Consider the following 119278-nt stretch of genomic DNA (forward strand, 5'->3'; position numbering starts at 1 on the left):
TGTACAGGCAATTGGGGTAAACTCTAGTCACTTTCAGCTTTGTACAACCAGCTTCAGATGTTGCTTATTGATATGGTGCATTATCCGGCTGGAAGTATCCATTCAACAATGTTCAACTTAAACATTTCCCAAACCACCACACCACTACCAGCAGCCTACACCACTGGCCATGGCAGGATGGATTCATGCAATTTATGCCATGTTCTTACCCTACCATTTGAATATTGTAGCAGGGATATAGATTTCTCAGACCAGGCAACATTTTTCTAATTATTAATCATCCAGTTTGGTGATAGCATGCCCACTGTAGCCTCATCTTCCTGTTCTTAGTTGATAGGAGTGGAACCTGGCAGTCTTCTGCTGCTGTAGCCCATCAAACTTCAAGGTTCCATGTCTGGTACCAGCAATCATATCACCATTACTTAGATCATGCTTCTAGCCCATCGAAAATGTTTCGCCAAGCAGCAACTAAACCTCTTCAACATGTCTGCATGATTTATATACTGAGTTGATTCACTATTTGGAGGAGTGGGTTATTTGCTTTAAAAAACACAATCAGACAATGCACACCATAAATCGATTTTTGTTTAGAATCCAGTTTTAATATTTTGAATGAACCATAAAAAGCACCAACATTTTCTCATTTTAGTTACAAAAATGGGTCATCTAAAAGGGCTTATCATTGAATTCACAAAAGATCTGAACAAAAGATGTCTAACAAAGAAAGTATTTTTCTCTTTAAAAATTCCCCATCCCAAATATATAAACTTAATTGTTTAACCAAGGTATATACAGGGCATAACATCCTCACAGCCGAACGATGACCTAAAACGTTTGAGGTATACGACCAAAAACAAAAACCAAACAAACAAACGAAAATAAAAAAACCAAAACAAATAAAATTCAATAAAATAAAAGAAGAATGAATGCCATGGTTGCTTAAAACGAGCACAAGAAACAACGTAAGTGAAACATGTTGCGTTTAGTGTGCTGGTGAAAATCTTCCAGTTGTTACCCAATGTTTTGAAGGGAAATGCAAATAACCCAGAGCTTTTATTTTGGTGGTCAATATATACAAAGGGGATACATTATAATTAGAAATAGGGACTTGTTTGAATGCTCATTTTATTTGCTTCATAACAGGTACACAGTATTCATTGACAACATATTAGAATCTTTTTCAATTTATATATTTTTTTTGTGTAACCAACATTTAAAATTAAGAGCCAGATGCAATTCTGATACACATGCAAGTTTTGAAAGTGGATTCATAAAGAACAGTATTGTACAAAATAATAATTACAGTTTTATCAAAATACACCTTCTTAGCACCTCATTTTATTCTGTTTTGAGCAAGCACCATCGTAGTCATTTTTTCATACAGCACCAGGAGAATCCTGAAAAGGGGAGGATGTGGGGATGGGTGGGGGCTTTTCTCTGTTCTGCGGACCTCCACATGTTGTTGCCTGGGCACCGCTTTCTGCCATGGTACCAGATGTCCTTCACGATTTTCCGTAACTGGTTTAAGTTATGTGATTCTGGCCCTACAAGGGCAACAAGTATTTCCTAGATAATACATACATGGCAAGACATGTTTGCTACACCATTCTTATTCAAAACTTGCATGTGGCATGAGGAGGACTGGTGGTACGAAGTCTCGACCTGTTCGCTGGTCTGTCCTTCCTGCCAGGGTTAACCAAGGAAGCAGACGGGGCCGACTTCAAACCCAAACTTCTGGTTTGGATCCCCAAAGTCATTGAACATCACATCGATGATGGGCACCTGATCGATTTTCGGAGTGTCAATCTCCATCACAGTCTTTCCGTAGCCCTTCCTCAACTGCAAAGAGAAAAGATGGTAAAAAAACTTTAGCCACTGCATCCTTCAAACTAGGTTCTAAGCATCTCAGCATCTTCAACCATCCCACTGATGATTAAATGGGATAATTCCCGAAATAGCTTTAAATCTGGTACAGAGCCAAGCCCTTAGAATAACAGCAGAAATTAGATTTTCAGTTTATAATGAGGGTCGGTGTATTAGGAATCTCATTCTGCCCGTAGCAGCAGTCAGATGAATGTACGTACCGCACAGCCGTCTGAGAGGGCTTTGATGTAGGGGTTGTTGTCGTAAGACATTTCCTCGTCATTGGAGCCCAGGAACCTCAGCGCTTTGTTGTAGCTGTCGGTTGTGGCATCGTGCCAGGCCACTGAGTGGTGGCAGTTGTAGGTAAAGTTCTGCCTGGCTGAGGCACTCAGTAGTTTCAGGAATGTCATCTGAACCATGTTTATCATGTTGCCTTCGACATCTACATATGATAGCTGAGGGGAAACAATAGAAGCAAGGTAAACACCTGATACCTGTAACTTCAAGTAGCAGTTTAGCAGTGGTAATGGATTGGAAGGACATTTGCTTATTTTAAATTCTGAGATAATATGTGAGAAATAAAGCATATATTGTGTAGATGTCTACACATTTAAACCAATCATCTTAGACACATAAACCCTATTACTCTATAATGCTACAGCTTTACTCAAATAGTGTGATATTATTACCAGGCAGATTGTTCTGAAACAATTCTGAAACTAATTTACATTTGTACTAGTTATCATCTTTTAGACAAAAAATACTGCATTTGTCCAACAGACATTGGACCATGCAGCACTATTTCAGTCTACACACGCTGCACCTCCTCAGGGGCGAGAGTAAGCTTTTAATTTTGTATAGACTCAATTGCAAAAGTTCATTCAGGACAGATTTAGAAAAGGGTGGAAGAAGATGACTTACTATTTTGCCACGCTTGAATTCACTGTACCATGATCCTGGAACCTCTTTGGGCCACGAAGATATTCTCACCTGTTGCATTTAGAAAATAAATAATGAAAAAAGTGGAAAAAGATGACAGGCTGCTGACAGCGTTTCGTTTGATCAAATCATCAGTTTAAAAACATGCTGGGTGCAGGTGCTTCATTATGAATGCATTTATGCCTCTTGAGATCAAATATACATATCAAGCAAAGATCAGTTCAGACATTGTATTATAGAGGTTCTGGCTAAAGGCACTGGCAGAATAGAAAGCATGCAACATAATACAGAACTTAATGGCAAAAGGGAATTCCAGGCTATCAGTAACAATGTGTGCCAAGAGCTTTTATTGTACTGCGGAAACAATCTGCTGTTGGAAAGTTACTTCAATATTCTCTTGTCAGGGCTTTATTCATCTCACATTTTTAAATTCTGAATAGCCATGGAATTATGATTGAACTTTCAAACGAGTGGCTTCAACCATTTTAGTGTGAAATGTGGGGTTTTTTCCTCTCTTACTTTATTTATTTTACAAATACAGCATCTATTACCACTGCAATTTCAAAGCCGAGGAAAAGCAAGACAAAATGGCTTCCTTAAAGTTAGAATATGAAGGAGGTTAAGGCTGTTACATTAAAGGTAAACTAACGTTCACAACTCATCTAACTTGTATGAGAAGGAAGAACCCAAACAATTATCATTTTAAAATGATACTCAAATGTAAATTTCACTTACCCCATTTGATTTCTTATCGGGGTAGATGCAAGTCTCGCCGCCTGATGTGAAGTTACAGTATACTTTGAAAGAGTCACCTGAGCACCCCTGGTTTGGATCGATCCAATATTCACCTGCAGAATCCCATGAATATAAATAGAAGTTGAAAATATGAACAGTTATGGAGGCATTACCATTTATCCTGCTGTAATATTACAACGCTGGTATATGCCATATCACAGTCGCAATAAAGAGCTTCATATAAATGTCCTTCAAAACTGTAAATGAAAAAATAAGGGTATGGTTAGACTGATACCCTGAAGAGTTATGTGGGGACATGAAAGGCGCATCCCAATATACAAAAAGGTGAAGGACTGTAAATGACACACAGAAAATATATCCTGAATATACAGTAGTAAGCACACAACCCAACAGATGTGCGCTTTATAGAAGATCAATAAAACTGAGGAGGGCGAAACAATTCAATGGAAGAATGCTGGTTTCAACAGTTAATGAGCCAGAACAAAGCTGGAACAAAGGCCTACTCACCAGCAATTCAATGAATGTTAAATATACCGCTAAACAGCCAATGTCGGTGTTATTTAAATGCGGTGCTGAAATGCACCATAATCACACAGAACTGAGCAAAAGGCATTAGGAATCATATGCTTTCGTATCTCTGCCAAAGAGGTATTAAATTACTGTAGTAGTCAAGAATAGCCTACTCACCGTCAGGGAAGTCAGGGTGGCAGAGCTGCAGGTCTTTGCAGGTTCTGGCAGGGTTGCTCTGCGTGCCCATAGGGTACTTCATGCGCTCGATGTCCTGCTTGAGGGCGTTGAGGGACCCGAAGATATCCTCCATGCCATCTGAGTAGTCCATCATGTTCCCGGCTTCATCGGCCTGGAAGTCGGACGACCGTTTGGTCTTCTTGGGTGACTGGATGGGCAGGGGCTGGATGACCTCACCAGGTGGACCCTTCACAAGAACAACAAAAAAGTATCTTCAAATCTATCTTGGGGTCATACAAGATTCACTCCATGTTGCACATAATTTTTCATTGACACGGCAGGCAAAAACATCGGTTTTTCATGCACTGGTCAATTTTGAGATTTTGGGCTATTTGGCTTCCATAACATGTATTCCTTTAGACTAGTGGAAAGAAAATGTCCAAAATACACATTTAGATTCACAGCACTCCATGTTGCGCACACTTTTTCATTGAACACTTCTTAATTAACATGTGCTTGAATTGACACAGATTACTGCCCTGTTATTTCCAGGAACAAAACATAATGGCTGCCATAATAATAATGATCCTAATTATGACATTATAGTACTGTATGCTTATTAGGTTTGCTCTAATGGTATTCATTCAGTCACAATGAAGTGGGGAATATATATCTTGGCTTTAAAAAAACGGAATGGTTGATTCAACAAATTACTTACAGGAGGTCCAGGTGGCCCAATAAGACCTGTGTCTCCCTTCTGACCAACAGGACCCTGGAAAGACATGGAAGGACGCCATTAGCTCAGATCATGGGACAGACTGGTTAAATCAGTGTCACAGTTTTTTATGGAATGTTCTGGAAAAAGGGAACTGAACTCACGCCTGAACCCTTGGAACCCTTTGGACCTTGCGGACCCTGAAATACAAAAGGGTGTCCTCATCGTTAAAAAAAAAAGAACCAAGTAGCAAATATACTCGCATTTCAATTGAAAGGAAACCAAGAACGGACAAGACGGCCTACTTACAGGTAAGCCAGGAGGACCGGGGGGACCAAGAGGGCCTGCTGCTCCAGAAATACCCTGTGGACAAAGAGCGAGTCAGACGGACTATACAGCGCAGGAGGAGGAGTCTCATTCATGGCCTCACTCATTTCAGAGCGTAGCTTCACTCTCCTCTCGCTCACTCTGAAAGAGCCAGAGATGTGACCGACTCAGGGAGAGAGAGTAGATTAAAGGGCTTCTTCCCGTATTAAAATCGAAGGATTTGTTGGATGTCATCAAGTTTGAAAAGGGTCATTTATCTTTGCGTGACCTTACCTTCAGCCTCCCCAGTGATTAAGTCCTTTAGAATGTCTAACTTAACATTATGTGGAAAATAGCCATTCTGCCGCTCTGAGTTTTATCGAGTCAGAACTGGAGTTGGAGAGTGGGAATTAGCATGTGCTTTTCATTTTTTCCCCCCTCACTTCAACAGAAGTGCATTACAATTTCAATATGCATAATTGGAAAATGTTCCAATCTATTGCACTGCTTGAAATCGTCAGGAGGCTACAATAACCTCTGATTGCATATTTGTTCAATATGCTATGTTTATTTTAAAATGGACAAGGCCATTAATATCACACTTGAAGCTTTTCTGTGACCTTCCACCAGTGTATTTCTACATTTCTATCCGAGAGACATAAAATATTGCTTTCATTTCTAAAGGCAAATGCAACACTGGGAAAAATGTCACATCAGACACGAGAGTCGGATATTACAATTTCCCGTTGCCCGATCTACCATGGTTGTTTCCTCTCGGATCTTTCTGGAACCTAAGATATAGGGCAAGGTGGACCGGGACGACGGATGGATGTTTGATGAATTACTTACGCCATCGCCCTTACTGCCGGGAGAGCCTTGTGGGCCGGGCAAACCTCTGTCTCCTTTTTCGCCCTGCTCACCAGGTGGACCGATTAAACCAATGAGACCTGGGTGACCCTGTGGGGAGAGAACAGGCGGACAATGTCAAGCCAAGAAAATCAAGCTATGTGGTGATTCGGAGCCTGGCTTATAACCTAATGGTAACGGTTTTACGAAACCTGTGACAGGGCATCTGTATGGGCACCTGTATTTCTGTATGTGGAAATGAATACTGGAGTAGCACCTATGCCAGCGATGTAATTAATCCACACAATTCATGCAATTCATGCAAAGCAAATGCAGGCAGGAATACCACGGTACAGGAGAATACAATACAAACTGGATACAATACACAGAGGATTGACAAAGCATGGCTTGCACGGTGCTTGTAATACATTTTCTCCATTATGCTGTTCATGCTTGAACCTAGAATTGTAATGAAAAATCATATTTTGCTTTTATTTATTTATTTTTGCCATTGGGCAGTTACACTCAATGTGAATGTATGCAGCTGCGACAGTGAAGAGCAGTCATGTATCAATGTATCTAAAGACAAAAATACGGTTCCATGAAAAAGGCAGCCTCTTCAACATTAGAATATTCCGGGCCGTCATGCTCAAGGGTTTTCTCCCTTCCCATGCTTCGTTTGTACAGGCCATATTAAAACCAATCAGAAGAGGCTTCACACCTAATTCACTGCCTACAGCGGAAACCTGTTTTGCCACCTGCTACCCGCTACTCTGTTGTCCCACAGCCTGGCGGCAAACGGCTAGCCTGCAATGAATACACTTTTCAAGCCTGTTTCAGCCCTACATAAATTTGCCCCAAGCGGTAGCCTGTCTCATGCCAAATTACTGAAGAAATTGCAATATGGACATCTTAACCATACATTGTTTTGCAGGAGAAACCAGAAACAATTTGGGAAATCACAAAACAAACAAAAAGAAATAAAAACACAAAGAACATTCAGCCTTGTAGGCTATATTGGCTATTCCCTGCATCTCTTAGATAGCATGTGTGTATAGCATTATCCATGTCTCTTTTTGTAGAAGACTTCCTTGAAATGATGGGATGCTCCTTGGTTTGCCGTGCAAATTGCACAGGCCCATCACTTCATCCTGTATGAACCCACCTAATGGTGACTGGCTAAAATTCATTATGTGGTACTATTTTAAAAACTTCCATTTGGAGTTCAATTTTCCAACTTCAGGATCTCACGAATGGAATCCAGTAAGAAGCAATGGTCTTACCTTTTCACCCTTAGAGCCGGGGTCACCCTTCAAGCCAGGCAGACCAGGGGGGCCCTACAACAAATAAATGAGAATGAGATTGGATCTGCCAGCACAACTGTGTGGTCATTATCCGAAAGGTCAGTCTCCAGTGACTCTGGTCTTACCATAGGCCCAGGAGGACCATCTTGTCCGGGAGAGCCAGGGAATCCTTGTTCACCCTGTAAAGATGCATTTTATTAGCATTGCATACATCTCCCCGTGGCATCATGGATATCATTCTATATTCAGCATAACAATGTCACTTCTCACAGGAGCGCAGAAACCTATGTTAAAATAATAATGCGTAAGTGCATGTGCGCGTCACGTACACCGATTGATTATTCTGTGGTTATTTCTGTCATGCCCTTGAGAGCTGAGAACAGTGAAGAGTTATTTAAGCAGTACTGTCTAAGAACAGTGACAGTTGTATCAGCATTATCATCCAGACTGACTGAGACTAGGAGAAGTGAGTCGATCTGCATTACTTGTGGGAGCAACAATGAATCTTCAGAGCAAATCTTGGATGTACTTCAGGCTTGTTACGACACAATTTATGGTTTTATATGGATATTAGATCTACGAATCTATCATTTTGTTTCATGGTTCCTGGTTGGCATAAGTTACCTCACATTTCATGATTTATTGATGTTTCACTGACATTCGCTGGTCAAGAAATATGGTTAGCGAGATCTAGCGCTGTTGCTCACATAACTCAAATTAATGTACTTCTGTTCCCTGTTATTGAAAGTCACTTTGGATAAGCATCTGTTAAATTAACATAACATGTTATGAAATGTAATGTAAAAATGAAGGATTGCGAAATAAATACTTTCTCAATCATTTTCCTTCATCTCGGTGATATGAATATGCAGGTTGGGAGCATGCACTGACAGTCTCAGACAGTTAACTCACAACAGGGCCGGGGATTCCTCTGAGACCCTCTGGACCAGGCTTTCCTGAGGGCCCCTGGGGGCCAACGGGCCCGGTCTTTCCCGGTGGACCCTCCGCTCCAGCCTCACCCTGTGGAGTGATTTTCACAAATTCACACCTTTATGATGGCTACTGTGCTGACACAGGAAAATACTTCATAATACATTCAATTGGACTTATAACAAGTTAACAATGTTTAGAAGTTGAGAACAAACAACATTGGGATTCTCAGTGTAATTACACATTTCTGCACTACATCTAATGGGTTAATGTGTTGGGTAGTCTGTCTATGTCTAATTAAAAGCTCTTTAACCCACAATTTGCCTGGTATGTAGTTGTTGAACCTAAAGCAACTGGCATATTTTTATAGGATTTGTATCAACAGGTTAAATTGATACAAAGTGCACCCAAAAATATCTTTTGAGGCCCCAAGGGCAGCAATACTGTACATCCCTATGATATAATTACACAATATTGCAGTTTGAGATTAGAAAATACAATAAAATATCCCTGCCAGTTTAGAGTGAATTTCAGTACAACTTGTACTAAACAAGTTGACACAAAAAGTATTTTATGTGTTTAATATTTGAGGAAATTTAAGTTAAAGGGAATAGAATTAGCTAAACGCAAGTCAAATCTAACCGTTTTACCATGATGGGATTAATGATTTTAATAAACAAGGAATCCCAGTTTGCAGATCTCTCAGTATTCTGCATGACAGAACCTATGGAGGATTACATTGACTTGACATCCAATTAGCAGCCCACCCTCCAAATGGGAATCTGCATTCACTTATCCATTTATTTGTGTCTGTGAAAGTGCTTCACAGACAAAACTAACAGAGTGACACCCCCCTGAAGACCAAGTGAAAGACTGGAGGGAGATGATTGTCATTGCACTGCTCTGACTCCAGGCATAAACAGTAGAAGATGGGCAGGAGCAACTGGGGCCAGTGATTTATAATATAAACAAAATATCAACTATCTTATGCTTGATGGAAAACTGTTCAGCTCTGTTTTTGCATTTTTAGAACAGTACAGGAAATTATTGTATTGTTGCTTGAAATCTGCTACATGAATAGCTTCCATGATGAATGAGCTGCCACCGTATAGAAGTGTTTTGCCCTTGTCGTATCAGGACACTATACCCTTTCATTTGGTATGATCTTGAGATGACTGTCTCACATTGGAATATATTTATGATGAGGGCAAACTTATTACATTAATGTTCGTCCTTCAAATCAGATTTGTAGAAATGGCGATAAGTTATGGTATCTCAATATGAGCTTCTCACTGTGGATGGCAAAGCCATCTGTCACCCCTGGCAATCAATGGTCTCCGTCAATGGTTCCCAAACTCGGGCCTGGGTCTATGTTGGTTTTCATTCCAACCCACAACTGCAATCGCAGAATATTAACAAGCTCTTAATTTTTAATAGGTGCTTTTCATGTTTGCAGGAATTATGTCAGAAATAGCTATACATGCCACGGAGAATACAATAATCCTGTTCATATTGTGCTATATTACAGACAACTGCATGAAAAGAGGTCAATTATATTTAACTGGATGAATGAAAGAATTAAAGCGGTGCACCGATACACTCTTAATTGGAAATGTAGACACCTGGCCACTAAAACTGTCCATCTGGAAGATAATGAAGAATTCAAAGATGAAGCAAAATGATAATGAGCCAAATCTGCACTATGTTAAGAAGTTCTAGGAAAAAAATGTGTTCAACTACATAATTAGGAGCCTATTGATTAACCTCATTCATTTGTCAGTCATTCATCTGATCCAAAAAGTTTTGATTTCCCTTTAAACATATGTTCACAATACACAGTAGCAGAATAAGCCAATATCAATGCAGATTTTTTTGTTCATGGCATGCATAGCTATTTCTGACATAATGTGCCTTAAGAGGGTAAATACCGTAATCTTCCAAATATGAGAAGCATCTAATTGAGAAAAATAAACAGATTCTTTACATTTTTGGATTGCAATTGTGGTTGGAACATACACCACCACATCAAGGGGGCTCAGGGCTGAGTTTTGAAACCACTGGTCTGCATGATCGCAGGTAGAAAATGTGCATTTTTCCAGTGTACATTGACTTAAAAATGCATGCAATAGATTTCCCCCCACACAATCAGAATTTGAAGAGTTCTGCTCTCACCCATTATCTTGTCAGACTGTGAGAAATAAACAATTGCATGTTTTTTGCACATCAAATTTACAAGCAAACGTTGATTGAATTCAGGTCAAAATATATGTTTTCATGCCACTCGAAAGGCAACTAACCATTTTGATAAAGATATTTGCTGAATAATTGAAGATCCAACCCTGTGGGTGAGTGTATGTGTGTTTGTGTGTGTTAATGTACACTTTGACCCTGTGTGGTAATTTATCCTCTGCACTTGATCCATCCAGTGCCCAAAGACAGCTCCCATCCAAAGGCCAGTGCCTTGGTAAAGGGAATAGGTAGGAGCATCCAGTTCCTAACCTGACATGGAGGGCACCTAACTTGACATGGATGTCTTGATGTGGGAGAGGTACCCTGAGGAAACATGTGTGTACACAGGGAGAACATGCACGCAAACTCTGCGGAGAGGGGGCTCTGGCTGGTTGACACTCGAACCCGGAACCTACTTTTGCAAGGCAACAGCCTGCCACTATGCTGCCCCATGCTCCCACGATGTGTGGATCTGTCTGTGCATGCCTCCTTTCCAAGAGAGGCTCTTTGAGCAACAGTGGGCTTGATTTTGTGAATTACCTTTGCTCCCTTCTCTCCTTGCCTGCCCTCAGCTCCTGCAGATCCTTGAGGACCCTGGAGAGAATGAGATAAGACATTTCTTACATACAGCATCTGCACAGCTCAAATACAACACCTACATCCAGCATCTGCAGTTTCAGAATCTGCATGGTTCAAATACAACACTTACAGCCAATATCGGCACATATTCAGCCTAAACACAGCATCTGCATAGCTCAAATGCGGCACTTACATCCAACAACTGCACATATTCAGCATAAACACAATATCTGTACAACAATTACTGTACTGTACAGCCAACACAGCACATGTGTGGATATAAAAAGAAATCCAAGCTACTATTATCCTTGGCAATTACTTAATGAATGAATGTATGAATTAAATTAAAATGATTAATCCATTGTTAAAGCAAATCAATCCAATCACATACAGTACAAACATTATATGTTGAGCATAGCTCTATTATGGAGCTGATAATGATACAAAAAAAAGAAAGAAAATGCTTTACAGTCGATTGCAAGTACCACTTAAGACAGCAGCCTGTGGCCTAGTGGTTAAGGTACATGACTGGGTTGTGTAGCCCCAGTGTAGCCATGCTAAGATCCGCACAGCTGTTGGGCCCTTAAGCAAGGCCCTTAACCACACATTGCTCCACTGGGATTGTCCCCTGCGTATACTCAATTGTCAGTTGCTTTGGATAAAAGATTAAATATTGATTTATTTATTTATTGATTTATTTATTTAAGACTGGTAGGGTATTCCTGTATGCAGAGAAGTTGAATTGCGTAAAATCTAAACCATCTGAAAACATGCAGGTAAATATGCAGGTATTTTTTAATGTTTCTCTCTATAATGCTTCTGATAAATAATTATTTGGTTATTTAAATAACATATATAATTTAAGACATCTGTGAAAACGTCAGTTTGGATGTTAAAAAGCTTTCACACAATTGTGAAACTACAACACTAGAGATACTATTCACAATCAAACAGGACCTTTCAATTCATTGCGACAGGCCTTGTTCCGGTCAGATAATAATCTATATAATCCAAATGGGAATCTGCATTCACTTATCCATTTATTTGTGTCTGTGAAAGTGCTTCACAGACAAAACTAACAGAGTGACACCCCCCTGAAGACCAAGTGAAAGACTGGAGGGAGATGATTGTCATTGCACTGCTCTGACTCCAGGCATAAACAGTAGAAGATGGGCAGGAGCAACTGGGGCCAGTGATTTATAATATAAACAAAATATCAACTATCTTATGCTTGATGGAAAACTGTTCAGCTCTGTTTTTGCATTGTTAGAACAGTACAGGAAATTATTGTATTGTTGCTTGAAATTCACAATCAAACAGGACCTTTCAATTCATTGCGACAGGCCTTGTTCCGGTCAGATAATAATCCATATAATTTGCCGTCATCATTTTCCTTCTATTAGATGGGAAGAACGTGGTCTGGTTTCATTCCCCAAAGCCCCAAAAGGGCAATGCATTACAGCTGTCTGCTGAGGCAGGCGTAGCTAATGTCCATCCAACTGTTTTAAGGCTTTCCAGGTCAGCTGTGCTATCAAGTCACATTCTCTCCGGCCAATGCCCATCTCTTTCTGCTGATCAAGGAGACTTCACGGCTAGATGCCACAGCATCTGTGAAGAAAAGGGCTTCTGATCCTCACACCTCAGATGCCAGCTTCACTGGAGATGGCTGAACAGACTTTTAAAGACAAGGCCGCGTAAAAACCTTTGTCTGTTTGCTGTCTTCTGGATGTGATGAAACAGTTGGGAAACAGTCAAAGAAAGTGGTCTCCATCACTCATCTCTGTGTACACAGAGGCAATTTTGAGTGTGAAACGTGGACACAAGAATGTCCAAGTCGTTTTCTAAAGACATGCACAAAGATCTGCAAATAGCATTGGTCAGCATATCGCCGATACAGACGATTCCAGGTATGTGACTCTGTCACACTGTTACACATGCACAGAACTTAAAATTAAATTATTAAAAATATATAAAGAAAAAATTGGGGAATAGGAGTGATACCAAGTAAATAAGACATTCACAAGATGCATTAAATATTCTCAATGCTGCCTTTGCAAATTCTCAGGAGACTTTAAAGCTTAATTTCGAATAGATGTAGGCAAAATGCTGAGGTTGCAAAAGTATTTGACCTTAAATGGAAAACAACTTCGAAGACTTTATGATAAATTTCAAGGAACAAATCGCCTGGGACCTGCAGAATTAATTTTGTTGAACATTTCTGAAGCTTTAAATGCCTTTGACGATTAAATACAACTTTCCATAATGTACTAGTATGAGTATATATTCCCTCTGCCATTAGTAAGTCTAACTGCTGATATGAAACATTTATCATTTATATTGTAAATGTCATCAAATATATCACGAATGCCAGAAAATGTTCATGTCCCATTTTCACATACAGTATTACATTGATAAACCATATTGCATGTGAAGGCAAACTTCAGATTAGCAACATTTACCCTAACCAAGCAAAGTGGCTTTGTGTCAATCAAAAATAACAGTGAATTGTGAATGTCCATTTAAAAATAAAATACTTCAAAGGCAGGGTCATTTATGGTTTGATTTATGGTTATGCTGAACTGAGGCAAATTTTTGAACTGCAGATTTAATTTTAATTTACTTTAAACATCCTTTAATAATCAACAATATACAAGATAGAATGCTCTGCGTAGCAATTATTCTCGGAAATGCAGATGAGTAAACACATCTATAGCAATGTGTTTTGTGAAATTAATGAAGTGGCTCATGAAATTAATGAATCTCACTGTACAGACCGTCCTATTTATTGCATTGCCTGTTTGAACTCCCACTTGGGGAAACTTAAACAACCTCTGAGCTGGTACCAGAGGTATTGTACAATAGCAAAAAAGAAGAGGAGAAACAAACATCTGAAAGTTGACCTATGTATGTTACTTCAACCTCTCTTTAGCTTTAATGCTTAATTAAATTGACTGCTTATCTGATGTCAGAATAAATTGATATTGTCTTAAATGAGGAGTTGTAAAGTGCTTTACTCTGGATGCACTGAAAATCATTTCCTGTGGATAAGCTTTCAAGGAGGCCAGCTTGTCCTGGAAATGACAGTCTAATTTCCATTTTTCCAGCTTTTGTAATTGCATTATGTTATTGTTTTTTCACTGCTGCCATTCAAACGGCTTTGATCAATATTCTGTTAGGAAGCTATCTGTATATGTCACCATGAGTGGTGTTCAATTTGAGTGAAGTAAATGAGTTTGGGAGAGACTTCGTCTTTTCTGCACAATTTCAATTGCACACGTAGATTTAATATCAGTACCTCATTTCTTTGTGGACACTGAGATATTTTTATTTCTATTTACCAGCGGTTCAGGACAATGATCCCACTAAATCTTCAATGCCATTCTCACTTCTTTAAAATGAGAAGGTTTCGGGTCTTGTTGCCTTAGAATGGATTGAAATTTGTATGTCCGTCTTTATAGCCCATTCAGACATTTTATCTTCTGAGATTCTAAAACTGAAGGCTCAGATTTTGCCTGTAGAGATATTTAGGTTGGGGAATGTTGTGTTGTCTCTTAAAATAAGAAAAGTATGTTTTCTGGATCCTTTGGAAACTGGCAATGGCCATTTCACCAAAATTATATTATTGCTTTCAGACTCCAATGACCTTATACATTTTTTGTAATGCAATATGTCACAAACACATAATCCAGGCTTAAATAATGAATAGGAAAAATAACAGATAATGGTCGTCACTTTTTTCGATTTTTATCTATTCTTCTTTAAAAAATATATATTTTCTGGTGTCCTAGATAATGAATTCATTATTCAAATCATACAATTATCCTTAATCAGAGTTCATGTTCCGAATTTTCAAAAATAAACTCAAACAATTATCTCATTCTTATGTATTTCATAAACATTGCAACTTTCAGAATTAAAATGCCAGTATTCCATAGCTCTTAACTTGACGCATATAAATGAGAGAGAACTAATAAGTATGTACAGTACACCTGCGCTACTCAACTCCAGACTCCCAGCATGCTCTCCACCACCTGATTTCACAAATTATTTTACCACCTTGGTTCAGGAAGCAGTGATAGTGGAAAACTTCCCCTCAAGGTTATATTCCACCGAAAACGCATCTTTGGTCAGTTATCATGAGGTATGGACTAGAAAAGATAAATTCTGACTCAACATTTTGGTATAATGTGAACCAAGTAAGATATCATTATAATTCTTTCAGATTCTAAATAAGACATGTTTGAAGATTGTTCTGAGCCATTATTTTTATCACCAGTACCCAATATTCTTTTTTTTATTCTTTTTTTATTCAGGATCTGACAATGAGATTTGTGATGCTGTACCCACCCCAAAGCTTCTTAGAACAAGAAAATAATTGGCTATGCACTGAGGACAATGGTCCTGTAATATCGTCCAAAATCAGGTTTTGAGAAAAAAAAAAATCAAAATGGTAAATAATTACACATGGTGTAATAATTAAAAAGGTAGTATTACCCTAAAGACTTTTCCTGTTGAACAGAACCTTAAACTGATTATTGGTCTCCAACAATTCCTCCCATAATAATTTCCCATGATCAACAATACAATGATTAACTCACAACATACTCAATCCCACCAGATATAGCCAGTTCTCCTCAATTACACTACTAGGCAAGTAATACAATTCTTGTGATTTGTATCATACACTTGTATGACATATGTAAAATTGTGGATACATGTACTCTTTGTTGTCTGCACCCACACTAGAGAGAATATTCATGACAAAGTTCAGCAATGCACACATTTTATCATTTAAATGAAGCCCAGGTTTTCAAGCCTTTATTGAAGGTTGTGTTGAAACCAAACGTGGTACTGTAGTTCACAGAGTTATGTGCACTTACAGTAGTGATTAAAACCAATTTTCCTAAATTTACTTCATGATTTAATCTCCCGAATATCATGTGGATAAGGAAGCTGTGTGGATACACGCAAATGGATTATTTGAATCTTTGGCACACTTGCTAATCGTTCATAATGAATGAAAACAGGTTGAGACCAATGATTAGTTTAAAGGGAAGGTTTCCACCCCATCTATTTTTCCAATCAGCAACTGCTACTGTCAGGAAGTAAGCTTATTAGTGAAATCAGGTGGTGTGGTGTATGGTTGGAGCAAATACTACAGACGGTTTTTTTCTTCAAATTGCATCTCTTAACAAGCTAGTGGGTGGCAAATCAACCACAAAATACAGTACACTTCAAAATATAGAAAAATGTACACTTAGCACTGCGGGCAAAGAACAATGAGGATAAACATGTACTGTAGAAAGGAGATGTCTTTCCACATGCAAAATGCACTCATTAATTTAAAATATGGAGCTACTTATTACGCACTGGCTACTTACTAGGCCTAGACTGCGACTCAGAGAACAACACCCCACATCTCCCTGTAAACACTCGCCGAATGCCAGTAGGAACAGTTATAAAACAAATGTCATCATTCAGACTCAGAGCTAGTCGTACCCTACTGAGTTTTTTTCTTTTCTCTTGGCATTTGATGTCATTCCACTTGTCTTCTTATTCTCTATCCCTGACAAGAAGTGATGACAGTTCTATTTCCCTGTCTGGGAGAGAGGCACACAATGTTGATGACATATGTACTTACTCTTTTTCCGGGCGGACCTGGGGGACCAGCTTCTCCAGATGGACCAGGAGGACCCTGAAAGACAAGAAGAAAAGTGAGGCCGGTGTCATCTACTGCAGCTTCCGGTGAGGCTTAAAACTACAGCACCATGGTGGATAGCACTATCAGGCTTTACAAGGTCATTGTTCATGTTCATGTGCTTCTTTTAGCTGCATGGGATTATCGGTCACTGAATAATATCAGTCCATAACCTCATCAAACCTACTGTTTGACTGAAGATTTCCCACATGTAGCAGGACTATGATGCTCTTGGTTTAAGAATTTATCCTAAACCTCCTGAGACCCAATAGACAAAAAAGTATTTTAAATTAGAATTTGAATGTCCCTTATACTAAGAGAAATACAGTACTAAGGGTAGCCAAAATGTAATTTCCTCATTTGAGGACATTGTGATCCAAATAAGTGGATACAAAACACGTGTGTGCGGAAAAGGTTGCACTGTTGCGCACACTGTATTATACTCACAGTAGTTCTGCAACATGTACTGCACAGAGCATTTATGAACACTGTAATATGCATGTTCCCGCTGTTGCTTTGATCACAATATTACTTTTCAACTCATGTGCCATTAGCCATGAATATAAAATAGACAATTTGTGAAGTCAAATTTGCCTCTGAATGATATAATGAACATTTATATGAAGGGGCTTGAAATGATCATTTCTCTGTGTTAGTCATAGCTGATTATCTGGAAGTGAATTGGATACAAACCGAACACATTAAACTTTGTGATTCTTTGTACATTTATGATTGGTAAAAGTGTACAAACTCGTTCAGCTATACGGTAGGATGATATTGAAATTCTCACTGGCTAATGGGGAAATGAGAAATAGCTGTTCCGTTTCCTAAATTTAAGTTCACTGAGCCATTAAAAGAGAAATATTGTATTCTGATTATACCCTTCAACCCACACAGAAAACGAGAAAGCAAGGTTAAAAATCTTTGCTGTTGTGATAAAGATTTTAAGGTTTTTGTTCCCCATAAGTTAACACATTTCACCTATTGTCTGTGTTTAAAAATTTAGTTTTTAATATGTGACTAGCATGCTTTATGAATCTTCAAAAACATAATATACATTCACAGACGAGGGGAGTATCCTCCAGATGTCCCCAACACTTTAGTGTGAATTAATTTGGAGCCTTTTAGTTTTCATAAAGAGTTAATTGAAATATACCCTACATATACCCAAAGTGCATGAACTGTACGCAGTGAGGACAGCAATCACAAAATAATCTAAATATTTTTTCATGATCATAGTTATTATTTTCATGATTTTAGTTATACATAAAGTATGGCTATAATTGCATGCATAAACTTCCATTAATTTTGTTTCACTTTGCAGAATTGCTACTAGTGGCAAATTGTCTTTAGAATAATTTAAGTTCTCATAATTAGTGCATTCATATACTGCATAGAATATATACATTTGTGGACACTAACCTGAGGTGAGTGTCGCACTGTATTTGTGAGTCACATTACAGATCTACCCTCGATTTCAGCGCCAGTAAATTCATTAAAATAAACTTACAGGCTGACCGGCTTCGCCATCTTCTCCCTTCTCGCCTGCTGTACCATCTGTTCCCTGAAATAAATCAACACAGATGCCATTGAGTTATTCACTCGAGTGCAACCATTGTGCTACAATAGCAACTAAGAAGCAACCCGTTCAGCACAACACAATATACAGATGTCAAGAGGCTCTGAAGTAGCATTGCACGTCATTACATAGATTTTTACATATTTATTTATTTACTATACAATGTACAGTAAATGACACGGATCATTGATTTTTTTTTTTCAGAATAAAACATCTTTGAATAATTTCAATGTCAGGAAGGAAATCAAATCAATTTTCTGATGATTTCCTCACATTTCCTGTGATTTAACAATGATACTTACAGCAACACCAGGTTCACCAGGGGGTCCAGGGTCTCCAGGAAATCCGACAGGACCCTTGATTAAAGAGGGAATTTCTAGTTTAAAAGTCAGTGGTATAAAATCAACCATAACTGATGACAATGACAATCTGTGAGTGAAAGACCCATTTTGCGACAGATATAGGTGTTATCATTTTATATCAAAAAGGCCTGCACTATGGATGATGTGAAACAACTGCTTTGTTTAACACTAGAAAGGCCATAGCCGATGCCATCAGGCATTTGGACTTCAAAATAAAATTGCTCCAACACTGTAAATACTCTTTCTATGAGTGAAATCAGGCCAACAGGCAGTGGATACTGGTACCCAGATGCTAATGGGTTGCTTTCCAACACACTGTTCAGCAAATGAATGGCCAACACTTTGATACAAATTGCTCAACCAAGCACTATATAAACTCATTTTATGCATACAGTATAATGAAAGGAGACTAATTAATTGCAATAATTGAATGCAGACGATAAAGGCTGTATATGTAGATTGTAGATGTTGTACAGAAAGATATAGAAATGATAGATGTCTGACATTATTTCAGTTTTTCATTGAAACTGAGACTTTGAATATACTCTGAGTAGACTATGTGATGCCAACTGTGTGAAATGCAACTTGTATGCAGTCCCTGCTCACACAAACCAAAAATCTATATTCTCTGTGGAATTGATGAGTAAGAGGGGAGGCAGTGCTTGTAATAGCGGGAGCACGGGAAGGAAGAAGTGTTATAATCAAAGAAATTACTTTCAATATTACACTTTGTGTTTCTTCAGCTACTTTTCCATTGTGTCTTGTCTTGTTTTGCACAATTTCACACATTTCTCGGCATGCCTGTAACAGGCCAAGCCTTGACAAATTTTTTTGCCTTAGTCTGTATAACAAAACATTTAAATTATTTTTACAATTTAAAAATAAAATTGTTGAAATCAATTTTGGTGTGTCCTTTATTATTAAAAAAAACAAAACAGTTATGTGACATTTGATTTCATAATATTTTTGAAACTAGGTTGCTGTGCATGCAGAAATCAATACTAGACGAGCAGTTCTAGGTAGCAGAAAACCCTGGCTTTACAAGTCTTAAGGCAGCAGGTCATTCATTGATAGATATTCATAAAATGGATGTAACACATATTGAGGTGTGGGCTATGTATGCCTCTCATGCGTATGAAGTATGTGCAGGACAGGGCCACGGTCACTTACAGGGTTACCCTTGGGGCCGTCGTCTCCTGGGGGTCCTTTGGCCCCAGCGGGTCCAGCAGCTCCAGGAGGTCCAGACTCTCCCTTTTCACCTCTCTCACCTTTAGGGCCCTTTGAACGACACCAGGAACCATCAGCACCCACAAACAAGTAGCAGGGAGGTATCCTCCATATGCAATAAGCAGTACTGATCTACGGGAACGCAGCAACACGGTACTTGCGAGTGGCCTCTGAATACAGTAGCTCTCCCTCCTAAGCCACTACCGTTGACCCTTTGGGCTCTATTTTCTGGCCAGCGCTTGGAATGTGTCTAACAGTCAAACTAGCAAAGTGGTATTTGCATCATGGATTTTGACACAGATTTTGACTTCAGTAATTTTGTGTTCGCCATTTGCCAAAGTGGGAGAAGAGTTGCTACTTGGGGTGTGACAGTCAAGATAAAGCAGCTCAATGGGATTTGTGTGCAGCTATTTGCCATTTTCCGGGCAGACTAGTCTGCTTCGCCATCCGCCGGCTCAACCCAGGTATAATGCACAAGTTTCAGGCCAGTCAGTTTCTTCTTTTTCTTTAATTTTTCTTCTTTAATTTGAGCAACCATTCATAGCGAGTTGTTTTATTGCTGTAAACAGAGTCATCAGCATCGTATTGATCTTCACTGTTTTTATTCCATTTTATAAAACTTCACGATACTGCTTACTATTAGTATTTACTGTAGCTACAGGTGTAATAATAAATGTGTCGGCAATTGTATTTAATGTATTGATGGAAGAAAATGTGAAGAAATTTGAAGAAATTAAAATGTATTTCTCTTATTTATTCCTATTTCTCGTGGAGCCGTTCTTTCCTCTAGGGTCTTCAACACACTTGTCCCTGGTTCTGATTTGCACTTTACTGAACGTCGCTCTGGATAAGAGCATCTGAAAAATCACCACAATTTTGGAAAAAAGTGACAGCCCAACTCCAGCAAAAGATTGTCTTGGGAGAAACATGAGGTTAGTATACTGTATCCATATCTTCATCTTCCATTGCAGCCATAGACAAGATAAATTGGCCATACATCCAGTGCTATGTGATAGAGTATGACAGTTGTTCGTTTTTATCTTTTTGTTATCCTGCCTTTCAAACATTATTGTAAACTGTGTGAAAAATAACTCAACAAATTGTTCAACAAATGATAACAGCTTGAAAGCGGGTCCCCTTGAACTAAAATAAATGACAAAAAAACATAAAGCATAATCCCAGTTCAAGTTACTCACGGAATCTGGAGAAAGCTACTTCCAACATTCGCAGTTTATGACTAACAATACACATAAAGAACCATAACTTTCATATTCATTTAAAATGTTCTACAGTCTTTGCAATGAAGAAGAAATGTTTCCCTCAGTTGCAATACAACTATTTTCAATTGGCTATCACTTGTTAAGTATGAAGCAGACAACATATCATATTACAGATGTACACATGAATCGTGTCAAATATATATGACAAGCACACAGAATCAATCAAAGAAAGCAACACTGAGAGGATTGATTCCTGGTTATGGAGAGTAATGTGGATGTTTATCTCTCTCTTCTGTATAACTAACACACACACACACACACACACACACACACACTGAGGCCTGTATAAATATTCAGATGGCTTCATTTCAACAGATTCAAGTTCAATGTATCAAAAGTGAAGCATCATGTAGATCACAGTAGATGAGCTCATGATAATGATGAAGCGTGGGAATTGCTTCTATGAGAGCATGGTGCCTTGTCGAGATGGTCCTTCGCCACTGTTGGGCAACGACAATCAACGGCACTTAGCCCGACACTTAGCATCACACATCCGCCCCCGAACCCACAAATACTCGCACAAACAAACCTATGAGTGACACTTACTCCGGTTCCAGGCTCTCCTGGGGGTCCAGGGTTACCAGCTTCACCGTGCTCGCCCTATAAAAGGTGACATGAGCGGTCAGCTTACCATGATAGCATGAAGTCAATCATGTACAGCTGCACTTCACACATCATCCTCATGCATGAATGTAATAGCTGGAGGCATAGCAGCACAGTGCATGCCCAGTACTCCAATCCTGCGTTCAAGTTCTAGTAAAGTGACATTTGAAAGTCCTAATAGGTGCAATAAAGTCACATTTGAAAGCTAATTAAATGTCCATAAACGCTACGACATTGTACCCGCTTTTTGAGAAAATGCATTTCCCATTACTTTCTGATTCTTTCATGCCCTCTATATTTATTAAACATGGTGGTGGTGACATATACAGATATGTCCTACCAATGTTGACAAATCCAATGAATAAACAGAGGTTTCGAAGAGGTTTCAATGTTAGGCTTATATGTTTCATAACGCAGAGAAAATTCAACAGCCAGGGAAGGCATTAAGTATTGATGGTTGCTTGCCAAACGGCAGTAAAGGGAAGAATGGTGCTGGGTCAGTTGTAAAGTAGGGAAAATAATGTCAGGCCACTATATCAGGAAAAGGCTCACATATGAAAATAACCGACTATAAGGAATAACTGAAGAATAGGCAAGTCAGGGGTAAAAATCAGTATGCTCTGATGCACAATGGCAGTATTTCTGCTATATGGCCCTTCTGTACCGGACACTATCGATGCCGCCCCAGGGCAGTGTAAACCAGTTCAGGCCGGCTCTCACCTTCTCTCCCACGGCTCCCATCGCACCCACTCCACCAGGCGGACCTTGAGCACCCTGTCAGGAAACAGAAGGGCAAGGCCTTCAGGAAGTGACATCACAGCTGCACGTCTGTAACACCTCGTAATTAAACATTGTGTAATGTAAATGCGTGGCTGCGATACTTACGTCAGCACCGCTGGGACCCTGGGGTCCTCTTGGGCCAGGAGGACCAGGTGGACCCTGTAAGGGAAGAATGAGAACAAGGTTCACAACTGGCTGGAGTTTGAACATCAATTAGAGGCAACTCATTGTAAACCTGGAGCTTCTTTTTGACTGGTAAGGACTTAGCATGTGAAATGTTCAGTACAGTACTGTACTGTATATCAGCAGCCAGGCTGACAAAGAAAGCAATGGGGCCAGCTGGAACAAAAGCAACTCACCATGGGGCCCACGTCTCCATTCTCGCCCTTCTCACCCGGTGGCCCTGGAAGTCCCTGAAACACAACAAATGTATTTATTCCACAGACAAAGTCAACTACTGATGTAATTTAAGAGAAACACTTTCCAGTTTTTATCTGATGATGAAATCAAGTTGGTGTTACGGAAAAGCTGAAAAGTTTGCTTTCAACCACACAGGCTCCTGAACTCAAGGAATGCATTAAAAACTATTTGAAAACCGTTCTAAAAATGTTAAGACCTGAAAATAAGACTTCAAACTGTCGTCTGAATTTTTATTTGGCTAACTCCATGAAGTAATGAAGTGGCATTGCCTAAGTAGAGTGCACATCAAAGATTATTCAATGGTAGTGCATCATACGTCCCATTTTTCCCCAAATGACTCGGTATTACAAAGTCTTTTCACGTATCTCACTCCTATTTTAGTTGTAGCATATTTTAATGGGTTTTTCTGATTGTACTTACCATTATCACTGCATTGTATACATGGTCCTCAAGGGAATCTGATTACCCTAATTATACTATATTAATTTATTCTTATTCATGTAAATTTGTAGGGCCTACAGAGGACTCATTAGTACGTATACCTTGAGATGCAAGCGCGTGTTTAGACTTTAAATTTTGTCTTAACTAGACTGAAAACACTGCTTTCCTTTCAATAGCACAGTGAATGTGTTTTACTGCTGCTCCAAATGCCTTTCTAATTCCATTTATTTATTTATTATATAACTATATGTACACACAGAACACTCATGCTGTGCTTCTTTCACAATTCCATAATGCACACAGATTGCAGTGTCTTTAGAGTGCTTTTACAGTTAAAACCCCTTTGCAGAAAAGCAAAAGTGCTCACACTGAGGAATTAGTATTCCAAGCAGCATAAACGCAATTAGGACGTTTAAATATGCTCCGATGAGACCAGATTCTGCTGGGAAAACTGATGATTGGCAACTTATTTGTGTTCTTTAATTGCGCATGGCTAAAATCATTTAGATACATCTGTGGTTGATTTTCCTACCTCATCTAATGACCACCCTTGAAGTGCATTGTTTAATTTAATTTGTTAAATAAGCTTCCACGCACTGTCAAAGTCCTTTAATCTACAAAACATATAACTGATTAGTCAAAGACCCACTAGTGCTAAACGCTGTAAAATAAAATTCCTTCACAGCTCTTTCCCTCTTTATATTCTGACTGCGTAGTGTTTCCAAGGTCATTTTCAGAGATGTCAGAGGTGCACGAGTACTCGCTCTTAGAAAATGTATTAGGGAGGAAGAATAAAACCTGAAATATTTAGATTTTGAGTTTTTGAAAGGGAATTAAAATGCATTTGTACTACATGCAATATTAAACACAAACAAAATAAACAAAAGACGTTGGAAATTGGCTGGGAAATATGAATAATCAACTTTGATACAGCCACTAGGGGACAGTGGCAAAAGGCTCCTCTTGAACTGGGAGACTTAGTGAGGACTATCTTTAGAATGCCATTTGAATGAACAAACTGCTAATGACTTTGTTCAGGTAGAACGGGCTCTGGTCAAAGTGTGAAGAAAGAATGCATTGTGTAGATATAGCCTCTGGCCGTAGCCTTGCTAATTAGGTGGAATAGATTAGGTGTATGGTTAACTTATCATGCTCTTCTTACTTTTTAAGGTGATATAAGGTGTCTCATTGATTGAAAAGCAGTCCTCGGTCACCTCAGCCAGAAGGCAATAAAGGCACCGCAGAACTAATTCTCCCTGATATTTACACACCCTTCACCCGAACATGCCTCCTCCAGTACTCACATCTCAGGGGCTACGTCCCTGCGTCAATGCACACTAATGCCAATTCTGAACTATAATTACTCTGGAACTTTCCCCCCCGAGTCAAAAACAATCATTGTAAGATATAAGCATTCAGAGGCACACTAAGGTTCATCAAACCAATTAATTAACAGTATTCATTCACTGGTACTTTAATTGTTAATATGGACAAATGGAGACTTGTTCACTGAAATTCAAACATGATTTCAGAATGCTTCAAATTTTGATAAAGACTTTATAGATTTTCTAATAATTGTGGGAACTAAATTTTTGTCCCAATCCCCTTCACTAATTAAAAGTGATTCATTAAAATTAAAATCCTTACACAATTCCACCATTGCCGTTATTGGCATATATTTGGCACTTTTGTTCTGCTCTCTTGAATACTGAATGTAATTATATACATTAATTTTATTATTTTTATAGGAAAACTGCAGGGCAGAATTCCAATATGACAGTGATGCAATGTGACAGACAACTAATGGCAAATTTGACGATGTGACTACATGAAGAAATGTGATTCAGCCTACATTTCTTCAGACATCTACAGTATAATGTGAAACTTTTTTTATTTCAAATGAAAGCTCCATTGTAGCATGCATTAGAATGATTCATTAAGCCCTTCAATTTGTGAGTTCAGAGCACATCTGACAATATTCTTCACATAGCCATAAATCAGCTAAAATACCCAAAACCCCAATGATGAAATATGAAAGCCTGATGTTTGCATATTACCTTATTACCGTCTTGTTTTCAGAGTGGTTATAAAATTCCTCCACACCCCTCCCTGAACTTATCCTTTTACGGGCTAAAGCCTCATCTGCTCAAATCATGCAAGCTATTCTGTCGGCGTTTTTACATTGATTCATTTGCGGTCTTTTGCATTTTTCATTGGGTGTGATTTTAGCATTCAAAATTCTGTCTTCATTCAAATTGAAATAATTAAAAATCCAATCAGAAAAAAGCACAATTCTTCATGTCCTTTTGTACACTGGGTGTGGGGTGTATGGTCCAGAATCTAGGCCTATACATATCCACATGTGTATACATGTTTGTACTTTGTGTGTGTGCATCCCTGCAGACTAATAAAAGTAGGAAAAGTGACAAAAAAGGTACAAATACCCTATAAGCACATAAAATTATACCCCTAGCCAGAAATATTTAATTGAGTTGTACCTTTTGTGCTTAAAAATGTACTTATTTGTACCCAAAGAGAACATTACTGTATTTTCAGGGTACAATTGGGAAATTTGGGAAGAACAAAAATGTACCTCCACTGTCACTACATTTCTGAGAGTGTGTGTATGTATACACACTAGGGCGGCCTGTAGCGTAGTGGTTAAGGTAAATGACTGGGACAGGCAAGGTTGGGGGTTCGAATCCCGGTGTAGCCACAATAAGATCCGCACAGCCGTTGGGCCCTTGAGCAAGGCCCTTAACCCTGCATTGCCCCAGGGGAGGATTGTCTCCTGCTTAGTCTAATCAACTGTACGTCGCTCTGGATAAGAGCGTCTGCCAAATGCCAATAATGTAATGTAATGTGTACTGTGTATACTGTTGGTTAAGTTCTCACCTGAAGCCCGATGGGTCCTGGGGGGCCAGGGAATCCTCTGGGCCCTTCATCTCCCTTCTGCCCGAACATGCCCTGCTGACCGCGGGGACCTGGTTCTCCATCTGCACCCTGGGCCGGGAAATGACATCACACTTTTCAGGAAACAACTACAGTGCACCACGTTTGCAAAGATACCGCGCCAGACGGTTTTATTCGAACAAGCAATACCTTATTAGAGTGTATGTGAATCTGTATACCCACAAAAATTAATCCATAAATCACAGGTACATTAATAACATAATCAGTAAATAGAGCAGTGCGTTTCACAGCTTTTACCCATTATGGACTAAGGCACCCTATAGAAAATCCATAGAAAGACCTAGGAATCACAATTAGTTTCAACAGTCATGTGTCTAGGAAAAACCATTCATATGATCAAATACAATGCTGGCGACGCTGTCTGTTAAGGGAGATGTAACGAGCAGGACGCATCCACCCATAAGGGGTTAAAGTAGCTGGAAAAAAGTTTACTCAATCTAATTTTTTAGGGATGAGAATTTCTAGTGCAGGAACCACCATATGAGCTGGAAGACTAAATGTATTGGTCACATGGACACACTTCTAATGAATCAAATGGAACATAAAATGGATGCATCTTATTTCAGTCTTAATTCTTTTAAATAAGTTTTTCTGCTTGACTGCCAACATCTTAATGACTGGCCAAAAATGGCATTACTGCCAACTTTTGAAACAAAGATAAAAGAGTTGTTTCACTCATGTCATTTTATAATTTGGCAAGAATCACAAGTGCTGATACTTTTTAAACCTGCCCAGTGTTAATGCAAATTCAATTACTTTAATTATTTGCTTGTCAGTTTGCATTTCTGTTTCTTTGCATAATTTCCTCACTGGCATAAGTTTGGTTCATTTTCTTCATCTTTTTTTAGCAAACAACTGCTTTTTGTGATCATGTTTACCTGAACATTATAAGTGAGGCTACACTGGAGGATACACATGTCTTTTATTTGCTTGTTTATTACATAGAAAGGAAATGTAAAATAAATAATTAAGTGCAATAATAGAATATTAATGAATGTTTTATGGTATGCTTACAAGTGGGGTGTACTGCAGTAAAAATTCCCTGTTTCCATGAATTTGTCTCATGAGAGAAGGGAGCAGCTAATTTAAGGTTATAAGTACTACATATGCAGCTATTATATGACATATTCCAGGTGTCACACCAGGCAGACATGTGAAATATATCATCTAACAGGATACACTACATTGGAAAGTGTCACCAGGTTCAAAAAACGTGTCATCTTCCTAACTCCCGGTTTAAATTCGAGGCTGACTAAATTTCTGGTGCGTTCTACAGTCCTTGAGTGAAGTGCTAACACAGAACGGTTTTCAGCATCGGCCTCACGCACTCGGAAGAGGAGACACGGGGTCCAGGTTGCCCTAGGTGACCGCACGCACGCTGGGGATCGAGAAGGGCGAACGCGCTCTTCCCTGCGGATCTATAACTGGTCGCTGAGAGGCTTTCACTCCACGGCCGCAGGGCAGGGTACCTTTTTTTTTTTACGAACGATATATGCAAGCGGAAACCACTTAATATCGCCCGTCAGCCTTCCCGAGCACCCGCGTCTGGGGGACCGGGGGGGAGGTGGACGAGGTCTAACGCAAAGCCGGCCAAACGGCATAATGGCGGTATCCTCCGTACCTGCAGCCCGGGGTGGCGTAGCCTCAATCCCGCGGCCACTAACGACACCGACGGCGGTGGGAGAGGCTCCGCTCTCCTCCACTCGCTCCGGTAATGTATTTCACGCGCAGGGCCGCCGCGCTACGCGAACGTATCGCCGCGTATTTATCACCCCCGCGGGAGTCCCGGGGCGGAGATGAAATACGCAAAATAGATTAAAAGCGGTGCGGTGTCTGAGGCCGAGTTATGGAGCCGTCCCCTTAGATACAGCGCGTGGGGGGGGGGGAATCTCATTGTCTGCCGAGCCGATTGCTCGCTTGCCGCTCTGCCGTGACGAATGCTCCGGGCGTCAGCCAGGTAGGAGAGAGGAGGAAGAGGAGGAGGAGGTGTGGGGTGCGGGGAGGTGGAGGCGAAGGGGGCTTACGGCAGGTCCTGGAGCTCCGATGGGGCCCTGAAGCCCAGCTGGACCGGGAGGACCCTAAAGGACACATCACAACAGGACACAGTCAGGGGCAGCAGGGGGTGGCAGCACAGTTCGAGCAGCAACTGACAGGGTGATTAATGTCACCGTTTGTCATACGGAACAGGCATGCTGGGAAAGTAGGTGGTTTAACTGCTGAATTCTGAGTCACCAGCCAGAAAATGTACCTAAAGCAATGCAGTGTAAAAGCCATCTATATTCATTACACGCATAACAATGTGTACTGTATGTTCTGAGATTCGGTGCTGTAAATCATCTTGGGGTAGGGATGTGCGTGAAGCAAAAATGTAATGGAGCCAGATAAGAATAAGTGTGAAATTGTCCATTTCAAGAGGTATGTTCTTTAGTCAATGTTTAAAAGTTACCATGTGATTTTAAATAAAGTCATTTATTTAAGTTGACCATTACATGGAAGTAAATGTCAGCTTGCCTAAAGGGACTAATGATCATTAGGTTCTTAATTAAAGGAAATGATGTAACAGAAGAACTCACTTGTTCACCCTTGTCTGCTTTGCTGCCCTTCTGGCCTGGTTCACCGACTTCTCCCTGGGCAAGACAAAGCAAATGTGTTATAGGGATTCAGTCATGGTCATCTCAAACATTGACTCAGATCCTTGTTTTACATTAACTTTTTAATATGTACAGGAAATGAGACCTTACACATTTTCACCCCATGCATATCACCCACGGAATCTTAATTAGATGACACAATGAAGACAAGACCTTGAGACATTTAATTTTTTCGGTAATTAACAGATTGCTCGGCCCACGCTGAGATATTAGCTCTCATACTGATGAGGAAGATGCAAGGGCACGACACGGATTTCTAATTTGCCGGGTCGTACTCAAAACGTCCAATAAAACATTACGTTTTATGTGAAGAAAAAAGGGACTGTGCCAAACAAAACACTGGCTAATGCGGTCGCATATGGCCAAGCCGTCTTTCGCACAGTGACTGATAGGATGTAATGAATATGAGAGATAAAACGGCATATTTAATTTTTTTATTATACTAATTAGATCTCACGCCGTAATTGGTTACGAAGATGGATGTGCAGTATATTATTGAATCATGTAACCCCCGATACAGATGGCCTGTGTGTTCACAGTGTTGATTATGATGGAGATTGAATGCAGAGATTTTCTTTCTACTTGAGGCTATGAAAATCCTTAGTTGAAGTGAGGCAGAGTGAAATGGCAGAGTGAAATGGCAAACCTTGTCTCCGTCCTCTCCTGGTGGACCCTGAGGTCCGGCCGGTCCGGGCAGACCGACCGGGCCTTGGACTCCGTCTCTGCCCGCCGGTCCCTGTGGACCTTTCTCTCCCTGAAACACAAAAACATCACATGCACTACATCTAGAGGTTGCCATGGAGATTCTCCAATAACTGCCAGTAAGAGATGAGGAGAGATTTTGTCCAGAATCTAAGGTAGCATCCCATTTGTCCTAAGGAAACAAAGTCAACCATTACTGGCTCTTCTGTTAGTGTCAACTCAGAACACCCGTAATGGCTTAAACACAGCAATTTGCCACAAGGCATACTAAAACCCCACTAGACACAAATCACCCATGCTACTGAATGAACTATGCATCATTGGTTCATTGTTTCAATTCATGATATCTTGCAAAAAGTAAGAATATAAGACGGAAACTTTAAAGATAAATTGTATAACACATCAGAAGAGAAGCTGGATTTGAAATGCAGTAAGAGACGTCAAACCCTGCAGGGCTTGCATTTTACAGGGCAGGTGACTGATGGAGGATCTAGTGTGGGGTGTCACTTCTTTTTCACCGAGCTTAAGGATGGACATTAGCGCTCACCGGGGCCCCTTTCTCTCCAGCTGGTCCGGGGGGCCCCTGGGGGCCGGTGCGCCCAGAGAGACCAATGGGACCCGCAGGCCCGGCAGCTCCTCGCTCACCAGGAGATCCCTACATTCGAGAGAGAAAGAGAGAAACAGTGAAAAGGACGGAGGAAGTAAAGAATAAGTTGATATGATGCAGGAATGAAGCACTGAATTAAGCATGCCCCCAGCTCTGGTAAACAAACCTCTTCAACACAATAGGCACTCCACACTAATAACACGGTGACAAACAAGCATGTCTAAAAGCATTGAATGTTCGTCATTCTTCCGGAATTAAACCCATGGTGGAAAACAAAGCTCACGGGTCTACGATTACCTCTTTATCACACTTTTAGACAGCTGTCGAGCACAGACCGCATAATATATCATAACATCAGATATCATCTCCTGCATCACGATTACTAATGCAATTATTTGCTCTTAGTTGTCCTTCACACGGTGCTCGGGACAACATATGCATATGATATTAGTTTCAATATGTCGTTTCCTCAAAGGTCCTTAACGGCTTCTAGTTACACTCTCTTGCTAATTCTTCCTGTTGAAAAGAGGCTACAGGAAATGTTCCTTCGAAAAATGATGTGCTCGATATGGTGTACAAATGTGCTGGAGCAATTATCCACCGCTAGCTTTGAATAAGCACAGAGAGCTGTAGAAGAACGAATATAAAGCTGTAGTGTATATTTAGGTCCTGCGGTCTGTTGCACACGTTAGCACATTACTGCGTGTGTGTGCGTGTGCGTCGTTTCTGCGGTACGAAAGCACCCGGCACACTGTTTTAATCGTTTGCTAATGTCTACAGGTCAAAGTGCCACCTGCGCTCCTAGCGCTAGCCCTCATGAGTAGCCGGGTGGCATTGCCCAGAGCCACGATTCAGCCGCAACCCGTCACAATCACCCGTCAAGGGAATGCCATCCTCCAGCAGGATATGAATGGCACGCAACCAAAGCCCCGTCAGATCATCACAGGGTAGAGGAGTTAAATTATTTAAGCTACGCAGAAACCGCCACTGAAAAACTGTGACTTTTTCTATTTTCTTCAAAGACACGTGTTGCTAGGATTTCACTATACTGTAAGAAAAAGGCTTTTATACATCTATTTATTCACACTGTTAAAGTCTTGAGGTCTTAAAAAGCTTCGCAATCTAATCTTTTATGATGCTGTCAGCATAACACTGTGCAATTATAGAGCAACAACACTTATCTTCGTGTTCTGGGAAAAAATAAAAGCTGTGTAGAACTGACTGTCATTATGTCCCGAAACACCTTCCAGACATTGAATATTCAAGGTTGTCAATTTAAATCTTATTTAGCAGGACTGGAAGGTGAAATGTGAAGAGACAGTAATTACAACTCTTATACACTATTTACCTTGGAGGAGTTTGCCACAGAGGGCATTCTAAGGTGAAAAAGAAGCCCTCTAGTGTTTGCTTTCACTATTACAGACTGCAGCAATTCTTCAATAAAAGCGGGGGGTTGGGTAGGTGAGGTGAAGGACTAATTGCTGCATCGCAGTGCTAATCCATTAGGGAAGGCAACATTACAGTATTATTTTAAAGGTAGTATTATAGGTAAACATTGGGCTTAGGGTATGTATGGTATGTTTTTATCCATATGGTCACTCTAGCACTTGGAACTGTACTTCCCTCGAGGGTTTTCAGCGCACTTGTCCCAGGTTTTGGTTTTACACTGTATTGTATGTGACTCTAGATAAGTGCGTTTGCGAAATGACTGTAATGTAATGTAATGTAATGTAATGTAATGTATGGAGGGGCTAAATATGCCACAGTAGTACCCTGGTCATGTAACTGTAATCCAGCTTGCAGAGAGAGATCCTGTGGAGATCTGGTGAGGCTACTGAACAGCAGCTACAAGCGAACCCTCTGCTGTTTCCCCACACCCCACAGCTAACAGCAGAAAGGAGGAACATCGCCGCGGCGACGTGCACGTTTTCATTGCCGGGCCGGTAGCCGTGGCAACGGTGTACTTACGACTGGCCCGGGGGGTCCCTGAGGGCCTTCTCCTCCCTTCAAGCCAGGTGGACCCTGAAAGAAAAGAGAGATGTTGTAAGATGGAGGACGCCGGCAACACAGCTAAAGATCATCCTCCAATGACCCATGAAGCAGGTTTCGGTCCTGCACAGCAAAGTAAATCTTCCCCCCGAAGTCCCAACCCCAGGCCGCCCGGCATATGCTTAATGTGACTTTGAGCGGACATTCAGGATGCCCGGCATGTGAAAACACGGACCCCCGAGACACTCCATAAAAACCATTACGCTGCTTTAATGACCGCCTCGCCACGTGTGAGGAATCACAGAGATCGGCGGGGAGTTCCCGAGACCCCCTCCTCCCTCCCCTTTCTTTATTGGGGGCTTTCCAGTGCAATCACAACCCGTCCCACCGAGTTGCTAATGCGTGGAGAATAGCATAACAGTCCTTTGCTTTAAAATTTCAATTGCTTAAGATAACATAATGAAACCTGTCATTCTGCAGAGTGGTTTGAAACAATATCGCTGCCACGACAACAAAAAAATCCATAATTTCAGCCGTGAGCTACCGTCGTGTAGACGGACTGCGAGATTAAAGATGGTGCTACAACCGCGAAGCGCTCCTGAGGCACATTGATCAGCACTGTGACTATGAATTACTGTACGCGGAGCGCTTGGGTGTGAGCTCATGTTTATGGCCCCCTCTGCATATCCCTGGAGAGGTATCGGAAGTGGGAAGCATGGCGGTATGCTAATGCCGTAGCGTGTTTGTTATTGTGAGCGGACTGATAATGGAGCCTTTCCTTCTGAAGGCCTACTGTACAACACTAGACAGAACGCCTACACACTAGGCCTACTGTACCACACTAGACACAATGCCTACACGCTAGGCCTACTGTACCACGCTAGACAGAATGGGCTAATGATAACACAGCCCTCAGGCCTACTGTACCACACTAGATAGAATGGGCTAATGATAACAAAGCCGTCAGGCCTACTGTACCACGCTAGACAGAATGGGCTAATGATAACACAGCCACGCTGTGACCAGGTTAATGACATGACCATAAGTACAATAGGCTCACCTTGGATAACACACAATAGGGGCACAGGGTTTCTTTTCTAAATGTTGCAAAATCCATTTCAATAGGTTGCCAATGGCCCCTCTGAGATGCAACCTAGAAAAAGTTTACAGAGAATGCTTTCAAATGTACAGATCTTGTTTTGTTACCGTAGTTCCAGGAAGGCCTCTCTCTCCAGGGAATCCTCTCAGGCCAGCAGGGCCGTCTTTTCCAGGGGTTCCCTGAGGGCCCGGGTCTCCCTGTGGAGGTGGATGAAACAGAGTGTGACCTGAGAGCCAAGTAGTAGCTGCTAAAAATCTTCCACACGATAGTCTTCCCAAAATCTGCACCAGTCTGCACCAGATTACAGGGATCGCTTCCAAACTGGACTAGACTTCAGATTAATGGACTAGATTAGTGTTCACATCTTTTTCATTGCTCAGGGGCACATCACTCCTGCAGTCCCTTGAAGTCAATACCAAAACCTAGTGAAGATGCAAGATGCTATATCTTCACAATAATGTCGCTCCTTAAAATAAACATGCTAATTACAGGGAGTTATTGAATAAAATTAGTTCTAGGTATAAATTGAGAATAAAATGAATCTGGAATGATTCAAACAATCCACTACAGACCCCTGAGAATGGTAGGTGATTGTTTTTGGTAGGTCAGAGCTCGTGTGAGAGGCTAACCCTGTGAGGCTAACTCACCTGCAGTTAACACTTTTTTCTGGCTGCGGAAGTATAATGGAGATAGGGGAAAAATGGCTGTAGAGATTTTCCCTGCTTTAGATAGAAGCGCCCTTCAACAGAATGACTTCAGTCTTCCCATAAATTGCACTCTAAAGCCAATTGAGGTGGGAAATCAACCTCTCTTTACATTATAGGATCATAATTTCTATTTTCTAGGTTACAAGCAGTAAAACTGGACTATGGACAGAAGTAACTCTTGAGTGGTGTAAAACACACTTTATTAATACAGTCAAAGCATTTCTGCCATGTCTGCGAAGCGCGTCTCAACTGGCTGACATTTATTCTTTGACATAATTTCACCCTTGGGAAATCATTGCAGGCTGTGTCTATTCGATGACATTTGCCAGGAAAATAACAATGATTACCAGCAATGATTGCAATGATAAAAACATTAAATGGTGACACCAAAATGAAAACAAACACAAAAAAACTAACCTTGAATAATGATCATAGTTATGTTCCAAAAATAAAATTCAATTCCATTTTTAAATGTTACACAGGTGAAATGAAAACGGTCTCTGGAGTGACTGTTATAAAATCAGTTATATTTGTACAGTTGTTACTGTTATGGCATTGCCGTTACATTAACGTAAACTCTCCATATTCTGAACACAGGGAAGTGGCTGCTTCCGCCATAAGTTAACATCTGTTCAATGGTAGTTTTTCTACTGAGGAATGTCGTTTATGATTATGGTTGCTTATTACATATAACCTTTATTTGACTAGGAAGTCACATTGAGATTAAAACCTCTTTTACAAATGAGACCTAGCCAAGACAGGGTCAAATAGCAGCATAACAAAATCACAATCACGAGACCATTACAATATATTACTATCCATAAGTATGTAGGTATATACAATTCCAAGTGTATTACAATACACATAGTATTGACTATCCCAGACACTAAAACACCTTAATTGATGTGAATTGGACCAATAACTATAGAAAAAACTACAAATAACTGCAGAAGGTCCCTGTGTTCAGAAGACTGTGTTAGCTTACGACGGTCCTAACACCGCTGTAAAAGCCTGCCCGGTTCGTAGTCTCTCATTAGCAACTGCTTCCCCACCACAATGTCACAGTGGAGCACTATTACCATGTCACTGTATGCTGAACTTGATTGCGTATGTGACTCGTAACAAGGTTTTGGACAGAAGTCATACCTTTGCTCCCTCTTTCCCAGCAGCTCCAGGAAGACCTTGCTCTCCAGGGGGGCCTGGTGGCCCAGGATGCCCTCTCTCTCCAATTGGGCCAGTTTCTCCAGTAGGACCCTTTCACATTATACAGGGACAGGACAAGTGTTAACTTAAAACAACCAGAGATTTACTGGAGCATGAATATCAACCACACTATATATGATCATTTTATATTGCACACATAGTAAGTGAAACACTATATTTTTCAAGACGGAAATGTACCATGTTTTTTCCAGGAGCAATTTACAGTTTGCTGTGGAAGTGATGTACAGTAATATGCAGTGAGGAGTGATCACTTACCTGTGGACCTACGACGCCACCGGGCCCAGGAGGGCCTGTCTTTCCTTGGAAACCCTGGGAAATAACAATAAACATTTACACAAAATATAAAAACAAAACACACAATAAAACCAATACACATGAAAACCCAGTTTTCCAAATACCAAATGGTATTTTTTTTCTTTAGCAAACACTATGCGTATGAGTATTCAGTGAAGGGTTGGTGAAATGGTAAAAACACAGGCTAAATTCCAGCTACAGTGATTGTCTGAAGACTACTATCTTTAAAAGCATCTTAAAATAACATTTGTTTAATCACATTGTACACAATACTTATTCTGGTTATGCATTGTGTTATGATTATCTTATGAATGTAATTACAGTTTAATTAAATTCATAAGCCTTGAAAAACTGCATAGAAAACAATGATTTATCAAGCAATATCTTTAAAAAAAATAAAGTTGATTTCCTTTTCAGTGGTAGCTAAAGGTGGCTGTGTAAATAAATGTGACAATCTGCTAGCATTTATTTACATATACTTACCACCTCACCACCTAGTAGTAAAGAGAACTATCTGGCATTGAAACCAAACATGATCCATATACAGAGAGCTTTAATCTTGGCTGTAATAACAATGTTAGAGTGGCGCGAAACATCACACAACATTGAGACAGCATTAGCATGCAGGTTACGTTACCATACAGTCCATACACACTGTGTTTGTATGTATGTGCAAATAATGTAGTTATGTTACCAATACTGATATAAAAGTGGATAGAAAAACCCTAATGCTTCCACATCATGATGATACTGAAAAAATGTGTATTTGTCAAATGTTCGTCAGTCCGATGTTTAAAGAGTGCGCCATCTGGTGGTTATATGCAATATGACAGACTGACAGGCGTTGACTAGGGAAAAATAGTGTGGGCTGTAATCTACACTCTTCCATATTGCTTGCATCTGTTGCGTCATTCATTTCTATGACACCAACCGAAGCCAACATGAAAGGAGTCAGCTGAGAGCGAAGTGACATTAAACAGCACATCACCATACTCACGGTTAAACCGAAACAAAGCACACAGACATAAACAGCAACGAGCATGCAAAGGCTTGTACTGATTCAGAGTTATGAACAATCACACAAAGCTGAAGCTATTCTGACCACGTTTCCTTATTCAGTGTCTGTAACGGCAGCCTCACAACAGCGCAACATGAACTACATGCACACAATCTTTTATTTCCACACAACCAAAAAAGCCTGCAGTATGGATTTTGTAGTATGAAATACATTTATATTTTGGCTACAGTTTCAAAACAACCCCTCTTCTTTATACATTTCTACAGTTCTGTGGTTTACTCTTTGAATCGTACAGGAATGATAGTTGAATCATTTGGAACTGAAGGTCTAGTCATGTAAAGCCAATAGTACATTATTTCATGCCTAAGAAATTTTTACTGCTGTAATCTATTGTCATACCAGAGCCTCAGCAAGATGTTTGCTTGGTAATAAATCAGGAACTATCAGCCTCTTAATGAAGATCCTCATTGATGCATCATTAACACGGGAGAACAAAGATGTGCCAGCGCTGATGCAAATATGTCGCTTGGGAAAAGAACGAATGATGAAGAAAACCCTTCCAGTTGGTGATATTTTATCAAGCCTTTAGCAGCTTTACTGCTTCTGGCTAGAATAGCATTGGCAGCTTGAATACAAAATGCTACCAAATAAACCAACTGGGAAGTGCTTGAGAGGGACTTACTACACACATTTGCTACATCTCTTAGGACTAGTTCTCAATGCACGTGACTGATAACTTGTTTTGTAATGAATTATGTTCATCGCCCTTCACGTACCTGTCTGTGAAATTACGCTTTTAAAGCTTGTAAAAACCACAGGTAACAAATCGTTTGAGTGTTTGTGTGTTTTTTGAGAGCTCTTGTCTAAATTAACGGTATTAGACAATCAGTACATACTGAACTCCCGCAGAATTCTGTCATGTTTGTAAGGATGAATACCATTTTACCCAAGTACTAGAATGAATTTGATCTATAATCCATCAGTTTTCCTTCTGACAGACTCGAACTCCAAGGTTGTCAGGCTGTGCAGATATGAACAGCGAGGGACTCTTAGCATTGTGTGCTTGTCAGATGCCGAAATATGATTTAAAGAAATTCCTGCAGAGAATTTGCTCCAGTAAAGTTTATTAAACCTGCAGATTATAGATCTAATCTCTCACATGCCGATGGCCGGTTTAATAAAACGTGTGAGTTTTATCACCCGTTTGTCACGGTCGCAGTGGCTACGAGCCACCAGGAGTTCGTCTCTGCCATAGGGGTAGAATTACAAGGGCCACTGACGCCCAACAATTAATAAAGTGGCTGATAGGATAAACAGATTTCTCTGCCCAGTTGCGTTCTGTAAATCGCTCAGTCCGTTTGGCACAGTTTTGAGTGGCAACAGGCAAGCTACCGGACGCCTGCCGCCCCTGAAGTCAGAAAAGCTCGCTGACTCAGGGAGACAAATCCTTCCAGGTGCGGGAAGATAAGACGGCCCCGGCAGTGGACAGAGGAGGGGGGGTGGAAACCCGCTGCCCATCTTCCGACACCCGGCGGGAAGTGCCTGCCGGAGCCAGCTGGCCAGGTGCGCCCAGGTGTGCCGCAGCTCGCGCGTACGGCGGTAGCACTTACGGTCTCTCCGCGCTGGCCTGGGTGACCTGGCAACCCGTCCTTTCCAGGTGGTCCCTAAAGCCGCGAGCGAAGACAAAGTCAGACAGGCGGTCACTTTCTATAGACGTGCTGTTTGATAAATCCTCCTCTGACATCTGCCAGAATGCCAGATACGGAATTAATACATTCCCAGACAATAAATTATCTTGTCTATAAAGGTAGTATAAAAAGTACATTTATTAATATAAGCATAGAACACTGAACTTGCGCTAGACATCATTTTAACAAGCCCACTAGTCAACAGTACAAACTCAAACAGCAGTACATTATGTGTTTAATATATTGGGAAATATAAACAACTATTCTCCAATTCAGTGGGCGAATGCTTTGATTCAACTTGAGCCCTCAACTCCATTGGCAGAAAACGTCAAATCACATCTCCACGAAAAGTACTACGCCTTGGCGCCCATGCAGGAATGAGGATACTCACAGGGGGACCCTTCGGTCCTGGGAAACCCACGGGGCCCTGGGGTCCTTGAGGTCCCTGAGAATCATGGGAGAAAACTGTCAGAGGGGTTCTTCTGTTAGAGATAAGAGGTATTTTAAGCACAGAAGGTGCAGCTTCCAAGGGGCTTTAATAGCACATGCTGCAATTATCAGTTAAGGTGAATGCCAGTACAGGAAACTCAAGCTGGATAAGGCTGTTGTGAGCAAGTGTGACTTGCAGAAAGTAGTCTGGCTTCCTCTGAGACAAACAGTACTTGGAAACTAATTGGAATGCAGAAGATATTTCTATTTTTATTTAGACTCTCATTTTCATGCAAAAATATTTGTTGTTTTATTTTACTGGGAGGACTAGAGAACAAAATAAAGAGAAAGCAAAGCTTGTGACTTTTTCACTGCAAAGTTACATTAAAACTAATATTACTGTGCATTAGCTATTCTTGAAAAAACTTTCAGCTGTTTTCATCTCCTCCAAAAACAATGTTTCAATTTCTGCATTAATTTGTGTTTTTTAATTATTGGTGCACTCAATGAAATTGACATCCATCAATTAGCAGATATAGGTTTCATTGTTTCATATCATTGTGGAAAACTAAATTATTATTGCAGCATAGTAGTGCCTTGGGCAATAGTAGTAAAAATATACTGTGATGCCGGATGCAAAGAAAGGAAAATAAGTTCCTCATAGTTACAATACCCTGCATACCATCGTGCTCTGTTCACAAATGAAACCCATGCTATATTAAATATTTAGCCCAAATAATATAAGATGAGTAGACACACTGCCTGAGTTGGCTTCTGTGCCAAATTGGGCTCACTGTATTGTACAGTCCACTTCATCATCACAAGAGAGTTTTGTTGAGTGTACATATTATGTTTGATGAATAATACAGAGTATGAATGCTATCTTTCCCTCATCTCATCCTAGTGCGTTTATGGCCACAACCCCCTACAGCTTCAGGATATGAATTTTGTTTCATGCTTAAAATACCTCCTCAGTGGATTTCATACTCTGAAACACCTACTTCCCATACCCTATATTTCACATTGTATGGTTTTGAGAAGCAGGGAATCAAGTAATGGAAATCACTAATTACTTGTCGGGATATGGAAAGTAACAAAGTGTTGCTAAAACAGTTGGAGAACGAATCAAGAGAGCATAAGCTGACGGAAAAAAAAGAATGGTCTAGACAAGGAAAATAGATTTTGCCTTGACGTGCAGAAAGCTCACATTGGTTCTAAATGCTCTTTTATCAGTCTCCCAGAAATCAAATCATAAATCTATAATGAACTGCATAAGTAAACAAAGGCCTGAGCTGGCCTTTTCAGCTTGTTTGGAATAGTAACCAAATAAAACTGTTCCAAAGCACTGGATGAAAGGCTGGTACATGTTGCAGAGGTCAAGGACTGGAAGGAGTTACTGTTGAGAGCAGTTTCTAAGCCAGACTGATTTCACTCTACATCAGTGGTCCCCAACCCTCTTCAGATATATGTACCATTCTGTAGGTTTTCATTTCAACCCAAATTTGGCACATCTGTTTCTACTAATGAGCAGCTCTACAAAATCTCTAGCTGTTGAATGAGGTGTGCTTCATTAGGGTTGGAGCGAATACCTTCCAGGTGGTAGATCTCCAGGAACAGGGTTGGTGACCACTGCTCTACATTGTGTTGTGTACTTGGGACAACTGTTGCTGGCACAGGCTGCTGAACTTACTCTTTCACCAGGCGGGCCAGGAGGACCATCATTGCCCGCAGTGCCCTGCACAAACACACAACAGGAAGAAGAGGTCAGTTCCACTACAGTATGTAACAGTACTGTAATAATAAAATAGACATGTAACCAAAGCATTCAAAGTTCTGGGTGGGACAGGAACATGGGTTACCTTCGGGCCTGGTTTTCCTGTTGGACCTCTTGCACCCCGGGCACCACGTGGACCCTAGGAATTCAGGGGAAAAAAAGAGCTTAGAACCTATGAGACATGAGCGTAAGAAGGAATGAGATAGTCGTCCAAGAAGAGAAGAGTACAGTAATGGTAAATGTAAGATAGAAGTGAGTGTGAACAGTATTATGGATGAAAGTGAAGTGAATGTGAACAGTATTATGGATGAAAGTGATGTGAGTGTGAACAGTATTATGGATGAAAGTGAAGTGAATGTGAACAGTATTATGGGTGAAAGTGAAGTAAGTCCTAACGGTATTATGGATTAAAGTAAAGTTAGTGTGAACAGTAATTATGGATTAAAGTGAAGTGAATGTGAACAGTATTATGGATTAAAGTGATGTGTGAACAGTATTATGGGTCAAAGTGAAGTGAATGAGAACTGTAATATCGGAGTACATACCGTTGGACCTCGTTGCCCCCTTGGACCGGGTTTGCCTGCCACACCCTTTCAAAACAAAACGAAAAAAAATCACCGTTAGAAACACAGCACAAATGTCAATCAACCAGAAATGTGTAGCCATGTTATAGTAGTTTCAAATTATTATTCCAAAAACGATTATTACACTCTTTAAAACTATCTTTAAATGTATTAGCTTTCTCTATCCCTGATAAAGTCCTAATAAAATCAATATCTGCAATAGCTGAACTTTGACCACACATAAGATGCCACCTTGCAATGAGATGCATGTTCTTAAAAAATCTATAAAAGAAAACAATGGACATTCCACAAAAATGAAAGAAACCCTCTCTGGGGCAAAGGAGGCTCAAATGATTGGCAGAGCGAGATGGCTCATTCCTCCGAGGATCATGGGATAATGGGATATAGGTCGGCACTCTGACCTCGGTGTATTACACCTGCCGCTTGGCTACAGAATAGCTGATCACGCTGACATTTTCTCCTGTATGTTCCCCATCATTCCTCCCCCATCCCCCGTCTTTCTTTGAGGGAGGCTCAGAGGCCTGATATTTGGACCAGGCGTGTGACGGAGTGTAAGACGAGATTCATACATTTGACATTTTGGACATGAATAATCCATGGGGGCTTAACATCATGGCACAAACGTCCACCATCTCTCTCCCCGGCCCCCCTGAGCCAATGTCATCACCTCTTTGGATAAAGAAATCTCATTTTCCATCTAACGTAGCTGTCAAGTGTCTTTATGGCCCATTTGGAGGTACTTGATTGAATGTTACCCTCCCACACACACACAAAGACCCACAAAAAATCTAAGCAAATGTCTTCCAGCTATGCACTGTTACAGTATACATTCTGCATAATTCTACCATAATGCATTATGAGTAAATGCCAGCATTGACATTTAGTCAGTGAAAAATCCTGGTAATAATATCAACTGCAGTAGTATGTGGAAACACTGTAGCTATATCAAGTTCTGTGGTATTATGGACAAAAACCTTAAAAAAAACATGGGGCATGCAGGACTTAATTTGTATGCTTGGCAGTGGTGCTCGACAATGAAAATATGTCATTTTGAAATTCAGTTTCAACTCATGAGCAAAAAAAATCTGGAATCAACAAAGTCTCTCGTCTCTGAGAGATTTCAAATTACTGAGGCCTGAAGAAGACGCAATGTTTTCAGCATGTGTTTTTACATTGATTCGCGGCTGTTTTGGTCCCATTCTTTTCGTAAAATAGTTCAATTTACAATTGTTAATAAGCCCTGTGGGTTATAAGGCCAGACATGATACAAAGGGAGCAATCAGTCTTACCCTCGCTCCTTTCTCCCCGTTGGCCCCTGGGAATCCGGGGAAGCCAGTCGAACCCTACGGATCGAAGACAGAAGAGGGAGGGGGGTTAGCTCTGCTTGTTAACCTGTAATGATTCGCCGAGTTTTACTTTCACAGTTACTCATAATGTCACATGAGGGTAGAGGGAACGCTGAATCTACCAGTCCTGCTATCATCCAACCCACTGCAGTCTCCCAAGAAAGGCCATTACATTGTTTAGTTGCGAGATACGTAATGAAACACATCATGATTTGCGCTATGAGATCCTCTACTGTTTCACATACAAAGTTATACAATCGCAAAGGCCATATTTGCCTGTAGGCCATGGTTTTCATTGTTATTCTGTTAAAATAAATTTGGTGCCCAATTTGGGGCAGAGCATATGCAATTTCCAGCCTAATTTTGAACGACCATCTATCTGCAAACGCAGCTGTTCATGGACTCTCTGTGCTGATTTGGGAGAGTGCAAACAGCCACAGTTGCCAATTACCAGTCTGCTTCTTTTTATACCACATACTACAGCCATGCTCACATAGAGTGGAGTCAGAGGAAGACCTTTTATATGTGGCTTTAACATACAGTCCACAAGTACCCAATTAACCAGCAGGGGTCACCAGATAGCAATGAACAGCAGACTCCCTAACTGTCTAAACGATCCCTTGGGCAACACAATCACTAATCGTCCATTGCCCTAAAACTGGCCACAGTCAGCATTGGCATGCCCTGGATCAATGCACCACAGTGTGGTGCCTTAACCAAATGAGCCACTCAGCATCCCCCACTAATAACAGCGTTCATACTGTATATATGTATAAAATCAGCTGCAAAAAAGGCAAAATAAAAATGCTGCTCTTTTACGATACAGATTTGTGATTAGGGAAATGAGATAGCAATCGCAATGAATAAGCCATATTTCCTATTTACAAAAACAAGCAACCCCAGAAAGTCACAGAGTAATACAATCTGTCAGTTGATATAAATAAACAAACAAACAAGCAAATATATATCGAATGTGTTAATCTAATCATGGCTCTGTGGTGAGAAGTATTAAAAACAGCTTACCCATGTGGTTTCTTCCAGTTGACATCGTAAGCATTGAAATAATGATCATAGCATTGTTTTTTATTTCAATAATAAAGCAATGCACCAGTGGTACTCTGAAAACCGGTCTTAACAGGAAAGGCCTCGTAATAATGAAGTCGTTTAATCATTTTATATTTCAGCACTCTGGTCTTTTGACCTCCACCACTCTAGAACAAAGCTGTAGGCTACCGTCAACAACACTCCTGCTCATAAAAATATGTGCAATTGTTCAAGGCATTTGGCATCTTATACCCAAAACAGGGAACATTCCCAGTTCATAGTCTGGACTTATATGACAAGCCTTACATGCAATCCAGTCAATTCAACCAATGCAAGCTAGTGAGTGATAGTTCTTAATAAAACACCAATCATTGTTGATGCAGAAAAGAGTAATATGAGGAAGTGGCAATGGTGATGATTCCATTACTGTACACTCAAATGGATTACAAACCTTCTGCCATATTGGTTACATTTACATCAGCAGTTTTTGGGAGTGACAACCGTATTCATTTTTGAATGTGAAAACCGTTATTATACACATTGCAGCAGAGCACCGTGAAATGAGCTCACTGTATGTGTATGGTAATGGAACTCACTCTCCTAATCGGATCTCACGACAGCTGTAAATATCGTCTGTAACCATAACAACGTTTAGCACAGCGCAAAATGGCCACTTCCAAAATGGTAAGTGTCCATTTCTGCATGACAAACTGCCGGCGACAGACCTCGGAAATGATTCCTTCTTATTAATTTGCTCGTTTCAACTGACGTACTCTGTGTAGACAGCAAAATTTGAACAAATGAGGAACTAAGGTCCAAGAGCAGTGCATTGTGTCACATACAACTAGTTGTTCAGTATGGTTCTATCTTCACCGTTCAGACTAACCGCATCCACACTAAAATTCAGTAGTCAACCCTGAATAAAAATTCAGTAGTCAACCCTGAATTTATCAGGTAGCGATTTCAGTAATGTGGTTCTCACTCTCTTTCACAACCAACTGTGTGTGAATGTAAATGGTAAATGGTCTGTGCAATCGCATGCTATTATATACAATTGATGCTTCTCATTCACCCATTCACACACGCCGGCAATGCTCCGACTGCCAGACGACTGCTCTTACCTCCTGAGCTAATGTCACCCCAACGTAACAGCATTAAGCACTCCAGTGGAGTATGACAATCTATGAGTACGAAAACCGTATTTAGCTGCGGCGTGAATGTAGCCATAGAATGACTTGTCCTGGCAAGGGGCTCAAAGGGGGCTCTATCACACTTTGGGCTATGAGTTCTGCCCAGCTATAGCTGATTCCCAGTCTCTAAATACTTAATCAAGTGCTCCGCGCTCACACACTTCTACACACAGGCAGATAAAAGCGAGCCGCAATGCAAACACTGGTCTGAAAGAGCGAAATATATTCATGTTTAGGTGCGACTCCTCTGTTCTCGCCTCTCCTCCCGAGCCGCAGAGAGCCAGGCTGACAGAGAACGTGACCCGTGGCGAACGCCTCCAGAGATGCGAATTCACGCCGGCCTCAAAGATGAGAGGCTGCCTGTTCTAACAGTCAACGCCGCACCCCGCTCCCAGCATGACTCGCATCCGCTAGAAAAAAAGAGACACAATCCTCCTCCTCCCCCCGCATCGCGCTGCCCTGCCAGGTCTGGGTAATAAGGGAGCGGCGTCATGAATTTTTCATTCGAGAGACGGGGCTGTAAATATTCATATCCAACGTATTGTTCCGGTTCGTGGAGAGGTTTGGGTGTTGCGGTTCGAGCTGCCCCCAGACGGACCGTGTAGTGCGTTAACGTACCTTCGGTCCTTGTCTTCCTGGGTAGCCAGGTAACCCTGGTACGCCCAGTTTTCCCTAAAAACAAAACACAATGTTATGAATAAAACTTGACTTCTCCTTACGTTGCCTATGCCATTAGTTTTCAGTAGCTTATAACACAAACAAGTGACTAAAAATATCGATACAGTACATTGCAAAATTCCTTTCTGAACAGCTTGGACATTAAACACATAACCTGCACAGTAACCATTAAGGCTAGACAAAGGCAGAATATATTGGGAGAGGTTGGCTGGGCGTCAAAACACACCTTCTCCCCAGCAGGTCCCACGGGTCCCGATTCTCCATTGGGGCCCGACCGGCCCTTCGGGCCCTCAGGGCCATCTTCTCCCCTGGACCCAAGGATGCCATTCTCACCCTGAAAGGCCACAACAAGCTCACTGAAAATTGTGCATTGGTTTGGAGGCGGGGTTGTGTCAGCTGCTTCAAATTTGTTGTGATTGTTGTTTGGTCGTGTTCCCTTACCCTGTCGCCTTTGAGACCCATGTCTCCCTTGAAACCAGGGAAACCATCCTCACCCTGAAATCAAAATAAATCAAGAGTTTAGTCTGAAGACTACACAACAGACATGTTCATTTCATATCTGCTTGTACTGCAGCTACTACTGTAGATATCTATATCCATATCTGGTAAAACATGGCTACAATTCAAAGAGTGATGAAATTATATTTTGTTTTACATGACTGGGATGGTTCAGCACCAGATACTCACTACAATGGAATATAAATGTACTGAAAAGCCCCAAAATAGTCTAAATTCTGAAGAATGTACTTTCAACTGCAATGAAAAGGGGACTGCAACAAAGTAGACAACAAGATTGCATTCATCCTAGAAAAGAATTCATTTTTATAATGCAATATATTAAGACATTTTTAATTACTCTTAATTAGTAAGCTAATCAGTCCACCTCAACATCAGAAATACATTTAAAATTTTCCAATTGTGTGCAAGTACAGGCTGTAACAAGTGTTGGTGGTAGAAGAGAAACTTCTGGGTTCATGAAGTCTCATTGTAATTGGAAGAGTGACAAAATCATTAGTTAAATAGATGCATGCTAAAACAGCTGACTTGGTCATTTTTGAAAGATTCGTAAAGGTGACTGCAGGTGAACTCAGGGAGACTGATGTATGCGACAGTTCCTCACTGTAAATCAGTCATACTACTGACACCTGCTGGCCATTCTTGTGTACTGCAAGGCACCCATTTGCTGGACACAGGTGAGGGTGGCTTTATGTGGCTATTGATTTACATTTAAACTGCGGAACATCTGATAAATCTGTGCACCCAAAAAAGGAACTGCCATCACATCTTTTCAATAGCTCAGTGCTTTAAGACTGTTCATGTCCATGTCGTGTTTCAATGCAACAGTACCCAAGGACATTTATAACATATTTGTAAAGAGTTAAAACAGTGATGCAGTGGAAAATAATAATACATTTTCTTCACAAATCATAAGCAGCAGGTGTTGCTATTAATCTGGTGCTATAATCAGCTAGCATAACCGTGATTCAAGGAGTCGTGTTTTTGTGGGAGTTCCAGTGAGAATTCTCCTGTCGGACTGCGCTTTCCTGCTTCTTCATACATTCTGCATTGGTGTTCATTCTGCACCTGCCATATCCTGCAAGATTCATCATGTACCACCACCTTCAGGTAGGCAAACATGTTATTCATAACGCATAACTCCTTTCCGGAGATGGAGATATTTTATGCTGCAAATAAATGTATGACCTCGCTTAAACGACCTGCCAGCCAGAAAAAAAAAAATCCATCTATTCTCACTTTGGTAAAACAGCATGTCAAAAAACAGAGATATGGAAATATCAGATAAAACTATGTGCAAGCTTCAACCGTTAGAATTCATTCATTGTACCCTAATCATAGAGAAATTATTGGATGTTCGGGGACAGTGTGTATTCTGCCATGTTGGCAGAGTAATGTCAAGCATCCTGTGATGAGGATGCATGCAAAGCAGCAGGTATTTATCTCTTTGGGCTGTGCCTGGGGATGTGCCGGTGGGCATAGCGTGATCGTTTTCAGCTTGAGGCTTTGAGAGGCGAAATTGTGCAGCTGTCAGGGCTCTCTTAATAACTTCTCTGGGGCAAGGACAGCGATTGAACTCGGCTCGTTTGGCCAATTTAGTGATGGAGAATGGAACAGAACAGACTAAAAAAAGCAGTCTCTCTGGGACAGGAGAGATGAGTGACCCTGGATCAACTGAGAAAGCTTCACATGAATGCAAACAAACTAAGATTATTTAAATCTTGTCGATTTTGTTTGGGATAATTGTAAATGCACATTATCGACATTCTCTGTGACCTTCCAATTTAGTCTTGTAATCCAATGATCAGTGAAGTTCTGGATAATAGAGACAGCAAAACCTGGGTTAAAGTTTAAACAAATTCTAAGAAAAGTTATCTGAAAAGTTGGGCAAGATACTGAAAAAAACAACACCAACAAAAATAGGTGTTAGGAGTGTCTGTGACTTTGGCATGTGACCTTTTAACTTGAGGGTGATGTTTGTGTAAACACTAAACAACGTTTCAGGGATAACTGACAAAACATTTGTAATGGAACCAGACAAACAGAAAATACCAAGGGTCGTCATCAGGGCATAGAGGGGCATGGGTCCTCTATATAAGAAGTACATACAGTATACAGTCTGGTTTCCTACAATTTCCCAGTAATACACTGAGGCCCTGCTTAGACGGTGCACTGGTTTGATTGATTCACATGACATAAACCAGGACTGACTTTGGGTTACACAACAGGGCCCAAACACAGTCTTTATTCATTTTAACCTATTCTCATAACTGCACACAATAGTCCCACAACAAATGAAATCTGGACTCTAAGAACAGTCAGGAAAATACAATATTATTCTGAGGTTCCCAGTTATTACTGCTGCGGTTTTCACAGAACAGGGGCATAAGTGTGGCTCGGGCCTGTCCACAGACGCTAAATCACTTTATCTGTTAGAGTCAGCGGTACTGTATATATTTGTTGGTTTTAGTTCTCAGAGGCTTTACAAAAACAGACCCTCTCATGGCGGCTGTCCTAAAATTACCTTCCCGTTCGCTGACATGTGGTGAGGTCGCACCGAGTTGGGAGGGGAGGGGGGTAGGTAGTTGGGGAACTTGTACTTTTATGCAGTGCTTTGGAACTTCCTCACTTCAACCGAGGATAATAAAGACAAGAAATCAATTTCCTCTCCAGATAGTGTCAAACTGCTCGAAGTCGGGCGTCCTTTCATTATGATGCAGTGCACATCATTTAAACCTAATTGACTGCAGCAGCTTCAATTTGGACTCAAAGCAAATACTCTTCCCGTCTGTTCATATTATCCATCTTATTATTGCATATATCTACTCTCTACATCTCTGTACATCTCTATGCATGAAACATGTAGTCTGCAGTGAAAGATTACGAGGCTCTTTACTGTACCTTCTCTCCTTTGCCCCCCTTAAGTCCGCGGACTCCGTCGGCACCCTGTTTGAGAGAGACCACAGTGAGACATGTGAGTGACAAGCGCATACGCCAAGTACGATGCCGACTCGGATGATGCGAACATCAAAGTCACCTCACCTTCACACCGCGTGGGCCTGGGTAACCGATGGGCCCCTGAGGACCGGGCTGACCCTGTAAACACAAGCAAACCAAGTCATTAGACGGCTTCAGAGCCACAGTCTCCTCTCAGAAATATGAAAGCAGTTTTTCAAGCCTTTTAGTGTCTGCGACTCTCAGCCCAGGAACTCACACAATCACCACATTCAGCACTTCAGAGCAGATAAAATATGGAAATATGAGACAGAGACCATTTTCTTCTTCGAGGCAAGACCGGCTGCAGTTATTCACCCAGGCTTGTCACTAAAGCGTACTCGTTCGCAGTATAAAAGTCCAGATCTGAGAGTTTCTCTAACACAGGAAAAGAATAAAGGACTTACTAATGCGCCCTTCTCCCCAGCTGGACCTTCTTTGCCAGGATGACCCTGTCAAGACACATAAAAACACAGAATCAAAATGGATTAAACTATTTCAATACCACATATATGTTTGTTTCCATGAATGAAAATGTGAAAGATATTCAATGGCCACTCATTGGCTGATAATTAACATCATGTGGATGGCCCCTAAATAATTTAAATTGATTATGAAGAGTTCTGAGGTGAACAGAGCTCTTTCGAAAAAATCTATCAAACATCAGCCGACATACACTTGTCATGTGCAATGTCAGATGCAGTCCTGGCAGGCAGGTTCAATTTAAAGAGGCACGGCAGGTGGAGGATTTCAATGGAGGCTGCAAACAGACCTGCATACTTAAGCACTGTGTGCGAATGTGCACACGGTTTGTGGGACTGGTTAACAAGGACACTTGACAGATCAGATTGACAGATGCAGTTGTGCGGTGATAGATTTTCCACTGGCGGAACCGTGGTCATGCTTGGGTGGAATAATCTGGAAGGTTCGCTGTGCCGTGAAAAAGCCTGGCTTTGCTGCTGTCAAGTGTATTGGTTGATTGGGGCTTCCTTGAGGCCCCATGGTTTTACACTTTTCACTCACACACCTGGCCGTGTTAAGACTTTGTCACCTGTGGCGCATTGTAAATCATATCCACCTGCAGGAGTCTTAAAAGCCTAGCTGAAGACACAGGAGAGGTCCTCTGCACATGAAGACTAGGGAGTGGGGCATAATGGGGATTTCAGCATTTTACACTGAGGTAAAGGAATCAGGCTTAGGCAGAATGTCCATAGTGACCTACATTACAATAAAGGAAGATTCATGGCCTTTGTAGGCCTGTTCTCACCACTGAATGAAATGTTGGTTGCTAAACGTACTGTACCTCATTAGTGGTTAGGTATTTTACCAGTTGTGGGAGGAGCATTGCTTTTTAAAAGCATCTCCTTTACAGACAGTGTCAATAGGAGGCACTTTGCGTGAGTGAATAATCGTCATTACCATAGTAAACTGTACGTTCAGTGTAATGCACAAGCAACACAGAGAGAAAGAAATAACGGAAGGGTGAATAGACTCACAGGAGGTCCGTCTGAGCCAGGCAGGCCAGCCAACCCTGTTCGGCCTGAGGGTCCCTGCAAACAAAGGAAAGCAAAATGGCTCCATTTAAATGTCAGAGCCCAGGGTGACATTTGTAACAGAGGAACAACTGAAAACTGAACTTGTCTCTGAGGGACAACGCATCTCCTTTCAACTATGTCTGGACTGACTTCAGTGTCCTTGAACGGAAATTATTGAAAATTGCCTTCTATGTTTTCAAAATGCCATGCATAAAAAAAATACAGGAGATACGTCAAATAATTCATAATTAAGACCTACTGAGGCTGCTAATGAGTTTTGCTACATTTGTAATACATTTGTCCCAAACTATTAGTTTCCCACATCACCTGATGACACAAGTCTCTTTGACTCAGAGCAACTTATTCAAAGAAAGTCAAAGTGATGTGAATGTTTATCTGTACGTCTGTATGTGTCAATGTGTAGAGCATTGCCTGGACAGAAGGGATCTTTCATGAAAGGATTATGATCTAAAATGGCAGAGAAACCTTGAAGCTAGCAATACTTTCAGCACTTTAAACTTACCTTTTCACCAGGTGGTCCAATGGGACCTTGAGGACCAGGAAGACCCTGCAGGAATGAAGCAAACCGATAAGTTATGCTTTGTCTTCTCACGACAGGTACAACCAAACACAGGCACACAACGCACTTTTCGCACAAGGTCGAGTTTACATGGCTAGCTGACACGGCGAGGCTAATAAAGTGATGATTGTCCGCTCCGGCTTGTAATTCCTGGGACGCCCTGGCCTGCAGATGGAAACTTGAGCCGGCTCCCGGGGCCAGGTGTGTCTTTCTCCACTGAAATTCCAGCAGCATGAATGAAACGCTTTCAGACGCTCCCTCCCCTAACACAAACCCGGGAGTATTCCAGGCTCGGGGGGGGGGGGAATGTGGCAAAATAGGGCCAACTCGACAAACTCCTCAAAGCCAGTGAAGGACGTGTTGTAGAGGATGTAATGTAGCAATGCTCACAAGAGTGAAAATGGGAGTTATTGGAAGGTGAACGAGAGGTTATCGATCACCCTGGACTGTGCTCCTGTCTCTCACCTGTGTCCCGGGGATCCCCTGCTGGCCAGGAGGCCCAGGCTCTCCTTGAGGACCCTGCAGAAAGAAAGACAAGCTTTCATCTTCCTACACTTCATTGCAAAGAAAAACAGAATCAATCCTCTGGGCCAAAGGCCTTTATAAGGCAGTGCGAGCACAGAACCGCAGGTAGACATATTTCCCCTCTGTACTGTACGGCCTCCAAGGGCTAACTGAGAGTGTATGTCAAAATGAAAAAAAAAAAGAATGAACAAAGTAACAACCAAATATGATAGATGTAAAAATGAATAACCATATTTGTGCATAATCTTTGCAATTATATTAAGGAACGTAAAAAACAAGTACTGTATTACCATGTTTTATGAATGAAACTGTGTTATGTTAAAAATGTAATGAAATGCAAAACATATGTGTGTGTGTGCGAGCGTGCATGTTTAGTCTTTCGGTCCTGGCGTATGCTGATATTTCTTATGAAGGTGTCCTGCTCCATAAATCCCTCAAAATCATAAAGTATGAGCAGGATGGAGGCTAATTTAAGAGTTACTCAGTAACCAGGTCTGCTGTGGCTCTTGACTTGTGTGCCATACTACCTTTCATCAAAACTGTAAGAGGTTCCCACAGGCTCTTGGCTCATCTATGTGTCTAATGGTAGGTGGGCACGCCTCTTATTTACATACAGTACTAGTCAACCAGGCCATGATCCCATATGACGTAACTCAGAACAGTGTGATTATGGGCCAAAGCAGGGCTGCTCATGAGAACATACAGTCACAATTCTGCAGAGAGGAGTAAAAATGTGTTCAGTTGGGGTACATACCAGATTTCTGACAATAGGTAATAGACTATTCTATACTGCATGATTGTGCTTGTGTGGGCTTGATTTGCATGTAAAAAAAAAGATAAATCTTTCCGTACCATGTTCCCTTTTGGACCGGGAGGGCCATCAACACCAGCAACACCCTGTGGAATAGATAGTTGCAAGACAAAGAATGGGTTTGGTTGAGTTGAGATGATGTTAAACTGTGTAAAATCACAGTAAACATAAAAATAAATGATTCATCATTGAGAGAGTACGCACAGGCTGGCCAGTCGGCCCAGGTGGTCCTCTTGGACCCAGCAACCCTCTTGGACCCTAATTGGTAAGGAACAAAAAAAGCTTAATCAGTCAACAAATATATTGCTAAAACACTAAATGTGATAAAAAGCATCGGGTAATTAAAATGTGCATATCCATTAGGTGATGTCACTTGCAAGTGGGGAGATGCGTATGAGGTCACTTAGGAAACTCTGCCCTCTAGTGGTACAATAAAAACAGCTCATGAGGTAAATGATCCTGTACTTTTGAGGCAAGACTAACATGTTTTACTTTCAGCACTCTTAAAGTAGATTATATTTATTTAATATAGTCTTTCTTGCTTACTAAAGCTAGTATACAATTATTAAAAAACAATTTCAAATAATTTCATTATTTGGTACTGATACGAGGGGTGTCAGGGTGGTGCAGTGAGTATCGGTGTTGCTTCACAGCAAGAAGGTAGCGAGTTTGAATCCTGGCCAAGGGCCTTGTGTGTGGGTTTACTCTGGGCACACTGGTTTCCTCCCACAGTCCAGAAACATCCATGTTAGGTTAATTTGAGAGTCTAAATTGTCTTTGAGGTATGAAGGTGTGAGTGCGATGGATTGAAAACGGATGGATGGTACTAAGATATGACGTAGAAATGCTTTTGCCATTATTAGATCTCACAAGCAAGATTTTAGCGAGACTGTCATTCAGCTGACCAGAAACATTATCATGTTCATGCACTGAGGACTTCAATAACAAAGGTGTGCACTCTGCATATAAAAAGATATGGCTCTTGTGGCCTGGAAAACGTAATTGCCATCAGAAAGAAATGTAGATCCCCAACTGAAACAAGTGGGCAACAGCTGAACAGTCACTGTACCAAACGGCAAATGTTCAAGCACACCACTTCAGAGTGATGCGGAGGTGGACACTATCCCAGAGCTGTACCACAATGGCCATCTAAACGGGGCAGTAAAAAGTAGAACATGAAACTGAAAAAGTCCTTACGCTCTCTCCCGCCAGTCCCCTCGGCCCAATTTCTCCGTCCTCCCCCTGCAGACACATTGAGAAAGGTCAGCTTTCCTACACGGACAGAGAGTTCATTGGTTATGAGCGGCGGGGACACTGGGGTACTCACTCGCTGACCGTCCTCTCCGGGTGCCCCAACAGGACCTGCAGATCCTATTTCTCCCTGTCAGCAAGACGGAGAGACAGGGAGAGAAAAACCAAGAAAGAACGAGAGAAAGAGACAGATGTGTTATTATCATGGCTACTGGATCGGGCCTACAGTACCGACGGGTTCATAACCACTATTTATAGCTCCTTTCTGCCTGGTCTCCCGGGCGGTGGCCTGTAATTACCCGGGCCACGATTAGGAGCTCAGCACTGTAACTGAAAATATCCCCTCTGTGATCTGTGGCCTGGTCCCTCTCCCTCTGCAGCTCTGCCTCCTCGTGCTCTCTGGGAGGAGATCCATATGGTTCCTTTCTTTGAAAGCTCCTTTTAGCACACCCTCCGCTGTAATAACCCTGTCACTCATCATTTTCTGGGGCATATAGCCGTCAGGTCAGAGTTGAGTGTGTCTGGGGCTCCGGGCCTAAACTTTCTTGAACTTAATTCAGTTTCATTGAGTAATATGTGTAGCTTCTGTCCTATTAAAACACTCATTTCCACAAAATGAAATAAATTGTATCAAGGATTTTTTAAAAATAAATTATGAACTAGAATGCCATTACCTACAAGGAAAATGCTGTTGGAAATGTCAATAAATGGATTAAAAAAAAGAATAATTCTGTACAGTATGTCCTTCTTGTCAATATTCCACTGGGGGTCAGCACAAACAAAAATATGAATCAAGAATTACTGCACAAGCAGTCTCTCACGCTTGATGTCATGTTTATATGAACCAATTGAAATCGCAAAACTGCTGTCAGAATAAGACTACTTTCAATGATAGTATTCATAGGATAGAGAAATATAATCCAATAAATACCCAATTCCATTCTCACTGACATACTGCACCATTGTTTGGTGAAAGTACTATAATGTATACCCGCTTATTATCCTATTCTCTAGATCCAGAATTTGTCAAATCTTGCAAAATGGGTGACAGAGAATCCAATGTTTTGAAAACACATGCTGTGGTTTTGCGTGGCATGGGTCTATGTCGGGGAGTATTGTTTTGGATAATCTGCATGAGCCATTCATGGTAACTGCTAACTCTCAATTTGGAATCTCCAAAAATGAGGAAAAAGCATTTTACAAAAGTCGAATATGATGGCAGTAGGAATCTTCATGGGCTTTGTGGCAGTGAGTTCCTCCTTATTGCTACAGTAGCTACAGTAGCAGTGAGTTCCTTCTTATTGCTACAGTAGCTACTGTAGTAGTGAGTTCCTCCTTATACACTAGCTACTGCATTTCTAAAGACCATTTTCTAAAGCCACACATTCTGCATTGTGAATACAGTTCAAGCTTGGCCATGCGCTTGTTTACCACTACCCTGGCCTTGGTTAGAAAGTATCTCATTCTGATCACGAAAGCCTCAAGCTGGAGTTCAATGATCATCTGTCTTTAACTTTGACTAACAGAAGAAAGATGTTGTTTTCTTCACAAACACAGTTCATTGATCACTAAAGGAAACTCAATGTCTTGGCCTCGAATGCAGGGCCTTCTGGTGCCCCTTTTATTAGGACTGCCTCTACAAGAGAATATATAGTATATAGTATTGAAGATGAGGGTATATGTCTCCATCTCCCTGCCTGAACACTGACAACCTTCACCTGCTCTTTCTCTTCTCCCCCAAGCCCTTCACATCTATTGCTATCTCTAATAGGCAACGCCGACACAACACCAGAGACGTCCGTTCCTTTGGACCGTGACCTGAAGAAACTGTTTGTGTCGTTGTCCGAAACTCCGGAACGGATCGATACTCACCCTGTGTCCCTTCTCACCAGGGAGACCGGGAAGTCCGTCGAAGCCTCTGTCGCCCTGCAAGATACAAAGTCGTCGTGAGGCTAAAATTCCCCTCCCACCGTCCCCTGACTCATCTGTCATGGAGACCATGAAACCGGCCTTGAAGGAAGTACGCGTTCATCGGCAGCACAATATCACAGGCGGTCTGACGAGTGGAGATGTCACACCTTGGATCCCGACTCCCCCGGCATTCCCCTGGCGCCATCGGCTCCCGCCCGGCCCTGCCGGAATCAGCCGAAACGCACAAAATCAAAAAACACACCCTAGGCAACGCATTCAACCCTAACCCTACATTTCTGGATTAGCAGTGTGGGCGACGGTAGTGCGCGGCTGAAACTTATAGCCGGTGGAAGAGGTTTATTTCACGCTGGAAGCATCGCAGCAGGTGAATTACAGAGTTCATATTTGGGAGATCCTTCCTGTCACTAAAGCCCTGTTGCATCCTTTATTTTGAAGTCCTGGCCAAGCCGTGTGTGCCTCGTTGACAGAATGGCTGGTGGGAAGCAAACTGCTGGTTCAGATAGGGGTGGGCAGTTATACACCTGGAGGAACAGCTTTATTCAACACACTCCCTTACAGGGCTGGCGTTTTCAGACAGATTATTTAAACCTGCCATCATTTCCCAATGGCTAAACTCTAAAGTACTCGTTCCTAATTTGGTTATTCCTCGCTGGCTTATACCCGGAAATCATCTACATTCTAGTATGTCTTAAAACATGTGGATCAGTTATGCTAACGTCTGATAATCGTACACATACACACAAGCACACACACACACACATGCACACACACACACACACACACACCCTCTGTCTCACACACGCACAGGGAGAAGTTGACTTACCCTTTTCCCAGGTTTTCCTTGCTGACCCTGTGGTCCTTGGATACCCCTGGGACCCTACAATAGGCAGAGAATCAATCAACAGTCAGAGTGCCACACGGTCTGAGGGGACTGCCACTGTAGGCTATGAATCCCCTCTTTGTTGTGCCCTTGCTAAAAGCTTGGTGGATATTTATATATTTATATATGGCTTACTGTCAGTCTGATGATCAGGCAAGGGATAGACAGTGCCTGAGTGCCTGTATATTCTATTAGGGAACTGCAAAAATGATCTATGTAGTCTATATAGCCACATTGACACATGTTCTAATCAGTTTTTAGCTAAAACTAAATAAATATATAGCTTTCATGTATATTAAAAGCTTACTTTAGGCTATGAGTGCTTATTTCCTTTCAAGAAATATTAATGGACTGCTTTGTACATTATTAGTATTGTTGTTGTTCTTGTTGTTGTTGTTGTTACTTTTGTTATTATTATTATTATTATTATTATTATTATTATTATTACTTTTGTTTCATCATCTCTTTAAATCTGTATTTTTGTCCATCTTGCAGTTAAAATATTGTACTTCTATTCATTGCTACACTAATTGGCACATTTCTGAATGCAGTGGTTTTACAGTAATTGAACTGTGCTGCTCATCTCTTACCTGATGTCCGGGATCTCCACTGTCACCTTTAAGACCAGATGGACCAGGAAGGCCCTGAAAGTGACACAAATCAGAAAGAAAATAAGATCGGATGAACAGACACAACAACCTGTGTGGGCTAAGGAAACATATCAGGGTGAGTGAGTGAATGAGTGAGTGAGTTCTCAAGTTACATGACTGGCCATGTGAACATGACAGAAATAGTGGATTAAACAGTACATACAATTGAACAGTAGGTGGCAATGTTTGGCAGGCCCAGGAGTTGCAAACGATAGAGGTTTGCTGACACTGATTAAGGTCACAAAGTATTGAAGATCCCCTAATTGTGTTAAATATTTAAATGGTAAGTTAGACTTTTCACTGCAGGTAAGGTAAAAGGTAATTTCACTATTTTTACGTCAAAGCAAACAAATTAGTTGTCTCTAATGCCACCCTATAGGCATATTCGATATTTAAAATGATCCATATCTTTGAATTATCGCAAATAGAAGTATTGCAGTTTCAGCTGAAAAAAATAATTAAACTGTTTATTAACATTAATGAGGTCAATTTCACTATCTCTAAAATGTAATTCTTCAATCCCAGGTTGCACGAATGGAAGAATAAATTACATAGTGTGTACCCTGCAATTTCAATCATTCCTCTGACGGTTCAAAGGTAGTTATTTGATTATTGCCACCACATTGTCTACTCCATAAATGATATAAATTATTATTTGAAGTCTTAAGGAAATTTTACTTTCAAGTGTTTGCAAGTACAACATCCTTTCTGAAAGTTCTGTTAGTTATATACCAGACACCTATAGCCACACCTGCACAACATGTTCATTCAGGAGACGGTTATAATAGACAATTTAGAAGTGCCCTCAGACTAAATAAGCACTTTTTCTATCACAACCCTAGTTTTAACAGGAGACCAAAACAATGTGGAGTGGCTTTTCGCTTTTACCTTTCCCGATGTACCTAAAAACTACTAGAGTTTAAGTGGAGGTAGAACATACACTGCAATATGTAGCGTGTGAATCTACGAAGGATTTCCTGAAGACAGTTCTAGAAGCAGCACGAAAAAAAACAATGTAAATGGCTATTATTTACGTCTACAATCAGGGACAAGACACAGAGCTAAATTATAAAGTTCATATCCTTTTTATAACCATGTCCTGCAGCATAAAGCTGCTAACCTCTGAAAAAAAAAGAAGAAAAAAATCTGCGTTGCCTGTGATGCCTTGCCTCAACCTAAATTGAAGATCAAGTATCAACAAGTCTTTGGAGCCAGCTGACAGAGAGGGAACACTACTCTCTAGGCAGTGGGGGGGGGGGGAGAGATGGAGCGGGGAGATATGGCAGCCATTAGGCAGGCAGGCGATTGGGCTGAAGACAGCGGGGGCAGCCTAATAACACCAGTGAAAAATGATGGAACCGGCGGCCTAGCACTGGGGTGTGGAAAAGAAAGGCACCTGCTTCAGCTGTGTCCTGGCCAACACCTACAGTACAGTACTACACAGTTTGCTGTAGGATTAGCTTACGCTCTGATCACAAAGAACATACAAGCCACACTTATGAATAAAATGCATGGTAATGAACCCTCTGTTGATCCTCACGGTATGCACTTGTATTGTAAGTGTTCTAATACAGTACATGCACCTTGGAGTGACCGGAGCATAAAGGTATGATTGTATGACAATCATGATTTTTTTTTTACTGATTTCAGCTATTGCAATCCTGAGGTGGTAAATTAACATATGTTGGGTGAAGTGGGAAGGTTGTGGAGTGGGGGTCACACATGTGAAAGGGACAGAAGGACATTCAGGATAGGCAGGATCATACACTGTATTTCTCAGAAAGATCCACTGTTTTTGAGAGGCTTTCCAGCAGAGTAACACTTACCACAGGCCCAGATCTTCCTGTCAGTCCCATGGGGCCTGGGGGACCTCGCATGGCAAGCTGGGGAAGGCAAACAACCATCAGCACACAGCCACACTCTTGTGAACTCCACACATTAACATGCAGGACGGAGCAGTCACGTTCTCCACGACTCCATATCATTTACCGATTATATGCAGGACAAGCCCCTCTAATAAAACTAGTGTTTTGCGCAGTTCTGTCATTTTTAACCCTACTATTATGTTAAGAGTTTATGACCGCTTTTATGTTTGGGGTCAAATTGACCCCAATAGTTTCAATAAACACAAAATTATTACGAAAGAACATTTTTGACACTTTGTGTGTCGCCTTCTTATAGTCTCCAAAATGATTAGCCTTTTATCCATATATTTGAAAAATCCTTGAGAAACATCTCATTTTAGAGCCTGAGGTACTGGAAGTGAAACTTTGGCACCTGTATGGGAAACTGCCACCAGAATAATCCGTAAAGAAATTTGAGATAAAAATGGTTGTATATTCTCTATTCATTTTATGCAGTTACAGAGGGTCAAAATGAGCCCATACAACACATGCAAACTTGGTACAGAACTTCTGAAAACATAACATTATGTTTATTGTTAATCTAATCAAATTTTTACTACTTGAAAAAAATCATACAGTATGAAGCTGGAAAAAAAACGTTAACTGGTTTTTAAGAGATGTCAAACACTAAATTGGGTCAAATTGACCCAAAACATAATAGGAGGCTTAAGCGTCACATTAATAGGGCTGTGCATTCTGATAATACTGTAAGTCAAAGAAACACTGGACCCAACCGGACAGTGCTATTGTACGTTTACAAAAGAGTCTTTTTATCTCAGAAATGGATTAAAAAAATGCACAAATTCCCTGAAAATCTGTGCATTTACACTGTCACACAGTTCAGGGTGATGCTGTTCACGCTCCTCCTCGCCTCTGACACCTGTTCCATTAGCCACATGTGGGTCGTGAACCCCTGTGGTATTTTTAACTGTGTCCTACATCTGTCCAAACAGGCTGCCTTCCCAGAAACTCTCAGCATGACTTGTTTTAGCACGACCAAGGTTGAGCAAACCCACCCCGAGGTAATAAAAGTTCTTAATGTGGACTGGGACTGGCCAGGCAGCTGTGAAAAGCGCAGGGCCATTTGCCCAGATTTCCCGCGGGGCCACCGTACTCACCCTGGCCTGGGAGAGAATGGCCTGAGCTTGGGCCTCCTGGGCGGAAACCACCGGGCCCTTCTCGCCGTCCCCACCGAAGCGGAACTGTCAACCGCAAACAAGAGTCTTTTCTCACTCCGGGAAACACACAAAACTTTATAACGCTCTCCATCTGGTTCCGCCTCATACAACCCTTCTACGGGTGCCGCTGTGGTCTTAGCAGCTCTGTGTCTTCCCTGGTGCTAACACATTAACTGATACCAAGACATTGGGAGAAGTTTTCTAACAATGAACTCTCGCCTGTCTAACGATTGTCCCGACTGCTGAGCTTCTCCACCCTAGCTCCCCAGTGGTGGAACGACCTCCCCATCCCCTTAAAAACTGCTCCCTCGCTGCCCATTTTCCGCCACAGTCTGAAGGCTTATCTCTTCACACTGTACCTTAACTCCTCTGCAGGAGTCCCCTAACCTATTGCCACTTGTTTTTCACCTGTCTATCTTTACCCCCCTGTATTTTATACCTTAATCTTGGACTTTTGACTTTTGTATTTGTCTCGATACTATAGGTCCTCAAGTTATACTTGTCTTGTCTTGATATGGTAGTTTGACTTGGCCTATTCTACCTATTCTATATATTCTACAACCAATTCTATTGTACCTTATCTGGCATGTTTGGTCGTTTGTAATGTAATGTAATGGGCACTTCAATACTAAACAATGGCCAGAATTGCATTAAAATGTGTTGACTCATAAATGAAAGAAAGAAAGAGGAGCAAAGCAGTATCAATTCAGACATTGTGATACAGACGGTGATATTTACATTGTTACCGGGCTACACAGACCGAGACAGCAGAGGAACGTACCGGAAGCATCAGCATGGTGCCAGGAGGCCCAGGTAAGCCGTCAGCTCCTGGAAGACCAGCACGCCCAGCAGGACCCTGAAAATTAGGAGAAAGAGAGAGATCCATCAGAGTTGAATACAGTCAGGTAAAGGCTTGTCAAACATACTATGAATGCTGTTTTAATTGCATTACAGTACAATTTAAGCAAAAGCAGTACTTCCACAACACAGAGTGGACTGTTTTGAAATCAAACTTGACGATATTCCAAAGCACTAGGAAACGGCGATAAATTAGCACATGCATGTCACCATAATTGGTACAGATGATTTAGCGCTTCATTAAATGAGCAAATCGGGTGCACTGATCCAGGGAAACATATACGGATATAAACAAGGCAGTATCTGAACCCATGACTCTCTGGTCCTGTGACCAACCATTATTCAAGTTTTTCCCCAGTTTGAGAAACACAGGATAGTGGCAAACATTTTCAATGTCAAATCATCATATTTCATAATTTGGTGTGTGTGTGTGTGTGTGTGTGCAAGGGAGAAGACAGGATCCTACATGAGTCGTTTTAGCTGAATGTTTACACAAAAAAAATAAACAAACGCACGCTCTCTCTCCTCTCCCTCTCTCCGTCTCTCTCGCTCTCTCTTTCTCACTCTCTCACATACACAGACATATTGCATACACCCACACACAGTACCATGCAGAATTGAGTCAAAGACGGTCTATGCCTAATATGACCCATGACATTGAAAATCCATTGACATTGTGTCCGGACTGTAAGTATCTTAGTACACTGCTGTGCACAGCAGACACTTGTTTACACAGTAATGACTGACATCATTAGAGGGCTCTCCATCTGTACCTCACAGCACAGATTACTTTATAAAGCCTACTATATAACTCCAGGACTAACACAGTGCCATGTAATCTTTTTATGTTGTACATTTTACATGCTGTACCTCATAACTATCTCTTCAGTTACTGGAGACAAATGTGCAAGAATGCACTTAGGCAAAAATAATCTAACTCTATCTCAGTTTTCCTCCAATTTGTGAATTGCATGTACTGCTATACTGTAATCATATATTTGAGCTAGAGCTACACGCTATTATTAATGAATTCACATAACTTAGAATATTTTTTATTTTATTTTAAATGTTCAAATTTGCAGCCAACCAAGAGGACCAGAAGGTGGGGGTTACAGTTTACTTTTTGAGAGTATTTCACAGGTTCCAATATATGAGTAAAGACAATAATAATTTGAATCCTAAGCAATTATGTATTTGACCCAGGTCTGGTCTGAACCCCATACTTACATTTTCTTACTTTTTATAAAGTGTAAGAAAATCAGCAAATATTTGAATGGATCTTTTCCCTATGAAATGGCATTAATTTTGCTGGTCACATACTCTCACATTACTGATGATCCCTTATCTCCACATGTTCTCTTATCTTACGAGCACTTAGCAGATACAACACCATCTAGTGCACATGTCCCTCACAATGCATGTGGCATGAATTGCATCCAAATTACAGGCAGGGGACAATGATAGACAGAAAAATATTTCAGTTTTAATAATTGAGCATATCCCGGTGAAAGGAACACTGGTATATTTACTGGCAGAGATCTCTCTTGATAATTGGCCAAACCTAGTTTTTTGGCATGCATTATTGGAACTGGCCCCACATTTCACGCAAGGAGGGGGTCATAAAACATTTTAACAATTAATTAAGACTTTGTCTCAAGACTCTTTTCACTGCCCTGCAATCATACATTCATCCACAGGAACAGATTTAGAAGGAGATGTGTTCCCCTCATCTGCTGTGTGTCAATTATAAGGAAAATTGTCCCCACTAATTTATTTTTCATTCATCCAATCAATCAGCACCATACAGTGTTAATGCAGTTTTCATATGAACACATATTTAATACATTTAAGTATAAAACTTAGCATAAACAAATAGAATGGTGCATCATCTTACTCTAGTTTACTGAGTATGTCATGTTAGACAGCTCAGGAATCGACCGTCTTTGATTGAATTGTACACGTACATCATGGCACTGCATGTGGGTGCATATGTGTGTGTGTTTGTGTACTTATGCTGGGGGGGGTCTGTGTTATTGATAGCCTGTAGGCCAGTGGTCATAGGAGTCTTCATAAATATAAATATCAAGCCTACTCCCTAGCATTTATTTGTTTTTCCCAATAATTCTGCACCAGCCACATGCTCCACTTCCAAGGATCATAGAGGTACAGGCATGTGCATACAGTTCTGTAATGCTCAACTCATTCCACAGACACTAATAACGATACGGACGATATTAACATCACATCTTGACACAAATCAAAATCACAAGTCATACAGCAGAACATATTAGGTGGCCCACTATCAGTATCTATAGCTCATCAACACAGAAACTCAGAAAAGAAAACTCAGAGTCATAGAGGCTAAATAGGCATCAAAGGCTACGCAACGTCCACAGAAGGATGCACATTAGAAATGGGATGAGAAACTGGGGCACGTGTTGTATTCAGGGTTTGTGTATCCTATGTCCGCTGAGAGCTAAGCACTGAGACTGAAATAGCGACTTACCCTGTCACCAGGATCGCCAGGAGAACCAGGGGGTCCATGTAGACCTGAGGGGCCTGGAAGACCCTAAGAAAGCACAACCCAGTCAAACTACTGTGTGGAAGAGCAGATATAATTTGAGAGCTTGGACATGCGTTCAAGATGGTAAACGTTTGTGGCGAACTGTGTTTGCAGCAAACAGTTACTGTTGAACGATTTTAAATCAACATTCCAATTAGTTCGCCACCAACAGCTTTTTAAATGGATCTGACTTGGGGCTAACAATGGCTGCTAGCTGCTTCATTGCTTACCCGTGATTTATTTTTTTAGCAAATATTACATTGATTAAAGTATATTACTACAGCCAAATAATTGTCAACTTTTGTTCTCTCTGCGTTTTCCCCATTAGCAGCCATTTTTCTTTGCCGCGCATCTTTTCGAACTGATAGCTAACGTTAGCGACAAGCAGAAAAAAGTTTGAATATGTCGCTGTTAGCTAACGTTTGCCGTCTTTCATGAATTCTGGTTCTTTTAGTCAGGGGGTTCTATGTTGGTACTTCTACTGCCAGTACTAGAGGAATGGACAAATTCTGGTTCCTTGAAATAATAGAGTTCTCTAAGAATGTAAAACTTACAGCGGGGCCTGGAGGTCCTGGAGGTCCTTCTATCAGCATTCCCTAAAAAAAGCAAAACCATTTGTGTTTCACAACAGACCACAAATACCCTGACAATGACAGATGAAAAGGAAATTGACAGAAAAGGTATTTGTTGTCCTTTGATAATGTCTATCGTTACCTTTAAAACATTACTGAATCAAATCATTAGTTGCAAAGACATTGTTGTGATTCACAATACTGGTAGAGAAACACTAAAACAAATATTATTGTTTTATTATCTACTGATTCACATATTGGCCATTCTTTATGCAGATATGCTCTTTAAGTGATGTCATCCTTGGTACACGTCATGGGGTCACTTACGGGTTCAATGACAGCTGGTTCACCTTTCTCCCCCTTCTCACCAAAATAGCCAGTGCCTCCAACCTACAAACAACAGATTGAGGATGACACATGCTTCCTCTGCTGAACTCACAGAAAAAACGATGAAGTCTTTGACAGCAAAGCAGGTGCATGAACATGAGCAAATATTGAATGAATCTGTGTAAGAATAGAATACTGAGCAGGGTGTGTATTCAATGTGGAAAGCACCACAACAAACATTCATTTAGCACAATTTGACTGTAATGTTGAACTGAAAAACTAGCAAAAGAATGTAAAATTCATATCATCAGTATGGAATTTTAGACTAAAATTTTGAGAGTAAATGGTTGATAAATGCTGAAGGATATGGGTGTTCAGAACCTATTGAGCCAAACTTCATGACCAAACATCCAAAGAAAACTATAGTGAATAAACAGTTTTGTTTTCTTCATTTGGATGTACAAATTATCAATGGTGGTGGTATTGTTGGCATAAAATAAATGGCTTTGGACTTAATGTCCTGAATGTATGACATTCGTACACAGATGCAATACAGAGAGCAGCATAACATAGTTAGTTCAGAAGCCACCAGACTGAGAGGCTGAAAGGTAAACAGGCATAACATGTGAACACTGTGGCACTTGTGATTTACCCAGTGAACTTGAAATGAATGTCTAGGTCATTGCACTCATAAGATTGTACTGTTTCCAAAGACCACACGAAAAATCCCAATACAAACCTGTCTTTTAATGATCTAAACCAATAAATCCATGGATGTCAGTGAAACAAACACAAAATAGTGAAAATGGAAAATTATTTAGTGCAGCCGTCACTTTTGCCTTTCTGGGCTCAAGTGATTTCATTTAGCAGCTATCTGGCTGATGTTACCTATGCATTTTGTATGGCACAAACGCCATTATTCACCCCTTTAATCCTTATGGGATGAACCTTCTGAATATGTCTTCAGAGTTACTGCAGTATGTTTCATTCAAAATGTATTGATTCTTTCCCACAACAGGAATGTTTATGTCATAAATCTGCAACAGGGCTTTTATAGAGACTGTTTTAGATTATTTCAAGATTCAAGAATGCAGAACCGCAGTTGGGCTGAGCCTGAGCAGGAGCTGCCAGCTCATGTTATTTCTGCAATAATCAAACAATTATCTCACTTGAGCGACAATCAAGAATTGAACCAATCGGTGCAGAGGAAACTCACATCCTCAAGTCAAAGAATAAAAAGTTCACAGACCGACTGCCGTGGCCTACGCCCATATGTGCAGTGGGGATGTAAGACCTCACAGAGAGTCAGAGGGCAGTGGAAGGCGGCAGTAATACTGGACCAAAGCGAAAGCTGTTTGATTTACTGTTTCACAGGCACACACTTGTCCTTGAAAAAAAATGATGCGGGCGACAGAAAATACAAGGGTCATACTACTCGATTTTTAATTTCTGAAAGGCACCACTTAAATCTCACTGTTTAGAAACACTTCCTGTCATGATGGAAGAATAGGCTCCTCACTGGGTCTATAGGTCTCATGTCTGAGCCCAGGGTAAGTGGGCGGGTTAAAGAAGGTGAGACATAAATCATGTTTTCTTTTGTGCCCTGCAGGTCGAGTGGAAGGGTGTGCGTTCACAGACAGCTGGGTCTTTGGTATGGAGTAATTGCCGTGTCTTCGGGCCGTGCGATAAATAAGGCACTGACAGAACACTGGATACAGCTGCAGTCAGAGTCGGAGTGGGGGACTCAGAGGGAGTTAAAAATGTCTTCTAGAAGGCTCGGTGGAAAGTATTTGTGGGTATGTGTGTGTTGGGCAGAGGCGAACCATAATTCATTATTTATAAGCAAACACCACAAAATTGTGAGTATTTACCAACGCACCATATTGCTATTAATTCATTTTTGCGTCAGATTAATTATTGTACATAACACCCCATTGGTAACCCCAGCTACAACAGGGTCCTCAAAGGCCACACTCAGAACTCTGATGTTTCAAATGTTTCAAAAGCAGTCTAAACAGACAACATGAAGTGACAATGACAAATTCACCATGCCAAGCAGCATGCCCACGCATCTGAGGAGCCCTAACCGGTAGGGATAGCGCAACCACCCGAAATCGTGCATTACGGGGGGGGGGGGGGGGGGGGTTGGCTGTACGTACCTCGCTTTCCGTCTCCGCGGGGACGCCCGGCCCAAACTCATCCTCGTAAGTGGAGGCGGTAGCCCCCCCCTCGTTCGTGCCATACTCGTCATACAACCCGTACTCGTACTGCTTTTTATCAAACTCAGCCGTATCGTACTCCTTAAGGTCATACTCCTTAAAGTCATACGAATCGGTTCCCGGGTCCACACTGTGCTGCGTCTGGGCCTCCACCGTCTCTGGCACCATGGTGGGTTCTGGACCGACATGGTCCACTCCAGTAAAATAGTCATCAACAATTTCCTCTTCTGCAGCCTTAGTATACCCAAGCCATGAAGCGCAGGGTTGAGTAATGGAGGGAACATGGATGTTAGTTAAGCAGTTAAAGCACGGACTATGTATTCATATTCTACGGCTCAGCAGGTAAATGAATCAAGAGATAATGAATATAAAAAGCAGTTTTGTTGGTATAATTTGGATGGTAACAGGGTAACACCTTATTTTAAGCCAATTCAGTGATATCCCCAAAATAAATACACAAAGGATGTCAAATATGTATGTATATCATTTTGGGGAAAAAATAGATAATAATAATAATTGACAAAGTAAATGAAGTACAAATAAAGTGTTACCATGATAATTTGAGAAAGCATGAGGAATTTTGATGATCAAATATAAATCAATCATACAGGTCTAAGACAGACTTTATGGCTATTTAAGTCTCTCTTTTCAGACCAGTATACATAATACATTTTTGATTTGGCATTGAAATTATGTACAGAGGTAGAAAAAAGGACAAAAATAGTTTTCTGAAGTAAGTCTGAAATGACACTGAAAGCAAGTTTTATAAATGCGTGATGAAAATATTAACAATAGAGGTGTGTAAAAATGCAGAGAAAATCTATTCTCTCGAATATTTTTTTTAAGAAATACTCTTCTTTTTAGTGTTAAAGGGATTGAAACATACAATATTTCATTCAAAAAATCATATTCTCTGCATTTACCACAACTCTCTATCCACAAATCAACAATTGTAACACATTTACAGTATGCAATGGGCGGAAACCGTATGCAGGGCTTTGTTTTTCAGGTTATTCCAAAAGAAATACACCAAATTTCATGAAATTTTCATGGATTTTGGCATCCATAAAAAAGACTAATAATAATAATAATAATAATAATAATAATAATGAAATAAAATTATTCTTGTTAACTGATTGCTGTCTTGTGACACATTCTCTGTGTTCACTTGTGCCCTGTGTTTGCTGGTCACATTGCATAGTGTAGCACACATTATGAGCAACACAGCTTGAGTGCTAGGATTTACAGTAAAATTTGCATCTGCAACATTGATCATAGTTCCTTTACTGATGGTCAGCTCCAGGACTATTGAATCACACTGTTGCAGGGGACTGAGCAGAGACAATTGCTGTGATGCCATATTCCACTGGAGGAAGGAATACAACCTGATTTCATACAGCGAAACGTTGTAGCTTACAGGCTTAATTTATTTATTCCACGTTTTTTAACACTTGCCCTGTACCAATCTGTCACATTATCTTGTCAATCATGGGTAAGGCCACAACAGTAAAACTGACATAATAACCTTTTTTCTCACTCCAATGCACTTCAAGCAAAACCAGATGAGATTTTAACCATATCCATAATATTATTCAGTAATCCTAAGGCTAGTCTCTCATATAAATCAAAAATGAAAAACTAAGAAAAAGCAAACACACTCGCTGTTTGAGGTTTATGGTGAGGAACAAACAGATGGCTCTCAGAAGCAACCACATTGCTTTAGTTTAGCTCAACATGGTTCCAATTATTATCAATCTTCATAAGGTAGAGAACAAATGAATATGCATACATTATGTCAGATTTCGTAGAATGCATAAAATATTCCAGATCTCAAAGATATGTACTTTCTAATCAAAACCAAACTGAGAATTCACTCAAATTGTATTTGAGACTGTCTTGTCAGTATGGAGCTCAGTTTACACATCTCAAACGCTCTTTGCTCTAAACTGAAGAAGAAACTTCTTTGTTACAAACAAAATTATTGTTTTTACTACAAAAGCAGTTTGTGGTACCTTTATTCCTCCACATTTGATTCTAAATGCTAAATGTGTGAGAAGCACATAATTTAGAACATGCTCACTGAGTTAAAGTTTATGTAGCACACTGTATGTGTGGCTTGTTACCCTCAAATTAAATCAGATACCACACCGTCATAAATGCTGCCAAACTGTGCACATTGTGGTTGGCTGGCAGAGTTAATAGATTTTGAGTATTTCAGGTTAACGTATTAGCAGTGTTGTGCAGGTGTTTTGGCATCTGAAACTAAGTGTATCTCTTTTTAAAAATCGATTGACATTTTTCTAAATATGATAGTTGTACAGCTACAAACAAATTTTGATATGTTATTTTTATCAAAATAAAACATGTGGACAGTCTCCTTGAGGCTGATGCTATCATTGAACACGATATGCAAGACAGGCAGCAAAGCAAATGTGAATCAAACAAACGCATAAAGAAGTGCAGCCTTACCCATCATTAACTTAAACAACAAAAAGACAAGCCGTATGCATGTAAAAATGAACATGGCAATCCACTCAAAATATGTGCTTGTAAAACTATTCTCTTGGAGGCTGACATGAGATAGCTAAATAACATGGCAGACCTCTGAATAACCACCAGTGGATTTTGTAAAGCTTCAACAACACATTTTTTGGTTTGTTGTTTAATTCCTCCCCTCTATCTGGGAGCTTTACTTAGATAATGGAGCTGAACAGAACGATTGCTCTGAATCGTTTCTGTCTTTGTCATTTCATACCACATACTTCCTTGGGCCATAGCTCTCCCTGGCTTTCTCTTCCTATTGCCCCAGGAGGCAAGTACCCTTGTTTCCCAGGTTTTGTGTCATAATACAATGGTAAAAAATGAAGTATTTACCTCGTTTGGTCCGGTAGTGTCATAGGGAGACTGAGTCTGAGTACCGCCTACTGTTCCGTAGTCAATTTCAGTGTCAGTATAGTACTCTCCGTCTACATTGTTTATCTGAATTCACGTCACATTGAAAGGAAAGAAGAAGAATGACAAATAGAGAATTAAAACAGAAAGTCATGTCACAGGGGTTATTTGCTAGGATATAGCGCTGTCTAGTTTTGTGCTGATCTAGACGGGGTTAGGCAGAGCTCGGTCTATCATCAGAGATTTTCCTGCAATTGGCAAAGGAAAGATCTCGATGGCATGGTCTGGTCTACCGTTACCCCTAGAATGACTGCTGGTCTTGCCGGTGCAGTTGCTTGGTAGCCAGACATCAATCTCTTCTTCTTAGCTGCCGACATTCTAGCTGCTGACTTTTTTGAGGACAGGAACTTTAAGGGTTTGGCCTTAGATTTAGCGGACTTTCTCGTCCTCTTCTTTTTGACGAAGGAACTACGTTTCTTTTTCTGAAAAGAGCGTGATGACAGAACGACACGGACACAACATGAATGAAAGTGCAGGGGGGGGGGAGAGGTGGGGAGTGGTGAGGGAAGAAGGGGATGCACGTGTGAACAGACTCCAGGGAGGGACAGAACACCTGGTATTCTAAGGATGTTTTCCACCTCGGGGCGAAAGCAGAGTGGTTGGCATTCGACGTGCAAGAGGGGGGAGGTGGTGGGGGTCACACGGCTAGTGACGGACAAGGCGAGGGATATAGACCACACACAGTTGGGGACAGGGAGGGGCCAGGAAGTCCCATGATGACAGACACCAAGCAAGACACCACATGACAAACAAGTCGGGAATTTCATTTGGTTTATTATTTTACCTCCGGTTCAGGATAGTCCTCTTCTGTTGGGGGAGTCGTGTTTTCGCCTAAGCCTCCTTCATTGTAATCATAGAATTCACTGTATTCTAAGTCAGTAGTGTACTGGATTGTGAGAGGGAGAGAGTTGAAGAACAGTTATGTTAGCATGAGCAAGTTAAAAACTGTTAATAATAAATATGCCTTGTTAACCAAAGAGGTAATATGTTTACTGGAACTTCAGACATATTACATTTGTATGTACTAGATATTACAAGAGGTGGTAGAAAAACAATTAATTTCATTAAAGCATTGTCTTCTATGTTCTTCTGAAGAGGTTTCATATGTGAAGCCCAATTCAGTTTGAATTGCTAGAGCATCTGTTCATACTGCAGGCCTGCTAATACCAATCAAATCTGTGAAATCGATTTTGAATCATTAATACAGTATACGGATACTTGTTTAAACAAGCATAATAGAAAGACAATGCTCTCTTGAAATCACAGGCTTGAATAAATACATTTGCAAAGCAAGATTAGATAAAAGCATATGGGCAGTTTGAATGATGATTAACTCTTAAGAATGATTATATAATCAAACATGATCAATATTTCTTTTTTATTTTATTAGTATACCTATATACCTATATGCAAAAAAGGTGTCTTGTGTAATAAACTGGAACAAAAAACGGTTTACATATCACATGTAGTACAGATATATTCTGGGATGGTTATATTGTTTTGCCATTTGTTTTATTTTACTTTATTTTATTTTTACTTAGAAAAAAAAAATTGTTTTTCTTTTTCTTATATCATACACAACACACAATAACCCAGGTCAACATATAGAGCAGTACTAAATTAAAGGTATGTCTGACCATGGAAGGGGGGGATTAAATGGGAGGGGGGTGCGGTGAACTTTTAAAGGAACTTATTAAATGTATCTCTCTCCTCTTCTTCATTAAGCCTTATCGATCTCCATTAATCCACTCCTACTCATTCTGAATTTAAAATCTGTAATACATTTTTCCAGGTTTCCTCGCATAACTCTTTCTTCCTTTCCGTTGCTATAATTTTTTCAAAATGTTAATAATATTTAATTAAGTGCTGCCATTCTATAATTTTTGGAGCTATACTAACTTTCCACTTCCTTAAAAATAATCTTCTTCATAACTGCTGAGGAAAAAACAATTATCCTGGCTTTATTTTGTTCAGCATTATACTTAATCTCGTTAAGTAAGCATCATGATGCAGATATGTCCAGTTGTTTATCTAGTGCTATTGATAAAATCTTTTTTATTTCCTGCCAGAGATGACTTATTCCTTCACACTCCCAAAAACGAGTGGAATAAAAAATATTTCGTTTTTTTAATTATCTCAGACATTTATCTGATACATATCCATCAAATCTATGAATTCGGTCTCTGGTGTAATATATTCTATTTGTGAGTTTATAAGCCTCAAATTTTCATTCATAATTACACATTGTGTATTTTGAATACACACCCATACTGCTTTTACATCCTTTCTTCCGAAACCATAATTTGAGTGGCATATTATTTTATCTGACATTGTATTTTGTTCATTTATTTATGTTGTGATTACCTAATACAATTTTGTTGTTAGATTTAGATGACCAAACATATTTCTTAAAGTGGTTTCTAATACTGTAATGCCACCTGGGCTTAACATCAAATTATGATTAATGATATTTATAATTTGAAGGTATGGGAATATTTCTTTATTGTCCAATTTATACTTAATTACCTTTAATGCTTTCATCATTTGCTGTTTTGACACAATATCAGCAGTATTTCATCAAAATGTGCCTCTTCTGTAAATATGATATTTAAAATCTGATGAAGAGCTGTGTATTTATTAACTCCAGAAGTAACCATCAGAAGCCACACACAGCAATCAGACAAGCATGAAATACATTATATCTCAGACAGGAAGCAAACAAATGCCATACATATGTTTGGTTATTATATAATAGGGCCCAGATGTATATTTGGCAGTCATGTCAAGTGCATAAATTTGATGTATACTGTATGTGACGTAATCTGTACAAGAGAACCCTAATGTTCTGACTGACTAAGAGTATGAACATATTCAGGATTTATTGAACATGTTTTGTATCTCTCATATACCTGTAAAATATCAAAGATGGGTAGGGCAACATGTTTGTATCACTGCACAGTATAATCATTAAATCCATTAAATATAGTTTTGCATTAGTCAAGGATGTGTTCAGTTTGCATAAAACAGTAAGCCTGTTTTGCTGTTTAAATTATGTGACTGGAACACATCAAAGAAGGTTGGCAGGGAATAAAACGACAGCAAGATATGAATATTCATTAATTGTTGAGTTACACAATTAGATAATGAATATATTTGCAAAGGAAATGCATCGTTTCCAGTTTGCCCTCTTTCAGATGTCAGTAGTCGAAGCAGTAGTGGATGAAGTCACCAGGCTGACCCTGTCATGACTTAATCCATCAGGGATGAAAAGGAAAAACGTTAGTCCCAATCCAGCTGAGCTCTGAAAACTCCTGGGGTCCTGTGGGGCAGGCCGTCGTCCACGTGCCTGAGAAGAATTCGCTGGGAGGGAGAATCAAGTGGGCCGGGCGGAATTACAGAGGCTGGAGGCAGCCGACCCACAACCGTCAGCGCTAGGAGCGCTAGCAGCGCTAGCAGCGCGGCCGCTCGGCGAAAGGCATAAATATCCGAGCAGAGCTACAGTAGAGACAGCCTCCCGGCACGCGTGCTAACAGGTTTATCTGTTTGGCATGTGGCGGCGTGCTTGGGGACATCATAGAAGCACACCCGAGGGAGGCATAAGGCGCAGGCCGCTACAGCTCCAGGAGCAGTCTTCTTTCCTCAATTGAAAAACCGACAGGGTGGCCTTTTGTATTGAGCTTTAAGTATTGTACCATTCTTCACAGTGTTCTGTTTTATAAATTATGCGTATTGATATGGTAAGCGCATCCCTATGTATTATTTTTTATGTTCTGGTTACCCAAATAAATCCTCCTACAAATAATGACTTCTTTGGTAAAATGGCATTGCCAAGCAATTATTTCAGTTGTGATTGATTTTCCATTCATCATAATCATATTTCTGATAATTACATAGAAAAATTTGAAAGAAAAGTTTCAAGACAGAACTAACTAATTTGATTTTGCTGACACAGCTATTGTTTGCACTGTATATTTTCTTCCATTGTTATTATGCTGCATTTTTTTATTACAACCTGGAATATCTTCCTTTAACTACATGCAAGGAAATGTCTGTTTACTGGCCGTTTGTTGTGTTACAGGGCCACGGCACACGCTGCTAGTTTCCTTTCCTGTTCAGCGTAGACTGCAGATGTCATTAATGGAGTAAATCACAGGCCCTTCCAAAGTTGGTTTAGCCTTGTGGCCAGAAACCATTTCCCCTGTGATTTCATCAGTCATGAAAATGTCAACATGCTAAAGCAACAGAAGCCGCAAAAGTGCCAGACACAATGAATTTACATGTGCACTTGGCTGCTTAGTCCAACCCCTTTGAGACTGTATCATTTCAACAGTAGAACCAATGTGCCAAAGATCATAAAACTCAGGCTAAAATCCAATATAGTAACAATACTGCAGCAAGTTTTTACTTGGTTTTTAGATTGCACTCATGTCACTCTAACTCTAACGCCACATTGCACTCTAATATGGGTATACTGTATATACATCATCATGAAATGATGAGACCAAGATATGGTTCAGTATGTAGCCAGGTTAAGAAATGGCACAAAATTCTTTCCATTCCATTCCAGTAATTATTTTTTGTAATCACAAATACACATAGCTGCCTAAATTTACAATTAGCTAAGCTTCAGCAAAGGTTTACTCTTCCCAGGGCTTACACAGTTGAAAGTGGCTAGGGGAAGGCACTGAAAAGCTGCAGGTGAATGGTGGTACTCACCTCATCCTCAGGTTCCTGGGCCTGGGGCTTGTTACGCTGAGGAGTTTCACAGTCTGGGCTGTAGTGTTCACAGTAGTCATATGCTGCCCTAGAGTCGGACACAATCAGCAGCTGCTGGATGTCACCCTGGAAACCAAGAACATTTGAGACAACCTGTTAGCATCTCCAGTCGCTCCAAACATTGTCCACGTTAGCATGACAACACCGACATTTTGATATTTCTTAACATTCTAAAGGAATATATGTGTTAATGTATCAGGCAGAAAAATCAACAAACAAGAATACTGTTCCCAAGGACAAATGCCAATGTGCAGGTATAATAGTCCTGGGAAATGCCACCTTAAATCAATAGCCCTGCTCTCTCGCCCCACGTGACTGAACGCCAAATGGCAAATTGCACCAACAATTCAACGTAGCAACTTCACAAGAAAACCAAACAAACGTGACAAAAGAGTACCATGCATTGTGCATTTATAAATATAACAAAAATAATCTGATTAAATTGAATTGAATGTGATCTAATTTTGTCAGCTATACCAGTTTCAGTGTAGTCATATAAAATAATTCAGCCTGACATAAGTACTGGGGTTGAGAAGTAACTGGACTTTAACACCTTACTACCATCATTGCTTAATATGGTTTACTAATGTAATTATCTAACCCCCAAAAAATTATATATATATATATATATATATATATGTTGAACTTATGATGACTGTTGTCTTTTTGTTTAGAACAGCCCTTCAAGTGTATTTTACTATGGATTTGATGCTTTAACCTGTGAAGAACCTAAGCACTTGTAAATCACTTTGGATTAAAAGCGTCTAAAATGTAAATGACTAAAATGTAAATGTAATGTAATGTAAATGTAATGTTAGCAGCAGAACACTGTCAGCACATTAATACTGTTGGGGTTCTAGCACAAGTACAATTACCTGCATTTACATAGCTGATGTTATCAAAAAAGTTTTTCTCCCGTAATGGTGCTACTACCTATAATTTAATAAATAACTCGCTAATTTCAATCAAAAGTTTTGTATGAAAGACCATGCTGCACAGTGGGTAAATGCAAGTCACTTCAGCTGCAGTGACAGACAATCAGCTTTAGGTTTTAGACTAAATCTGGCCATTGATATGTTTGCTTATTTCTGCAGACAGCATGTTCCATTACCGTCCCTGGCAGCCTGACAAAAACATGCACAGTACGCAAGTCTATGCGCATCACCTGGCACAGGTTTCACCCAGGTATAAATTACATATTAAATCCCTGGCATTATATCTACAAGCTTGCTTCTTTTCATTTTTCCTGACCATAATCTATCCCTAAAGCTGGTAACCTGTATCATGTTAACTAACCTGTTACCTTATTTGATTAGGGATGCATAATATATTAGCAACTATAGGAGCAGTATTGCCAGATTTTAATTTTAATTTTCATTATCGGTATCAGAGAGGTGAAGTCAATATGGCAACCGGTAATTATTTCTCTGTTTGAACATCTAGTGTGTCATTGTTGCATAGGGCTGTAGCTAGGAGCATACAACGGCATCATTTAAATGGCCTATAATTTGTTAAAAGAAACAATATTATGAATAATTACACTATCATTAAACTATTATTCAATACTAACAATATATTTTGGCCAACCTCAAACAAACTCAAGCTTTGGATTCATAAAGACATCGCATGCCACAACAGGGAAATTATCATTGGTTATAAGCTTAATAGCCCCTAGCCAGTAGACCAGTGAAACTTTGAAGGATGATAGAAATTGACATGAATGCTCACTTTAACATATTTGACAGATTTTTACATGTGTATTTTTATTAAAATAAGGGAGACCATCCTCTAGGGGTGCGTAACAAAAGGTAAAAACTCTCCAGCACAATGTTCCACAAAACATGCAGTTACACAGGAAGATTCAAAGTGTTTCCTTCCTTTGCCATCACCAAACTCAGATTAATTGCAGATTATTTAAATCTTTGGGTTTCACTTATGGTCTGATTTGATTGGTTTCAATATATGGGCTGATGTGACATTCTTTGTCAATCAAATCTTGTCTCTTTACCCCTGTGTAATCATCTGACCAATAGGATAGCAATTTTACCCCAAAACAATACTTTGTGTCCAAACTATATCTGAACCATCCTGTGTTTTTCTTAATATAGAGAGCAAGAAATTGTGTAAAGGACACCATAATCTGTTCTATAATGCCAAGGAATCATCATCAGACACTTTTTCCTGCTACAGAGGGGAACGCTAACGACCACCACAAGGCTTCAGGGAGACCCGAGGTGACCAGCATTTGCTCTAAGGGATTACCATGTCACAAAACTATGCAGTGCAAACACAGTCCCACTCCCCTTAGAGTGTCCCTCTGAAAAAGCAGTGGATCAGGCTGATCTTGGTGACAGAACTTTGGTGACAGAGCATTAGGGATCAAATTTTGTAGGTTCCCCACAAAAGAATGCATGAAAATTAACAAGCAGTCAGTAACATGAAAAACTTTATTGGTTGGCAAACCTATTCTTGGTAACAGATGCAAAACCACAATTACATCATTCATGTTTGGTTTGTGGTTAAGGCTTATGGAAGTCTCTCAACAAAAGACAGGCTCATTACATCCATATTGGCTTCAGAATCAGAATACTTCTCCAAGAGTAATTGCTCATGGAACTTTCTGGAACATTTGCCTTTCTTTCTTGGCATCCATTGAGCCCTACTACAGTTCTTGCAATCATATACTAGATACCCAGTTTTTTTGACTGGGCTTTCTGCAGTAAGAGGGATAAGTCTGCCCTCAGGTAATGTACATGAGCTGCCTTGAGTGGCAGGAGCGGGGCTCAGCAGAGGAATGAGAAAGGAAAGGCGCAGGCTGAAACTTGTCAGAACATCTCAGAGGAGTTCAGGTGAAAACAGCCACGCTGTGAGATTCTGACAAACCTCCTCTCTGGAATGCCACATAGGAAAACACAGCATAGTCATGTCTTTAGAAGGGCATCTATCAATGTACTGTGGCGATAAGAGATTGAATATATCAAGCCCTGCATCCTTCATAATTATTATTCCCAGCAAGGAACAAAATACAATCCAACAAGGCAGTTACACTGGTTGTTTAGAAGAGAAAAAAGGTCACCGAGGATACCCAGAGAATTTGACTACAATCTATTACACCACAACTAATGTTATCAGAGGCCATGTTTAATCACGTGCAGGAAGGCAATATTTCACACATGAATTAGACCTGGGTTGGCCCAGTAACCAGACTTGGCAGTGAACCCATGTGCCAAGTCTACAAGGAACCTTCAGGAAATTAGTAAGATCAAGCTTGGGCCTGAGTCAAGTTGACGGGAATTACCTAATTTGTCACCCATACACCCACGGCAAGCGCTTGACCTTGCCTGGAGTCAACTTTAATTAGCTCACTCCTGAGAGCAAGCTGTGAGCCTGCAGACAAAGAAGGAGCCAAACTATTTCACCCAATGCACTGTGGCATCCTATGCCATCACATCCCAAAGCAAGTTTATGTCATTACAAAGTATTTGAGAGAGAGAGAGAGAGAGAGAGAGAGAGAGAGAGAGAGGGAGAGAGAGAGAGAGAGAGATGTATACATATTTCTAGGCCCTGATGTCTTCTGAGAGTGTTGAGTGATCATGCCTATTTCAGAAAGAGGAGGCCCAGAATCTTGTACACACATGCAGCAGAGACCATAGCTAAACAAGCCAGACACAAAGTCTAGCTCAGGCTAAAGCCTTATAACCAGCACCTGACAATCATGCATAGCTGATAAAAATAGCTAAAAGCAGGGTGAAAAGGAGCCAATTCCCAATCAAAAATAATTTGTCATTTTCTATGGTGTGACTTTTTCCTTACATAAACAACCATTGTACTTATATCATAAATCACATGCACTTCAACAGTTTTTCTCCCTACTACCCTTGTTAGCAGCAGTCTTTTAAGTGAAAAACTGAGCAAATGTCTTGCAGTATATCCACCTTGGAAGTGATCAGAGGTCAATGAAGAATTTTAATAAAATAGCACATTAGGTTTAGTAAGTGTTCAATTAAATGGTATCACTTAAAATCAAAGGAAAGCAACTCAAATGGGATGCAATATATTCATGGCAAACTGCTTCAATGATAAGGCTTCTAAAACTGGCTGGGCCAATTTCACAGACAAAGATTAAGCTTAGTCTCAGACTAAATTACATTTGGAATGGAGATTCTCTGTGCCGTTCAATGGTTTTATACTAAGCTAGTCGACAAGACATTTTGTATTTTGCATCTAAATGACCTTACAGTACATGTCTAATTACAGAGCTACAGGGACAGCTCCAAATGAAAATAATAAAGATGTCACCTTTGATGTCCACCTGCCCAAGGCCGCATGGCAGCCGCCCTACCAACACACCCACATGGTAATGACAGTCCAGCACAGGCCACTGGGAGGGTGGAAGCACTAAACACATCAGGAGCGCTGAGAGCAGAGCAGCCCTAGGAGAGCAGAAAGGCTTACTCGTTCCTTTCACCAAACACAGCCTTTGTGCTGGAACAAAGTTTCTTTTTAAGTGTCGCAGAGGGCAGACAGCTGGATGTTGATACTATTTCCAAGAAGCCGCAGTGCATTACCTCAGTAACTGCTATAGCGTTTATACCAAATCCCATTACGCACACACTCACGCACAGACACACACAGAAACACACACATACAACACACATACACACACACACGCACACACAACACACATACACACACATACACACACACACACACACACACACACACACACACATACACATGCACCCACGCACTCTTTCTCTGCAGCAGAGCTTCTGAGTCCCCGCTGAGTGACTGCCAGTGAACAGCAAACAACCAAAGCGACAACCGATACTCCGTAGTAGCACTGGGACAATTTAAGCACTGAGGAATGTCAACAGCAGGACAGGGGACGGAGGAGCGGGGGTGGAGGTGGTCGGTTTGATGGAGGGTTGGGGCAGGAGGGATACCACTGACGTGTCTGACAAGTAATGTCAGGGTCTGATGAATAGTCAGTCTTATGGCCCTGGCTGCACGGAGGGGGTGGGGAATGTCGGGAGGTTTGGGATGAGGAAGGGCCAAAGCCCAATGAAAGACATTCATTCACAAATTGTGGCACACAGCTGAAAGGCGGTCATTAAAACAGTAATATGTACTTTATAATTGTCGTATTTTAAAACTGAGCTTCCTCTATGTGTACAGGTTTAATGTTTGTATCTCTTTCACTGAAAATAGTGTGACTGTTTATTTTAAACTATTTAAAAATCTGTGCAATTATATTAGATATTTTACACAATAAAGGTCTCTGTAAGTAGAAAGAAAACGAAACCGAAATGACACACTAACCCACCACTAACGTTGAGGGTAAAATATCACTACAGTACATTACATTACATTATGTCACAAAGACAGATGCTTAATCTGTCATATTATTTTATGAGAGAAATGCATGTTGAAGAATGTGGGGAGAAACCGCAGACTGCCTTTAAAATTATCCTCTACTCAAACTGCCTCTCCAATTCTGGCCAGACCCCATGTGCATAGTCAGTGCATAGACACATGAAAATTGCAGGGAAGGATTCAGTGAATAAAGTTGTAAACTATGTGCAAGAGCATATCCGGATAAATAAAACAACTTTTTTTTTAGTGGAGACATCTGGGAGTGTTCCTCTCTAGATAGTCAACAGCAAAACACACCTAAACCCCCCCGTTCAGGTGTGTTTTGCTGTTACATGCCTAAGAGAGCCCCCCCCCCCCCCCCCTTGCCTTGTGGCCTGACAGCTTTCATAACTCAAATTCCCTTGATACACAGTGCCCACAGCCACCACAAGAATGAGAGATTTCATTAATCTGCCACCAAAGCTAATCGGGCTCCCTCGGCAGAGAGCCTTAATGTCCAGAGTACAGCACAACTTCCAGCAGGGATCAGGGAGCATGGCATGAGTCCCGTACCCCCACCTCCACCGCCATAAAGGGAGACCGCTCGGCCTTCGGGGGTGTCACCTAGCGCGCGTCCTGCTGACTGGGCCGTCGCCGTGGCGATGACACAGCGGCGTCAAGGATTGCTTTGAAGCAAAGTAAAGCCACTCGTGAGCCAACCGACAATGAATAATGGGGACTCCTCTCATAGTCTCCTCCAAACAAACTCTCGGCCACAGGGTACACAAATTCCAGAACCCCACTGAGACCCAGATGTCCCCTTCCTCACCAGTCCACGAGGTGTTTGTACGGCAAATGACAGTTAGGCTTTGTCTACGTTCATCGCATTCCAGCCAGTCTTTGCTGATTGCAAGTCTGCTGAGTTGACCTGGTCAAGGTATACAAAGGAGAAAGCTAACAGGCACACAAGTGTGAACTGAACTAAGGCAGAGATATGTCCTCATAAACTCCAAGCTTTCAGAATGAGGACATTATGGTTTCTGTCGCAGAAATAATTTTAAGGTGTGGGTGTTCTGTGTTTTATGTGTTAATGTACTATATCAAGTCTTTGCCACAGTATGAGACCACAATAAATGGATGTCAAATATATTTTTTGTGTGCATACAAACAATAATCTATAATAAGCCAGTCCATATTAGATAAGTTGAACAGTGCTTTCCCACAAGTAAAAAATCTTGTTTATATGTGGAATAGCTTTATTTCACAGAACCCTAGCATAAGTCCAGTCAGTGAAATACTCTAAGCAACTGAAGGGTTTTAGATTTTTCATTCTGATTTTCTGAATGTTTCCCAATGGAACAGTGGTATCTACATGGGCCAGTCGACAACATGTTTTACAGACCCCCAGAAAAACACAAAGAACATGTAAACAAAATATTTGAAGCACACCAAAGTCAAGGCAGCAACCTATCCATCTTACTCAATAAATACATTGCCTAAGTCATAGGTCAGTGAATTAATAATTCACACTTAAAATCCTAAAAAAGAAGAAAGATTGACTCAGTGTTACTGTATAGAACCATGTCCAAGCCGCGCTATGACTAAGAGCAGGTCCTCTCCCCTTAAGTGACTTTAATTACAAGGTAGAAATGCCATCATGAGAGGAAGTAGGGAACTAAAGGACTTAAAAAACCAACTGCTGGAGGTAAAGTTAAATACTGGGAGTGGAAAAAGCCAGTCACAGGTTTGGGTATCTGTGTCACTGTAAATCCCAGCACCCTGTACATTTGATCCCCTGTATTAGGGAACTGTGTTAAGCATGCCCAGTATTCAGTCCTGCATTGTGCGATGAATTTCAGCTGGCTGTGTGCCCCAAGACATCATTTCGACCCTAAGGCAAACACTAACCCTTGTGTAGTCTTAACATTCTGTATACTCCCCTTGTCCTAAGGGTCAAAAATGACCTTCACTAAACCCCTAAAATAAAGCAGCTTAATTGAATTTTAAACCCCAAATCTATTTTGCATGAAGAAACAACTTCATTTATCACTCATCATGCATTTTGTCATCAAATTTCAAGGTGAAAAAAAATAATTGGGGGGTTTTCTCTGCTGTTAAACATAATGGTGGGTCATTTTTGACCCTTAAGACAACACAAGGGTTAAGCAGGCTGTTTGTGTGTGTGTCATTCCTTGGGTCATATCAAAGCTAAATGTTTTTTTTAGTCTGATGAGAACTAAGTTCAGTAAATGTTGAATTTGCATATTCTTAAATCAAAGTGAAACCAAAAATGTAAGAAGAAAAAAAGAGGAAATCCATCTGTAATGTGGAATAAAAATAAAAACAGCTGATGAGAATATAAAGTCTTATTTTCCAATAGTAAAGCCTGAGCCAAATTATGAGGGGAGAAAGATCAGGCATGACATTTATTGTTTTAAACGAAATATTTGTATTCACAGCTGAACGATGATATCAGTTTAAGCAGAAACAGTTCTCCCATGTGCAAGCCAGACTTTCAGAAAATCAAATTAAATATCAGATATGTGAATCATTCATACATGACATGATGTGCTGGTTTATTTGTATATCATTAGCCAATAAAACATTATTATTGCATCAAATTTTCACTGAACCAATTTTAAAGCACTCATTCCCTTTATAAATGAGCCAATATCTTCCTGCTCCATGTTACTTCATTTGGTAGCCTCCCAATTGAACTAGTATGAAAATCGCCCATTGAGTAAATTTATTATAAATCAGTCCATCAGATTGCATTTTATAAGATTGTTTTACTTATCCTCCCAGTTTTTCCAACATTTGTCACCATCTATAGTTTTATTATTATTTGCGTTTGTATTTGCCAAAACTGTTTTATTGCTGCTTCTTGGTTGGTTTGTTGTCATCAGATTAATCTACAGGGTCCAAGTTTTTATCTATGTGGTCATTTCTAGCACTTGGAACTGCACTTCCCCCTAGGGTTTTCAGCGCACTTGTCCCTGGATATGATTATGCACTTTGTTGTACGTCACTCTGGATATGAGTGTCTGCCAAATGCCAATAATATAATGTAATCTGTTTCCTATGGTGATTTCCTATGGTCAGGCTATTTGGCTGCCTCTAAATCAAACTTTTAATACTGTGGCTTGACTGCTGACCAACTTATAATACCAACACTTAGATTTTGGAAAAAAAGTTTATAAAATTAGGAACTTCATAATAGGTCATGATAAATGCGCCAAAATGTGCAAATTCACTCAGATCAGATCAGTACGCATAACATAGTACTCTGCAAAAACAGTAGATGAAATGTGTGCCAAATCTAATGCAAAGCCCAAATAAAGGGAAGGTATCATACTCTTGGCTTCACGAAAACCAGTCACCAGTCACAACTCAAAGTAAACACACTTTACAAAGTAAACACATGCGAGCGTCTTGAGAAAGATGGAATATAGAAAGTTAATTGTCAAGGTGTAAAAACTGTGGCAGTTACAGCCTGCAGCCCACCTTAAAACTGAAATGGCTTGGGGTGGGGTTGCTACCTATTGCAGCAGATATTGCATGATGTGGCCCATTTAACTCATTTGGATTCCTTGTATTTCCTTTTCAGGAAAATCTACTAAATCTCCTATAGTAGTCTATTTGCCAATATAGACATTTTCCTTTACAGTATATAGCTACTATGTGTTTTAATCCTTTATCACAGAGTGAATAGAAGTTGTCAGACAGCATGGAAACCTAAAGCAATAGGAGTAAAGTAGCCCACTTTATCAAAAATTTGAGCAGACTTTAAAAAGGTAAGTGTGATATTAACGAAAGTTTCATAATCAAGCAGCCATACTGCTTATACGCTATCTATTGTAATTATAAAAATATGTTCTTATTACAGATTGCATGATGTACTGTATGGGCGGCACGGATGGTGCAGTGGGTAGCACTGCCGCCTCACAGCAAGGAGGTCCTGGGTTCGAATCCCCGTCGGCCGGGGCCTCTCTGTGCGGAGTTTGCATGTTCTCCCCGTGTCTGCGTGGGTTTCCTCCGGGTACTCCGGTTTCCTCCCACAGTCCAAAGACATGCAGGTTAGGCTGATTGGAGAGTCTAAATTGCCCATAGGTATGAGTGTGTGAGTGAATGGTGTGTGTGCCCTGCGATGGTCTGGCGACCTGTCCAGGGTGTATTCCTGCCTTTCGCCCAATGTATGCTGGGATAGGCTCCAGCCCCCCTGGACCCTGTTCAGGATAAGCGGGTTCAGATAATGGATGGATGGATGGATGATGTACTGTACAATATACATACATCATCTTACACTGATGAGACCCAGAGATACAGTATACAGTGTGCATAGTATACAGTTGTAATGCCTCAAAATATATATTCTTTGGACTGCAAGATCAAGCTTTGACAATAGAAAACAGTGGTCCAAACACAAAAGCAAAGACACATAGTCCAGTTTTGAATCAAGCCTGTTTCAAACCAACAAATAAATCAAATTAGGTTTGCTTTACCTGAAAAACTTCTTCATCGAGAATCCTGGTACCAAACACAGTGATGCCGTTGGTGTTAATGGTTGCATGGTCACTTCTGCTGAGTGGTTTCGTGATTTTCTTTTTACAGTCAACGATGATGGTAACAGTTTTCTTATGGATGCTGAAAGCTATGCGGTGCCATCTGTGAGAGAGGAGAGGGGAGGTCAGGACTCAATTTGTGTCCACAAGATGCACACACAAAGAGTTAACAAGCATCAAACGTGAGGCAAACATTCTCCAGGCCTTGGAACATTTGCACCACACTTAAAATCTTACATTCCAGCTCGTGATATGTTGCATTCTTGCTGCTACACTTTGGCCCTTTTTAACACTGGATTAAACTCATTAAACACAAAAGCAAATCCGCCTTCTGGGTTACTTGCAATGACAGACACAGTGAACATTGTGGAAAGTGTGCCAAAGGAAAAGCAGAGAACCAGAAAAAAGCATTGTTCAAATAACTCTGTGTACCATAGAGGATACACAGAGGACACCTAATGTCTCCAAAGCCATACAATGTGTTTAAAATATCCTTTCCGATGAAATCTTTTAAAGAAGTAAAATTTACATCCACATGAAACTCATAATGAAACCACATGTAGTACACAAGTAGTGTGCTTTAACAGCTTAGACTCGTGTGATACGGTAAAACTGTATTTTAATTCAAAGGATAGCAAAGTTAGAGGCTGCCCACAGACCTACAACTGTACAGGTGAGAGGGTATAGCAGCTTATAGGGATTAGAGTCATTCAGAACACCAAGAGACCAAAGACATACCTACTTCCCAAATTAATGGCTTGATAACTGTTGCTGAGTAAGTGGGGGATACATTTACATAAACAAAGTTTAATACAGTAAAACAATACTACTGTGTTTGCCTGAGCGAACAGATGCAATTCCATCAGTATTTTTCTATTTTTTCACTTTAAACAGATTAAAGTCACTTAGGCATGATAATATTTGGTGCACAGAGCAAACCATTAAACTGAAAATATTTCTCCTTTATACTCTTTTAAATTCAAATTCCCTTGTGTTATAAATAACTTTGAGACCAAATGTTTGGGTATAGTTACAAAATAACACTGTAATCTATGAAATACACTTTTATTTTGTTCAATATATTTTGTATGCCTTTGCATTTTGTTTGTTGTAGTTTAACATCCATTGCTCTCCACCTTCCAAACACAATACCACAATGCAATATTAGTGCTACTCAGCAATGCAAATGATTAGTCATCACAGATGATTTGTGATATCACATAATCTCTGTCTTATTTCTAGTTTTATTTTTAATTTCATGTTGGTATTTTAAAAAATGTGCATATCTTGAAAATGTGCATATTCAAGATTTCCCTTCAGATTACATACTATTTTATATTTACAGGAGAACCTCAGAATTATGGACTTGACCTGTCAACTGACTAGAGTATGAGACCAGTAGTAACTCAAGTAAAGTAAATTTAAAGTAAGTTTATTTTCAGTGGTTTTTCAAATGAGATCTTCATTACCTTTCATTATTTGATTTGATAATTAAGTTTGATTACTGATTAATTTATACAAACTTACAGCTACAAAATGAAAGTATACAGGAAAAAAGGCAAAAAGAATGTGTAACAATTCTATCATTGAATGCTGAATGCTTAAAATTGGTATTACTGACATCACTTTTATTTAAAGGTTTTTTTTCAGTTTATTTAGCCATGCAGATCAATGGATAATTCAAAGCACTCTTTTGCAGGGATCCAATATCCAAAAGGAATACTGAATTCGGATTCAATTAACCAAGGTGGCATTAATGCTACTTAATGCAGTTTGTTATTGATGCTAAAAATGGACATCATATCAAAATGAATTAAATGCTACTTGTGCCAGTCAATTACAATCTCTGTGTGCACTGCATAACATGACAGCTTGAAATATCTTAATGCACAGTCCACACAGTTTTCAATAATTCTGGATGTACTGGCAAAAACATAAGAGGAGAATTAGTTTCACTCAGTGGGGATTTGGCCATAGCCTTGCATTGGAATTCAGCCAGAAGCTTAACGCTAAAAGCCTCTACAGAGAACATTAATTTTTAGACAGTAGGTCACAATACTGTGCTATGAACACAAACTGGACTAAGAGGGCTACTCTGTTTTTCATCACAATGCAAATCTATGTTTTTTGAAGCAGGGTGTTGTTTTTGTCGCTACTGATGAAGCGTTGTAAAACATTGCTGCTACCAGAAAGTTTGCAATGTTTTGTTGTATTTTATTGTTTGTTTTTCCCAATGTTATCTTCCAAAGTTTTTGGGCCATTGTGTATGCATCCTCTGCTCCATTGCCGTTATAGAGCCACCTGTTTTGGATGAAAACAATCTTTGGCCTTCAGTATGTTAATTTGCATATTATGCATGAGATAATTTCCAACCCTCACAAATCTTTGAAGTCGTTTAAGCGATGTAGGTTATACTGCATTCAAAGACATTTTATACTGTATGAACACTTCTACTTTGTTGGTATTGAGTGGTTAATCGATACACAAATTACAGGGAGCTGTATTACTGCAAAGTACATATTCCATTTCTGCTCTCTACCATTTTCAGTTTATTCAAAGTGTCAAATGGTCAAATCAAAGTTTTTCTTAACCCTTTCATTCCCAAGAGTGCCATATGGCACTGATGCTGTAAAATCTACTCTTGACCTTTTCAACCAATCAAAATGTCTGCAGTACTATCATTTTGAGCCCCTATTAAAGTTAAGTTTTCTGAAGCCATCATTTTCATTTTGGTTGAAAGGGTTAAAGGGGTACAAAAACAAACAGCAAATTCAAGCTTTGTATATTGATAAAGAAAACAAGGATACAGATGCTAATAAAAACATAACTCAGTTAGAAAAAATCCCTGTTTGTTTTTTCTCCTATGTTTTGCTACTGGTTCATACTCATACTGCATCTCTGAGAACCCTCTAAGATTAGCAGGCACTACTGATATGATAAGAGGACCCAAAGGTTGAATCTGATTGGATAAGGTAATCCAGGGAGGTTAATTATGAAGCTTGACATCACCCTTCCCCCTTTTACAATAACAAAATTATAGAGTTCATGACTAAGGTCATAATGCCTGTGGTAGCCCATTATTCCACTGGGCCACAGTCATTCAAGCATGGCAACTTGACTAGAACGCTCCACTATACTGATCCCTTTCTATAGACACTAGTTTTGAGGCGCTTTCAATTTGAAGTGAATTTTTAGACGTTCTTTGAAAAGCAGCGCATCAAAAAACGTTTTTCTAAATTTCAAAGAGCAAACAGCTGCACTAACTGGCAGGCCCTTTGAAATAATATGTGATGATTGTGACCACATTTAAAGCCATTTGACAGCACTAGGCACCATAACATGATTTAACATTGCAGTAATGCTATGCAGGAAATGCAGCAGCTGGCTGAGACAGTGAAACTCAAGGGGGGGGAAATACTCTCAGCAGAGATGGTAAGTTGAGAGCGTGCCTGGATATAACCAGCTCCAGCACAGAGGATAACACTCAGATCACTATATTCTGAGCCCACACAGGAGTACTGTACAGAACAGAGGTGGGAGGAGGGGTAGAGCCAGTAAGACTGAAGTTTACACCCGGCTTCAGCCTGGCTGACAGTGACTGGTCCGTTTCCTTTTGGCTTGTCGGACTGCACTTACTTTCCATCTGCAATGTTAAGAGTGGAGAACAGAGGGTAATCCTCAGGGGCAGGCTTGCCGTGCTGATCCTCGTACAGGAAGACAGGGGATCTCCCCACCTCCACTCCCAACTGCTGGACACCCTGCTTATTGTAGATGGACAGCAGGAAAGACTGGATCCCAGCTTTTGGCTTGATGGTGGTGAGGATAGAGAAATCTTCAGGGAACACTCCTCCTGAAAATGTGGACACAAAGAGCTTGTTGTTTTCATTTCCCCTGAACGTCCTGAAAATGGAAATTCTGATTAATATTTCCCAGGGCTGGCAACCTGGGAAGAGCTAGAAAGGCTTAGAAAGCACTTGTAATTCCATAAATCATTACAGCCTCTGAAAGAAGAGAAATGTCATGGGTATATAGATACAAAATATGGGCTAATATTTATGATTTCTACAGCTTTTCCACATAACTGAAACAGAATGCAAAACTGGTTGAATTCTCTGTAACTGCATGCATAGCATCCAATATATATAAACTACAAAATGAATACTAGATGGGGAATTCAATTCAATATGTATTCTCTGGCTGAATATGCCCTGAATCAGTCCACAGGAACTGTTATTTCACAAAGGAAATGCAATTTGTACTGAATTCCTGATCTACAAACAAAATGTTTTCAGGAAGTAATTTGCTTCCAGAAAAATGACACAAATCTCTTTGATAATTTAATCTCCTGAATTTCAGCACCTCATTTTCCTCTCGTTTTCCTCTGCAGTCTGGCCAATTTGGACAAAAACCAAAACAGGCAGAGAGCAAAAAGCTAATACAGCAATTTTACAATCTGAGCTTGTTTTTCATAATAAAAACAAACATAAAATTTCACTCTTCCAAGAATGAGTGAGAAAAAACTTATACTATAGTGTCAAACAACACAAAAACAGCAAAGAATTGTACTGGAGTTGCAGCACAACAACCCAATGAAATATTGTGAAAGACCTTTAATTTCTATTAATAGACTCTACCTTAACAATACAGTATATGTCACTTAATTTGTTATGTACGACGCCTTTAGATGCATTTCTTAAAAGCACTATTGGACAAATTAAAAATGAATCATTTTAACATACGGTGGCCACCAGAATAATTGCCACCCTTAATAAACATGAGAAAAAAGGCTATATACTTTTATTTTGAGACATTTATGTTTAACCACTTACGTATCGCCCCTTTGACACAAGCTTGACAATGACATACCCAAAATAAAATGGTTAAAATAGGCAGTGAAAAACCCAATGAAAGTCAAAGCTTCTTTTCTCATTGAAAAGATTTTCTGTTTTTGAGTGGATACAGGTTATTGTGGCTGTGGCTGGTGCAGTTAAAAACACAATAGAGCCAAGTCACAACACTGGACAAATCCCCTTTCAATTTTGATGACCATATCATAAACAATGAGAATTCTGCTTTGTTTTTTCTAAGCTACGTCTAGGCAGTTTTCGCAATATTTTGAGAATGTATTTAGATGCTCAGCAATATAAAATGGGGTCACTGAAAATGCCCTCGATAGTGGAGTCAATGGTGTTTTCACTGTCACTATTTAGATGTTTTAAATATTTTTAATTTTTTTTTTTTGTAAAACGTCAACATTTTTTGGCATTAAATCTGAAGAACTGTTGATGTGCAACAATCTCAGCAACAGTCTCAACTAAACCGCATTTTCGCTAAAGACATTACATTTCCAACCAGTTTGTTAGGCTTGCATAAAACAACACATAATTTAGGGGCACTATTTAAGATCAATGGCAAACAAAGTACTCAGAAATCAAGGCAGAAAATCTCTGCCTCTGCTAGAAAGCTGAGACTTGGTCGTAGGTAGATTGTTCAGCAGGACAATGACCCCAAAAGATACATCAAAATCCACACAAAAAACCTGTGGACTGAACTGAACAGGGGATTATCTCAACGATATCAATGATTCTGAAAGGTTCTGCATGTAGGAATGGTCAAACATCCCTCCCAATGTGTGCTCTAACCTTATCACAAATTATAGGAAAAGACTGTACAAAACATTTTTGTAATGGATATTATTTTTTAGATATAGAATCTGTTTAAACTTGTTACATGAAAAGTGCATTGCAGTTATGCGATTGCACCATTAACAGAAAGAAGCATGGGCGGATTTACCTGGAAATAGCTGCTCGGTTGGGGCACTGATCTGGGCCTGCTTTCCAACTTTGAAGGCTGTGTCTGGAGATGATGCTTTTCTGTTCGAACAAAATCCTGATGTTTTCCTGATGCCTTCAGGAGAACTCTTGAAGTCTAATACTTTTAGCACGTCAACTTGCTCAGCTGTAGGAGAAAAGCGCAGACAGGCAGGCATTACGATCATTTTTAAAATCAGGATCAAATGTAGCTTACATGCAAAACTAAAATAACATCTTTGTTAACATCTAGGTTTGCTCCTTTACCACTCAATTAGAACCACCAGCCAATATTATGACACACGAACCTACCACTGTCTTACACTATGCATAGAGAAAAGTAGGTGTTTTACTTTCACAATCTTAGTAAAGCATATCATAGTCAGGTCTCTACTAATAGATCCTACTGTACAAGGGAAATATTATCATTCACCACTGGCTTGTCACACCACAGCCCTGACTGAACAGGTTATTTTGTTTTATGGCAGCTGATCTCTTCAAAATACCATATGGATAACACACATGAAGTAATATGTTCAATTTGCTTTAATAAAGTGAAACAAAGCATAAAATCTTACACACATTGATGCAGGGAGAGCATTGCAATCCTTGTGAATGAATTCACACACATACAGTATGCATGCATACATGCACACTTGCACATGCACACACACATTACACATTACTGGCATTAATTGCTATACAGTGGAGGACTACAGAAGGAAACACTAGTCACACTTGAATCCCTTTGGAATAAGAGGTTCAAATAGACAAATGCACACTGGTATAAGGCAATATTGATAAATATCTCATAAAAATTCCCCCCAAATTCCTGCAATACATATTACACAACATGGCCATTCAGCATAATGTGAAAATAGAACTTCTATGCCTGGCATTGAACATAAAATAAACTCAAGCCAAAAATTAAACCCTTTTGAGGACCACCAGCCTGAGCAAAAAGTTTCACTATCGTACCTGCTGTGCCACATAACCTGAATTTCCACCCCAGGCAAGTAGAAAAAGCACATTTACAAACAATGTTCACTTGGCTGACCAGTCTTATAACACATTACGTGTTGTATTACGTTGATAAGGGTTTCAGGGCCACTTCTGCATCTATCATCTTTGTGACCTAAATAGCTTCACTAAAGGACTCTCTGTTTGACTCAGTTCACAGAAACTCCTGGGAAAATCACAGGGGCCATTTTGACGCCATTATCAAAACACCTGATGAATTGTAAAATTTGGTCGATAAAAAAACAGTTAAGCATGTGAGGCATCCATATAGGCCTGAAGTCGCCAGCTCACAATATAGACCAAACAGTATTTAGCCCAGACCTTGTTCAAAAAATCTTCTATGCTCCTGTGAGTATCAGTAAATGACATTTCAGCATACCACAGCCCTATTGCAGAGGTCTATAATACTTATTGGGCACTTTTTGGTTAATTTATGGCCCACTGCCTCAATTCCATGGCTCATAAAGTCAATGTGACAACATGCCCCTCCGGCTGGTCTTCACTATTCCACACGTTCAAGAACCAATGCATTTCAGGGCATTTTGACATCAACACAAAATCATAGACCACAGCCAACTGGAATTAACCATCTTTAATTAAACAGCACTCATCTAATCTGTGCTTTGGGTGAGGTAATAAGCTGTAGCTAAAGGGCCCAAAGCACCACATTCCCAAGCTGAAAACACATTCACAACCCCCTTAAATCACTGAAAAGCAAAGGCCTGTGACATCTATTATGCCATCTCGCAAAGGAAGCCCCATTGTGTTGACCAGTCTCCCTGCTCATTGAATGAGTGCCCCCACAGAAAACCTCTGGATAGGTTACTTTTCAAAATAAAACAGCAAACCTACTTGAAAATCATATGAATGCTAACTTGTATGGAACGATGTTAATGCAACAAAAAGGCTCTTGTGTATATTGTGAAACTATACGGGTACTGAGGTCTTGAAAGTGAACTCTTTCTGTGTTTCAGAATGTCTATGTGCCTCCAGGCCTCAAAAATTCCAGATGTGCCACTTAGCCTGAGTACGACCCTCTCACTGAGGTGTCAAAAGGCATCAATAACCAGAATCCTTTAAAACAGTCAGTGAATGTACACAGTTCTTTACTCACTGCATCTGATGAGCTGGTGTCATATTGCCTCAGTTGCAATGTAAACAAGGATGCATTGCTTTAGCAGATATGCTAAGAGAAAGCTATACTAACAAGAAAAAAGCAAAATGACAATTGCACAGAAACAAAGTTTAGTCCGAGATGTTGGTTACCCACAAGACATTGCATATCAAGAGGAAAAATGGCCAGACATTTGCATGAAACATTTAAATTGATAGCTGGCCCAAGACTGATTTAATACCTGTCATGTTAACAGTCAGACTCATACAACAATACAACAATAAAATGAACCATATGTCTCAAACAGCACGTGCCCCGAAATGTGAGTCAGCTGTCAGGCGTAAAAAAGTGAATTTCAACCTGATAAAAAGCACCATGACAAACTAAAGAAATGTGTGCTCGGCAGCTACAGTAGTTGCCTTTTCTGAAGTAAGTTGTGAGATCCAGAAAGGGGGGGGGGGGGATAAAGGACCTTTTCACCTGCTGCTCCCTGGGACTCCAACAGAGTATTCACCCAGAATCTCTCGTTCTCCCTCCCTCACCATTCGTGCTCCAACTATCTTATACTCTTCTCTGATCATTTACATGCTAAATCCATGCCAATATGCAAATTCGTTTTTAAATTGTATTAATTTCCCATGCAGTGAAACTTCAATACTTCCATCTAATTATTTCAACATTCCTCACACAAAGTTGAAAGGGGGCATTTACATTTATGCCCAAGTGCCCCGAACATAATCAAAATAAAATATTGTACTTGAAAAGCGGTGTAATATGCAACAAATGTCTTTTTAGTAACTGTATTTAGTCTTGTAAGCAAGTGAATCTTGGCTTAAAGAATACAATGTGTAGCCTACTTCACGCCACTTCCAGAATTGTATCCTTGTGTGTCTTGTGGAAAAAGAAGTGAGGTTTCTCAAAGGCACACGCTCTTTGAAAGAATGCAAGAATCTGAGGTGACTGAGCCTCAGGGGTTGGAAAACATGTCTGTACACTTCCAGCTCAAGAGGGCTTCTAGCAAAATTGTCTTTATCCACCGTAGTCCTCAGAGCAGTAATGCATCAGAAAAAGCATTACATATATATATTGCTTGAATTGCAATGATCTTTAGGAATGAAAACTGCATCCAAAATATATAATACTATGACATCTAATATAGAATTGATTGATTGATTTAACTGTATTTTTAGCATGCACAAACTGCACAATACAGACTTATGATGTAAATATGTTAAACATAATATATTCATTACCAAATTAAAGCTGTAGATTAAACATATCCTGTTTCTTTGTTTCATAACAAGTTGCAGTAAGTGATTCAGACACCATTAGCAGACATGGCTAGGCCTTGATATTGGCCTGCCCTTTGAAGCTAGGAAGATAATAGGGAGGTGCAAAGGAGACAATCATCAAATAACTGCTGAGTACTTGGACTGGAAACAAGCAAGGGAAAGAATCATTCCCATACAATGTGGAGGGATACCAGAATGAGTAGCCTACAATGTGTCAGTATGACAGTCTCAAAAGTAAAAGTGTAAAATTCACCAAATGTGATCAAAGGTTTCCCAGCCTCCCCTATCCACCCTATGGGCTTCAGTGAGAACCGGGGCAGTGTGGAGAAAGGGTGTACCGTTTGGCCAATGGTGTGCTTCACATCTGAGATATATCATATGTCAATATATCGCCCAGAGACACTGTATGATGCACTGACTGACTGGTATACGACAGTAAATTGAACAAGAATCGCGTATCAAATCAATGGTCTAAATCTGGTCAAATTATTACATTGTACTATAATACAACTACTGTAGTGTTCTAATGCTATATGTGTTTGTATATGCACGTTCGGCCACGGGACGGCTGTTTCTAAAAACAAGAAAGAAAACTTTTGAAAACCATTTAAACTAGCTACATCCTGTAAACCAATTATAAGTTCTCGCGAAGTGCGGTGCATTACCTTTGATCACCTTACAATTATTCAACTACCGCAACTTCAGTAACGTTTGAACAATGTCTCGCCAGGATCTTTCTTACAGTTTAAAATAACACTTACAAACGTACACACACGATTAAAATGACTTTGAACTAGGTTCACAAGAAAATATAATTCGCGTTTTTACAATCTTCAAAAGTCAAGATAAGACAGTCACAGCCCTGTACCTAGAATTAAAACATAACAACGATGTAATTGCAACAATTAAACATTTGGGGCATTGTTCAATAAAGGTACATTTGGGGCGTTAGTTGAATATTTCATCCTCTGAAGTCTTGCATAAAACTGACAGCTAGGTATCCAGTGACTGAAGAATTCTTTACCAAACTGTGAAGCAAAACTCCAAAACCCTGCGGGATTCCACCCTGCTAACCGTGTCCACACACACCTAACGGACCATCAGTTCAAACAAAGGGAATAAAGCTGCATAAATCTGAATAAAGCAGTCTTCAATAATCCATACTATACATTAGCCTATTTATCGGCATTACGAAACCTTGTGCCACGTACAATAACGCAACATTTAGGCATCACATTTAAAAGACCAGCTGACTAGCCTACTATGCAGTGACTGAGCCTAATATAACAAGTGGTGGAACATCTACTTTAGAACGACTAGCTAAACGTAGATAAGCAAAGCATTGGCTATTCGTTATTAAAATATATATTGCTGTATCTAATACAACGGGAGACAAACAGAAACAAAGTCACAAGAAATATATATGTAGGGTTACTTGCTAGAGTGCATGGACGACGTAAGATGTCTATGTAGGCTATTGTTTGGATTCCAAACTGAATATAGGTATCCCTAAAACTTTACAGAACCTTTGCTTGTTTTCCTAACATTTCTTACCTGCTCTGACATTGGCAGCCTGCAGAACGAACATAAAAGTGATGAATGTGGTTAAAGTGGAATCCATAAGCCACCTTTTCGTTTTCCACCTTGTGGACCACCTTTGCATCTCCATGATCGGCGCCCACAACCGTGAACAAAACTGGGCGACTTCAAGTTATCTACAATTCAGTCCCTTCCACAATCCCAAAATGTGATATATCTGTTCTAAGCAGCCATAAGTGAAAAGTATTTTTTTCTTCACACAGCCAGTCCAGGCCCCTCCGATCTTCCTTCCCTGTGCCCAGCCTCCAGACTGAAGGTATTTGGGCTTTAATCAAAATGCACAGAGCATTCGATACCCCGAGAGCCACACCGTCTAGAGGGCTGGGCGAGCACCGCAAACCAGACCCCAAGAGTACAAGAAAATGACAAGGGAAAATCCTCCGATTAGCAAATCACGGGGCTTGAAATCTGCATTGGGAGGGTCCCTCCCACCCATCAGTTTCGCAAAGCTTTCCAGATCTCCCCACTCAATTCCGCGCGTCCCAGAAAACGGACATCAGTTTTCTTGAAGAGCTCGGGGAATGAAAGAAATGACAGGGGAGTGTGAGTTTGAATGGGGATGTAAGCAATCTTCATTGTTTGTAAATCCACCGAAAGAAAAGTGCACTCTGTCCCTTATACCGATAGCCAACTTGTTTGACTCTGATCTTGCAATCTCCAATGTTTCTCTAAAAAAGGAATCAGGACACTTTGACTCTTGCGCAGAATAAAGACATCATGCTCACTTTGTTGGGTCGTTTCAGTAACGGGAACTAAATGCGGAACAAGAAATAAAATGCGCGCTTTGGTTTCATAAAAATATACAGAACACAGAGGATTGCGGGGATATTATTTGAACACATTTGTCATATTGACACATCTGAAGGGATGATAGGTCAAGGGGTAGGCTAGGGGTTTACAAAACCAGTGCTGAAAACGATCCGCTGCGTGTCCGCATGTACGTTCATTGAAAATAGTATAAATGGCTACGGGTATGCTCATTGCATTTATATTTGCAGGAAAATAATACTCGAATGCAAATTAACCCGCCCCAAACCCCCAGATCGCTCTCTAACAGGAAAATTCAGTAACTCATGCAGTGCGGGAGCATGCCATACATATTCCGTTCACCACCTGACATCACCTACTGTTCTACAATCCTTCATCTAAGACCACCGCACGGTTAGTCACATGACATAACGAGTTGAGTTACAGGCTACTGTTCCTCGTTCACATCAGTAATGCTGTTCCAGCTGACCTTAGATACTCGTAGAGAGGTAGAGCGGACTGGGGTTCATTGTGGGACAACTGAGTAAGCTGTCTCTTTCTGAGTTAGATTTTCCCTCAGGACTTCTTAAATAATTGTTTTTGTCTTTATTTCACAAATATGGCTATATGTAATTAAAAATACACCTTCAAGTTTATTACTTTTTGTCACTACAGATGAAAAAATATGTTTTATATCCCAGTGTATTTTGTGACTCAGCATTTGTGACTGTGCCATTCGTCATGCTGTGGATATTAGTGAATATTTTTTGTCCTTCTACACTCACAGAAGTTATGATATGTGCTACAATTGACCCCAAATGCTTGTATGGTGTCCACTTTCATTATGGTATTGGGATCTGTAAGACATATTAGTGTATGAATTTTCTTGTTTCATGAGCGTATACATTAAGAAGTTTGAAAGCTTTCAAGTGCTTGAACAGAATGCTGGGTACTGGATAAGATGGATGCAGAACTGTTCGGTATTTTGTGATTAATCTTGTCTCCAGAAGAAACTATGAAAGATGGAAAATGACATCCTGACATCCCATATTTTCCCCTTTCTGTTTCCCTTTGTTCATCTGCATGAAAGCAGACCATATTCCATATATCCAGGCTTGGAAAATAAGGAAAATATTTGAAGGTAATTGAATTATGAAATGTTTGTTCAATTACGTGCTTTTTGAACACATGATTAGAGGTTTTATTATTATACATTTACAATGACATCAGTGCACTGTATGTCTTCTCAGTATTTCCCTTCAACTTAAATGATGAATATACACTCAGTGAGAACTTTATTGTGTATTTATTGGACTTATTTTTTTAGGCTTCTACTGCTGTAGCCTATCCACTTAGAGTTATGATGCGTTGTGTGCTCAGAGATGCTCTTCTGCATACCACTGTTATAATGTGTGGTTATTTGCCTTACTTTACTTTATGTCGCCTTTCTGTCAGCTTTAACCGGTCTGGTCCTTCTCCTCTGACCTTCTTAGCTCACATTTCTTCCCCATTCTGACATTTGGTCTGAAAAACAGCTGAACCTCTTGACCATGTCTGCATGCTTTTATGCATTTAGTTACTGTCATATGATTGGCTGCAACATCAAATTCTCGCCATGACTGTAGAGACTGCCTTCTTCCTTCTTCACACAGAACTATCACATCCATGTATTATAAACTGCAGACTTGTAATGGTACTGTGCCACTGTGGCTTTGATGCCGGTATTTATTTGATGTAATAATCATACATGCCTCACTAAACCAGAGGAGGGTGAAAAGGCACCCTTACCTAAAGTCTTCAGAAAATGGCAGGTTTCCTGCTAACATGTACATGTGCAATGTGACTAAAGCCAAAAATAAGCAGTTATACTGAAAATGTGCGTCTGCTGGTATAGTTACCCACTCAAAATAAATTGTGTATTTCCTTGAAAATTTAATCATTTTTATTTGAGAAAAAAAACCTTGTGTAAATAAGACAGCAGTAAGGAGTGAGCTGTGAGTTGCTGTAAGGTGTATTTCTTCACTTTGAAGGAGATAGGGTACTGACTCCAATAGGCTTCAAGTCTTTATGCTAAGCTAACACGTTTTGCTAAGATGAAAATTGAGCCAGTGAATGCACAAAAATATGAATTAAGTCAAACATGTCACCTAAGTCTTGGTCGGAAAGTTGGAAAAAAAGGTACATTTCCCAAAATGTTGGTGTTTTCTGTTAAAGAAATGTAACATCATCATCTAACTCTTAATTCAGTTTGGTAGAGACAAGAGCCACTCCATACACCAATATGTATGACACACTCAAGAAAGTTTTAGTAGTTTGCCAATTACCTGTCAAAAAGTGTTTCAAACAAGCCATATAAAGAAAGCAAAATATAGATGTAAGTTGAATCCCATAATTATGCAAAGGCAGCCACATTTTCATTTCATGTGGCACTGTATTCAGCACACTGGAATGAATGCAGACAGACTGCTCCAAGTGCTTCTTAAAGGAAAACTCTTACATTGAGTTTTGTCTACAATTTTCGGCAATACATTAATTTTTACTCTACCATTGCAACCATGAGATTAAACAACCAGTTACCGTCTGCCAAATAGTAACACAACTCTTTTATAGTTATAGTCTAGAATTTTTGTCTAGAATTTCCTTTTCTTGGGTATGGGGACTAAACAAGTATTGCTTAGCAGAGACATATTTTATTATTTATTCTATGTTGAAAGCTATACCTTGTAGTGTAGGTTTCAGCATAGAAGAGTGTATGGTGCTTGAGATAATGTCCAGCAACTTGTGTCCCCTAAAGGGGACAGACATTAGGAGAATAATATTGGTAATTTATTACAACAGGTCATTTATTACAAATGTATTACAACAGAACACAAAGGGCCAGATTTAGTAAGACCTTTAACACATGCAAAACAAAAAAAAAACATGATTTGCACAAAATAAATACCATGACCAATCATTGGCCCTAAGTTGGTTGTTTTATGTCAGGTAAAGTGTTCATGATCAACTATATATATATGGAAGTACTAGGGTAACATAGTGATGCAGTGTGTAACACAGCACGAAGGACCATGGTCTGAATTCCGGCCATGGGTTTTCTGTGTGGATTTTGCATGTTCTCCTAGTGTCCGCATTGGGTTTCCTCCAGGTACTCCAGTTTCCTTCCACAGTTCAAAAACATACAGGTTAAGACAGTTATAACTGTCTGTATACATGAAGACATTCTAGAAAGTGCTCTATGAGGATAACCTTAAAAGCTTTATAATGGGTTTATAATGCATTTGAATGGATCTCTATGGGAATTGGGGAGCGGATGAGATTCAGCTGTAAATTATGCTGACACAGTATGGAACACATTCGTTGGCTAAAAGGCTTTAAGTCATCAAGGGTCCAAGGTATCAAATGAGCCTCAAACCATCATGCTGCTGCCAGATATGCAGTAGATACTACAATAATTGTTTCTCCTCACACATTTTCCTGTTGAACTCAAAGGAATTCAGAAAACACAATTAAGGCAGTATCTACTGCATATTTGACAGCAGCACAGTGGTGATACCTTGTTCATTTGATACCCTAGACCTTTGATGACGTAAAAGCATTTAGCCAACAAATGTGTTCCCAACTGTATCAGCATAATTTACAGATTAATCTAGTCCCACCCTCCAATTCCCGTAGAGATCCATTGAAATGAGTTTTAGTACTGCTTGTAGGACAACCTGAAAATTTAAATAAGATATCCAGACTGATGATGTTGATGGGTCACAGATATCAGCAAGCCATGTCATGCAAAGAATATGCAACCAAATACAAAAAATGACTATTTTATTTGAAATTATGTTAATTTGTCTCAAACATTGAAATGGGGGGACTACATAAAAAGGGCTGTAATTACTACATGGTGAATTTTTAAAAGAAAAATAGCCTATAATAAAAGCTTGCAACTGACAGCAAGCATTCTACATTATAGGCTGCAAACATCTCAAGTGTATGACTTTAAACAAAGAATGCCTAAAATACTGTATGATTTGGCCACAGATAAAGAAGACAAGATGACTGAATCATTATGCTATGTATATTCATCCAAAAAAATTGTTTGTATATGCTGCAACAAGCAGTCCTTTACAAGTAGTTCATAAAATGTTTATACGTTGCAAAAATCAGCATTTGTTTAATTCAGGATTTGGCACAATGAATATGCCAACAGGCACATACTGGTTGTTGCTATCATGTATTGTAATGACAGTTTGATAAGCTTCTAACAGCTTTCCACATTTCTTTACACTTGTCTTTGATATGCTTTAATATATACTCAGTGAGCACTTTATTATATTTTTGACATATTTTTTTACGTATTGGTTTTCTGCTGCTGTAGCCCATCCACTTAATGGGTTTGACATATTGTGTGTTCAGAGATGCTCTTCTGCATACCACTGTTTAATGTGTGGTTATTTGCCTTTACTTTACTTTACGTCACCTTCCTGTCAGCTTTGACCAGTCTGGCCCTTCTCCACTGACCTCTCTCATTAACAAGGCATTTTTTGCATTTAGTTGCTGTCATATGATTGGCTGATTAAATATTTGCATTAACAAGCTGGTGTAGAGGTCTACCAAATAAAGTGCTCAGTCATTGTATATAACTTAAACATGAAAGCATTCCTACAAATCCTAACACATTATGTGAACAGATTTGACTGTAGACCTAACATGAACAACTTAAACCTGCAGGTTCTTACAAGAGTAGTATTCTCTTGCATATGAGTGCTACTCTGGGAAACAAACAGCAGTTAGCCTTGCTTTGCTTAGCCTGACTTGAAGGAAGGTAGAATTTAGTCAACTTTAATGGCACATAGCCAATGTACCTCTGAGTTTCCAAAGCTAAATCTTGCATTTTATTCTTCTAAAAAAAAAAGTTACTGCATCAAACAAGCCCATACTTGGAATATGCATTGGCATGACTATTCTAATATGATTTAATATCCCTTACAAAAAAATCATTTAGAAAATGACAATCAGAACTTGAACACTGTCATATGTTATTTTAAATATTCACATGAAAAGAAAATGTCAGGTGAATTGCACATTTTCACATATAATCGGCCTTTCCACATGTGAATATATATTTTCAAGTGTCCCTGACTCAAAGTGAATGCTTCACATGTTGTGTCTTCACATGTGGATTTGAACACATGTGGTTTTTGAATGTGTGATTTTCCATGAGGGATGGGTCATGGTTGAAGTGAGTGCGTCTTACAAAAAAATGCAAAAGGATTGTAGAAAGTGACTTAAAGATAATCATTTTTTTCTTTCTTTTCTTTTCATTTAATTGCCAACAGGACCTTTGCAGTTTGTGAGTGCAATGTTTTTTTAAATTAATTTTTTAAAAACATTTATTTAAAAAGCTTAATCCTGTAGCGATTCAAAAATCTATTTTCCAAGGGAGACCAAGCAATGACACATAAAGTTACAGACGATACAAAACCATGTTATTAAACACCTGAAGATATACCATACAGAATCAAACTTTTCACAGTTCTGCAAGGATTAAAAAAATATAGAATAGGTTGTTTCAACTTTAAAAGCAAGTGGCCCACAAATAATCCATTTTAAGATGAAGGTACGTGTTCTGCATGTGGGAGTTTGACCTGATGTAGGGTTCTGACTTCTGTTTGGTAACATGAGAGAAGCAATTTTCACAGGCATACACTACCTAACCAGCCACTCTGGCAGTGTCTGAGCATACAGCTATGTGGAAAGAGTATAAAGAGCCCTTTCTACATTAGGCTTCCCTGGCATGAATGAACCCCGGAATGCGAATGGACCACATGCTGGAAAACCCAACACTGAATATTTTGTCTTTCATTACCTTTTTGAAATTATTTTTATATTAAGGAGAAATGGAGAATGCAGATCCCTGTATTTTTAACTCCGACAACTCTGAACTAAACTCCAAAGTGAAATGCAACAGTAAGTCGAGGAGTTCTGTAAGCAGATGAAAGACTTGTCACTGAGCACTTCATTCAACAGAAGCTCTAATAAAGACTTCCTCCACTTCCAAACCTTTTATTTGTGTTGTGGTTTGTCATTCAGTGTAACAGAATTTAGATGCTGGTTCAACTGAGCTTCCATTTAGAGAATGCACATATGGCTGTCCACCATGTGATTCTCTTAAATTTAAAGTTATATTGCCAGCTGTTTGAACAAACTTAAATATACATAATTAAAACACACATACACTGCGTATAAACTGAAGTAGGCATGCTATGAAAACATGTCATCGAAATGGTTTGGCAGGCAGTATGCTTCCATGCCATTGATGTAGGCCGAGTTGTGTTTATGTAGCAACAGACTACATGTTGGGAGAAAATCAGAGCAAGGCTTACTTTAACATTTGTGTGACTAAACACTGAATTTGTATGTGCTTGTGTGTGCATGCATGTGTATGTGTGTTTCTCACAATGAAGGCACATAATGTGTAGCTGTAATATTTCCTGAATATGCTCTATAAATTTGCAAAACAGCAGTTCTACTGATTCAGTTGATGCTGTTAAAAACAGCTGTCACAATGCTCCCTTTAAGCATTTTTTCACCTTTAGGCCACGTGATTCTAATTCAACTTCTTGTAAAAATATATAATGAGATGTCTGTGCCAAAATTAGTAATCATTTTCACTTTCATTTAACTTTACAATTAAAGCAAAACAACCACCTAAAACCTGAATTGTTGTAAGTGGTTCAAGAGCTAGGTTTCTTCTGGCCCTAAACAAGAATGTTCTTGTAGCCCCAAATTGCTCCAACATAATAAATAAATAAAATAAAAAACAAATTGTGTGGGCCAGGGATGGTTGTAGCCCTAAACTGTGTGGTGCATGGTGTTTATGTCAGTGGCCAGCTCTAAAGCGGTCAGTTATGAAAAAAAGGTCTTGATTGTCAGGTTTATTGCACAGTAAATGCTAAAAGACTAAAGAGAGCAGAGACTACTTTATTTAAAGGGAAATTAAGGCTTTGAAGCAACATTAACACACTGTGGGTTTTAGGTAGCTCTCAATAACTGTAATTTGAAGGAAACAGACTTGTGGGGTTGTAGAGAAAGAATCCGATTTTTTAAATGTAAAGCATTACTGATAGAAATGCAGGCTGCGATACAGGAATGTATGTCTGTCTGGGCAGGCATATTGCAGCTCAGGGCTATATACTGTAAATTGCCCTGCCTGATAAAATGGCAGCATAGAATCTGTCTAAATGGGGGGAATCATCTATGTTATATGACACTCCTTGAAAGTAAATGTTGTAATATCCTACAATTCCACCATAGATGCTAGTGAGATCTGAGACAAGGTTATGTGCCACATACATCCTGTGTCATTAATTTGGTTAGTGTAGTCTTACTGGCTAAGACTTATTTAGCTTATGGGTACTTGCTAAATTATATGTGGTGCACCACTCCTTGGCTGGTGAGGGGTTGTGACTGAATGAATGATGGCCCATCTCATTGGCTTCTCTGTGTGGTACTAGAACTTCAGAAGTCATCCTGGAAACCTCTCGTGAATGGAGCCATTTTCATTGCACCATCCACTGCTCTCATCATTGTAAATGTGTGTGGTGTCCCTGTTGTTAGCACATAAAAAACAAATAGTAGGACATCTCGGAGCAGAGCATATTGTGCTACCTTACAGCAAAGAGAAGTGGTCAATAGTTAGAGGAGCCAAAAGGCATTGTAACAAAGTCTAAATTTCAATGCTACAAAGTGTTGTTTGGATTGATATTTACACAGTGGACTTGAGTGGTGACAGCTGGACCAATGGCTTGTGAGCTCTATCCATTTCCCCCTGTAAATACATAGGATTTACGGCTGACAGATCCATCAACTCTTAATCTGTGGAAAATAAAAAAAGAGAGTAAAGCTATCAGGCACATCACCTGAAGAACACAAATCTACTTGAAAGACTACTTTGTGGGCAGAGAAAGACCTGAAGCACTGCCAATAAAAAGTATGCAAGTGTTACCTACTAAAACCTGATAAAAAACAGATGTTGTTGCAAAGAGAAGTAAACTTTCAGATACAACGGTGAAACCTGGTTGTTGGCATGTCTCAGCATTGAGTGCTGCCTTAATTGGTGCAATCCGCTTCCAGTCAACCTCCTTGGCTCCAAAAAAGTCCAAAAAGGTGATGATAAATCAATCCCAGATGGCTTCCCTTGGCCAAACGAGGAATAGGAAGCCACTGAGCACCGTTGATCCCTGGACAGAAGGTTCAATGCTTTCATAGGTGGGTGGCCTGGCCTAGTTGGGGGTTGTGTATCGGACATTGCTATTCCTAAAGAAGGCAGTCATAATGAGGCAGTGAAGGCTCCATTCGTCAAGTACCAGGAATGATTGATATATGATATCACTACTATGTGTTTTTTCAGCCTGTGGTGTTAGTGTGCACCCCTTGTTCCAGCAACACCACTGGCACAAGTCAGCTTGCATCATTAAGATTATTATTATTATGATGATGATGATGATGAGGATGATTATTATTATTATTAGTAGTATTATTATTATTATTATTATTATTATTATCATGTATGTTTTGATAAATGTATTTACTATTGTTTGAGATTAACAATGGAGATCAGTCCTGGCTGATATTTGCACAGTCACTGGTGCTTGGTGTTGGAAGAATGAAAACCTTTCCAGATAGTTGGTAACATCTTAACACTCTTATGAAGTACATCATCTGTTATTAATTAAATCACCATTATTTCCAATATTCTTTGGCTTCCTTGCATGTATGGCATGATTGAGATTTGGGTCTGTAGACTGTGGTGGCCATTTTCATCCATCTTTCCTGGAGGTACTTCATGGTTGATTTCGAGGTATGCTTTGGATCAGTATTTTGCTGGAATAACCGCTCTTCAACTTCAATATCTGGACTGACCTTTGAACATTAGCCTTGATATTTGTAAGAATCCATTCTTCCTTCCACTTGCACAATATTTCCTGTGCCCCCAGCTGCCACTCAACCCCGAAGCATAATGGATCCACCTCCATGCTTCACAGTTGGCAAGGTGATCCTCTCTACATACCTTCTTTGGTGGTGGCCAAAAAGTTCCATTTTGGTTTCGTCAGCCCAAAGCACATTGTTCCAAAAGGCTTCAGGATTCTCAATGCTTACTTCAGATGGTTAATTTTGTGTTGAGGTCGTTCTTTTTGGCAACCCTACCATGTAGGTCTTTGTATATAGTATGATGTATTGTTGTCCTGTGAACAGCGAGACCTGTGTTTGCTACTCTTTTTTGCAGCTCGTTTCCAGTGGTGTGAGTTCTTCTGAGCATTTCTCATCAGGTCTCGGGCCATTTTATCTGAAATGTTTCTTGCTTTTCCAGGCCTTGCCTTGACTTCAACAGTTCAATTCATATTTCATTTTCTAATAATGTCTCTGACAGTGGAAATAGGTAGTTTTAATGTTTTTTCTCCTTTCAAACTACCTTCTTCGAGGTAGAAATGAACCATCTTCATTTTGAAATCCTTGAACAACAGTTTAGAGGAACCCATGGGTGTTAACACCAGACAGAATAGCCACTGCAGTTGGATACTTTAGAAGGGATGGAGTTACTTCAGAATAAAAAGTTAATCCCTGGAATTATACTCACCTGATTTATTGAAACCTGAACGAGTAAATAACCTGGATCTGGGCCTTAGTAATCATCTTTTTAAAAAATGAACAAAGAATAATCAAAATGGGTTCCCAAACTTTTGTACAGGGCTCTTTTCCTTTTTTTATAATTTGTGAACAGTAAAAAATTTAAATTAAAATAAAATGAAAATAATTTGCGGGTCTCATATTGTACCATATAGTGTTCAGGTTTGCTTTCAATCACATATACACATACAGATAGACATACACATTCAAACAGACATTTAAACCCACCCCACTGTACTGAACAGCACATTCAAACATTGATGATTTTTTAATCTAATTTATGCATTCAAGGCAAATGCCCCCCCCCCCCCAAACACACACACACACACACGCACACACACACACACACACACACACCACACATCTGGTTGATACTCAGAAAAGATACAATGTCATTTCAGACTGCAGGTGTAGATGCCTGGATGTCTTCTCATTGGCCATTGGGCATATGGATGGAATTAGAATTTCATAGAAATATTAAGTCCAATAATGTTCAAACGCATGCCAAGCATGAGCAGTTTCCAAAGATAAGGTTCCACTCCCAAAAATGATTTTTCATTTCACTGTACACCCACATTGGTAAATATCATTGTTGTAAATATTTATGAATATATTTATTGTTCTATCACACACGCTGCAGCCGAAATGAATTCAACTCAGCAGTGCACTCACTTGTAAGCTAGTGACTATTTTTCACTCAACAGATTACACAGCACTACAGTATATCATGCACCGATTGGAAAAGCGATGCATCACTTTCGACAACTGGTAGCTTGTGGGGGCCTGCCATGTTGTTGCTAGTGCTAATGCGGCAATAAATCAAGGGATCTTCAGCAACTTCACTATCCCTGGCAGGATGAAGCCAATAGTTTTCTGTTGCTGAGAACTCCTGGTCCTAGTTAGCTGGTGACAGTGCTGGAACATGCTATTTGTAGGGTATAAGGCCCGAATCCCGTCATTGACTGGGCACATTTTTATCTATGAACAGTTCAGCATTGTAAAATGTATGAGCAAAATCAGAATAAACTACATAGACTTTTTTTTTGGGATATTAGAAATGGCAAAAGCTATACCAGTATCAAGTTTTTTTTTAATCAAATGTTATTTTCTAATATCGTGCTGTGTTTCTGATAAAAATGGATAGAGTACTAACACTAGTTTCAGTGGATAGAAATAGTTCCACTTAAAATCACAGTTTAAACTTTCTGGTGTAAACAGCTGGAAAAGAAAAACTGTTGAATCTTCACACAACTCTCTGCTGATCTGGGCACAGATTAAAGTTAGCCATTGTTCTTGTGTTTATTTAAACTTCCTCATTAAACTCATGGGAGACCACCCATTGTCTCTCCATCTGGTCTAGGGTGTGCTACTATGTTTATGTTGCTCCAGAGCATTACAGGATCCGAAGAAAATATTTAGACATGAAAATTATAATTATGTTTTTAATGCAGTTTGCTACTCTATGTGTGATAAAGTAAATTTATGACAAAGTTAGTAACATTACACTTTGTAGACTCAAGACTCCGGTGGATCTGATACCAGTGACCAACTCACCATACAGCAATTATTTTGAATATCCAGCCATCTTCCACTCATTGGACTTGACCAAGCCAGTGCCTGCATCACTAGGACAGTAGTGTGAATATGCTGTATGCTGTGCTTGGGCAAGGACATCTTGGTTGGGCACTCTGTATTTCCATGTGATCCTTAGGATTCTCCTAAGACAGCAAAGGTGGAATAGATTTAGGTGACGTTCCTTTCAAGTGTTCAAGGTCCAGATCTCACTTCCATATAGTAGTGTGCTAAGAACAGAGGCCTGATACACCTCCATATTTGTGTTGGTGTTCATCAAGAGGTTTGTCCAAACCTTCCTGGAGAGATGTGCCATTGCAGTTGCTGGTTTCCCTGACAGGCTATTTGTGATCGTGAAGCTTACGTAAGTGACTCGGCCAAGACATCTGGTGCAATATTCATACGAACATGGAGAGGAGTTGCAATACAACACATGCATTTACCAATATGAACGTAAGAAATACACTTGCTCTTTCAGTAAGTCTGTTTAGCTGAGTTATTTTTATGCTATTTCCCCAAACTTAGATACAGTATGCTAATATCAATTGTGTGAGGACATCCAGTTTTAGAATCTAGGCAATCTTACGAAAAAAGAAATACCGTTACAATTACTGGTGAAGTTGATCCTCAGCTGGTGGTAAAGTTAATCTCTGTAAATAAAATAAAAACAAACTTGTTTGGAGACATGACAGTTACCTCATATGCAAGCAAAGTATGCCTCACTGCCTACTAACCTACATTTAACACAAGGACGCAGATCTGTATGCTATTATTTTAAGATGCAACTGTTAGAGTGCAGGAATTTACAAACGCCCATATTACTGAATATTCCTACGAAATTGGAGAAGTTGCAATACACACACACAAAATAAACATACTCATGAAGTTGATCCTCAAGCTGGATCCGTTCGCCATTCGAAATGAAGGTATCGGCTTCAGTGTCAGGACCTGACGAGTTGTTCGTGTTTACATCATCGCTCTCCCACAAGGCATGCAGCAAACGAAGTCCAGTCATTTATGTAGCCTATTCGTGTGTCGTTAAATCGTTCTGTAGAGTAGTCGTTCATGCACATGGCATCGCCCCTCCCCTGGCAGAGAATAATTATCACCTCGTTTTCATGTGAATGAGATGGGCGGAATTTGTGCTGAGCGAAACTTACATATTAATGAGTATGGATGAAGAAAAAGTATTGGAAAGTCAAGATTGGAAAGTTTCTGTCAATATTCATGTTGTGTGTTGTGTCTGTCTGATAAATTCTCACAAAATTAATCAACCAAATAGAAAGGAAAGATAATCAGATCTTGTCAGCATCCTCAACGAAGCTCCCGAGATAAACTATTGTAAGGGTAATTTTCTCAATTGATTCCTAATTGACAATGTGTGTAAAGACAATCACGTGATTAAAAATAACCTTTTATTTTTAATCCTTCTTACTATTAGACCACTTTCTGAATTAAGTGTTTACTCTGAGCCTTTCTCTGTCTCTCTCCCAGCAGACAGACATCCTTTGATCTTAATGTCTCTGCTTCTCCTAGAAGGGGGTAGCTAGCACATTCTGATCTTACAGCAAGGTCAACAAGGGGTAATCAGAAGACAAAATACTGATAAATGTTAGTGGCCAGCTTCACATCTTTTTGTTTTGTTAAGCCCCCCCTTCTGGGAGAAAGCACTGAAAACTATATTTAATGTCTGTCCTTCTGTTATTTCTTTGCAAATAAATACTAAAGTTAAACTCAAGTAGAGCTATCATTGTTTTACCATGGATCTGTTTCATCAGACGATGCTCACCTGTGAAATGTTAAAAAGGGCATTTTCCCTAACATTATATTGGCCATTGAATGGATGCCATTTAGGCTCTGCAATGCCTCCGCAACATTCCAAGGGCTGAACATAGATACCTTATTGATTTATTCCGCCCACCTGAAGAACATGGATTGCATCCTTTCCAAGCTTCTGCAGTTTGGCCTTAAATGTGCCAATACGGGGACATGTGGTCTCTGGGAAGGAGTGGAAAAGGGGTGGCCCGACCCAGGGAAAGTAGAGGGTTCCCACCACAGTCACAGAGCTTTGGTCATTCCATTGGTTTGTAGGCTACAAAACTTTGCCCATATAACAGCCCCCTTGCATTCACTACTGGTAGGTGTTAGCCCCAAACACAGGGTACAGAGACTTGGCATCTTTACCAAAGCGTGTGAAGTGGCCTTCACTACTTCCAAAGACACACTGACATCTGATCCCATTCTTGCCATTGCAGACTTTTCATAGCCCGTCTGCCTCTATACAGATGCAATCCATTGGCTCACTACAAAAAGACTATTCTGGGAGGGGCTAATGACAACTTCTGTGAAATATCAACCAGGTTGGGTGAATGGAAATGCTGACACAATGTCTCACAGAACTGATCTTCCAGGCCACAAGGAGGTTGAAGATGGCAATGGGATAGAGGTCCTTGCCTTCCAGGAGGCACTAGCAGGAGCCAACCAGGTCTGTGTCAGCAGGAAGGGGGATGGCAGTCCAGTCAGGCGAGATGAACAGGAGCCATTGCTGCCAGTGTGGATGGCTGGGCAGTGGCTACAAGAGCATAGGCAAGACCCTGTGAGCTTTTGTCTCTTGAACTGTGGGAAAGAGTAGTCCGGAGATGCCTTCAGGACCCCAGAGACCAGGAAAAGCAAGTTCCAATTTTTTTTGCCCTCCAGCCAGATGCAAGAGGTATGGCCTGGTGTAATGTAGGGGTGCACAACTTGGTCTGCAAGCTGATTTTTGTTCCAGCCAATTACCTTAATTTCTTTTTCTGACAGCTCTAGAAATGATGTTGGTTCACTCCTGAATTTGAGCGCAGTACAATCTTTAGGATACATTTACAGTCTGTGGCTGTAGCTGGTGCATAAGCAAATGTCTGATCAAGACATTATTTAGCCAATTGAATAATTAATAGCAGAAGTTGGTACAAAATCCGGAAAAAGCGGATTGGCCCTTGCTGTGCACCCCTGATGTAAAGAAAAGCTTGGGCACTTCAGGATTTACAAAAACCTGGCCCTCATCCACAGCCACTTTTCCTGGCTCAAGCTAGCTCAGAACGAGCAATCCTGGTGTGCAAGCTGCCCCCAATATGCAGTTCATAAAGGCCCAGTTCAATCCACCAAAGCCCCTTTCATCCCCATTCAAACAGTTTCCCATGCAGATCATGGCTGTAGATTTCTTGAAAATTGACTTCTCAGGGGCATGTCTAACTTCCTAGTAGCCATTGACCATTTCACCAAACGGGCAGTGATAACAGTTGGCCAAACCGACCTCACCCCAGCAAGGCCCTATTGGGGAAGTGAAGTTTAAGGTGAAGTATTTTTCCCATTTTCGAATCCCCAGAAGTTTTAACAATTAACACACTCATTTAATGTTTGAATACTAAAAATGTCCACCACCTTGACTCCCTGTGTGTGCGTGTCAATAATCCAGCCATGTAGGGGTGTCTCAGTGGCGCAGCCTGTAGAGCACTGACCGCATGCTCATTGCGAGCCGCGATGTCAGCGGTTCAAATCTGACATTTGTCGCATGTCTTTCCCTCTCTCGCTCCCATTCTTCCTGTCTCTCTATACTATACTGTCCAATAAAGCTGAAAAAGGCCAAAAAAATATCTTAAAAAAAAAAATAATCCTGCCATGTAAAGGAAGGCTCACATTTGGCAGGAGAAACCATTCTCTTTCTTAATGATCAGAGGGGCATAGCTGTGCCCATTGGGAAAGTTGTGGAGATGTGGGAGAGGTAGAAATGTCTTATCTGAAACTGGAAATTTAAATATTAAAGTTGGCTTATGTTGCTAGAAGCAGGGCTGAGCACTATGATATTGTTATCAAAAGATTCATGATCTTTGTCTCTTTCTAAGGAGACCAAACATGAATATTGTAGTAGGTACATAAGCTCAGTTACTGAATATCTTTTTAAAAATAAACAGAGGTGATATTTGTAGACACGTGATTGGTGAATCCAGCATGTAGCAATCTGCACCTTCAAGAAACAAAAACAAATCGCATGGTTTCTGCTTGTAGCTGGAGTGTACAAATGCGGACAGTCGGGTAGGGGGCCACTTCAGTTACAGACGGGGCAGATGCATGGCGGATTGAGAGAGGTGGACCCACAGTTCGACCATTTATACGTGAAATAAAGTATATAGGTATAGGTGAAATGGCAAAGGGCTGTCAGGAAACTTGACTATTGCATTTGAGAGGCAGACAAAATAATTTGTAAATTATTTTAGCATTTACATTACATTATTCAAAGTGACTTACAGTTGATTAGACTAAGAAGGAGAAAATCCACCCCTGGAGCAATGCAGGGTTAAGGGCCCAACGGCTGAGCGGATCTTATTGTGGCTACACCGGGGATCAAACAACCAAACTTGCGGGTCCCAGTCATGTACCTTTGCCACTATGTTACAACATGTGTTCAGGTACCCAGCTCTCTTAAACCATAGGAATGCTGTCTGGTTTCTGTCTCTATCCTGCTCCCCCTGCCCAAAAATTACACCAATAGTTTTACTACTTTTTGCTTGGGAAGAAGAGTACCCCACACCATGTTTCCACATCTATTGTAGCTTTAAACAAATGTGATATCTGATCATTCACATTGCTCTGCTGCCTGCTGTGGTAGGCAGGATTGTGTGTGTTGGTAGAATGCCAAGTATGTTTCCATCTACTGGCATTGTCTGGCAGAATGCAAGGGAAGTGCCAATACAGATGCTTGTACCGGGAAAATTATATAGCAGCTAACATTTAGCATTTTGATCAGGGGTACTGACTCGCCAAGAAGGGGGGTGTGGTACACCCAGTTCCGCCCTTCCCCGACATGTAATCATTCTTGCTGAAATATGATTTGATGCACTCAAAGAAGGCTTACTGTCACAATGCATTGTGTGTGCACCTAGTATCAGTTTACAGGATTTCTCTTCTGTTGGAGTATATTTAGCTGTTTGGCACACAACTTGAAACATTCTGCTAAATAATTGTGTCCAATGAAGAGGTTTCCCTCCAGATGTTTGATAATTTCTTGCTACAATATAATTTAATGGAAACAAAATGCAAACTTTTGAAATCTCACAAATCTGGATGGTGATGAAAAAAATAAAAAGAACATGTCCTTGGGAAAGATTGCAGGATGCGGTTCTATATTCGGAGAAAGGGAGGAGAGGCCAAAAAAGCAATATAATGATAACTTAACTTTAACTTAAAAGTTACAGAATTAAACCAAATCTCACACATTGATAGCTGGGTTTCAGCAACCATGGCTTTAAATCACTATCTTGTTTGGATGTTGCTTCTATAATTGCATGCTGCCGTGCATTTAATTATAAATCACTCCGCGCCGAGTATCCGTACAAGGCAGTTGTTACAAGGCACTTGTTATGCTTTAAATGTCAAAGGGAGGGAAGACAACCGCATGAGTTTCCATTAGCATAGGCCCAGCTGAGGAGCTCTTTGCTGCCAATTTCTCAGCTCTTACCACCTGCCCGCGTGCAGCGGGGAGGTCAGAAAATCTCTATCAAACCTCTGCCTGCCTCTGCGGCGCTTGGACGTGCTTTCTCCTGGCTGTGCTCCTGCACGCACAGCCTGTGAAATCCCAGCAATGCCCTGCCTGCCGCAGGCAGCTCTGCCGCAGCCGAACAACACGGGAGAAAGGGAAAAAAATTACTGAAATTACCTCTTTTTTTTGGAGAAATATTTAGTTCCTGCAGGTGCATGGTTAAGTAAGGCACATGTTTAAGCTTGCAGGTATCCCCCACCCCCATGTTTTAAAGAATGGCTGACTCTTTTTGAGATTTCCAGAAGGTTCATATGCCCCAATACGTGTATAGCACTGTACAATCATATTATCCACATGTTACTGCATATTACGTATGAATTCAGTCGCACATAATAATAGTAGCATAATAGCACATTAGTAATAACATCTACAGAACATCGTTTGATGTACAGTACATTAGTAATAGTCCCCATTTATTCTTGGAATATAATCATAGGCTTTACTCTTGAAGGAATGTCTGCTGACATAGGGCATATGGCCCACAGTTAGTGGCCAAAGTGCTCTAAAAAGGAAATGAGCTGGGCTAGGTGCAACTAAAAATATAAAATGCTGACTATTCTTATTCAAATCTCAATTATAACTAGATTGTATTTTATTTATTTGTGCCTTGAAATTATTTTTATAATATTAAATGTTAAAATAATTGTTATGGACAAACATGTCTCGTTAACTGTCATCACAAAGAACAGTAACAAAATTGTAGACTGTGGTTATTTGTTTGTGATTAGTTGAGAAACAACTTTCTCATTAATGGCTCTAGGATTTCTGGAGAATGATCATATTTGTATGGACATGGATTCAGCTAATGAGTGGCCACTGATTGTCGTTGCGCTTTTGACTGCTTGTACAAAGATTCTGTTGGCCAGCTGTATGTCAGAGAAACATTTCTGAAAGAATATGAATGTAGCAAAACCATCTCTGAACGGTTTTCTCTCAATTTCTCTCTACAAATGTATTTACAGTGCGCTCCAAAAGTAACTGAACGGTAGAGTGAACTGTTTAATTTATGCTATATACAGAACTTAAGCATTTTGATTTCTGATCAAAAGATGGACATGAGACAAAAGTACAGTCAATCAGAAACAGAAACAGTCTCCCATTTTCAGTTGAGCAAAAGTAAGTTAACAGATGAACTCAAGAGTAAACCAAAGCAATAAAATTGAATATTTGGTTGTATAGGCCTTAAATGACTTAATTTAGTCGATGAGACCATTGACGTTACCAAACGTGGTGGAAATGGTTTCTTTGGAAATGGCTTCCCTGGCCTTCACTGCTGCTGCTTTCACAATTGATTTGTGGGGTATTCACTCTCCTTTTCAGCAAGTGAAATACATGATTGATTGGTGACCGACTAGTTTTACACTTTTTCCCATCGATGAATGCATTGATTGCGTACGCGGTGTGTGTCTAGTTGTAGGTTAGTTGAAATGCTGGCCAATGAGGTTGGAGGAATTTCTTTGTGCGTAGCCAGACAAAATCTACACTTCCAAATGTATTCTTCTTCTGCCATCCTCCACTACATCATCAATAAAGATAACTGAGCCTGTTTCACAACAGCCGTACATGCCTAAACACTACCTCCATATTTCACAGATGAGGGGGCATGCTTTGGATCATGGGCTTTTTTTTCTCCACACTTTGAGCTTTCCATCGTTAATGTTTATTGTGGCCCCATCTGTCAATAAAACTTTGTTCCAGAACTCTTTTGGCTGGTCTCTGCATATTCTTTTATTCTAATCTGAACTTTCAATTCTTGCTGCTGATGAGAGGTTTACATCTTACAATGTAGCCTCTGTTATTCTGCTCTCAGGTGTCCTGCGATGGCTTATGATATTTTCACTCCAGCCCTCTGGAAACTGCTGATATACCTGCTATAACTGATATGTTGCCCAGTTTCTTTCACACAGAACTTGGGAGTATGTATGTAAGCACTTCCCCTCAAGAACATCTACTTCTTGAGTTGAAATTTTATTTATTTATTTCCCTATGTTTTGTAGGACTTGAGGCAGGAACCTTAACGGTGGCACTTTATTTAATTGTAACTTATCTCTTTAATTGAAAGCCTATCTCTATCTCTTGTGGTGTTTGCGTCCCATGTTAAGTGTACTGCATTTGCTGTATGTCCCTCTGGCTAACAATATCAGCCAAATAATTGCATTGTAAGATGTCTGGTTGCTGAAAAGCATGGCTAAATCTACAGCTGGGACACGCCTTGGGTTTAGTGATGGTTTATTGATATTGGCTTTAAATTCTCAATATGTATAATGTTGGATTGATGGTGCCGGTTTGGTCAGAATTATGCTGGGAAGTCATGAGATATTGCCTTATATTACTGTACCAAGGAGGGCACCCCCTCCCCTGTGGTCTCTGTGGTACACTGCCTGAACTTATAGTCCACACACCACTATGGGAGAGGCTCATAGAAAGAAAAAATAGATAATTGCTAGCTGCTACAAGGCTGAACAGTGGAATGGGTGGATGAGGCAAGAACAGAAAAAGATCAAAATAAGAAATACAGAGAAAGAATACATAAAGCACCAAGCGTTGTAGCAAACTGGATATTACCAGGCTCTGCTGACTAAAATAAGCATCCTGTGGAGACATACTGTATATACTATGGTATGTGAGCAGGAAGAAAAAAGTTGCTTGCTTGTTTACTTTTTAAAATACTTTTTGTGTTGCGAGTACATGCAATTAGTCTGGGTGTGTGGTGGCACACTTACTAAATTCAATTTGAGGCTGTAATCTCAGAGTAAAAAAAACCCATGCTAATGGTGCATTCACATGGATCACGGTAGACAGTAGACAGCAAACCGGATGTCATTACAGTGGACAAGAGCACAGCGGTAAAATGTGAGTGGGAAGGCAATTCCTTGGATGGCTACAGCAGACGGCACTTGCAATTGAACTTTAAAATGATGTAACTTTTTACCGTTGTATTCAAAAAAATTGCAAACCGGACGTGACACAACACAATAAATCTCATACCATCACAAAAGTGCTGTTCTGCCGTCTACCGTGATCCATGTGAATGGATCATAAGCCTTCCAGGGCAGAAGCATCACTTTTAAATGGAAATAGTATACTTTTTACATTTTCTCAGTTAAATATGTATACTATACTAGAATTAAAATAAATGAGGACCTTGCCTAAATCAGACATACTGTATGTTTTTGAAGAGGTCATCATCAATCAGAGGCAAATATTTTACACTAAATGAAAGGGTCTTTTCAGACCTTGGGATCCAGGTTTTACTGTACCTTGATTTACAGCCTGGGAGAGGGAAGTCCTCAGTCAACTTGTCGGAATCTGTTCCACATAATCTTTCATGCAAACATGTAAAACCATCCCATGTTACCCAAGGCATAGTGGGACAGTAATGGAAACCTGAAGAACATAAGGATAAGGTACTGATAAGGTAAATACCTGATAAGGTGTGTTTATATGTTATGAAAACTCAATACTAACATGTTGTAAAATGTTTTTGAATATTAATATTTTCCTTCCATTTTTTGCTGATGAAGAACAAGACTTTTTAACTGCCCAAAGGCAAAATGTTTATCGAAGAAGTATATTTGCAAGGTGCGGCCATTTTCAACTAACCATGGAAGTATGCAGTCAGTGAGCTCCTCACTCTGACACTCTGAAGTCACTTGGTATTCATAACAATCAAGTCACATTGTCTGGATTCACTTCCAATTCAAATACAAAAGTCCTCTCCATTGTTTGCGCCTCTTGCAAATGTGCACGTCTGACCAAACTGCCTGTTTCTCCACAGAAATGCACCTGTTTGGGACATTAAATACTGATATTGCAGGTCTTCCCCACTTTGAACCAGCAATTTTATAAATAAAGGTATCACCAGAGGTCACAATGGGGAATATTTTTCACAGGTCATGGTCTGCATTCTGCTTAATGCTGAATTCCTGACCTCTCCTGATCCTTAGAGTGATTCAATCCAGTGTAGGTACCCTTGACTACTTTACTATTCCCATTCATGTATCTCAAATAAACAAGCCTGAGAATACTCTTAAATCCATCACAAAGAAGACCAATGACAATAGCAGCAATGGCCATTGCTCATTGAGAGGGTGAAGCATGTGAATGCATATCCAAACTCAATTATTCTGACCTTGTTTGTACTGTCAGTGTTTTTTGTGTTTCGGTTAGAAGCACTTTTGTACATTTCAATATACTTTCTGGAGTATTTGTAACAAAAGTAACATTGTCCTCATCATACTTCTCTAATGTGGCCCAATGTGCTGTGGTATTAGAGCAATGGTCACCAACCCTGGTCCTGGAGAGCTATAGGATCTGTTGATTTCCGTTGTTACTCTGTACTTAATTAATCCGTTAGAGCAGTTGATTGCATGGTTAACTCAACTCACCTGGTTTGCAGGGTTTTCAACAGGTGGCTGATTTTAAGGTGAAAACAGAAAGCAGCAGACCTAGTAGCTCTCCAGGACTAGGGTTGGATACCACTGGATTAGAGGTATACACTTCCATGGAGATAAAATAAACACACTGAAAACCAAAAACAAGACACAGACTAGGTGCTAAATGCTATTTCATCAACATAATTTTCATTCAGCTTTAATACATTCTATTGATTGCCAATTCAACTGTTATGATACTGGAAAGGTTTGTGGAGTGCAGTCAGCCTGACACATCAAAAAAAACAACTACAAACACAAAATGCTAAATATCCCAAAAAGATAAGTCACAGTTAATAGTTAAAATACTGTAGTATTTATTAAAACTAGTGTTCATCTTACTATTTCAGTACACAAAAACGAAGGAAAAAGCTATTGTACTTAACATCTTTATCTTTTTCACAGGTACAACCCAATATTCCTTTTTACTTGTAGTGTTCAAATAAGTGAGCCAGAAAAGAGCTTAAAAGGGATCAAGGGGCTGTTTCCATCATTTGGCATGGACATCTGTGGAGCATATTGCTCTGGCATGCCATTTCACTGAATACGATTTTCATCTGGTCTTAGTATTTGTTCTGCTCTGTGACTAATTAAAAAAGTGATAATACAAATATCCCCCCAACAAGCAATCTAGACTTTACTGCGACCCAATTGCATTCTGGGAGTGATTCCACAAATTCCAGCAGTACAGTATGTGCCTAAGGTGTCACACAGAGAGGCAGGGGAAAAGTAGCAGTCCTCTTTTCCTCTGATTTGTATTCAAGCAAACGATCCAGAGCTGCTGAAGGAGAAAGAAAATCCCATTTATCTTTACTGGCGCTGCCAATAAACCAGGGGCCCGTCCCAGATGTGTTTGTTTTCAGCGATGGCCTGTGTACAGATCTCATCAGCACACACCCCGATTACAGCCCTGTCCAGGCTCATTTCGCTTTCTAAAGAAACACCACAGTGTGAAACAGCTGTTCCAGCCGACGAGTGTGCTTTAATGGAATGACCGGTTGACCACAGTATCACAGTAGGCCAGAACACAAGACTGGACAAAACCTTTTTTTTTTTTGAGTTCTCAGAAAGAATGCAGCCATCAGGGCTCCATAAAGGGCTGTCCCCCAAACTTTGGTGAAACATGTGGCTTGATAGAAAGCTTCCAAAAAGGTTAGAAAAATTAGGATTGTTAATATTCGCCCTCTCTGAAAGTGAGGCTGTATTACTGTACCAGGGATCTGCCTGTAGCCGAAAGCTGGATTCTGATGGTCCTTTTCTCTTTACACTCTCACAAAGTAAATTTCTCATGAAACACATCAACGGCATTTCATTGTCACATACAGTGCTCAGAATTATTGACACCCTTGATGAATATGCTCAAAAAATGCTGTAAACTAAAAAAATACATAATCTTTGTTTTCCAAAATGTGTAAAGTAAGTAGTGCATTTTATTTATGATTTAACTATTACATTTTAAATGAAAGAAAATATTTCCCCCAAAAAACGTTTCCACAATTATTGGCACCCCTGGTTTAGTACTTTGTGCAATCACTCCTGGCAAAATGCTAGAGAACATATCTGGAGAGATTTTAAACCATTCCTCAATGCAGAACTTTTCAGAATCATTGATATCCTTGGGGTACCCCCCTCTTCATTTCAGGCCACAGGTTTTTCATGGGATTTAAGGCTGGAGACTGCGAAGACAGTTGCATAACATGGTTGTTGTTTTTACTTAACCATCTCTGTGTGGATTTTGATGTATTTTTGGAGTCATTGTCCTGCTGGAGCAGAGAAAAACAGATTTTCTGCCATGATTTCCTGGTACTTTGTTGAATTTATTAGGCCATTGATCTTAAATAGTGCCCCTGGACCACTGGCAGTAGGTATGAGGTGCTTCTCCTTGTATGCATTCCATTTGTCTGCCAAACATGTTGATGGTGTGTATGGCCAAAACTTTCAATTTTGGTCTCAT

General features: G+C 40.1%; 1 protein-coding gene across 1 annotated transcript; it reads right to left on the reverse strand.

The window, feature by feature from the left end:
* Positions 1-635: 635 nt before the first annotated feature.
* col11a1a (collagen, type XI, alpha 1a) lies at positions 636-95592 on the reverse strand. Its single transcript, XM_061238885.1, has 67 exons — positions 95272-95592; positions 90275-90439; positions 88118-88331; positions 84422-84584; positions 74505-74630; positions 70573-70674; positions 69711-69815; positions 66777-67070; positions 64618-64680; positions 64273-64314; positions 63662-63724; positions 61079-61153; positions 60238-60321; positions 59042-59098; positions 57156-57209; positions 56509-56562; positions 55832-55885; positions 55626-55679; positions 53830-53883; positions 53700-53744; positions 52707-52760; positions 52544-52588; positions 51632-51685; positions 51110-51154; positions 50548-50601; positions 49459-49503; positions 49100-49153; positions 48959-49003; positions 45983-46036; positions 45768-45875; positions 45482-45535; positions 42573-42626; positions 41245-41289; positions 40785-40838; positions 40616-40660; positions 38888-38941; positions 38419-38472; positions 35752-35805; positions 35419-35526; positions 33673-33762; positions 32446-32499; positions 30418-30525; positions 29815-29922; positions 29091-29144; positions 28542-28595; positions 26440-26547; positions 23043-23096; positions 22789-22842; positions 22624-22677; positions 21847-21900; positions 19964-20071; positions 18734-18787; positions 18363-18416; positions 16796-16849; positions 11116-11169; positions 8329-8436; positions 7542-7595; positions 7396-7449; positions 6116-6223; positions 5270-5323; positions 5125-5160; positions 4964-5017; positions 4246-4492; positions 3538-3650; positions 2785-2853; positions 2085-2318; positions 636-1839 (listed from the first exon to the last, which is right to left on the reverse strand). Exons 1-67 carry the CDS (start codon positions 95384-95386, stop codon positions 1693-1695), a joined length of 5457 nt encoding a protein of 1818 aa, XP_061094869.1. The 5' UTR covers positions 95387-95592; the 3' UTR covers positions 636-1692.
* Between the last annotated feature and the right edge of the window lie 23686 nt (positions 95593-119278).

The sequence above is a fragment of the Conger conger genome, chromosome 4 (assembly GCF_963514075.1).
Source record: "Conger conger chromosome 4, fConCon1.1, whole genome shotgun sequence".
Taxonomy (NCBI): domain Eukaryota; kingdom Metazoa; phylum Chordata; class Actinopteri; order Anguilliformes; family Congridae; genus Conger; species Conger conger.

Bases quoted from the DNA above. Each gene is read 5' to 3' on its own strand.
- col11a1a (XM_061238885.1), bottom strand. From the start codon at position 95,386: ATGGAGATGCAAAGGTGGTCCACAAGGTGGAAAACGAAAAGGTGGCTT. The intron at 90,440-95,271 runs GTAAGAAATGTT...TTTCTCCTACAG, and splicing joins GGCTGCCAATGTCAGAGCAG to CTGAGCAAGTTGACGTGCTA. The intron at 32,500-33,672 runs GTAACAAAACAA...CTTTTCTTTCAG, and splicing joins GAGGCCTTCCTGGAACTACG to GGTCCACCTGGCTTGAAGGG.